At 46.3% G+C, this 144,179-nt stretch overlaps 3 protein-coding genes and 3 long non-coding RNA genes across 17 annotated transcripts; 3 read left to right on the top strand and 3 right to left on the bottom strand.

The window, feature by feature from the left end:
* Positions 1-72,230: 72,230 nt before the first annotated feature.
* On the top strand, positions 72,231-75,723 carry LOC109772816 (uncharacterized). Its single transcript, XM_020331512.4, has 4 exons — positions 72,231-72,532; positions 73,603-73,806; positions 74,704-74,923; positions 75,327-75,723. Exons 1-4 carry the CDS (start codon positions 72,384-72,386, stop codon positions 75,540-75,542), a joined length of 789 nt encoding a protein of 262 aa, XP_020187101.1. The 5' UTR covers positions 72,231-72,383; the 3' UTR covers positions 75,543-75,723.
* Positions 75,724-79,896: 4,173 nt separating this feature from the next.
* LOC109772813 (uncharacterized) lies at positions 79,897-115,001 on the top strand. Of its 4 annotated transcripts, XM_040387481.3 has the most exons (6): positions 79,897-80,134; positions 80,249-80,527; positions 80,936-81,016; positions 113,241-113,337; positions 113,906-114,220; positions 114,385-115,001. In XM_040387481.3, the coding sequence occupies exons 2-5, from the start codon at positions 80,285-80,287 to the stop codon at positions 114,160-114,162; spliced, it is 678 nt and encodes a 225-aa protein (XP_040243415.1). In that variant the 5' UTR covers positions 79,897-80,134; positions 80,249-80,284; the 3' UTR covers positions 114,163-114,220; positions 114,385-115,001. The 4 variants fall into 4 exon arrangements, with proteins under 4 accessions (XP_040243415.1, XP_040243416.1, XP_020187099.1 ...); XM_040387482.3 differs by lacking the exon at positions 114,385-115,001 and having other exon boundaries at positions 113,906-114,353; XM_020331510.3 differs by lacking the exon at positions 80,936-81,016 and having other exon boundaries at positions 79,898-80,134; positions 80,344-80,527.
* LOC109772815 (uncharacterized) lies at positions 82,251-86,740 on the bottom strand. Of its 9 annotated transcripts, none has more exons than XR_006663023.2 (6): positions 85,667-86,740; positions 84,247-85,578; positions 84,010-84,142; positions 83,865-83,936; positions 83,204-83,748; positions 82,251-82,551 (listed from the first exon to the last, which is right to left on the bottom strand). It is a non-coding gene; the product is annotated as an uncharacterized lncRNA (long non-coding RNA). The 9 variants fall into 9 exon arrangements; XR_012182454.1 differs by having other exon boundaries at positions 83,204-83,447; XR_006663022.2 differs by having other exon boundaries at positions 83,204-83,410.
* Positions 87,700-88,320, bottom strand: LOC123493793 (uncharacterized). The gene is made up of 3 exons (XR_006663017.2): positions 88,245-88,320; positions 87,883-88,134; positions 87,700-87,772 (listed from the first exon to the last, which is right to left on the bottom strand). It is a non-coding gene; the product is annotated as an uncharacterized lncRNA (long non-coding RNA).
* LOC141021551 (uncharacterized) lies at positions 90,742-93,013 on the top strand. Its single transcript, XR_012182879.1, has 3 exons — positions 90,742-91,464; positions 91,553-91,879; positions 92,403-93,013. It is a non-coding gene; the product is annotated as an uncharacterized lncRNA (long non-coding RNA).
* A 2,775-nt stretch (positions 115,002-117,776) lies between the features above and the next one.
* LOC109772832 (L-type lectin-domain containing receptor kinase IV.1-like) lies at positions 117,777-120,231 on the bottom strand. The gene has a single exon (XM_020331532.4). It carries the CDS (start codon positions 120,134-120,136, stop codon positions 118,118-118,120), a length of 2,019 nt encoding a protein of 672 aa, XP_020187121.1. The 5' UTR covers positions 120,137-120,231; the 3' UTR covers positions 117,777-118,117.
* Between the last annotated feature and the right edge of the window lie 23,948 nt (positions 120,232-144,179).

Raw genomic sequence — 144,179 nt, 5'->3', positions numbered from 1 at the left:
AACTTGACAAGTTCAGGGTCTTTATTTTAGAGTAACTTGTCAAAGTTCGAAGGGTCATACCAGGTTTACCTGGGCGGAGTGACTTACTTAAATAGGCAGGTTAACCCGGGGTTTTAGGTGTATACACCAGGCTTCCAAGCCATGGCTTGATAGCCTATTACAAGTGTAGATTCTTAGTTCATTTTGACAGCAAAGAATCCCCAAGTAATATTTTGAGCTGTGCTCAGTGGGTGCCTATGTTTGAGTTGTTGTTTTTACAACACTCTCTTTGGCCCCGGATTGCTTTGGCTTTGAGCCGATCAAGAGGTGTGACTATGGTTCGGATACGACCAAGCCCCCAAGTGATGCTGTGGCATTGCGCCGATCAAGAGGTGTAGCTATGGTTTGGATACGACCAAGCCCCCAAGTGATGTAACATAAAGCTTTGAGAAGCTAAATCAAGGGGTAAACCGAACGCCGCTTTATAAACAGAAGCTCCATGTAACCACACATGATGTAAGAAAAATAACAGATACCCCGCTTTAGCTGAGGTTCCGGTTTATTATATTGATCATAATATATACATTGTCATAATATGTACATAAGCAGAGCCTATGGCTCAAGTATAGTAGGGCCGAAGATGAGCGATATTCCATTGCCGGTGGGTCTCCTCCTCCGATTTACGTGAGTCCTTGCGCTCTCGAACATCTATAAGGTAGTATGACCCGTTGTGCAGATTCTTACTGACCACAAAGGGTCCTTCCGAAGGAGGGGATAACTTGTGCATATCCGTCTGATCCTGGATGAGCCGAAGCACCAAATCGCCTTCTTGAAAGGTTCTGGTTCTAACCCGGCAGCTATGATAACGACGCAGATCTTGCTGATAAATCGCCGAACGGGCTGCCGCCATGTCACGCTCCTCATCTAACAGGTCAAGAGCTTCCTGCCGTGCCTTCTCGTTGTGAGCTTCAACGTATGCCGCCACACGAGGTGAGTCATGACGGATGTCACTAGGAAGAACCGCTTCCGCTCCACAAACCATGAAGAACGGTGTGTATCCTGTCGATCTGTTGGGTGTGGTATTGATGCTCCATAACACAGAAGGTAACTCCTCAGCCCAACAACCCGGCGTCCGTTGCAAAGGAACCATAAGCCGGGGTTTGATGCCTCTCAAGATCTCTTGATTGGCCCTCTCCGCTTGACCATTGGACTGGGGTGAGCCACTGATGACACGTCAAGCCGGATGTGCTCACGTTGACAGAACTCCTTCATGGCACCCTTTGACAGATTGGTACCATTGTCTGTTATAATGCTGTGTGGAAAGCCAAACCCGAAGATCACCTTTTTGATGAATTGAACCGCCGTAGCTGCATCACACTTACTAATTGGCTCTGCATCCACCCACTTCGTGAACTTATCAACCACCACCAAAAGGTGGGTCTTCTTGTCCTTGGATCTCTTGAAAGGCCCAACCATATCCAGCCCCCAAGTTGCAAACGGCCAGGTGATTGGAATCATCCTTAATTCTTGAGCCGGTACATGAGTGCGCCTTGAGAATTTCTGACAGCCATCACATCTTTTGACCAAGTCCTCAGCATCAGCATGAGCTGTCAACCAATAGAAACCGTGACGAAATGCCTTGGCCACCAAAGACTTTGAACCGGCGTGGTGACCACAATCTCCTTCATGGATCTCACGCAAAATTTCACGGCCTTCTTCAAGAGACACACAGCGTTGAAACGCCCCTGTCACACTGCAATGATGTAACTCTCCATTGATAATAGTCATGGACTTGGACCACCGGATTATCTGCCTGGCCAAAGTTTCATCCTCTGGTAACTCGCCCCGGTTCATATACGCCAGATACGGAACCGTCCAATCCAGGATAACATGAAGAACCGCCACCAACTGAGCTTCCGGATCAGGAATAGCCAAATCCTCTTCACCAGGGAGCTTGACGGACGGATTATGCAGAACATCCAGGAAGACATTAGGTGGAACCGGTTTACGTTGGGAACCCAGGCGGCTTAAAGCGTCCGCCGCTTCATTCTTCCGCCGGTCCACATGATCCACCTGATAACCTTTAAAGTGACCGGCAACAATATCCACCTCACGACGATATGCTGCCATGAGTGGGTCCTTGGAATCGCAAGTGCCGAACACTTGTTGAGCCACCAGATCCGAGTCACCGAAGCACTTAACTCGGCTTAGGTTCATCTCCTTAGCCATCCAAAGACCATGGAGTAAAGCCTCATATTCAGCTGCATTGTTAGTGCAAGGGAACATTAAACGGAGAACATAACAAAACTTATCACCTCGTGGGGAAGTTAATACGACTCCAGCCCCCAAGCCCTCCAATTGCCTGGACCCATCAAAATGAATAGTCCAATAAGTATGATCCGGCTTCTTTTCTGGCACTTGTAGCTCTGTCCAATCATTGATGAAATCCACAAGTGCCTGAGATTTGATCGCCGTTCGGGGTATGTATTTCAACCCGTGAGGCCCGAGCTCGATAGCCCACTTAGCAATCCGGCAAGTTGCTTCCCTGTTCTGTATTATATCCCCCAAAGGAGCAGAGCTGACCACCGTGATGGGGTGACCTTGGAAATACTGCTTAAGCTTCCGGCTTGCCATGAAAACCCAGACACCAACTTTTGCCAATGCGGGTACCTCTTCTTGGACTCGATAAGTACCTCACTGATATAGCAAACCGACCGCTGAACCGGATATTCCTTTCCTGCCTCCTTGCACTCCACCACAATAGCCATACTAACAGCCCGAGCGTTAGCTGCCACATATAGCAACAATGGTTCTTTGTCCACTGGAGCAGCGAGAATCAGCGGATTAGCCAGCTGCCGCTTTAAGTCCTCAAATGCTTCATTAGCGGCGTCACTCCAGACGAAGTTATCCGTTTTCTTCAGCATCTGATATAAAGGGATGGCCATCTCGCCAAGGCGACTGACAAACCGGCTCAATGCGGCAATCCGGCCTGCCAGGCGTTGAACATCATTGATACACTTCGGCTTGGCCAAGGAGGTGATGGCTTTGATCTTTTCCGGATTAGCTTCAATGCCCCTGTTAGAGACCAAAAAGTCCAAGAGCTTGCCTGCAGGTACACCAAAGACGCACTTGGCCGGATTAAGCATCATTTTATAAACCCGCAGGTTATCAAAGGTTTCCTTCAAGTCATCAATCAATGTCTCCTTCTTCCTTGATTTTACCATAATATCATCCACATAGGCATGAACATTGCGGCCGATCTGTTTATGAAGACAATTTTGCACACACCGTTGATAAGTCGCCTGGGCACTCTTGAGCCCAAAGGGCATGGACACATAGCAGAAGGCTCCAAAGGGAGTTATGAAGGCTGTCTTCTCCTGGTCCTTAATTGCCATTTTGATCTGATGATAACCAGAATATGCATCCAAAAAGCTTAAACGCTCGCAACCCGCCGTAGCATCAATAATTTGATCAATACGAGGGAGGGCAAAAGGATCTGCTGGACAAGCTTTGTTGAGATCTGTGTAGTCCACACACATACGCCAAGTGTCGTTCTTCTTAAGTACCAACACCGGATTAGCCAACCACTCAGGATGAAATACTTCAACGATAAATCCAGCCGCCAAGAGCCTGGCTACTTCCTCTCCAATAGCCTTGCGTCGTTCTTCATTGAACCGACGGAGAAACTGTTTGACCGGTTTATACTTGGGATCAACATTGAGAGTGTGCTCAGCGAGTTCTCTCGGTACACCTAGTATGTCAGAAGGCTTCCACGCAAAGATGTCCCGATTCTCATGGATGAACTCGATGAGCGCGCTTTCCTATTTCGGATCCAAGTTAGCGCTGATGCTAAACTGCTTGGACGAATCGCCGGGCACGAAGTCAACAAGCTTAGTCTCATCAGCCGATTTAAACTTCAGGGCCAGATCATGCTCTGTAGTTGGTTTCTTCAATGAAGTCGTATCTGCCAGATCAACATTGTCTTTGTAAAACTTCAACTCTTCTGTCGCACAAACCGACTTAGCATAAGCCGCATCACCTTCTTCACACTCCAGAGCGATCTTGCGGCTCCCATGCACTGTTATAGTTCCCTTGTGACCCAGCATCTTGAGCTGCAGATAGACATAACAAGGCCGTGCCATGAACTTAGCATAAGCTGGCCGTCCAAACAGGGCATGATACGGGCTTTTGATTTTCACCACTTCAAAGGTCAGAGTTTCTGATCTCGAGTCATGCTCATCTCCAAAAGCCACCTCCAGAGCTATCTTACCAACAGGATATGCCGATTTACCAGGCACCATGCCATGGAACACCGTATTGGACGGTTTAAGATTTTTATCAGTTAACCCCATGCGATGGAAAGTTTCATAATAAAGGATATTGATACTACTCCCCCCATCCATGAGTACCTTAGTGAACTTATAACCTCCCACCTGAGGCGCCACCACCAACGCCAGATGACCCGGATTGTCAACCCGGGGCGGATGATCCTCTCGACTCCACACAATAGGCTGTTCAGACCAACGTAAGTACCGGGGAACCGCCGGTTCAACGGAATTTTCACTGCCCTTTTATGAAGCTTCTGATCGCGCTTGTCCAGGCTAGTGGTGAAGACATGATACTGTCCGCTATTCAACTGCTTTGAGTTGCTCTGGTAGCCCGACTGCTGTTGCTGATTCCCCTGATTGTTATAACCACCTTGGTTGCCCTGATTGCCTTGATTGCCATGTCCGCTCTGGTTACCGTGAAAACCTGAACCGAAACTGCCTCCACCATAACCCGGCCCATGAGACCCGGGGCCCGAACCGCCGCCCGGTCCATGATCATACCGAAAAGAAACAGAATTTTTGAACTCTTGCATGATGTAACAATCTTTCCAGAGGTGCGTGGACGGGTTCTCCTTCGTCCCATGTTTTGGGCAAGGCTAGTTCAACATATAAGACAGGCAGTCCGGGTTAGGACTTGGCCCTCCACCGCGCTGGGGCGGTTTACCCTTACGCCGCTGGCGCTTGTCATGTGTGCTGGTATTAGCCACAAAGTCTAAGCCGTGGTCCGCTTTACGCTTGCCGCCGTTTCCATGACCCGCCGGGTTGTGGTGCTGCCCCTTGGCGTTGCCGCTCCTTTTTCCCTTCCCTGTCTTATCATCGTCAGACTCGGGATCCTTGGTACTATCAGAGTCGGCATACTTCACCAGAGCAGCCATGAGGGTTCCCATGTCATTACAATGACGTTTGAGCCATCCCAACTTCAACTTCAGAGGTTCAAACCGGCAATTGCCTTCCAATGTTAAAACTGCGGTATCAGCGTTGATGCGGTCCGATGAATGCAAAATCTCCGAAACCTGGCGCACCCAACGGGTTGTTGATTCTCCTTCCTCCTGGACACAGGCAGCTAAGTCCAAAATTGACATGGGCTGCTTGCATGTATCCTTGAAATTCTGGACAAACCGGGCTCTCAACTCGGCCCATGACCTGATAGAGTTAGCCGGTAAGCTCTTCAGCCAAGTGCGGGCCGTCCCCTCTAGCATCATGGTGAAGTATTTCGCACACGCCGCATCGTCCACATCCAGCATCTCCATGGCCGTCTCATAGCTTTCGACCCATGTCTCGGGGGATAAATCGGCGGTCTAATTTGGCACCTTGCGCGGGCCCTTGAAATCCTTGGGCAGACGCACGTTGCGCAGCGCTGGGACGAGACACGGTACCCCCAAAGAGCTAGAAGTAACCCCTGGTTCCACCGACATGGTTGGACGAACCGGAGTAAGTTGACGGGCATCATGCTGCGCCGCTAACTCGGCCTCTCTACGTGCCCGAGCCCGATCCACCACCTCCTGAGCATCACCAGCACCACCCGCCGGGTTATTGCCATGGGGCGGATCACGGTTCCGCGCATTGCTTGACACTGCCGGTTCATCCATACGCCTACTGTAACTCCGGCTTGGGCAGGGAGTGGAATGGATCCGGTCGCGACTATACGAATAAGCCTCCTGCTGAACCAAAGCTGTCTGAAGAAGCTCCCTAACCCGACGCGTCTCGACCGCCGCCGGAGACTCACCTTCGATCGGGATGGCCGTCAGCCGTGAAGCGGCAGCGACAATGTTGTCCATCGGGTTAGAGTAATAACCCGGTGGTGTTGGGACATGCTGTGTTACAATGTTGTTCTGACGAGGCGGATCCACCAAACGTGGCTGAACCGGCGCCCCCGCTCCAGGTGCCTCCGCCCGGTTTACCACCGGCGGATTACTGGTCCCTGCTCCTGGGGTGTTAAAGAGGTTTCTAGCGTCATAGACCGGTGGCAGGCGAGATCGGTGCCTCCTTTTCAGGACTTCGTTCAACGCACTCTGATCTAGCATAATCCGGTAAGCCTGTGCATCCAATGCGGCCCGCTCCGCAGCCATCCTGGTATCCTCAGCTGCCAAGTCCGCTTTAGCCTGGGTGATCTGATCTTTCACCTTCGCGATTTCCGCATTGTGTGCATCCTGATCCGCCGGGTTAACCTCCGCCATCAGCGTTGCCAACGCGTCAAACAAATCAGATAGAACCTGAGCCGGCGGTCGCACAGGGCCTCCTGCCCCGGCTGCTGTCGCTGCTGCCGATCCGGAAATCATCGCCGCTGCGGTCGAAGAGTGGAGCGCTGGTTGCGTACCGGCCATGAAGATCGCAACCCGGTTTGGCAGATTAAAGGGGTCCGAAATACTGTCGCCATCGAAACAACCCCCAATCCGGCCATCTTGCAACTGATATAACGACTCGGTCTCTCCGGTCGATGACTCGTCGCCGGAATAAACGACGGTTTCACCACCAGATTCCGATCTATCCTCTGATTCCCCTCCGTGGATGACTCCCACGAAGGCACGCTTCATGACAGGCTTAACCCGGGCAGGTCTCGCACGCTGAGCCGTTTCGACGAGGTCGGTGCAGGTGTCCGGCTCAGGGCCCAGTTCGCCGATCTTGCCAATGAAAACGTGTATGCCGCCGAAGGGACCCGGTACCCGTACTCAATCGAGCCGGCCTCAGGGCCCCAGCCTGCATCATCGATGTAGAGCTTGCCGCGACGACTTTTGGTCATCTGGCCCACAGCGTAGCCCTTGAGTCCTTCGAAGCTGCCCTCTAAGAATTCGAAACCATCGTGCGATAGCCCCACGGTGGGCACCAATTATCGTGGTTTTGTCACGGCAGATGTCCTAGAGAAAGGACTTAGTCGTGAAGCCATCGCTACGGGTTAACTTAAAGGGGTTAAAGCGGACAAGGGACGCAAGAGAGTTTATACTGGTTCGGCCCCTTGCGGTGAAGGTAAAAGCCTACGATCCAGTTGTTGTGGGATTGCTTGGGTTTCGATGACCAGGGAGCGAATACGCTTTGCCTGAGTCTCGAGTTGTTCTCTGTTGTCCTTGAACCGCCGCCGGGTCGTCCCCTTATATACATGGGTTGACGCCCGTCGGTTTACAGAATCCCGAGGCCGGCTCATAAACGTGTCCGGCTCGGTCTCTGCTCTTTCTATCTTACAACACAAGTTTACATATCAATACCGGTTTATGTCTACAGGCCTTAAACCGGCTTTGGGCCCTGGGCCTTCATAAAGCGTCACCGTCTGTCTTCATGGGTTTCAGATATAATGAACTACTTATGGGGTTAACCCGGCCTCTCCTGGCCGGTTTACGCCCAATGGTAATATCCCCAACAGAGAAGAAGCCATCTAGCTAATAACTATGGACCCGAAGGTCTGTGGTAAACTACTCACGCATCATCGAAGAGGCCATGGTGTTGATGTAGAAACCCTCCATGATCGATCCCCCTCCGGTAGATCGCCGGAAAAGGCCCCAAGATGGTATCTCACGAGTACAGAAGGTTGTGGCGGTGGAAAAGGTGTTTCGTGGCTCTCCCGGAAGGTTTCAGCGTATCAGAGTATATATAGGCGAAAGAAGTAGGTCGATGGAGCTGCGAGGGGCCCACGAGGGTGGGGGCGCGTGATACATCTCCAATGTATCTATAATTTATGAAGTATTCATGCTATTATATTATCCATCTCGAATGTTTAATGAGCTTTACTATGCACTTTTATATTATTTTTGGGACTAACCTATTGACCCAGAGCCCAGTGCCAGTTTCTGTTTTTTTCCTTGTTTCAGTGTTTCGCAGAAAAGGAATATCAAACGGAGTCCAAACGGAATGAAACCTTCGGAAAAGTTATTTTTGGAAAGAAAGCAATACGGGAGACTTGGAGTGCACGTCAGGGGATCAACGAGGAGAGCACGAGGCAGGGGGGCGCGCCCACCCCCTGGGCACGCCCTCCACCCTCGTGGGCCCCTCGTGGCTCCCCTTACCGACTTCTTTCGCCTATATATTCCCATATACCCTAAAACCTCCGGGGAACAGAATAGATCGGGAGTTCCGCCGCCGCAAGCCTTCGTAGCCACCAAAAACCAATCGGGACCCTGTTCCAGCACCCTGCCGGAGGGGGGATCCCTCACCGGTGGCCATCTTCATCATCCCGGCGCTCTCCATGACGAGGAGGGAGTAGTTCACCCTCGGGGCTGAGGGTATGTACCAGTAGCTATGTGTTTGATCTCTCTCTCTCTCGTGTTCTTGAGGTGATACGATCTTGATGTATCGCGAGCTTTGCTATTGTAGTTGGATCTTATGATGTTTCTCCCCCTCTACTCTCTTGTAATGGATTGAGTTTTCCTTTTGAAGTAATCTTATCGGATTGAGTCTTTAAGGATTTGAGAACACTTGATGTATGTCTTGCGTGGGATAACCGTGGTGACAATGGGTTATTCTATTGATTCACTTGATGTATGTTTTGGTGATCAACTTGCGGGTTCCGCCCATGAACCTATGCATAGGGGTTGGCACACGTTTTCGTCTTGACTCTCTGGTAGAAACTTTGGGGCACTCTTTGAGGTTCTATGTGTTGGTTGAATAGATGAATCTGAGATTGTGTGATGCATATCGTATAATCATACCCACAGATACTTGAGGTGACATTGGAGTATCTAGGTGACATTAGGGTTTTGGTTGATGTGTGTCTTAAGGTGTTATTTTACTACGAACTCTAGGGATGTTTGTGACACTTATAGGAATAGCCCAATGGATTGATCAGAAAGAATAACTTTGAGGTGGTTTCGTACCCTACCATAATCTCTTCGTTTGGTCTCCGCTATTAGTGACTTTGGAGTGACTCTTTGTTGCATGTTGAGGGATAGTTATATGATCCAATTATGTTATTATTGTTGAGAGAACTTACACTAGTGAAAGTATGAACCCTAGGCGTTGTTTCCTAGCATTGCAATACCGTTTATGCTCACTTTTATCATTAGTTACCTTGCTGTTTTTATATTTTCAGATTACAAAAACCTATATCTACCATCCATATTGCACTTGTATCACCATCTCTTGGCCGAACTACTGCACCTATACAATTTACCATTGTATTGGGTGTGTTGGGGACACAAGAGACTCTTTGTTATTTGGTTGCAGGGTTGCTTGAGAGAGACCATCTTCAACCTACGCCTCCCACTGATTGATAAACCTTAGGTCATCCACTTGAGGGAAATTTTCTACTGTCCTACAAACCTCTACACTTGGAGGCCCAACAACGTCTACAAGAAGAAGGTTGCGTAGTAGACATCATGCTCTTTTCTGGCGCCGTTGCCGGGGAGGTGAGTGCTTGAAGGTATATCTTTAGATCTTGCAATCGAATCTTTTAGTTTCTTGTTTTATCACTAGTTTAGTTTATAAAAGAAAACTACAAAAAAATGGAATTGAGTTTGCCTCATACGCTTCATCTTTTTAATATCTTTCGTGAGTATGATGGAAAGGAAAATTGTGCCAAAGTGTTAGAAGAAGAATGCATTAAAATGTTTGGCACTGAATCTTTGAATGATGAGCATGATTGCAATGTTGTTAGTATGAACTCCTTGAATATCCATAGTACTAATGATGATTGCACTAGTTATGATGAAAATATCTCTTATAAGCATGTCGATTTTTGTGGAGTGTATTGGGTTTGCAAGTACACACCAAATAGGGAAGATAGATATTGCAAGAGGCATAAGCATTTAGAAACTAAATTGTTGCAAGAAAGGCTAGATGTTTGTGCTAAAAATTTAAATTTTCTTAGCCGTACTTGTGAACTTTGCAATGAACATGATCATTTCAGTACCCAATGCAAATTGTTTCATGATCGTATCGTGTCCAAAAATTGCAATGACTTGACTTCCCTTGCACATCATAATGAACTTAGTTTGCTCTTGGGTTATGAAGAAATGAAACGTATAACTAAGGTCATTCCAGAATTTGCCCTTGATAGAGTTCTTCATTTTGATCTAGAAGAAATTTATATGTATTGTGCGGTGAATTGCATTGAAAATCCTTATATTGCCAACTACATAAAGAAAAGAAAACAAATAGAAGATGAAGAAAATACTAATTAAAGGGAAGAGACTTCCCAATATCCTCCTATTATTTCTTATGATGAATCAGGTAACGAGGAGGAGCCTTCTATTCAACCAATCTCATTAATAAGGAGCTCCAAAAAGAGGATTGAACCCACACATGATGTGGTGAATAAGAAGAAAAGGAAAAGGAAGAGAGGTAAAAAGATATCTCTCCCAAATAATGTTGCTCCTATTATTGTTGTGCCTCATGAAAATGAATCAAAAATAATTCTGGAAGATGATGCACTTGATGATGATCTAGTTATGCCTATTGCTTGTTGTGATGATTATGATTGGGAAGATAATGATACTTCTTATGATCTTGAAAATCTTTTTGGCACTTGCTTGGAATATGACAATTGCTATACTATTGGTGCTATCCATACTATTAATGATGAGAGTGATTATGCTTATGATATGAAAAGGCCCAAGCTTGGGGATGCTATGTTTGATGAAGATGATGTTTTTGAGAATATATTTGCTGCAATTAATGCTTGTCACAAGCTTGGGGAGGCTACGTTTAATGAAGATGATATTTTTAGTCTCCCAAGTTTTGATATGCAAATTATAATGATGATAGCATGCCTCCTACTTATGATGATTATATTGATGAAAGTGGGTTTGGAAGAGTGTCAACTTTAGGAAGTAATGATCCCACTATTTTGGAGGATGTTGAATCTTATAATATTTATGAAAGTGGATTTGGAGAGGTCATGACTTTATTTATTGATGTATCCACTATTTCGGAAGAGGTTTCAACTGATTATGATGAGAACAAAGTTGCTACTTATGATGATTATTGTGATGAAACTTATGCTATAAAAAGTAGTGATGATTATATTTATAAAACTTGTCATGATTATGAGTACCCTTTTTCTGAACATTACTCTTTTAATGTGGAAACAATTTATAGTATTTAAGTCTCTTATGATACTCCCACTATTCCGAATGAGAAGAATTTTGCTTATGTGGAGAGTAGTAAATTTTTTATGCAAGTAGATCATGAAAAGAATGCTTTAGGTGCTGGTTATATTGTTGAATTCATTCATGATGCTACTGAAAATTATTATGAGGAAGGAATATATGCTTGTAGGAATTTCAATAATATCAAGTTTCCTCTCTATGTGCTTAAAGTTTTGAAGTTATGCTTGTTTTGCCTACCTATGCTAGTTGATTATTGTTCCCATAAGTTGTTTGCTCACAAAATCCCTATGCATAGGAAGTGGGTTAGACTTAAATGTGCTAGTTATATTCTTCATGATGCTCTCTTTATGTTTCAATTCCTATCTTTTATGTGAGCATCATTGAAATCATCATGCCTAGCTAGGGGCGTTAAACGATAGCGCTTGTTGGGAGGCAACCCAATTTTATTTTATTTTCTTGCTTTTTGGTTATGTTTAGTAATAAATAATCCATCTAGCTTCTGTTTAGATGTGGTTTTATGTTTTAGTTAGTGTTTGTGCCAAGTAGAACCTTTGGGAAGACTTGGGTGAAGTCTTTATGATCATGCTGTAAAAAACAGAAACTTTAGCGCTCACGAGATTAGCTAAAACTTTTTACTAGAGAGTGCTATTTAGTTGATTATTTTTGCAGATGATTACTAGACAAATTCCTAAGGTCCACCAATTTATTTTAGAATTTTTGGAGTTCCATAAGTTTGCGTTAGTTACAGATTACTACAGACTGTTCTGTTTTTGACAGATTCTGTTTTTCGTGTGTTGTTTGCTTATTTTGATGACTCTATGGCTAGTAAAATAGTTTATAAACCATAGAGAAGTTGGAATACAGGAGGTTTAACACCAATATAAATAAAGAATGAGTTCATTACAGTACCATGAAGTGGTGTTTTGTTTTCTTTCGCTAACGGAGCTCACGAGATTTTCTGTTAAGTTTTGTGTTGTGAAGTTTTCAAGTTTTGGGTAAAGATTCGATGGACTATGGAATAAGGAGTGGCAAGATCCTAAGCTTGGGGATTCCCAAGGCACCCCTAGGTAATATTCAAGGATAACCAAGATTCTAAGCTTGGGGATGCCCTGGAAGGCATCCCCTCTTTCGTCTTCGTTCATCGGTAACTTTACTTGGAGCTATATTTTTATTCACCACATGATATGTGTTGCTTGGAGCGTCGTTTTATTTTCTTTTGCTTTGCTTGCTGTTTGAATAAAATACCAAGATCTGAAATACTTAAATGTGAGAGAGTCTTCACATAGCTATATAATTATTTAACTACTCATTGATCTTCACTTATATCTTTTTAGAGTAGTTTGTCATTTACTCGTGTGCTTCACTTATATCCTATGAGTAAATAGTTGAATGATTTGAATGTCATAAATTATATATGTTTCATATGCCTTTCCCATGGGGAGTAATGACTTCACGTATAAGAAGTAGAGGTGGTAAATTTATTGAAGGTTAGCAAACATTGTATTGGTCACTTGAACAATTCATGAAAGAATATTGAAGGAAGAGAGATTTCACATATAAATATACTATCTTGGACAGCTTCTATGATTGTGAGCCCCATTAATTATTTTCATACCTGAGCAAATTAGTTGAAGTTGGACAAGGAAGACAACATAATGAGTTATGCTTGGGTATATTTGTATAGAAGTTATATTGTTATGGATCCTCTAACATGTGGTGCTTTCTATTTAGAATCTTTTGCTAGACAAAATATCTGTACTAAGCGGGAATACAGCTTGTGCATCCAAAATCCTTGAACCAAGTTTCTTCCATGAGTGTCCACCATATCTACCTATATGCGGTATTTACCTGCCGTTCCAAGTAAATTTGCATGTGCCAAACTCTAAACCTTCAAATAATAATCTGTTTTGTATGCCCGAATGGCTCATGTAGCGACTAGGGGTTAGTAGTATCTTCACTGCTAGGTGGGTTATTCTCACGATGAGTGGACTCCGCTCATCATTCACGAGAAAAATGGCTGGTAACTGGGATGCCCAGTCCCATGATCCAAAGATCGAAATCAAATCAAAAATAATTGCAAACAAAACTCCCCCAGGATTGATGTTAGTTGGAGGCACCCGTTGTTTCGGGCAAGCCATGGATTGATGATTGTTGGTGGAGGGGGAGTAAAATCTTTACCTTTCTGTTTGGGAACCGCCTATAATGTATGTAGTATGGAAGATATTGGGAACTCTTGGTCGTTATGTTGACAATGAAAGCATACCTCTCAAAATTATTTTCATCTATGTTTTTGCTTCGAGCTCTGGCACCTCTGCAAATCCCTGCTTCCCTCTGCGAAGGGCCTATCTTTTACTTTTATGCAAGAGTCAGTAGTATTCCTTATCATTCCAACCTACTCTTTAGTTGGCAAGCATCATGTGGTGGAGAAATATCTAAGCATATATGGCCATTCAAATATATTTGATCATGAATTATTATTGTTGACAATTATCTATATGATAAATAAGTTGGGAGGCGAAACATTAAGCCCCTATCTTTCTCTGTGTTCGACGGATGCTATTTGTTCTAAAAATATGCTTTGAGTGGTAGCAATCATGGAAGACTATATGATAGTTGAGTATGTGGGATTTGCTAAATCAAAGCTCTGACATAGACTCTTCCTGAAAATAAGATGAATTGTAATTGTTTGATGACTAATAACATGGTTTGTTAGTTTTCAAGAAAGTTTGTGATATATACTTTAACATGTGAATAGTTTGTTACTTGATCATGCAAAGTTCTATGAGTTGAGCTACTGTTATGACATATAATGATGCTAGAAAAGGTGATTGAAATTATCATTGATCAAACTTGTGGACCTGCTAGCATTCACACTTCATAAATTCTTTATTTTATCATTTACCTACTCGAGGACGAGCAGGAATTAAGCTTGGGGATGCTGATACGTCTCCAACGTATCTATAATTTATGAAGTATTCATGCTATTATATTATCCATCTCGGATGTTTAATGGGCTTTACTATGCACTTTTACATTATTTTTGGGACTAACCTATTGACCCAGAGCCCAGTGCCAGTTTCTGTTTTTTCCTTGTTTCAGTGTTTCGCAGAAAAAGAATATCAAACGGAGTCCAAACGGAATGAAACCTTCGGAAAAGTTATTTTTGGAAAGAAAGCAATATGGGAGACTTGGAGTGCACGTCAGAGGATCAACGAGGAGAGCACGAGGCAGGGGGCGCGCCCACCCCCCTGGGCGCGCCCTCCAACCTCGTGGGCCCCTCGTGGCTCCCCTTACCGACTTGTTTCGCCTATATATTACCATATACCCTAAAACCTTCGGGGAACATAATAGATCGGGAGTTCCGCCGCCGCAAGCCTCCGTAGCCACCAAAAACAAATCGGGACCCTGTTCCGGCACCCTGCCGGAGGGGGGATCCCTCACCGGTGGCCAACTTCATCATCCCGACGCTCTCCATGACAAGGAGGGAGTAGTTCACCCTCGGGGCTGAGGGTATGTACCAGTAGCTATGTGTTTGATCTCTCTCTCTCTCTCTCGTGTTCTTGAGGTGATACGATCTTGATGTATCGCGAGCTTTGCTATTGTAGTTGGATCTTATGATGTTTCTCCCCCTCTACTCTCTTGTAATGGATTGAGTTTTCCTTTTGAAGTAATCTTATCGGATTGAGTCTTTAAGGATTTGAGAACACTTGATGTATGTCTTGCGTGGGATAACCATGGTGACAATGGGTTATTCTATTGATTCACTTGATGTATGTTTTGGTGATCAACTTGCGGGTTCCGCCCATGAACCTATGCATAGGGGTTGGCACACGTTTTCGTCTTGACTCTCAGGTAGAAACTTTGGGGCACTCTTTGAGGTTCTATGTGTTGGTTGAATAGATGAATCTAAGATTGTGTGATGCATATCGTATAATCATACCCACAGGTACATGAGGTGACATTGGAGTATCTAGGCGACAGTAGGGTTTTGGTTGATGTGTGTCTTAAGGTGTTATTTTACTACGAACTCTAGGGCTGTTTGTGACACTTATAGGAATAGCCCAATGGATTGATCGGAAAGAATAACTTTGAGGTGGTTTCATACCCTACCATAATCTCTTCGTTTGTTCTATGCTATTAGTGACTTTGGAGTGACTCTTTGTTGCATGTTGAGGGATAGTTATATGATCCAATTATGTTATTATTGTTGAGAGAACTTGCACTAGTGAAAGTATGAACCCTAGGCCTTGTTTCCTAGCATTGCAATACCGTTTACGCTCACTTTTATCATTAGTTACCTTGTTGTTTTTATATTTCCAGATTACAAAAACCTATATCTACCATCCATATTGCACTTGTATCACCATCTCTTCGCCGAACTAGTGCACCTATACAATTTACCATTGTATTGGGTGTGTTGGGGACATAAGAGACTCTTTGTTATTTGGTTGCAGGGTTGCTTGAGAGAGACCATCTTCAACCTACGCCTCCCACGGATTGATAAACCTTAGGTCATCCACTTGAGGGAAATTTGCTACTGTCCTACAAACCTCTGCACTTGGAGGCCCAACAATGTCTACAAGAAGAAGGTTGCGTAGTAGACATCAGCGCGCCCTCCTGCCTCGTGGCCTCCTCCTGGCTTTCTTGACCTCCACTCCAAGTCTCCTGGATTGCGTTTGTTCCAAAAACGATCCTCGCGAAGGTTTCATTCCATTTGGATTCCGTTTGATATTCCTTTTCTGCGAAACACTGAAATAGGCAAAAAATAGCAATTTGCACTGGGCTTCCGGTTAATAGGTTAGTCCGAAAAATAATATAAAAAGGTATATTAAACCCCATTAAACATCCAAAACAAATAATATAATAGCATGGAATAATACAAAATTATAGATACGTTGGCATGGAACAATAAAAAATTATAGATACGTTGGAGACGTATCAAGAATCCCCAAGCTTAATTCCTGCTCGTCCTCGAGTAGGTAAATGATAAAAACAGAATTTTTGATGTGGAATGCTACCTAACATAATTTTCAATGTAATTCTCTTTATTGTGGCATGAATGTTCAGATCCAAAAGATTCAAGAAAAAAGTTTAATATTGACATAAAAATAGTAATACTTCAAGCATACTAACCAAGCAATTATGTCTTATCAAAATAACATAGCCAAAGAAAGCTTATCCCTACAAAATCATATAGTTTGGCCATGCTTCATTTTCGTCACGCAAAATGTTGTCATCATGCATAACCCCGATGACAAGCCGAGCAATTGGTTCATACTTTTTAACGCGCTTCAGCCTTTTCAACCCTTACGCAATACATGAGCGCAAGCCATGGATATAGCACTATAGGTGGAATAGCAAATGATGATGGGGGTTATGTGAGAAAACAAAAAAAAGTCTCACATTGACGCGGCTAATCAACGGGCTATGGAGATGCCCATCAATTGATGTCAATGCGAGGAGTAGGGATTGCCATGCAACGGATGCACTAGAGCTATAAGTGTATGAAAGCTCATCAAAAGAAACTAAGTGGGTGTGCATCCAACTTGCTTGCTCACGAAGACCTAGGGCATTTTGAGGAAGCCCATCATTGGAATATACAAGCCAAGTTCTATAATGAAAGATTCCCACTAGTATATGAAAGTGACAAAATAAGAAACTCTCTATCATGAAGATCATGGTGCTATTTTGAAGCACAAGTGTGGAAAAAGGATAGTAACATTGTCCCTTCTCTCTTTTTCTCTCATTTCATTTTTTGGTGCTTCTTTGGCCTTTTTTTATTTGGGCTTCTTTGGCCTCTTTTTTTTCATAGTCTATCTCACATGGGACAATGCTCTAATAATGATGATCATCACACTTTTATTTACTCATAACTCAATCGTACAACTCGATACTAGAACAAAAATATGACTATGTGAATGCCTCCGGTGGTGTACCGGGATATGCGATGAATCAAGAGCGACATGTATGAAAGAATTATGAAAGTGGCTTTGCCACAAATACGATGTCAACTACATGATCATGCAAAGCAATATGACAATGATGGAGCGTGTCATAATAAACGGAACGGTGGAAAGTTGCATGACAATATATCTCGGAATGGCTATGGAAATGCCATAATAGGTAGGTATGTGTTACCTCTTGAGCACTGCATTGGTTTTCCCTTGAAGAGGAAAGGGTGATGCAGTAAAGTAGCGTAAGTATTTCCCTCAGTTTTTGAGAACCAAGGTATCAATCCAGTAGGAGATCACGCACAAGTCCCGCACACCTACACAAACAAATAAGAACCTCTTAACCAACGCGAAAAAGGGGTTGTCAATCCCTTCACGGTCACTTACGAGAGTGAGATCTGATAGATATGATAAGATAATATTTTTGGTATTTTTATGATAAAGATGCAAAGTAAAATAAATAGCAATAAAAATAGCTAAGTGTTGGAAGATTAATATGATGGAGAATAGACCCGGGGGCCATAGGTTTTACTAGTGGCTTCTCTCAAGAGCATAAGTATTACGGTGGGTGAACAAATTACTGTCGAGCAATTGATAGAATTGAGCATAGTTATGAGAATATCTAGGTATGATCATGTATATAGGCATCACGTCCGTGACAAGTAGACCGAAACGATTCTGCATCTACTACTATTACTCCACACATCGACCGCTATCCAGCATGCATCTAGAGTATTAAGTTCAAAAGAACAGAGTAATGCTTTAAGTATGATGACATGATGTAGAGGGATAAACTCATGCAATATGATATAAACCCCATCTTGTTATCCTCGATGGCAACAATACAATACGTGTCGTTTCCCCTACTGTCACTGGGATCGAGCACCGCAAGATTGAACCCAAAGCTAAGCACTTCTCCCATTGCAAGAAAGATCAATCTAGTAGGCCAAACCAAACTGATAATTCGAAGAGACTTGCAAAGTAACCGATCATACATAAAAGAATTCAGAGAAGATTCAAATATTGTTCATAGATAATCTTGATCATAAACCCACAATTCATCGGTCTCGACAAACACACCGCAAAAGAAGATTACATCGAATAGATCTCCACGAGAATCGAGGAGAACTTTGTATTGAGATCCAAAGAGAGAGAAGAAGCCATCTAGCTAATAACTATGGACCTGAAGGTCTGAGGTAAACTACTCACACATCATCGGAGAGGCTATGGTGTTGATATAGAAGCCCTCCATGATCAATGCCCCCTCCGGCAGGACACCGGAAAAGGCCCCAAGATGGGATCTCATGGGTACAGAAGGTTGCGGCGGTGGAACTAGGTTTTCGTGGATGCTTCTGATGGTTTGGGGGTACGTAGGTATATATAGGAGGAAGAAGTACGTCGGTGGAGCAATGTGGGCCCCACGAGGGTGGAGGGCGCGCCGGGGGGGGCGGGTATGCGTGCCCCCTGCCTCGTGCTCTCCACGTTGACTGCTTTACATAGACTCCAAGTCCTGTGGATCACGTTTGTTCCGAAAATCACGTTCTCGAAGGTTTCGTTCCGTTTGGACTCCGTTTGATTTTGTTTTTCTGCGAAACACTGAAATAGGCAAAAAACAACAATTTGGGCTGGGCCTCCGGTTAATAGGTTAGTCCCAAAAATAATATAAAAGTGTATAATAAAGCCCATTAAACATCCAAAACAGAATATAATATAGCATGGAACAATCAAAAATTATAGATACGTTGGAGACGTATCAAGCATCCCCAAGCTTAATTCCTGCTCGTCCTCGAGTAGGTAATGATAAGAAACAGAATTTTTGATGTGGAATGCTTCTTAGCATAATTTTCAATGTAATTCTCTTATTTGTGGTATGAATGTTCAGATCCGAAAGATTCAAGACAAAAGTTTAATATTGACATAAAAATAATAATACTTCAAGCATACTAACTAAGCAATTATGTCTTCTCAAAATAACATGGCCAAAGAAAGTTATCCCTACAAAATCATATAGTCTGGCTATGCTCTATCTTCATCACACAAAGTATTTAATCATGCACAACTCTGATGACAAGCCAAGAAATTGTTTCATACTTTTGGTGTTCTCAAACTTTTCAATCTTCACGCAATACATGAGCGTGAGCCATGGACATAGCACTATATGTGGAATAGAATGGTGGTTGTGGAGAAGACAAAAAAAAGGAGAAGATAGTCTCACATCAACTAGGCGTATCAACGGGCTATGGAGATGCCCATTAATAGATATCAATGCGAGTGAGTAGGGATTGCCATGCAACGGATGCACTAGAGCTATAAGTATATGAAAGCTCAACAAAATAAACTAAGTGGGTGTGCATCCAACTCGCTTGCTCACGAAGACCTAGGGCATTTTGAGGAAGCCCATCATTGGAATATACAAGCCAAGTTCTATAATGAAAAATTCCCACTAGTATATGAAAGTGATAACATAGGAGACTCTCTATCATGAAGATCATGGTGCTACTTTGAAGCACAAGTGTGGTAAAAGGGTAGTAGCATTGTCCCTTCTCTCTTTTTCTCTCATTTTTTTCTTTGGGCCTTTTCTCTTTTTTTATGGCCTCTTTTTTTCGTCCGGAGTCTCATCCCGACTTGTGGGGGAATCATAGTCTCCATCATCCTTTCCTCACTTGGGACAATGCTCTAATAATGATGATCATCACACTTTTATTTTCTTTACAACTCAAGAATTACAACTCAAAACTTAGGACAAAATATGACTCTATGTGAATGCCTCCAGCGGTGTACCGGGATATGCAATGAATCAAGAGTGACATGTATGAAAGAATTATGAACGGTGGCTTTGCCACAAATACGATGTCAACTACATGATCATGCAAAGCAATATGACAATGACGGAGCGTGTCATAGTAAACGGAACGGTGGTAAGTTGCATGGCAATATATCTCGGAATGGCTATGGTAATGCCAGGGTAGGTAGATATGGTGGCTGTTTTGAGGAAGGTATATGGTGGGTGTATGATACCGGCGAAAAGTGCGCGGTATTAGAGAGGCTAGCAATGGTGGAAGGAAGGAAGTGTGTATAATCCATGGACTCAACATTAGTCATAAAGAACTCATATACTTGTTGCAAAAATCTACAAGTTATCAAAGCAAAGTATTACGCGCGTGCTCCTAGGGGGATAGATTGGTAGGAAAAGACCATCGCTCGTCCCCGACTGCCACTCATAAGGAATACAATCAATAAATAAATCATGTTCCGACTTCATCACATAACGGTTCACCATACGTGCATGCTACGGGAATCACAAACTTTAACACAAGTATTCCTCAAATTCACAACTACTCAACTAGCATGACTCTAATATCACCATCTTCATATCTCAAAACAATTATCAAGCATCAAACTTCTCATAGTATTCATCACACTCATAATATTTTTTTTACTAATCTTGGATGCCTATCATAATTAAAGCAAATCACCATGCTGTTTTGTAGGACTCTCAAAATAATATAAGTGAAGCATGAGAGAACAATAGTTTCTATAAAACAAATCCACCACCGCGCTCTAAAAGATATAAGTGAAGCACTAGAGCAAAAACTATATAGCTCAAAAGATATAAGTGAAGCACATAGAGTATTCTAAGAATTTCCGAATCATGTGTGTCTCTCTCAAAAGGTGTGTACAGCAAGGATGATTGTGGAAAACTAAAAAAACAAAGACTCAAATCATACAAGACGCTCCAAGCAAAATACATATCATGTGGTGAATAAAAATATAGCTCCAAGTAAAGTTACCGATGGACGAAGACGAAAGAGGGGATGCCTTCCGGGGCATCCCCAAGCTTTGGCTTTTTGGTGTCCTTAGATTATCTTGGGGTGCCATGGGAATCCCCAAGCTTAGGCTCTTGCCACTCCTTGTTCCATAATCCATCAAATCTTTTACCCAAAACTTGAAAACTTCACAACACAACGAAAATCTCGTGAGCTCCGTTAGCGAAAGAAAACAAAACACCACTTCAAGGTACTGTAATGAACTCATTATTTATTTATATTGGTGTTAAACCTACTGTATTCCAACTTCTCTATGGTTTATAAACTATTTTACTAGCCATTGATTCATCAAAATAAGCAAACAACACACGAAAAACAGAATCTGTCAAAAACAGAACAGTCTGTAGTAATCTGTAACTAACGCAAACTTATGGAACTGAAAAAATTCAGCCAAAATAGGACGACCTAGACAATTTTTTTATTGATCAGCAGAAATTGGAATAAATATTTTATCACGTTCTGGTAATTTTTAACAATTATTTTTGTGAACAGAAAGTTTCTGTAATTTTCAGCAAGATCAAATAACTATCATCCAAGAAGATCCTATAGGTTAAACTTGGCACAAACACTAATTAAAACATAAAAACACATCTAAACAGAGGCTAGATCAAATATTTATTCCTAAACAGAAGAAAAAAGCAAAAAACTAAAAATAAAATTGGGTTGCCTCCCAAGAAGCGCTATCGTTTAACGCCCCTAGCTAGGCATAAGATTTCAACGATGCTCACATGAAAGACAAGAATTGAAGCACAAAGAGAGCATCATAAAACATGTGACAAACACATATAAGTCTAACATACTTCCTATGCATAGGCATCTTATAAGCAAACAAATTATCAAGGCAAGCAAAAAACTAGCATATGCAAGGAAGCGGAAAGAAACAATAGCAATCTCAACATAACGAGAGGTAATTTATTATCATGAAAATTTCTACAACCATATTTTCCTCTCTCATAATAATTACATGTGGGATCATAAGCAAATTCAAAAAAATAGCTATCACAATAAATATTTTCAACACGATCCACATGCATGCAAAGTTGACACTCTTCCAAAATAGTGGGATTAACATTAACTAAAGTCATGACCTCTCCAAACCCACTTTTATAAAAAATACCATAAGATTGAACATTCTACAAATATGTGCGATCTAAAATTGACACTCTTCCAAACCCACTTTCAATATTATTGCAAACATTATTATCAATCGCATATTCATCATGGGGCTTAAATAAATTTTCAAGATCATAAGAAGAATCACCCCAATCATGATCATTGCAACAAGTAGTAGACATAGCAAAACTAGCATCCCCAAGCTTAGGGTTTTGCATATTATTAGCACAATTGACATCAAGAGAATTTATAGTAAAATCATTGCAATCATGCTTTTTATTCAAATATCTACCATGAATCACTTCATAAAGTACTTCATCACAATTTTCCGATTCACGGATTTCAAGCAAAACCTCATAAAGATAATCTAGTGCACACAACTCACTAGCAATTGGTTCATCATAATTGGATCTCTTAAAAAGATTAGCAAGTGGATGAGGATCCATAAACTTTTAGCAAGGAAGATGCAAGAAAAAAGAAGGCACATGGTAACACAAGATCGAACGGAAGAAAGGGCGAAGAAAAGGCAAAGGTGAAGTGGGGGAGAGGAAAACGAGAGGCAAATGGCAAATAATGTAATGCGGGAGATAAGGGTTTGTGAGGGGTACTTGGTATGTTGACTTTTGCGTAGACTCCCCGGCAACGGTGCCAGAAATCCTTCTTGCTACCTCTTGAGCACTACGTTGGTTTTCCCTTGAAGAGGAAAGGGTGATGCAGTAAAGCAGCGTAAGTATTTCCCTCAGTTTTTGAGAACCAAGGTATCAATCCAGTAGGAGGCCACGCACGAGTCCCTCGCACCTACACAAACAAATAAAATCCTCGCAACCAACACAATAAAGGGGTTGTCAATCCCTTCACGGTCACTTACGAAAGTGAGATCTGATAGATATGATAAGATAATATTTTTGGTATTTTTATGATAAAGATGCAAAGTAAAATAAAAGCAAAATAAACGGCGCCAGAAATAGCTTGTTGTCGGGAGATTAAATATGATGGAAAATAGACCCGGGGGCCATAGGTTTCACTAGTGGCTTCTCTCGAGAGCACAAGTATTACGGTGGGTAAACAAATTACTGTTGAGCAATTGACAGAATTGAGCATAGTTATGAGAATATCTAGGTATGATCATGTATATAGGCATCACGTCCGCGACAAGTAGACCGACTCCTGCCTGCATCTACTACTATTACTCCACACATCGACCGCTATCCAGCATGCATCTAGAGTATTAAGTTCAAAAGAACAGAGTAACGCTTTAAGTAAGATGACATGATGTAGAGGGATAAACTCATGCAATATGAAATAAACCCCATCTTGTTATCCTCGATGGCAACAATTCAATACGAGCGTTGCTGCCCCTACTGTCACTGGGAAAGGACACCGCAAGATTGAACCCAAAGCTAAGCACTTCTCCTGTTGCAAGAAAGATCAATCTAGTAAGCCAAACCAAACTGATAATTCGAATAGACTTGCAAGGATAACCAATCATACATAAAATAATTCAGAGAAGATTCAAATATTGTTCATAGATAAACTTGATCATAAACCCACAGTTCATCGGTCTCAACAAACACACCGCAAAATAATATTACGTCGAATAGATCTCCACGAGAGAGGGGGAGAACATTGTATTGAGATCCAAAAAGAGAGAAGAAGCCATCTAGCTAATAACTATGGACCCGAAGGTCTGAGGTAAACTACTCTCACATCATCGGAGAGGCTATGGTGTTGATGTAGAAGCCCTCCGTGATCGATGCCCCCTCCGACGGAGCTCCGAAAAAGGCCCCAAGATGGGATCTCACGGGTACAGAAGGTTGCGGCGGTGGAATTATTTTTTGGCTCCATATCTGGTAGTTTGGGGGTACGTAGGTATATATAGGAGGAAGAAGTACGTCGGTGGAGCAACATGGGCCCCACGAGGGTGGAGGGCGCGCCCAGGGGGGTAGGCGCGCCCCCTACCTCGTTCCTTCCTGGTTGATGTCTTGACGTAGGGTCCAAGTCCTCTGGATCACGTTCGTTCCGAAAATCACGTTCCCGGAGGTTTCATTCCGTTTGGACTCCGTTTGATATTCTTTTTCTGCGAAACTCTAAAATAGGCAAAAAAACAGCAATTCTGGGCTGGGCCTACGGTTAATAGGTTAGTCCCAAAAATAATATAAAAGTGTATAATAAAGCCCATTAATGTCCAAAACAGGATATAATATAACATGGAACAATAAAAAATTATAGATACGTTGGAGACGTATCAACCACCACGAGCCTCCCCAACCCCTTAGTTTGTCACCGGGACTACCATGGCCACGCGTCCCCAACTTTGGCCGCCACCGTTGCCCTCTGCCGCCGCGGTCAAAGCTGCTCTCTACCCCGCCCTCCCCGAGGACTGCGCCACCGCGGGATGGATGCGCCTCGTCGCCCCGAGCTCTGCGGTGGCCGGAGCATCGCCGGAGGTGGCCTGTGTCGTCGGAGCTCGTCGCCGGGGCCATGCCCCGTCTCTGCCCCGCGGGCAGGAGCGAGGAGGAAGACGACGCCCACGCCCCTCCCTTCCAGCTGGCCGCGGGCCCCACACGTCATTGACCCAGCCGCCGGCCCCGCGTTGACCCGGACGGCCAGCATGGATAAGTGACGGGCCCCACTCCGTGGGACCCGCACGCCAAGCCTCGGCCCCGCCACTGCCACGGTGGATAAGTGGAAGCGCATTTGCGCGGATACGTTTTCCCGTTCGGAAGGCGCATTTTCATGCGGCTTAGGCCAGGAATGCGTTTTCCTTTCGGGAAAGCGTATTCTGTCAAATGCGTTTTCTGTTTTTCCACTCAAGGGCCTGTTTGTGGATATATTTTTACAGATAGGTCCCTGGCAGTCAAACCTCTATAACTTTTTATCCGTAACTCCGATCGAGGTGAATCCAACGCCCACGTCTTCGTCTCGTCGAGCCCGTTCTATTCCCACCATTTTCACTATGTTTTAACATTATGAAAATGATCATTTTGCCCTTGCCCCTAATCAGCCGCCTCCGAGAGAGAACGTTTTCTGGCAAATCTTTTCGCGGCTTCACCGCACTTCTCCCCGGAGCCTTTTTCATCCCCAGGCAAGCCACAACCACCATTTGCATGATAGCCATGCAGAAGCATTGGTTTTCAACTTGAATCTTTAAAAACTATTTGATTGTTTTGCTACTGCTGTCGTTATTTCGGTTATGCTTATGGATCGGTGTTTACCGTCATGCCATGTTTTCTTGCACTCTGTTATCATGAACTACTTGCTAGTAGTACTTTCTTATTACCATGCTTGGTAGTAGTACATGCTTGTGATGGTCTTCGGTGCATGATTATCGTCTGTTCTGAGTACCGTTGTTATGCATGTTCTTTTGCACCCAGTTGGTTAAATGCTTGCATGGTAGTTTATCGTTATGTTAATGCATGTTAGTTATTGCTGACGCTAGTAGTCATGTTATGCTATGAGTAATGTTCTAGTTGTGATATTCATGCTCGTAGGTATGCCATGCTCATCTGGATAAATGCTTAAATGTTGTTGTTATGCTCGTTGATTATGTTGCACCTCCATGCTTATTTTGATATCATGGTCATGCATTGTAGTTGCATCCAGTTATTTTTGTCATGGCTCAGCATATTGCATTCAAGTTTAACCGGATTAAATTGAACTTGAACAACTGTTGGCTGAGTCATGGTGCCACCATATCGAGCTGACCAGTGCAACCACGTTTGCCTTATGGGAAGGCCCTAACTGGGTCTATTGTCATGCCTCTCACCGGCGCCTCCCGCGAGGGAAGGTTATGCACGGGCGCTACCTTGGCCAGGTAGGACGGCATAAGCCTTGTGTGCCCGTTGTTGAGTATGGATCCTTGTCCCCGTTTGGGACCGTTTTGCCACGACGGTGGCCGTTGGTGCCTTTGGTAGGCACGGGGCCACCCAGGACTTAGCCCAAAGGGGAGTTGGTCAGAGTGGCCGGGGAGAGTCATGGCAGTAGATCGATTTTGTCAAAACGCCATGTCCGCACGTATGGGAGTGTGAGACCATGGGTTCCGTGGTGTGGATACAGTGTGCTAACCTCTGCAGAGTGTGTGTTTAATCTATCGATAGCCGCGCCCGCGGTTATGGGCCCAGTTCATGTCGGTCACACTGTGGGTCAACAGTAATAATAATGTGCTTAATAACAACCCTGGTTCGATGATGAAAGAAGTTGGTTGATATTTATGTGATCGTGAGAGGATCACTGTGGTATCGTGAATACCAACTTGTTGGATATTTGTGATGTTATGCGAGAGTCAAGGGTAAAGGTCAAGCTCCTTGTGGTCATGTATGATTACTACGGTATTGTTAATACCAAGCTTGATTGGATCCTGAGATGATCGTGTGATGTCCGTGATGGTAAGTGATACATGTGGTGGTTACGATGTAACCCGAACAGAGTAAGTTGGTGCATGATAGTTCATCATGTTGCATGCTAGTCTCATCATGTTCATATGTTTATGCCATGCTCGTATTGTTCTAGCGGTATCATCTTGTTCATGCTATGATTGATCTGATAGTATTATGTTAATCCTTGTTAACCTGTAATTGCCATGCTATTGTTTGTCTTGATTAATTTGGTTGGTGTGAGCTTGCAAGTACATTCAATGTACTGACCTGGCGTGTCATGCCAGTTTGCAGGTCGTGCCGGATTTGATTGCTTGTTTGCCGTGGATCCCTTGTTTGCGTGCTAGGATAAGCGTTCCAGCCAGAGTCCTTGCGGAGTGGAGTTCACCACCGTCATCGCTTTTCCGCTGCATCGTGTTGTTCTGCTGCTTGCATGGAGCAACCGTGGCAGGCGTAGTGCCGCCGTGCCGATGTAATCCCCTTGTACTCCAATAGATTGCAATAAAGAGCTGGTTTGTTCTATGCTAAGCAGTGCCGTATTCCAGAAGACTTCTCCTCGATCTCTAGGCTGGAATACGAGGCGTTCCGGTTTCTCTGAGCCGGGGTGCCACACTACAAGAGCTTCGTGATGAACTATAATATGCAAGGGATGGATAAGACGATTCCCGAGCTCTTCGCAATGCTAAAGGTTGCGGAGGTAGAAATCAAGAAAGAGCATCAAGTGTTGATGGTCAACAAGACCACCAGTCTCAAGAAAAAGGGTAAAGGGAAGAAGGGGAACTTCAAGAAGAACGGAAAGCAAGTTGTTGCTCAAGTGAAGAAGCCCAAGTCTGGACCTAAGCCAGAGATTGAGTGCTTCTACTTCAAAGGGACTGGTCACTGGAAGCGGTACTGCCCCAAGTATTTGGCGGATAAGAAGGATGGCAAGGTGAACAAGGGTATATATGATATACATGTTATTGATGTGTACCTTACTAATGCTCGCAGTAGTGCCTGGGTATTTGATACTGGTTCTGTTGCTAATATTTGCAACTCGAAACAGGGACTACGAATTAAGCGAAGATTGAATAAGGACGAGGTGACGATGCACGTGGGAGATGGTTCCAAAGTCGATGTGATCACAGTCGGCACGCTACCTCTACATCTACCTTCGGGATTAGTTTTAGACTTGAATAATTGTTATTTGGTGCCAGCCTTGAGCATGAACATTATATCTGGATCTTGTTTGATGCGAGACGGTTAATCATTTAAATCATAGAATAATGGTTGTTCTATTTATATGAGTAATATCTTTTATGGTCATGCACCCTTGTGGAGTGGTCTATTTTTGTTGAATCTCGATAGTAGTGATACACATATTCATAATATTGAAGCCAAAAGATGCAGAGTTGATAATGATAGTGCAACTTATTTGTGGCACTGCCTTTTGGGTCATATTGGTATAAAGCGCATGAAGAAACTCCATTCTGATGGACTTTTGGAATCACTTGATTATGAATCACTTGGTACTTGCGAACCATGCCTCATGGGCAAGATGACTAAAACGCCATTCTCCGGAACAATGGAGCGAGCAACAGATTTGTTGGAAATCATACATACTGATGTATGTGGTCCGATGAATGTTGAGGCTCGCGGCGGGTATCGTTATTTTCTCACCTTCACAGATGGTTTGAGCATATATGGGTATATGTACTTGATGAAGCATAAGTCTGAAACATTTGAAAAGTTCAAAGAATTTCAGAGTGAAGTGGAAAATCATCGTAACAAGAAAATAAAGTTTCTATGATCTGATCGTGGAGGAGAATATTTGAGTTACGAGTTTGGTCTTCATTTGAAACAATGTGGAATAGTTTCGCAACTCATGCCACCCGGAACACCAGAGCATAATGGTGTGTCCGAACGTTGTAACCGCACTTTATTAGATATGGTGTGATCTATGATGTCTCTTACTGATTTACCGCTATCATTTTGGGGTTATGCTTTAGAGACGGCTGCATTCACGTTAAATAGGGCACCATATAAATCCATTGAGACGACGCCTTATGAACTGTGGTTTGGCAAGAAACCCAAGTTGTCGTTTCTTAAAGTTTGGGGTTGCGATGCTTATGAGAAAAAGCTTCAACCTGATAAGATCGAACCCAAATCGGAGAAATGTGTCTTCATAGGATACCCAAAGGAGACTGTTGGGTACACCTTCTATCACATATCCGAAGGCAAGACATTCGTTGCTAAGAATGGATCTTTTCTAGAGAAGGAGTTTCTCTCAAAAGAAGTGAGTGGGAGGAAAGTAGAACTTGATGAGGTAACTGTACCTGCTCCCTTATTGGAAAGTAGTTCATCACATAAATCTGTTCCTGTGACTCCTACACCAATTAGTGAGGAAGCTAATGATGATGATCATGTAACTTCAGATCAAGTTACTACCGAACCTCGTAGGTCAACTAGAGTAAGATCCGCACCAGAGTGGTACGGTAATCCAGTTCTGGAGGTCATGTTACTTGACCATGACGAACCTACAAACTATGTGGAAGCGATGATGAGCCCAGATTCCACAAAATGGCTTGAGGCCATGAAATCTGAGATGGGATCCATGTATGAGAACAAAGTGTGGAATTTGGTTGACGTGCCCGATGATCGGCAAGCCATCAAGAATAAATGGATCTTCAAGAAGAAGACTAACGCTGACGGTAATGTTACTATCTACAAAGCTCAACTTGTTGCGAAAGGTTTTTGACAAGTTCAAGGAGTTGACTATGATGAGAAATTCTCACCCGTAGCAATGCTTAAGTCCGTCCGAATCATGTTAGCAATTGCTACATTTTATGATTATGAAATTTGGCAAATGGATGTAAAGACTGCATTCCTGAATGGATTTCTGGAAGAAGAGTTGTATATGATGCAACCTGAAGGTTTTATCGATCCAAAGGATGCTAACAGAGTGTGCAAGCTCCAGCGATCCATTTATGGACTGGTGCAAGCATCTCGGAGTTGGAATAAACGTTTTGATAGTGTGATCAAAGCATATGGTTTTATACAGACTTTTGGAGAAGCATGTATTTACAAGAAAGTGAGCGGGAGCTCTGTTGCATTTCTAATATTATATGTGGATGACATATTGTTGATTGGAAATGATGTAGAATTTCTGGATAGCATAAAAGGATACTTGAATAAGAGTTTTTCAATGAAAGACCTCGGTGAAGCTGCATATATATTGGGCATCAAGATTTATAGAGATAGATCAAGACGCTTAATTGGACTTCCACAAAGCACATACCTTGACAAAGTTTTGAAGAAGTTGAAAATGGATCAAGCAAAGAAAGGGTTCTTGCCTGTGTTACAAGGTGTGAAGTTGAGTCAGACTCAATGCCCGACCACTGCAGAAGATAGAGAGAAAATGAAAGTCATTCCCTATGCTTCAGCCATAGGTTCTATCATGTATGCAATGCTGTGTACCAGACCTGATGTGTGCCTTGCTATTAGTTTAGCAGGGACGTACCAAAGTAATCCAGGAGTGGATCACTGGACAGCGGTCAAGAACATCCTTAAATACCTGAAAAGGACTAAGGATATGTTTCTCATTTATGGAGGTGACAAAGAGCTCGTCGTAAATGGTTACGTCGATGCAAGCTTTAACACTGATCCGGATGACTCTAAGTCACAAACCGGATACGTATTTATATTGAACGGTGGAGCTGTCAGTTGGTGCAGTTCTAAGCAAAGCGTCGTGGCGGGATCTACATGTTAAGCGGAGTACATAGCTGCTTCAGAAGCAGCAAATGAAGGAGTCTGGATGAAGGAGTTCATATCCGATCTAGGTGTCATACCTAGTGCATCGGGTCCAATGAAAATCTTTTGTGACAATATTGGTGCAATTGCCTTGGCAAAGGAATCCAGATTTCACAAGAGAACCAAGCACATCAAGAGACGCTTCAACTCCATCCGCGATCAAGTCAAGGAGGGAGACATAGAGATTTACAAGGTACATACGGATCTGAATGTTGCAGACCCGTTGACTAAGCCTCTCTCACGAGCAAAACATGATCAGCACCAAGACTCCATGGGTGTTAGAATCATTACTGTGTAATCTAGATTATTGACTCCAGTGCAAGTGGGAGACTGAAGGAAATATGCCCTAGAGGCAATAATAAAGTTGTTATTTATATTTCCTTATATCATGATAAATGTTTATTATTCATGCTAGAATTGTATTAACCGGGAACTTAGTACATGTGTGAATGCATAGACAAACAGAGTATCACTAGTATGCCTCTACTTGATTAGCTTGTTGAATCAAAGATGGTTAAGTTTCCTAACCATAGACATGAGTTGTCATTTGATTAACGGGATCACATCATTAGAGAATGATGTGTTTGACTTGACCCATTCCGTTAGCTTGGCACTTGATCGTTTAGTATGTTGTTATTGCTTCTTCGTGACTTATACATGTTCCTATGACTATGAGATTATGCAACTCCCGAATACCGGAGGAACACTTAGTGTGCTACCAAACGTCACAGCGTAACTAGGTGATTATAAAGGTGCTCTACAGGTGTCTCCAATGGTACTTGTTGAGTTGGCATAGATCGAGATTAGGATTTGTCACTCCGATTGTCGGAGAGGTATCTCTGGGCCCTCTAGGTAATGCACATCACTATAAGCCTTGCAAGCAATGTGACTAATGAGTTAGTTGCGGGATGATGCATTACGGAACGAGTAAAGAGACTTGTCGGTAACGAGATTGAACTAGGTATTGAGATACTGACGATCGAATCTCGGGCAAGTAACATACCGATGACAAAGGGAACAACATATGCTGTTATGTGGTTTGACCGATAAAGATCTTCATAGAATATGTAGGAACCAATATGAGCATCCAGGTTCCACTATTGGTTATTGACCGGAGATGAGTCTCGGTCATGTCTACATAGTTCTCGAATCCGTAGGGTCCGCACGCTTAAAGTTCTGTGATGATCGGTATTATGAGTTTATGTGTTTTGATGTACGGAAGGTAGTTTGGAGTCCCGGATATGATCACGGACATGATGAGGAGTCTCGAAATGGTCGAGACATGAAGATCGATATATTGGATGACTATGTTTGGACATCAGAATGGTTCCGAGTGAGTTCGGGCATATACCGGAGTACCGAGGGATTACTGGAACCCCCCGGGGGATATATGGGCCCTAACGGGCTTTAGTGGAGAGAGAGAGAGAGGGGCAGCCAGGGCAGGCCGCGCGCCCCTCCCCCTCTGGTCCGAATTGGACTAGGAAGGGGGGCGGCGCCCCCCTTTCCTTCCTCCCTCTCTCCCCCTTCCTTCTCTCCTAGTCCAACTAGGGAAGGGGGGAATCCTATTCCTGGTGGGAGTAGGACTCCTCCAGGGCGCGCCATAGAGGGTCGGCCCTCCCCCCTCCTCCACTCCTTTATATACGGGGGAGGGGCCAACCCATAGACACACAAGTTGATTATTGATCTCTTAGCCGTGTGCGGTGCCCCCCTCCACCATAATCCACCTCGGTCATATCGTCGTAGTGCTTAGGCGAAGCCTTGCGCCGGTAGCTTCATCATCACCGTCATCACGCCATCGTGCTGACGAAGCTCTCCCTCGACACTCAGCTGGATCGAGAGTTCGTGGGACGTCACCGAGCTGAACGTGTGCAGATCGCGGAGGTGCCGTACTTTTGGTACTAGGATCGGTCGGATCGCGAAGACGTACGACTACATCAACTGTGTTGTCATAACGCTTCTGCTTACGGTCTACGAGGGTACGTGGACTACACTCTCCCCTCTCGTTGCTATGCATCACCATGATCTTGCGTGTGCGTAGGAATTTTTTTGAAATTTCTGTGTACCCCAACAAAATCATCATGTATAATGGTAAAAGGCAACCCATTAATGTAATCTTTAATAAGAGCAAACTTCTCCGATACAGTGTAGTTGGGAGAATTCAAATATATAATAGGACTATCATGCGTGGGTGCAATAGCGACAATTTCATTCTTAACATAAGAAACTATAGCAAGTTCATCTCCATAAGCATAATTCATATTGGCATCTTGGCTGCAAGCATAGCGAGGATCAATTTCATCAAAAAGGGATATTTCAAATGAGTCCAAGGGATCATAGCAATTATCATAGCATTCATTCTTCGGTAGGCACAAAGGGAAATTAAACAATGTATGAGTTGAAGAGTTACTCTCATTAGAAGGTGGGCACGGGTAGCTAACCCGCTCTTCCTCCTTTTGTTCTTCGCTCTCCTCATCATATTTTTCATCCAACGAGCTCACGTTTTCATCAATTTTTCTTCCATAGATTCCTGCAAAATATTAGTCTCTTCTTGGACAGCTGAGGAGTCCTCAATATATTCTTTAACATAAGCATTAGAAGCATAGTTTTCATAGCAATATTTAAGGATGGCAAAATTTTCAGATTTGTAAAGAGTAGCATCATACATTTCAATCAAAGAAGCAATTTCATAAGCACCCTTAAAAGCAACAAATTCTTCAATTTGTTCATTATCATAGTAATTATAAACACCCTTAGCATAAGAATATATGATTCCATGATCACTAAACTCACATTGGTAGGGAAGGTGTTTCTTAGGGTCTTCAGAACAACAAGTAAAATCATATATTTCACATAAATTCCAAGCATATCATTGCAAACAATTAATTTGATGCCGTAAAAGTTTCCCTTTTTGAGATAAGCAGTGTCGGACAAAATAAGCATGCTCATTTAATGATTTTCCCTCAACTAAGCTAGTTGGGTTTTCAGCACGAGCACAAATGGATCGAAGATTATCCAAGTAGAAAGCTTCAGCAGTATGATAGATTTCGGTGGTTCTTCAACCATTGGTTTAGCAGGTACAACTATTGTTTTTGGTATTTTACGTTTCCTACCCATAACCAAAGATAGAAAACAAGTGCACAAAATAAAATCTACTTAGTGATAAAGCAAACAAGCACACGCCAGAATATTCACCCCACGCTATTGCTCCCCGGCAACGGCGCCAGAAAAAGGTCTTGATAACCCACAAGTATAGGGGGTCATTTGTAGCCCTTTTTGATAAATAAGAGTGTCAAACCCAATGAGGAGCTAAAGGTAGAACAAATATTCCCTCAAGTTCTATCGACCACCGATACAACTCTACGCACGCTTAACGTTTGCTTTACCTAGAACAAGAATAAAACTAGAAGTACTTTGTAGGTATGAAGGGATAAGTTTGCAAGATAATAAAGAACGTAAAAATAAAAAGTAGGTGATGTTCTAATTAAAGTACAATTAAATTAGTGTAGAGAGTGTGGATTAGTAGTGGTAGGATTTGCGGAATTGTCCCTAAGCAATTGACTACGTTACTAGACCGATAGAAAGTTTTTATGTGGGAGAGGCCACTGCTAGCATGTCATCCCTTACTTGGAATTCTATGCACTTATGATTGGAACTATTAGCAAGCATCGGCAACTAGTAATGTTCATAAAGGTAAAACCCAACCATAGCATTAAGATATATTGGTTGTCGGGTGGTTGGTGCGACATATGCCAAGGGATGGCTTATCATTGTGGGAGCCAATAAAACGTCGTCGGTGCCTGGAAACGGGATGAGGCGAAGACATGCATGCCGGCGAATCTTACCCAGGTTTGGGGCTCTCCAAGGAGATAACACCCCTAGTCCTGCTCTGCGGGGTCTCCGCATGATCACTAGATCGATAAGGGGTAGCTACAATCGCTCCTAGAGCTGTTGAGATCAAGGGAGAAGAAGAACAAGGCTAGCTCTTGCTTCTCTCTATCTATGGTGTGTGTGCTATGCGTGAGTGTTGACCTAGAAGCCAACTATGCTTGGGTCGAACCCTTTGCATGGGTGCTCCGGGGGGTTTATATAGGCCTACCCCCCGGGGGTACAATGGTAATCCGACTGGGAACTGGCCCCAGCCGTCAGTGTCTACGCTCGCCGGCTTCTCCGCCGGCTGCTGGGTCCCGCCGGCTGGTGGGTCCCGCCGGCTGCCGGCTCCTTGGTCGACAGGCCGGCCCCACCGCCTAGGGTCTTGTCGGCGGCTGCTTACTGTAGCCGTGCCTCTGATGATGAGGGCTTTGTCGAGGTAAGCGTGGCTACAGTGGTCCGCCTCGGGGGCTATCACTGTAGCCTCACCTCGTCTTGTCTCCTTAATGGGGCTCCTGCTTCGAGGAAGGGAGTAGCCGGCTTCTGGAGGCCGGCTATACCCTTGGCCGACTAGGAAAAGCCGGGCCGCCTTCACGCCTCTCTCTGGCTGAAGGGGCCCGCAGTCCATGGGTCCTACAGGAATGGGTCGTGGATGACGTTGAGGCTAGCGTGGCTACAGTGCCGAGCCGCACAAGAGACGTCCGTCCCGTACGGCCTCCTGTAGCCATGCCCGCCTCGGGCTTCGGGGGTAGTGGACCGCACTGTGGCCACGCCCCGTCACGTCGCCGTTATGTGGGAGTGGTTGCGGTCTTGGCCGGCTCCTAGGAGTCGGCGTCCTTCTTGGCCGGCTTCTTGGAGTCGGCCACCCCGTAGTCGTCCTAGGGAGGAGTCGGTGAGGCTGGGTCGCCTTCCGGGAGTCGGCTTTAGTGGTAGCCGGCCGGGGAAGGCGGCCCAAATGCTTGGAGTGCTTGAAGGCCCAAAAGGCCTGATAAATTTTCTGAAGAGCCAGGGGTAGTCGGTTTGGCTACCCGTGGCCACTTACTCCGACAGTAGTCCCCGAAGCTGATTGGGCTTTGAGGTGGAGTGGGGTTCGAGAAGCGCGAACAGCTTCCTATCGTGACAAGCCGGCAGCTGGGAGCCGGCCTTGGTCAGGCACGCCGCCTGAGCCGAAATCTTCTGGAGTCGGAGGGCGGGAACCCGCTGGCACGTGCGCCGGGCCGCGGGCCGGCCGCGGGCCGACGGCGATCCACGTGGCCGGAAAGCCTGCCAGCCCACGCGCGCGACGGGACGTCGCCGCAGAAAGGGGGCCCGCCACGTCCGCGCCCCGGCCCAGGCGCGGATCCTTTGTATCCCGAAACTGCCCGCACGTTCCGTGCGGCAGTTTCGGCTCGCACTTATGCGTAATAAACGCGAGTCGTGGGGGGAGTGGGCGCAGTTAATCCCACGTCTTCCCCCCACGTCTGGCCTCTTCGGCCGTGTGAAGCTATAAGTAGGGGGGGGCGGAGGGCGGCAGACCCTCGCACGCTCCTCCTACTTCCGCCGTCTTCTTCCCTTGCTCGTTCTTGCGACAGCGCTTCGCCTCCGCGCTCTTCCTCCGCACGCTCCTCCGCCGCCGTGCTAGCTTCCGATATGCCTCCCCCACGTAGAGCAGCTTGGCGGGGATTGGGATGGCTCCATCGTCCATAACGACCACATCGACTTCCTCCGCGACACCCGGCGTCTGCCCAGCGCGGACAAAGTGGAGGTCCGCCTCGCGCCGGAGAAGGAAGTCAGGCCGGCGCCGCGGGAGGGCGAGCGGGTGGTCTTCCGCTCGCACTTCCTGCGCGGCTTCGGCCTGCCAGTGAGCGCCTTTTTCCGCTCCTGGCTGGAATTCTATCAGCTCCAGCCGCACCACCTCACCCCCAACGCGGTGGTGCTGCTGTCGGCCTTTGTCACCCTGTGCGAGGGCTATCTTGGCGTCCTCCCCACCCTCGAGCTCTGGGGGGAGTTCTTCCAGTCGAAGCTGGGCACGCGCGTGCGGGGCGTGCCGGCTCAGACCGGCGCCTTCATCGCGTCGCGGAGATCAGGCACCGACAACCCCTTCCCCATCATCACGCTGATCCAATCGGTGAAGAAGTGGCAGAAGTCATACTTCTACGTGCGGAGCATCGCTCCCCGGGGTGACTACCTCAACTTGCCGGCCTACGTAGCCGGCCCACCGGCGGGCAGGCTGCCCCAGTGGTCCTTCCGGGCCGTGACGCTGTCGCCGGCAGGAAACGCCGCATCGCCCGACTGCGGGTGATGGTCCAGTCGGAGGGCCTGACGGGGCCCGACCTCCTGGCCGTGTTCGTCACGCGCCGGGTCCTTCCGCTCCAGAGCCGGCCTCATCTGATCTGTCAGATGAGCGGCCAGCTCGATCCGAGCCGGATGTGCACCAAGGAGATGCCGTAGCCCGACGCCGCCGACATGGTGAACTACCTCGCCAACTGCCAACTTTCTGAAGACTGGCAATTCGGCAAGGAGCCGTACAGCCACGCCAATCCTCCGCCTGCGGTACGCTCCCCTCGTTTCTTTCTCTCTCTCTCTCTCTCTCTCTCTCTCTCTCTCTCTCTCTCAGCCTTGTCGTCGAGTTCCTCTGGGCCGACTCTAACTCAGTCGGTTTGCTCTTTTGACAGAGTCCTTTGCTTCGGCCGGCCGGTGGGACAGACGTGGAGCGCCACTTCGTCCCCGACCGGACCGAGCACGACCAGGAAGACCCCGACCCGGGGGCGGTCCATATGGAGGACGCCGCCGAGCCGGCTGGTGGCCAAGCCGGCGGTGAAGCGGGCGGCTCCGGGTTCTCCGGTACTTTCGACGACTGGCCGGACGAGGACGAAGCCGAAGCCGTCCCGCACCGCCAGCCGGCGTCCGGACGCGGCGCGGGCTCCTCCGGCGCGCAGCCTGCTCGGGGTAGAGGCCAGAAACGTCGCGCCGCGCAGGGCATGTTCGGCAACCAAACGAAGAAGCCCAGGGGCGGGGCGGCAGCCACCAGGCGGGAAGAGGCGGCCGCGAAGGCGGCTCGCTTCCGCAAAGTGGTGAAGCAGCCGCAGGCTGTGTCAGCGTAAGCTCTCTCTTTCTATGTACTCTCCTTCTTTCTTTTCTTGGGTGGTTTTTTGAACCTTTGTCTTCTTTTTCAATGATCAGAGCTCCACTGTCACTCGAGCGGGCGGCTGCCGGCTCCGTTGTCGAGTCGCCAGGGGGCTCTGGGAGCACCACCCGCCGCGTAGATCCCCGTGCCGCCCTCCTGGAGGCGACGGAAAGGAACGCGCGGGAGGTGCGGGAGGAGCAGGAAGCGCGGGAGGCGGAGGCACGGGAGGCAGCCGCCGCCCAGGCAGCTCGGGAGGAGGAGGCGGCGAAGGCGCTCGCCGAGGCCGCAGTCAAGGCCCAGGCAGAGGCCGAGGCCGAGGCGGCGGCAAGGGAGGCATTGATGGTCACCCCCCTGCGCACCATGGCGCCAGGGGACGTGGATCCCTCGCCAGGGGGAGCCAGCGGTTCCCAGCCGGGTCTGGGAGGGAGCGGCGATGACGTCATCATCTTGAGGGAGGCGCCGGGGCCGACTCCTCTGACTAGGGCGGCCCAAGGCGGCCAGCCTGAGCCTGCGCCCACGCAGTCGGCGGAGGGCGAGCCGGCCGCGGGAGCTGAGGTGGCGATCCGGGTTCCACCAAGCCGGCGCACAGGGAAGGCCGCGTCGGAGCCGCAGAAGGCGGCGTCAGAGCCACAGCCGGCCGTGGGCTCCAGCTCGTCGGCCCGAGATGCGGAGGCGGCCAGCGTCGGAGCCACAGCCGGCCGTGGGCTCCAGCTCGTCGGCCCGAGATGCTGAGGCGGCCAGCGCAACCTCGGGGTGGACGCCGGGCGGAGGGACAGCCGTGGTGAACGTCGCTGCACAAGACGTCCGGACCCGGCTGCAAAGCCAAGCCGCGGCGCTGAGGCAGTTCACCGACGAATTCCTCGCCACGCGGGCAGCCATCCGGGTTAGTATTCTCATCTTGTTCTTTCTTGATCTTGATTTCTCTCGTGGGGGCGCGTCAGCGCACCCACTGGGTGTAGTCCCCGAGTTCCGAGTCGGCTGCTGAGCAGGCGGCTTGGAACTTCTTGGAGATTTTGTTTTTGCTCCTTTTGTTCTCACGTCGGTCTTCTGTCTGTCTTGCAGGACTACCACAACCTCCGAGCGGCCGCCTTCAACTCCCAGGCTCGGGAGCTGACTCAGAAGACCGCCGATCTCATTGAAAGCCGAGGTATGTGACTTGATCTTTATCTCATGTGGGGGCGCGTCAGCGCACCCACTGGGTGTAGTCCCCGAGATTCGGGTCGACTGCTGAGCAGTCGGCTCGGATCTTCCTTGATGATTTCTCATTGTTCTTCTTCTTCTATCTCTGCAGCGGCCAACGCCGGCCTGAGGGCACAGCTGGGGGAGTCCTAGACTGCCCTTCGTGCCAAGGACGCAGAGCTCGCCGCCTTGGTACAGGAGCGCGACCGCCTGGTCAAGAAGCTGGCCGACCAGGAGGAAAGCCACAAGGCGGCACTAAAGGCTGCGCAGGACCGCGAAGCCACCCTCCAGGCCGAGTTCGAGACGGAGGCGGACGGCTGGGCAGAGGATAGGCAGACTCTGGTCTCCGGCTATGGCCAGATCGAGGATCTGGTTGACGGTAAGTCGTCTACCCCTTTGTCTTTTCTTGCCATCTGTCACTTTGACTTGTTTTTCTGACTTGGTGTTCTTCTTTTCTTTTCTCCTTCGCGCAGAGTACTTCCCTGGCTACTCAACTGCCGCCAACCAGGCCATCGAAGCCCGTCGCCAGGCGAAGAGGCAAGCTGGCTTCGAGATCTCGCCAACCGCCGGCCGCTCGCTGGAAGAACAGCTCCTGGCGATCCAGGCTCGCATCCAACCGGCTCACAGGCTGCTCCGCCGGCTTCAGCGCGCGGGATCGCAGGTCTTGGCCGCCCTCTGGCCCGGCCAAGTGGTCCCTCGCACCCCCAGTCGGACCGCCGACTGGCTGGAGGTGGCCGTCGGCCGCTTCGAGGCCTGGAAGGCGTCAGCAGCTCACTCCGGCGCCGGGCGGGCGCTGGAGTTCGTCAAGGCCTGGTACCCAGGCCTGAACCTGGACCAGCTGGCTACCTGGCGGCAGCAAGCCGACACGGAGCTGGAGCCGGCGCGGCCGGCCATCATTCGGCGGGCTTCGGCGATCGCCGACTACACCGACACCAACGTCTTCGCCCCCGAGGTGGACGACAATGGAGTCGCCCAGCCGGAAGATTGGTTCGGGCTGGACCCGGCGTGCGGCGAGGACTCGGCGGAGGAGATCGACTCCAGCGACGAGGGCGAAGAGGAGGAGGAGGAGGGTGACGACGCCGAGCCGGCTGGCGGAGTAGCCGGCCAGCCTGACCGCGCCTCCAGCACTACGTCGCGTGCGAGCGCGTCTCCTGCCGCAGGAGGTGGTCAAGCCGGGACCAGCTAGGCGGCCACTCCTTCAGCCGGCGAGGTCGCCTTCACCGACCAGCTCGGCCTTCGCGCCTTTGTCTTCTTTCTTTTGTTTCCTGTCTTGTTACTTTTGAACAATGTTTTTGGTTAAGTCTGCACAATTCCACCCACTGGGTGTATTCAAACTTAAGTCTGTTGCCGGCCTGTGGGCGGCTTTATGTATATAAGTTATGCAATCGGTCTTTCCTTGCACTTTCTCTTTTTATCCTTCTGCTTTTTTCCTTTGCCGCCCTCCCTTGGTTGCCACCTCCCCGGTCAAACAGTTGCTCTGCAATCTGTAGCCGGGGGGTGCCTGGCCGACTGGGGAGGGGGAAGTACTTTTAGCTCTGCCGGACTTAAGCTAAGTTTTTTAGGAAGCCGGCCAGCCGGCTGCTTTGACAGCCGGCAGGCATACTTGGAGGCCGTCTTTTTGCTATATAGGTTAGTTGTTCCTTAGTCGTTTTTCGTGTGGGCGTCCTTTCTGTCTTTCCTCTTGCTAGTTGGACAGTCAGTTCTTTGAGCTGCGACTTTCAACAAGGGAGGACTCGGGAGCCGGCGCACTACTTTGCTGACTTTAGGAAGAACTTTCGATATAGCTCAAGGCGGCCAGTCCCCGGGCCGACTAGTCGAACCCGGTGCCGGACGAAAATTCAAAATGTAATAATGCGTTCAAGGATATGACACTCGTCATTCATAGATAAACAAAAGGCAGTCCCCGAGTACTGTTCGGGGGGCCTGTTCATTTGTACTTAATACAAAAAGGGGTAGTGTGATACATACTGCTTTTCAGCTGTAAAATCGTCTTAGGAGGTTTGCGTTCCATGGTCGCTCCGACTCCTTGCCGGAGTCGTCTCTCTTGCGTGCTCTTGGTTTTTGCACGTCGATCAAGTAGTAGGAGTCGTTGCCGAGTGCCTTGCTGACGACGAAGGGGCCTTCCCAAGGGGCCGAGAGCTTGTGCTGGCCGGCTGTTCGCTGGATCAGCCGGAGCACAAGGTCGCCCTCTTGGAAGGATCTTGGCTTGACCTTGCGGTTGTAGTAGCGGCGCAGGCCTTGCTGGTAGATGGCAGACCGGCTGAGGGCTAACAGCCGGCCTTCTTCCAGTAGGTCGACGCCGTCTTCTCTTGCTTCTTTGGCTTCCTCCTCCGTGTACATGGTGATCCGAGGCGAGTCGAACTCGATGTCTGTTGGGATGACAGCCTCGGCACCATACACAAGGAAGAATGGAGTGAAGCCGGTTGACTTGTTTGGTGTAGTGCGCAGACTCCAAAGGACAGCCGGCAGCTCTTCGAGCCAGCAGCCGGCCGATCGCTCCAGTGGTACAACCAGTCGGGGCTTGATGCCGGAGAGGATAAGTCCGTTTGCTCGTTCGACCTGGCCGTTCGACTGCGGGTGGGCAACGGACGCTAAGTCCAGTCGGATGCCCTGCGTCGCGCAGAAACGTGCCAGTGCGCCTTTGGCGAAGTTCGTGCCGTTGTCGGTGATGATGCTGTGCGGCACGCCGTACCAAGTGGTGATGTCGGTGATGAATGTTACGGCAGTCGGCCCGTTCAGCTTCTTGATGGGTTTGGCTTCGATCCACTTTGTGAACTTGTCCACCGCAACGAGTAGGTGCGTCATGCCACCGCGGGCTGTCTTGAAAGGGCCCACCATGTCCAGTCCCCAGACGGCAAAAGGCCAGGTGAGGGGAATGGTTTTGAGGGCAGAAGCCGGCAGGTGTTGTTTGGAACTGAAGACTTGACATCCTCTGCAGCTCTTGACTATTTCTTTAGCATCCTCCAAGGCAGTCGGCCAGAAGAAACCATGGCGAAAGGCCTTGGCCACGAGGGATCTTGAGGCGGCGTGATGGCCGCATTCGCCTTGGTGGATGTCTTTGAGGATCGCCACTCCTTTTTCTGGCTCGACGCAACGCTGGAAGACTCCAGTGACGCTGCGCTTCACAAGCTCCCTGTTGATTATTGTGTATGCTGCGGCTCGTCATTGCACTAGTCTTGCTGAGATCTCATCAGCCGGCAGCTCTCTGCTGACTAGGAACTTGAGGATGGGCTGGGCCCATGAGGGAGCTGTGACTTCTTCTGCTGTTAATGTGGCCACCATGACTCGGGTGGGTGGGTTGGGTGTTGCATTGGAGTCGACCACCGCTTCTTGTGTCGTTCCAGTCCCTGGGCTGACTGCTGCAGTCCCCGGGCCGGGTTCTGAAGTCCCTGGGCCAGGTGCGACTACGTCAGTCCCCGGGGCAGTCGTCGAAGTCCCCGTGCCGCCTGCGGGATTTCTTGAGCCGGATCCGGCTGTTTCTGGCGCAGGCGGTACGAAGATGGAGTCCGACTCTGGAGACGGCTTGATGGACGGCTTGAGGAGGCGCTGGAGGGAGACGCCAGTCGGTATGTCTTGTCGGGTGGAGCCGATCCGTAATAGGGCATCTGCTTGGTCGTTGTCGGCCCTTGGCACGTGAAGGAACTCGCACCCTTCGAAGTATCCGCTCATCTGCTGGACGAGGAAGCGGTAGCTCGCCATGTTTGCGTCCTTGCCGTCCCAGTCGCCAGATGATTGCTGGACCACTAAGTCGGAGTCGCCGTAGCACAGGATCCGGCGTATGCCGAGTTCTTTGGCTAGCCGGAGCCCATGTACGAGCGCCTCGTACTCGGCCACGTTGTTGGAGGCGGCGAAGTGGATCTGCAGCGTGTACTTGAGCTTGTCGCCTTTGGGAGAGGTGAGGACGATGCCGGCTCCCAAGCCGGTGCGCATCTTGGACCCGTCAAAGTGCATCCGCCAATGGGTAGAGTCGGGAGCCGGCGGTAAGTACTGGGTCTCGGCCCAGTCGACGAGGAAGTCGGCCAATGCTTGCGACTTGATGGCGGTGCGGGGTTGATAGAAAATCGTGTAGGGCGCCAAGGCAATGGCCCATTTGGCCACCCGGCCGGATGCATCCCGGCTGCCTATGATCTCGGCGAGCGGGGCAATGCACACGACCGTGATGGGGTGCTCTTGGAAGTAGGGCTTCAATTTCTTGGCAGCGAAGTACACCCCATAGCACATCTTCTGGTAGTGCGGGTAGTTTTGCTTTGAGCTAGACAGTACTTCGCTGAGATAGTAGACCGGCCTCTGGACCAGCTGGGCTCGGCCTTCCTCCGGGCGCTGGACCACAACAACAGTGCTGACGACTCGGCTTGTCGCGGCGATGTAGAGGAGCATGGGCTCCTTCTCAGTCGGCGCAGCCAGGACAGGCGGAGTGGTCAACATTTTCTTCAACTCATGGAAGGCTTGGTCGGCTTGATCGTTCCACTCAAAGTGAGTGGACTTCTTCATGAGTCGGTACAGGGGGAGAGCCTTCTCTCCTAGTCGGCTGATAAAACAGTTCAGGGAGGCTAAGCAGCCAGTGAACTTCTGCATATCTCGCAGCTTGGTGGGAATCTCCATCCTCTCGATGGCCTTGATCTTGACGGGGTTGCATTCGATGCCGCGTTCGGATACCAGGAAGCCTAGCAGCTGGCCGGCTGGCACTCCGAACACGCACTTCTCGGGGTTGAGCTTGATCTGGAATCGGCGCAAGTTGGCAAATGTTTCCTTCAGGTCTTCCAGCAAGGTACCGCGCTTCTCTGTCTTCACCACAATGTCGTCTACGTAGACGTGGGCATTTCTGCCGAGTTGTTTCAAGAGACATTTCTGCATGCAACGCTGAAAAGTGGCACCGGCGTTTCTCAAGCCGAATGTCATTGTCAGGTAGCAGAAAGCTCCAAAGGGTGTGATGAAGGCAGTCTTCAGGCGGTCAGCCGGGTCCAACTTGATCTGATGATACCCTGAGTATGCATCCAAAAAACTTAACAGCTCGCATCCGGCTGTGGAGTCTATCACTTGGTCAATCCGTGGCAAAGCAAACGGATCCTTTGGACAGGCCTTGTTCAAACTTGTGTAGTCTATACACATGCGCCACTTGTTGTTCTTCTTCAAAACCAGAACTGGATTGGCAAGCCATTCTGGAAAGAACACTTCCATGATGAAGCCGGCTGCAAGGAGCCGGGCTATCTCTTCTCCCACTATTCTTCGTTTCTCTTCTGATAGTCGGCGGAGGGGTTGCTTGACCGGCTTCGCATCAGCTCGGACATGTAATTTGTGCTCGGCGAAATCCTTCGGGACACCCGGCATGTCCTTTGGGGACCATGCAAAGATGTCTCGATTCTCACGGAGGAAGTCGACGAGCTCGCCTTCCTATTTACTGTCCAAGTTCGCCCCAATCACGGCGAACCTCTCCGGGTGCTCCGGGTCTAGAGGTATCTTCTTCGTCTCTTTCGCAGGCTGGAAAGAGCCCTGCGCATCACAGTCCTTGGGGTTGGGGGACAAGGCCGGCTGCTTGCCGGCCATGGCCACAACCCGATCCAACATCTTCTTCTCTTCTGCCACCACGAGGGACTCGGCCAGCCGGCTACTGGCCATGGCACACTCGATGGACTTCTTGTAGTCGCCGGCTACCGTGATGATCCCCTTCGAGCTCGGCATCTTCATCTTCAGATAGGCATAGTGGGGCACAGCCATGAACTTGGCCAAAGCAGGTCGGCCAAGCAGTGCATGATAGGGCTCTCCAAATCCACCACCTCGAACCATATCGCTTCCCGGCGAAAGTGATCTTTGTCTCCGAAGAGAACATCCATCTTGATCTTGCCGATTGGAGAGCAAGATAGGCCAGGCACGATACCATGGAAGACGGTGCGGCTCGGCATGAGCTGCTTCGCTTTGATGTTCAGCTTGTCCATGGTATCGCGGTACAGTATGTTGATACTGCTTCCGCCGTCTATCAGGACGCGGGAAAATCTGGCAGCTCGCCTCTCCGTCGCAAGGGTGACGTCCAAGACCATAGCATAGGAGCCAGGCGAAGGCATCACCTCTGGGTGGTCGGCCTGGCTCCAGCTGATGGGCTTTTCCGACCAGTGCATGAACTCGGCGGTGCTAGAGGCGACTGCGTTTACTTCTTGGTGCTGCCGGCGTCGGCTGCGCTTGTCGTCGACTTGGCTTGTGAAGACGACGTAGGCGTCGTGCGCTTCGGGGAACTCGTCTTGGATGGCGCCGACTGCCGGCCGGGCCGCCGGTTGCTGGGGAGCTGGAGGCGGCGGGCCGGGAGGCAGAGGCGGCACCATCCCTTCGCCCTTGGTGATGCGGGTGAGCCAGTGGCATTTTCGCGTGGTATGGTTGGACGGCTTCGCACCGCTGTGGAACTTGCAGGGAGCATCGAGTGCTTGTTCGTAGGAGAAAGACGGCTGCCAGGGCGGCCGGCCACCCTTCTTCTTGGGAGCGGGCCGCTCTTCGGGCTGCTCGTCTTCAACTGTGGCCACCTGCCGACTGGAGGAAGTCGGCATGGGGCCCTTGCGCTTGTGGTCGTTCTGGTAGGGGCGCCGGTTAGGGTCGCCAGCCGGCTGCTTGGGAGCCGGGGCAACTATTTTCCCCGAGGCATCCACTCGGAGCTCGGTCTTCATGGAGGAGTCGGCAGTGGCGTACTTGTCGGCGATGACGAGTAGCTCGTCGAGGGTAGCCGGCTCGTCGCAGAGGAGTCGGTGCTTGAGGAGGGTGCCCTCTCGGCACCCGGCAGTGAAGTACTCGATGGCCTGGACCTCATGCACTCCCTCGCAGGAGTTGTGGAGCACGGCCCATCGCGTGAGGTAGTCGCGGGTCGACTCGTTGGGCCCCTGGACGCAGAGGGAGAGCTGGCGAGGCTTGGGAGGCCGCTTGTAGGTGCTGGTGAAGTTGCGGACGAAAACTTCGGTGAAGTCCAGCCAACTGTTGATGCTGTAGGGCTTGAGGCTGTTGAGCCATGTGCGCGCCGTGCCCTGCAGCATCAGGGGGACATACTTCACGGCAACGCGCCGGTTGCCGTTGGCGATGCTGACGGCTGTGGAGTAGTCGATGAGCCAATCTTCCGGCTTCACCGAGCCGTTGTACTTGGGCGTGTCTCTGGGGAGCGAGAACCCTTTGGGGAAGGGCTCATCGCGGATGCGGGGGCCAAAGCATGGCGGGCCGACATCAACTTCTTCTTCTAACGCCAAGGACCGAGCAAGGCGGTCGATCCTATGGCGGGCGTCGTTCTCGCCGACTCCTTCTCGGCGGCCGAGTCGGTCGCCAAGAGTCGGATGGGTGACAGGCGGTGGAGTGAGGCGTCTTTCTCTTCGAGGCGGAGGCAGGTTTCCCTGGTGTTCTATAGCTCGAGGGCGGCCATCCGCGTCGCGCTCGATGGTAATGCGAGTCCGGCTGCGGCTGGCAGCCGGCTCCTTGTCTTTCTTCTGGCGCGCGCCGCTCGCAGTCGGCGAGCGGGAAGTCGCGGCGTGCTCCCGGCGCGGGGGATGGCTATCAACTCGGGCGCCGGCTTCATGCCGTTCTGCAGCCGCGTCGATCAGCTGCTGGATCCGTCTTGTCATGTAGGGGAGCTCATCGGCTCCCAGCCCATTGAGCTCCTCTGCAGCTGCCTGAGCGGCTCGCAGATTCTCGAGCGGGGTGGTGTAGACGGGGCAATCTGCGCCCAGCATGCTGGCGACGGCTGCGCCGCGCTTCTGGACGAAGCCGGCTCGGCTCGGGCCGCTAGGCGGCGTCCCGAAGGCGGCGCGGTCGACTTTGCGCTGGTGGGCCTCGGTGAGGCGTCTCATCGAGGTTATCTTCTTTCCCTCCGCGATGAGGGCAAGGCGGCGTGCCTCCAGGGTCTCGGCGTCGGCGTCGGCCGGGATGGGGACGGAGAGGTCGTGCATCGCCGCTTGCTGGGCGTCGCGGGCATTCTCGCCTGAGTTGGAGACGTGGCTGATGACCAGCACTTCGGTGACAGCGCTGCTGCCGCTGTCGGCTCGAAGGAGGGGGTCGTCGAAGACCACCACGTCGGAGGGGTATGCATCGAGCGACGCGGTGTCGGAGTCGACGAGCATCGGGTCGGTGGAGCCGACAGACTCCATGTCCGCAGCAGGCTCGCTGGAGACGTGAAGTTGGTCGAGGAGGCTGACGAGGCGGCTCTCGGGGTAGTCGGTGCCTGCGTCGGACGCAGGCTCGTCGGAGATGCGAGTCTCGCCGAGCAGATCGGCGAGGCGGCTCGCTGCGCAGGCGTCGTCGACGCCTTGCAGCGCGTCGGGGCAAACGCCATCGGGCGCAGCAGGCTGGCTGCGCTCGCGGGGGAGGAAGAGGGTTCCCGTCCAGAACAGGTCTCCGGACGATGGTGCACCTGGCCCCACGGTGGGCGCCAAATGTCAGGTGGTTGGTGCGACATATGCCAAGGGATGGCTTATCATTGTGGGAGCCAATAAAACGTCGCCGGTGCCCGGAAACGGGATGAGGCGAAGACATGCACGCCGGCGAATCTTACCCAGGTCCGGGGCTCTCCGAGGAGATAACACCCCTAGTCCTGCTCTGCGGGGTCTCCGCATGATCACTAGATCGATAAGGGGTAGCTACAATCGCTCCTAGAGCTGTTGAGATCAAGGGAGAAGAAGAACAAGGCTAGCTCTTGCTTCTCTCTATCTATGGTGTGTGTGCTATGCGTGAGTGTTGACCTAGAAGCTAACTATGCTTGGGTCGAACCCTTTGCATGGGTGCTCCGGGGGGTTTATATAGGCCTACCCCCCGGGGGTACAATGGTAATCCGACTGGGAACTGGCCCCAGCCGTCAGTGTCCACGCTCGCTGGCTTCTCTGCCGGCTGCTGGGTCCCGCCGGCTGCTGGGTCCCGCCGGCTGCCGGCTCCTTGGTCGACAGGCCGGCCCCACCGCCTAGAGTCTTGTCGGCGGCTGCTTACTGTAGCCGTGCCTCTGATGATGAGGGCTTTGTCGAGGTAAGCGTGGCTACAGTGGTCCGCCTCGGGGGCTATCACTGTAGCCTCACCTCGTCTTGTCTCCTTAATGGGGCTCCTGCTTCGAGGAAGGGAGTAGCCGGCTTCTGGAGGCCGGCTATACCCTTGGCCGACTAGGAAAAGCTGGGCCGCCTTCACGCCTCTCTCTGGCTGAAGGGGCCCGCAGTCCTTGGGTCGTACAGGAATGGGTCGTGGATGACGTTGAGGCTAGCGTGGCTACAGTGCCGAGCCGCACAAGAGACGTCCGTCCCGTACGGCCTCCTGTAGCCATGCCCGCCTCGGGCTTCGGGGGTAGTGGACCGCACTGTGGCCACGCCCCGTCACGTCGCCGTTATGTGGGAGTGGTTGCGGTCTTGGCCGGCTCCTAGGAGTCGGCGTCCTTCTTGGCTGGCTTCTTGGAGTCGGCCACCCTGTAGTCGTCCTAGGGAGGAGTCGGTGAGGCTGGGTCGCCTTCCGGGAGTCGGCTTTAGTGGTAGCCGGCCGGGGAAGGCGGCCCAAATGCTTGGAGTGCTTGAAGGCCCAAAAGGCCTGATAAATTTTCTGAAGAGCCAGGGGTAGTCGGTTTGGCTACCCGTGGCCACTTACTCCGACATTGGTCCCCCTTCAATCCAGTATGCATCAATTTCTATGTTAGGAAGAAGCTTCCGCCACTCTTGCCCTCCAATGCATAGTCCTATCAACATACAACTAACTGTATGGTGTGATCCACACGTGCTCCCATATGATGGGCACCAAAGGTCAGCAACATAACCACAAGCAAATTAAACCAATCATATCAATTCACCAATCACCCGATAAGACAATAAAAATCTACTGAAGCATCATAGGATGGCAACAGATCATTGGATAATAATATGAAGCATAAAGCACCATGTTCAAGTAGAGGGTATAGAGGGTGGCGGGAGAGTGGACCGCTGAATATAGATGGGGGAAGGTGATGGAGTAGTTGGTGAAGATGACGGTTTTGGGGATCGTAGCAGAAATTTAAAATTTTCTACGCATCACCAAGATCAATCTATGAAGTCATCTAGCAACGAGAGAGATGAGTGCATCTACATACCCTTGTAGATCGCGAGCGCAAGCGTTCAAGAGAACGGGGTTGATGGAGTCGTACTCGTCGTGATCCAAATCACCGATGATCCTAGCGCCGAACGGACGGCACCTCCGTGTTCAACACACGTACGGTTGGGAGAGACGTCTCCTCCTTCTTGATCCAGCAAGGGGAAGGAGAGGTTGATGGAGATCCAGCAGCATGACGGCGTGGTGGTGGAAGCAGCGGGGATCTCGGCAGGGCTTCGCCAAGCTCAGCGAGTGGGAGAGGTGTTACGGGAGGGAGAGGGAGGCGCCAGGGCTTAGGGTGCGCAGCCCTCCCTCCCCCCTTCTTTATATAGGGGCCCTGGGGGGCGCCGGCCCCTGGAGATCCCATCTCAAGGGGGGCGGCGGCCAAGGGGGGACTTGCCCCCCAAGTCAGGTGGGGCGCCCCCCACCCCCAGGGTTTCCAACCCTAGGCGCAGGGGGAGGCCCATGGGGGGCGCACCAGCCCACCAGGGGCTGGTTCCCTTCCCACTTCAGCCCATGGGGCCCTCCGGGATAGGTGGCCCCACCCGATGGACCCCCGGGACCCTTCCGGTGGTCCCGGTACAATACCAGTGACCCCCGAAACTTTCCCGGTGGCCGAAACTGGACTTCCTATATACAAATCTTTACCTCCAGACCATTCCGGAACTCCTTGTGATGTCCGGGATCTCATCCGGAACTCCGAACAACTTTCGGGTTACCGCATACTAATATCTCTACAACCCTAGCGTCACCGAACCTTAAGTGTGTAGACCCTACGGGTTCGGGAGACACGCAGACATGACCGAGACGACTCTCCGGTCAATAACCAACAGCGGGATATGGATACCCATGTTGGCTCTCACATGCTCCTCGATGATCTCATCGGATGAATCACGATGTCGAGGATTCAAGTAATCCCGTATACAATTCCCTTTGTCAATCGGTACGTTACTTGCCCGAGATTCGATCGTCGGTATCCCAATACCTCGTTCAATGTCGTTACCGACAAGTCACTTTACTCGTACCATAATGCATGATCCTGTGACCAACCACTTGGTCACATTGAGCTCATTATGATGATGCATTACCGAGTGGGCCCAGAGATACCTCTCCGTCATACGGAGTGACAAATCCCAGTCTCGATCTGTGCCAACTCAACAGACACTTTCGGAGATACCTGTAGTGCACCTTTATAGCCACCCAGTTACATTGTGACGTTTGGTACACCCAAAGCATTTCTACGGTATCCGGGAGTTGCACGATCTCATGGTCTAAGGAAATGATACTTGACATTAGAAAAGCTTTAGCAAACGAACTACACGATCTAGTGCTATGCTTAGGATTGGGTCTTGTCCATCACATCATTCTCCCAATGATGTGATCCCGTTATCAATGACATCCAATGTCCATGGTTAGGAAATCGTAACCATCTATTGATCAACGAGCTAGTCAACTAGAGGCTCACTAGGGACATGTTATGGTCTATGTGTTCACACATGTATTACGATTTCCGGATAACACAATTATAGCATGAACAATAGACAATTATCATGAACAAGGAAATATAATAATAACCATTTTATTATTTCCTCTAGGGCATATTTCCAACAGACGGAGTTGTTGGAGTAGATCGCCGTCACACGATGATTGCTCCGGCGGTGTTCGGGCGCCTGATACGTCCATTTTGCATCATGTTTTAATATCAATATTTATTGCATTATGGACTGTTCTTTCACATTAGGGTACAATACTTATGCCTTTTCTCCCTTATTTTACAAGGTTTACATGAAGAAGGAGAATGCCGACAGCTCGAATTCTGGACCGGAAAGGAGCAAATCTGAGATGCCTATTCTGCACAACTCCAAAAGTCTTGAAAATTTACGGAGAATTATTTTGGAATATATAAGAATTATTGGGCGAAGAAAATACCAGAGGGGACCCACCAGGTGGCCACAAGCCTGGGGTGTGCCCTACCCCACTAGGCGCGGCCCCAGGGCTTGTGGCCCCCCTGACAGGTCTCCGGTGCCCATCTTTGGCTATATGGAGGGTTTTGACCTAGAAAAAAAAATCAGAAGATAGCTTTCGAGACGAAGCACCGCCATCTCGAGGCGGAACCTGGTCAGGAGCAATCTAGAGCTCTGCTACTTCTTGAGCTTGCGTTGGTTTTTCCCTTGAAAAGGAAAGGGTGATGCAGCAAAGTAGAGATAAGTATTCCCCTCAGTTAAGAACCAAGGTATGAGCAAGTCTCCAATCTATGCACATGCACAAACAATCAAACACTTGCACCCAACGCGATAAATGGGTTGTCAATCCCTTCACGGTCACTTGCAAAGGTGGGATATGATAGACATGGATATAAAAGATTTCTAAAACGTAAAACAAAATAAAGGTAAATAAAACTCAGCGAGGTATTTTTGGGTTTTTTGGTTTATAGATCTGAAAATATATGATGGAAAATAGACCCGGGGCCATAGGTTTCACTAGAGGCTTCTCTCTTGAAAGAAAATAATACGTTGGGTGAACAAATTACTGTCGAGCAATTGACAGAAAGCACAAAGTTATGACGATATCCAAGGCAATGATTATGAATATAGGCATCACGTCCGTGTCAAGTAGACTGACTCCTACCTGCATCTACTACTATTACTCCACACATCGACCGACTCCTGGCTGCATCTAGAGTATTAAGTTCAAGAGAACAGAGTACTTTAAGTAAGATGACATGATGTAGAGGGATAAACTCAAGCAATATGATGAAAACCCCATCTTTTTACCCTTGATGGCAACAATACAATACGTGCCTCGCTACCCCTACTGTCACTAGGCGAGGACACCACAATAGAACTGGAATTAGGGTTAGGAGAGTCCTGAGGGGCCCGCAAGCCCTGAGGGCACCCCCCTAGGGCGCGGTCTCCGGGCTTGTGACCTCCTCGTGGCTCTTCTGGCCTCCTCCCGAAGCTTCGTGGGTGTCTTCTGGTCCAAGAAAAATCCTCAAAAAGTTTTGTTCATTTGGTATTGATTTTCTGTAAAAGACAAAAATAAGGAAAAACAGCAACTGGCATTGAGCACTAGGTTAATAAGTTAGTCCCAAAAAATGAAATAAAATTGCACCACAATGCATATAAAACATCCAAGATGGATAATATAATAGCATGGAACTGTCGGGGGAAACAACACCTATGGGATCACCGGGATCCCTTTTTCTACGGTTGGCGGGCGCGAGGTTGTGCAAAGAGCGGGTCTAGAAGCCAGCACGAGGATCGTTTACCAAGGTTCGGGCCGCGAGGATATGTAATACCCTAGTCCTGCTTTGGTGTATATTTGAGTGTTCTTGGGTTCTTGAACTAGCTACGATGCGTGTGTCGTCCAAAAGATCTGAATCCTCCTTCAGTACGCCTCGGGCCTCCTTTTATAGTCAAAAGGGGCTACCACAGTGGCACACAGGAGGTGGAAAGGTATACAGTGTACAAGCTTATCGACTGTCATTACAAGACAAAGTGCATTAAATGCGCTGCTTTAGGTGTCCACTTGCTTTATCGGGGCGGTAACAAGGCCCGTCCCGTCCGTCGCCACTCCGCCTTGCTCCGACGCGCGTCCAGGCGAATGAGGCATGCAACGCCACGTAGGCTGGCTGGCTGCTGAGTTGGCATGGTGGTAGGGTCGAAGATCTATATGCCACCACACAGGTGTTTGGCTAGTTGGATTAGTACCCACGTACTGCCACGTGGGTACTTGCATTAGTTGGTGGGTTGGCCGCTGAGCTGGGGCGGTGATGGGGCGGCAAGGTCTTGTCTCGGTCTCGCGTATATTCCCGGCAAGGGTCTTGCCGGGGCCTTGTGAGCGCCCTCGGTAAGAGTCTTGCCGGGGCCTTACGAGTGTCTTCGGCAAGGAGCCTTGCCGGGGCCTCGTGGGCATCCTCGGCAAGGAGCCTTGTGGTTGTATTGTCTTCTAGTCATCATCTAGGATTTGTAGGCTCTCTGTCTTCACAAAGATCTGCATGCCACCATGCAGGCACTTCCCGAGCCTTGGTTCCAATGCTGTCGATGGTGTCAGAACTCTTAGGCTCAAGGGTGGCTGCGATGTTGGTGTTGGGCGAGCTGCCCCGGCAAGGCTCTTGCCGGGGCTGTGTAGGCCGCCCCGGCAAGGGTCTTGCCGGGAGAAATCCTGTCTGATCACTCCGTATTCTGCGCCCTTGGTTGGAGCGCTGCTCTGGTAGCCTTGCACTTCTGCTTCCCTCCTCTGCCCTGCTAAGTGTGGTCGCGGGTGCGGCTCTGACTGCCCGTGCACAGGTAAAGGGGCACAAAAGAGAGCCCCTACTTTTGTGCACCGAGAGGAGCCCCCGGACCTGGGCCACACATAAGCGCAACGCGTTGTTGGGCTAGGCCCAAAACGGTGCGCGGGCACGCGGGGCGGAGTTTTACTGTGGTAACCTCTCCGTTGGTTGCGCTTCCCCACGACCCGTGTTGAATGCGCGATGTGGGGGTCGTGCGTGGGGCGGTTGCTGCCCTCATGCGTCGCATCGTGGTAAATGGTAAAGAGGCGGTCCACGCCTTCCCCATAAAAAGGGGAAACCACGGGCGTGCTGCTCATTTACCCTCCGCGTCTCTCCAATTTCGGAACCGCCATCCACCCTTCTTCCTCAAGTGAAAAAGCCAAAACCCCCACCTCCATCCGCCGCCGCCGCGCCCCCATTGCCCTCAATCTCCCATTGCTCCAGATTCCTCACCTCTTTCCCGGCCGCCATGGCACCCAAGACCAGTAAGGACAAGGGAGTGGCCAAGGACGCCGGGGAGAAGGAGGTGCCGGAGAGCGAGTTGGCGGCGCTTTGAACGCAGCTTGCCCTCTTCCCCTCGACGGTCGATGAGGTCCACCTCAAGGACTACTTCAGGCCTCTGTGGGGGGCAAAGACGACAAGGCATCTGGCCACGCACATCATCCCTGCCGATTTTGCTGAGGCCGGCCCGAATCAGTATCCTTTCTTCGTTGACTACTTCTCCTGCGGGCTCTGCCCCCCTTTCTCTGATTTTTTCAATGATGTCATGCACACCTACGGCTTCCATCTTCTTGATTTCACACCGAATGCCGTGGCGTGCATGGCCTTCTTTGCCCACCTCTGTGAGGGCTTCGCCGGAATGCTTCCCAGCACGGCGCTCTTCCGCCACCACTTATATCCCCGTATCCAGGCGGGGAGTGCCATCTCCGGCTGCGTCACCTAGATCCCACGGACCCAGGAGAAGGGCACGTATCCGGAGGGCGCCCAGAAGGAGAGGTGGGAGGAGTAGCGGGGCTGGTGGCTATGGATCGAGGAGGAGGATCCGCAAGAGTTCTGCCGAGTTTGTCAGAGCCCGCCAGTCCGTTGCAAGGACTGGAGCGACCCCGGCGCTGATGACAAGAAGCTCGCAATCGCTACTACCAGGATCCATCGCCTCACCATGGCCGGGCTCACCCTTGAGATGATTGGGGCCGATTTCATCCGCCGCTGAATCGCCCCACTGCATAACAAGGGGAGGCCGGCCTGGCTCTTCAGGAACGCGGCCGACATCATGAGGCTTTGCCATGGCTTGAAGCACAACTTCACGGTGATGGGGCACGCCCATTTTTGTCAGAGGCTTTTTCAGCTCAATGTGGGTGACGATGGCAGGGCTGAGAGAGCCGACAAGGCCGTCAAGGGGCCTCTGTTCGGGTTGCCGGTGGGAGTGGTCCCGCTGAGCAACAACTCTCGCCAAACCGACATCATCACCATGATGCCGGACTTCAACGCGCATGGCCTCGACCCAAATTGGGCCGAGCCGGAGGCGGAGCAGGTGCAGGAGTTCTTCGACAACCTATCGGAGAGGTACGTCCGCGATGAGCCACTGCTTATCCAGGACACCACCAAGGAGGAGCTAGACTACATCGCCGCGAGGGCGGCGGAGGCGGCGCTTGCCAGGGAGGCTGGCAGCGCCGACCACGTGGAGGACGAGGCCGAGGCGGCCGCGGAGGAGAAGGAGCTTCCCGGATGGGCGGAGTCTGCTGGGGAGGTCAGCAGCGCCGGCACTGGGGCCCCTCTCATCGAAGATGTGGTCGAGGAGTCGACCGAGGAGGAGGCCGAGGCTGACGACCCTCAGACCACGGGGAAAGGGCGTGTCCTGCGGCGGGCCAGCTGTGGTGAGCCGGTCCAGCCCAGCAGGACTGAGCAGCGGCAAGAGGTCCAAGGGGAGTTCGTGCGCCTGACGAGGGCCGCGGCAGCGAAGAAGGTGGTGAAGGCCGTGGTGGCGAAGAAGAAAGCGGCCGCCTCTTCTTCGTCCAAGCGTTGCCGGACTCCATCCCCTTCCCCTCCTCCCGCAGATGTCGACACGGAGGTCGTCTTCGCTCTTGGGTCTCTCAGCCCAAGGAGGAAGAGGAAGACAGCGGAAGAGGAGGTGGAGGATGAGTAAGCATCTTGCCCTTCATCATCCCCGTCCCTTCAGACCGCGCCGGTTTTCTTGACTTGTTTTCATCCTTGCAGGGATGTGGAGACGCTGGCCCAGAGGGCGGCGAAGAAGGCCAAGGCCTCGATGGGCGACAAGCCCCCGGCGGGTACTTCGCGTACGCCGTTGTTGGTGGAGAGCAGCCCGGACAGCAGCCCCCGCTCCAGCCCCCAGCGTAAGCTCACCACTCACTCCTCCACTGATGAACATTGGGGTGTGAATCCTCGATGCTGACCTCGCCGGGTTTGTAGGAAAAGAACGATGGCAGGAGGAGCCGCTGAGGGCCACCCCAACACGCCGCCCCTCTCGACTACGCCGCCCCGAGGGCATCCCCGGCAAGGGCATCCACCACCGAGCCCACTCATATGGAGCAGGAGGCGAACTTGGGTGCCGGGGGTTCAGCCCCGACAACAAATGATGGAGGGAGGGCGCTACTTCTTCCCAGCTTGAAGCGGGTAAGTCGTTTGCTTCCCATCCTCACTCTTTCTTTTTCTTATTGAACCTTGACCTTGGCCCCGTCTCATCCTCTCTTCTTGGTATCCAGATCCTTCCTCGACGGACCGGGAGGATATCGACACCATTATCGAGGAGGTCGCCAGGGACGCCGAGGCCGAGGCCAACAAGATCGCCGCCGAGGAGGCCGCCAAGACCGCCGCTGAAGAGGCCGCCAAGGAGCCTGCCGGGGAGGCTGATACGTCTCCAACGTATCTATAATTTATGAAGTATTCATGCTATTATATTATCCATCTTGGATGTTTTATGGGCTTTACTATGCACTTTTATATTACTTTTGGGACTAACCTATTGACCCAGAGCCCAGTGCCAGTTTCTGTTTTTCCCTTGTTTCAGTGTTTCGCAGAAAAGGAATATCAAACGGAGTCCAAACGGAATGGAACCTTCAGAAAAGTTATTTTTGGAACGGAAGCAATCCAGGGGACTTGGAGTGCACGTTAGGGAATCAACGAGGAGGGCACGAGGCAGGGGGCGCGCCCTCCACCCTCGTGGGCCCCTCGTGGCTCGCCTGACGTATTTCATCCTCCTATATATACCAATATACCCTAAAACCTTCGGGGAACAGAATAGATCGGGAGTTCCGCCGCCGCAAGCCTCTGTAGCCACCAAAAACCAATCGGGACCCTGTTCTGGCACCCTGCCGGAGGGGGGAACCCTCACCGGTGGCCATCTTCATCATCCCGGCGCTCTCCATGACGAGGAGGGAGTAGTTCACCCTCGGGGCTGAGGGTATGTACCAGTAGCTATGTGTTTGATCTCTCTCTCGTGTTCTTGAGATGATACGATCTTGATGTATCGCGAGCTTTGCTATTATAGTTGGATCTTATGATGTTTCTCCCCCTCTACTCTCTTGTAATGGATTGAGTTTTCCCTTTGAAGTTATCTTATCGGATTGAGTCTTTAAGGATTTGAGAACACTTGATGTATGTCTTGCCGTGCTTATCTGTGGTGACAATGGGATATCACGTGATCCACTTGATGTATGTTTTGGTGATCAACTTACGGGTTCCGCCCATGAACCTATGCATAGGGGTTGGCACACGTTTTCATCTTGACTCTTCGGTAGAAACTTTGGGGCACTCTTTGGAGTACTTTGTGTTGGTTGAATAGATGAATCCGAGATTGTGTGATGCATATCGTATGATCATAACCACGGATACTTGAGGTGACATTGGAGTATCTAGGTGACATTAGGGTTTTGGTTGATATGTGTCTTAAGGTTTTATTCTAGTACGAACTCTTGAATAGATCGATCCAAACGAATAACTTTGAGGTGGTTTCGTACCCTACAATAATCTCTTCGTTTGTTTTCCGCTATTAGTGGCTTTGGAGTGACTCTTTGTTGCATGTTAAGGGATAGTTATGTGATCCAATTATGTTATTATTGTTGAGAGAACTTGCACTAGTGAAAGTATGAACCCTGGGCCTTGTTTCCTAGCATTACAATACCGTTTACGCTCACTTTTATCATTAGTTACCTTGCTGTTTTTATATTTTCAGATTACAAAAACCTATACCTATCATCCATATTGCACTTGTATCACCATCTATTCGCCGAACTAGTGCACCTATACAATTTACCATTGTATTGGGTGTGTTGGGGACACAAGAGACTCTTTGTTATTTGGTTGCATGGGTTGCTTGAGAGAGACCATCTTCATCCTACACCTCCCACGGATTGATAAACCTTAGGTCATCCACTTGAGGGAAATTTGCTACTGTCCTACAAACCTCTGCACTTGGAGGCCCAACAACGTCTACAAGGAGAAGGTTGCGTAGTATACATCAAGCTCTTTTCTGGCGCCGTTGCCGGGGAGGTGAGTGCTTGAAGGTATATCTTTAGATCTTGCAATCGAATATTTTTGTTTCTTGTTTTATCAGTAGTTTAGTTTATAAAAGAAAACTAGAAAAAAAAATGGAATTAAGGGTGTCTCATATGCTTCATCTTTTTAATGTCTTTCGTGAAAATGATGGGAAGGAAAATTGTGCTCAAGTACTAGAAGAAGAATTACATAGAATGCTTGGCACTAAATATTTGAATGATGAGCATGATTGCAATGTTGTTAGTATGAATCCTTGATTATCCATGATGCTAATGATATGCAAAGCCACAAGCTTGGGGAAGCTATGTTTGATGAAGATGGTATTTTTTGTCCCCCAAGTTTTGATGAGCAAATTTATTATGATAAAAGCTTGCCTCCTATCTATGATGATTATTGTGATGACACATATGCTATAAAGAATAATGATAACCATGAAACTTGTCATCTTGATCTTAATTTTCAATCACATGATAGTTATTTTGTTGAGTTTGCTCCCACTACTATTCATGAGAACAAATTTGCTTATGTGGAGAGTAATAAAAATTTCTATGCTTGTAGATCATGAAAATAATGCTTTATGTGATAGTTATATTGTTGAATTCATTCATGATGCTATTGAAAATTATTATGAGGGAGGAACATATGCTTGTAGGAATTGCAACAATACCAAGTTTCCTTGCTTAAAGTTTCGAAGATATGCTTGTTTTGCCTTCCTATGCTAGTTGATTATTGTTCCCATAAGTTGTTTGCTCACAAAATCCCTATGCATAGGAAGTGGGTTAGACTTAAATGTTCTAGTCATATTCTTCATGATGCTCTCTTTATGATTCAATTCTTATGTCTTATGTGAGCATCATTGAAATCATCATGCCTAGCTAGGGGCGGTAAACGATAGCGCTTGTTGGGAGGCAACCCAATTTTATTTTAGTTTCTTGCTTTTTGGTTCTGTTTAGGAATAAATAATCCATCTAGCTTCTGTTTAGATGTGGTTTTGTGTTTTAATTAGTGTTTGTGCCAAGTTAAACCTATAGGATCTTCTTGGATGATAGTTATTTGATCTTGCTGAAAATTCCAGAAACTTTCTGTTCACGAAAACAATTGTTTAAAATCACCACAACGTGATAAAATACTTATTCCAATTGCAGCAGATCAATAAACAAATTGTCTAGGTCATCCTATTTTGGTAGAATTTTTGGAGTTCCAGAAGTTTGCGTTAGTTACAGATTACTACAGACTGTTCTGTTTTTGACAGATTCTGTTTTTCGTGTGTTGTTTGCTTATTTTGATGAATCTATGGCTAGTAAAATAGTTTATAAACCATAGAGAAGTTGGAATACAGTAGCTTTAACACCAATACAAATAAAGAATTAGTCAATTACAGTACCTTGAAGTGGTGTTTTGTTTTCTTTCGCTAACGGAGCTCACGAGATTTTCTGTTAAGTTTTGTGTTGTGAAATTTTCAAGTTTTGGGTAAAGATTCGATGGAATATGGAATAAGGAGTGGCAAGAGCCTAAGCTTGGGGATGCCCAAGGCACCCCAAGGTAATATTCAAGGATAACCAAAAGCCTAAGCTTGGGGATGCCCCGGATGGCATCCCCTCTTTCGTCTTCGTTCATCGGTAACTTTACTTGGAGCTATATTTTTATTCACCACATGATATGTGTTTTGCTTGGAGCGTCATGTCACTTTATTTTGTTTTGCTTGATGTTTGAATAAAATATCAAGATCTGAAATTCTTAAATGAGAGAGAGTCTTCACATAGCTAAATAATTATTTAACGACTCATTGATCTTCACTTATATCTTTTTGGAGTAGTTTGTCATTTACTCGTGTGCTTCACTTATATCCTATGAGTAAATGGTTGACTGATTTGAATGTCATAAATCTAAAATTATATATGTTTCATATGCTTATCCCATGGGGAGTAATGCCTTCACATATAATAAGTAGAGGTGGTAAATTTATTGAAGGTTAGCAAACATTGTATTGGTCACTTGAACAATTCATGAAAGAATATTGAAGGAAGAGAGATTTCACATATAAATATACTATCTTGGACATCTTCTATGATTGTGGGCCCATTAATTATTTTCAAACCTGAGCAAATTTGTTGAAGTTGGACAAGGAAGACAACATAATGAGTTATGCTTGGGTATATTTGTATAGAAGTTATATTGTTATGGATCCTCTAACATGTGGTGCTTGCTATTTAGAATCCATTGCTAGCCAAAATATATGTACTAAGCGGGAATACTTCTTGTGCATCCAAATTCCTTGAACCAAGTTTCTTCCATGAGTCTCCACCATATCTACCTATATGTGGTATTTACCTGCCGTTCCAAGTAAATTTGCATGTGCCAAACTCTAAACCTTCAAATAATAATCTGTTTTGTATGCCTGAATCGCTCATGTAGCGACTAGGGGCTGTCAGTATCTTCCATGCTAGGTGGGTTATTCTCACGATGAGTGGACTCCACTCATCATTCACGAGAAAATGGATGGTAACTGGGATGCCCAGTCCTACGATCAAAAGATCAAAAACAAATTCGCAAATAATTTAAACAAACTCCCCCAGGATTGTTGAAAGTTGGACAGCACCCGTTGTTTCGGACAAGCCGTGGAGTGTGATTGTTGGTGGAGGAGGAGTAAAATCTTTACCTTTCTGTTTGGGAACTGCATATAATGTATCTAGTATGGAAGATATTGGGAACTCTTGGTCGTTATGTTGACAATGAAAGCATACCTCTCAAAATTATTTTCATCTCTGTTTTAAAGCTTCGAGCTCTGGCACCTCTGCAAATCCCTGCTTCCCTCTGCGAAGGGCCTATCTTTTACTTTTATGCAAGAGTCGGTAGTATTCCTTCTCATTCCAACCTACTTTTTAGTTGGCAAGCATCATGTGGTGGAGAAAGATCTAAGCATATATGGCCATTCAAATATATTTGGTCATGAATTATTATTGTTGACAATTATCTATATGATAAATAAGTTGGGAGGCGAAACATTAAGCCCCTATCTTTCTCTGTGTTTGATGGATGCTATTTGTTCTAAAGATATGCCTTGAGTGGTAGCAATCATGGAAGACTATATGGTAGTTGAGTATGTGGGATTTACTAAATCAAAGCTCTTACATAGACCCTTCCTGAAAATAAGATGAATTGCAATTGTTTGATGACTGAGAACATAGTTTGTTAGTTTTTAAGAAAGTCTATGGTCTATGCTTTAACATGTGAATAGCTTGTTACTTGATCATGCAAAGTTCTATGAGTTGAGCTACTGTTATGACATATAGTGATGCTAGAAAAGGTGATTGAAATTATCATTGATCAAACTTATGCACCTGCTAGCATTCACACTTCATAAATTCTTTCTTTTATCATTTACCTACTCGAGGACGAGCAGGAATTAAGCTTGGGATGCTGATACGTCTCCAATGTATCTATAATTTATGAAGTATTCATGCTATTATATTATCCATCTTGGATGTTTTATGGGCTTTACTATGCACTTTTATATTACTTTTGGGACTAACCTATTGACCCAGAGCCCAGAGCCAGTTTCTGTTTTTTCCCTTGTTTCAGTGTTTCGCAGAAAAGGAATATCAAACAGAGTCCAAACGGAATGAAACCTTCGGAAAAGTTATTTTTGGAACGGAAGCAATCCAGGGGACTTGGAGTGCACGTTAGGGAATCAACGAGGAGGGCACGAGGCAGGGGCGCGCCCACCCCCCTGGGCGCGCCCTCCACCCTCGTGGGCCCCTTGTGGCTCCCCTGACGTATTTCTTCCTCCTATATATACCAATATACCCTAAAACCTTCGGGGAACAGAATAGATCGGGAGTTCCGCCGCCGCAAGCCTCTGTAGCCACCAAAAACCAATCGGGACCCTGTTCCGGCACCCTGCCGGAGGGGGGGAACCCTCACCGGTGGCCATCTTCATCATCCCGGCGCTCTCCATGACGAGGAGGGAGTAGTTCACCCTCAGGGCTGAGGGTATGTACCAGTAGCTATGTGTTTGATCTCTCTCTCGTGTTCTTGAGATGATACGATCTTGATGTATCGCGAGCTTTGCTATTATAGTTGGATCTTATGATGTTTCTCCCCCTCTACTCTCTTGTGATGGATTGAGTTTTCCCTTTGAAGTTATCTTATCGGATTGAGTCTTTAAGGATTTGAGAACACTTGATGTATGTCTTGTCGTGCTTATCTGTGGTGACAATGGGATATCACGTGATCCACTTGATGTATGTTTTGGTGATCAACTTGCGGGTTCCGCCCATGAACCTATGCATAGGGGTTGGCACATGTTTTCGTCTTGACTCTTCGGTAGAAACTTTGGGGCACTCTTTGAAGTACTTTGTGTTGGTTGAATAGATGAATCCGAGATTGTGTGATGCATATCGTATGATCATACCCACGGATACTTGAGGTGACATTGGAGTATCTAGGTGACATTAGGGTTTTGGTTGATATGTGTCTTAAGGTGTTATTCTAGTACGAACTCTTGAATAGATTGATCCGAACGAATAACTTTGAGGTGGTTTCGTACCCTACAATAATCTCTTCGTTTGTTCTCCGCTATTAGTGGCTTTGGAGTGACTCTTTGTTGCATGTTGAGGGATAGTTATGTGATCCAATATGTTATTATTGTTGAGAGAACTTGCACTAGTGAAAGTATGAACCCTAGGCCTTGTTTCCTAGCATTGCAGTACCATTTACGCTCACTTTTATCATTAGTTACCTTGCTGTTTTTATATTTTCAGATTACAAAAACCTATATCTATCATTCATATTGCACTTGTATCACCATCTCTTCGCCGAACTAGTGCACCTATACAATTTACCATTGTATTGGGTGTGTTGGGGACACAAGAGACTCTTTGTTATTTGGTTGCAGGGTTGCTTGAGAGAGACCATCTTCATCCTACCCTCCCACGGATTGATAAACCTTAGGTCATCCACTTGAGGGAAATTTGCTACTGTCCTACAAACCTCTGCACTTGGAGGCCCAACAACGTCTACAAGGAGAAGGTTGCGTAGTAGACATCAGAGGCCGGCAAGGCTGCTGCCGAGGAGGCCGGAAAGGGGCCTGCCGGAGAGGCCGGCAAGGCCACTGCCGAGGAGGGTGTGGTTGACGACCAACCTTCCTCCTCTACTGCCTCCGGCTCGGGCAAGTACTTGAAGGTGGGCGACGACTTATTCGTCCACCTCCCAAGAACGGCAAGACCAGGGCACCAACCGAAGGGGAGGCATTCAACGACGAGGCGCTCGCCTTCGCCGGGCTCCAGGTCGTTGACGAACCGAGCGCCAGCGGCGGCGGTTCCCAAGAGGAGCAGCTGCTTTGGGCCATGAGCACCAACTTCCAGAAGCTCCAGGCGCTTCACCGTGCCCGCCTGGATAAGGCAAAATCCAAGATGGTGGCAGTGGACAAGGCGGAGGTGGATCTCGAGGGACGCGTCGTCGAGACGCAGGCCTGGTTCCGCCAAGCCCACGAGGAACTGAAGGTCGCCCAGGATCTGCTGGCTGAGCGCAAACATGAGCTCATCCTGAAGCAGGCCGACGTCGAGAAAGCCCAAGAGGCAGCGAGGGAACATGCCGCCAAGGACGAGGCCGCTCGACATCAGCACCAGGCCGAGCTGAACTCCCAGGAGGAGGACCTTGCCGCTCGTGAGGAGGCACTCGCCGCCACGCTCCGCGGCAAGGATGAGGAGGTCGAGAAGCTCGTTGTGCTGCAGACCCAGGAACTGGAGCAGAGGCACAGGGAGGCGCTCAATGCCCAAGCCCTGGTCCATGCCGGCAGAGTGAAGGAGCTGGAGGTGGAGCGGGATGGCCTGAAGAAACAGGTCCTGGAGCTGGCGAAGGAGAAAGACACGCTCAACGGTGCCTTGGTGGAGGCGCAGGCCGCAGTCCTCGGCAAAGCCGAGTTGCTCTCCAAGGACAATGACTCCATCAAAGACCTGAAGCTGAAGCTGGAGGGTCTTGAGGGGACACTTTCGGAGGTCAGGGCCCGGGAAGAGACCCTGACCAAGGCCCTGGAGGACGAGAAACAGCTGCGGAGGAACGACGCTGCCAACCACGAGGATTACGTGAAGGGAGAAAACCTCTGGATCAGCCGCCTCATCAGTGTCGCGGAGAGGCTCACCACGCAGCTGGCCGCCATGGGCATGTCGAGATTCAGGTATTCCCCCGAGGCGGGTGCGAGCCCCAATGCCAAGCTGACCCTGTTCTTCGAGGGTGTTCTTGAGGCCCTGGAGTAGCTCCGTTCCAATAGAGTGTCCTCTCTGGCCAACGAGGCCCGGAGGCTTTGCCGGGGTGCCCTGACCAAGGTCCTCACCAAGGTGGCGTACTGGAACCCCAACATCGACTTCGACGCCGCGCTGGAGAGCTTGCCGGAGGGTGTGGACCTCGCGGCGCTCGAAGAGCGTATCGAGCCCATCATCAGCTGCGTCGACGGAGTTCGGAGGATAGAGGGCCAGCGCCGGGACTAGGCACCCCGTTTCTCATCGCCGCTGCAAGTTCATGACCAAGACAATTTTTATCTTTAGTTAGAACCGCAGCAACAATTGGTGTAATATAACTCCGCAGTACTTTGAAACGATGCATGTTATTTTCCTGTTCGATCTTTCTTTGTATGTACACCCTATGCTCAACTGGATAGGCTTGCCGGCGCGTAAACCCAGGCTGCGGCGTTTCGAGGACGGATCCTCAACAACCGGCCGGGTGTGCTTGCGGCCAAGCAAACCACCTTGCCGTTCTCAGCGCGGCCGCTTGAACTGTTGAGCGGACTCGAAACAGAACAAGGGCGTTGCCAATAGCGGGAAGGCCACCCTGCCGTTCTCGACGCGGCCGCTCGAACTGTTGAGCGGACTTGAAACAGAACAAGGGCGTTGCCAATAGAGGAAGGCCCCCATCGCGTGCAGGTTTCTCATACCAAGAGCAGGATCTCCAAGGAAAACAACCTTATACATAAAGGAATTACTCAAAGTTTCGCATGACTTAGCTTTTCTGCCGCCGCGCGAGCATTTACTACGTCCGCAAATGATGTCGTTCGTTCGGTCGTCTTCTTCCTTGGAGTGACGACCACGATGAAGCCGCTGCACCAACTAGACCGGATTTTCACAACGGCGCCCCCTACCTGGCGCGCCAGAGATGTCGAGGGAAACGGCACCTATGGGATCACTGGGATCCCTTTTGCTATGGTTGGCGGGTGCGAGGTTGTGCAAAGAGCGGGTCTAGAAGCCAGCACGAGGATCGTTTACCCAGGTTCGGGCCGCGAGGATGCGTAATACCCTAGTCCTGCTTTGGTGTATATTTGAGTGTTCTTGGGTTCTTAAACTAGCTATGATGCGTGTGTCGTCCAAAAGATCTGAATCCTCCTTCAGTACGCCTCAGACCTCCTTTTATAGTCAAAAGGGGCTGCCACAGTGGCACACAGGAGGTGGAAAGGTATACAGTGTACAAGCTTATCGCCTGTCATTACAGGACAAAGTGCATTAAATGCGCTGCTTTAGGTGTCCACTTGCTTTATCGGGGGCGGTAACGAGGCCCGTCCCGTCCGTCGCCGCTCCGCCTTGCTCCGACACGCGTCCAGGCCAACGAGGCATGCAGCGCCACGTAGGCTAGCTGGCTGCTGAGTTGGCGTGGTGGTAGGGTTGAAGATCTGTATGCCACCACGCAAGTGTTTGGCTAGTTGGATTAGTACCCACGTACTGCCACGTGGGTACTTGCTTTAGTTGGTGGGTTGGCCGCTGAGCTGGGGCGGTGATGGGGCGGCAAGGTCTTGTCTCGGTCTCACGTATATTCCCGGCAAGGGTCTTGCCGGGGCCTTGTGAGCGCCCTCGGCAAGAGTCTTGCCGGGGCCTCGTGGGCATCCTCGGCAAGGAGCCTTGCAATTGTCTTGTCTTCTGGTCCTCATCTAGGATTTATAGGCTCTCTGTCTTCACAAAGACCTCCATGCCACCATGCATGCACTTCCCGAACCTTGGTTCCAATGCTGTCGATGGTGTCGGAACTCTCAGGCTCAAGGGTGGCTGCGATGTTGGTGTTGGGCGAGCTGCCCCGGCAAGGCTCTTGCCGGGGCTGTGTAGGCCGCCCCGGCAAGGGTCTTGCCGGGAGGAAGCCTGTCTGATTGCTCCGTCTTCTGCGCCCTTGGTTGGAGCGTTGCTCTGGTAGCCTTGCACTTCTGCTTCCCTCCTCTGCCCTGTTAAGTGTGGTCACGGGTGCGGCTCTGACTGCCCGTGCACAGGTAAAGGGGCACAAAAGAGAGCCCCTACTTTTGTGCACCGACAGGAACAATAAAAAATTATAGATACGTTGGAGACGTATCACCACACCACCCCAACACCACCAAGCAAACTACATATGCACCTACCCAAACCGCTTAGAGCCGACAGAGACCTCCACCATGAGCGCCACCGAGGAGGGGTGAGACAAACCACGATGGGGCATGGACTCCAAGACGGTGCCTCCAAGAAGGGAAACGACCACTGACCGCAGCCACCGTCCGATCCCGAAGATCAAGTTTTCACCCAGAGCAACACGACGGGGAGGGAACAACCGCGACGCGAGCCTTCAGGAAGGGAACTACGTACGCAGACGCCACCGCCGTCGGCCAGTACAAACCGGGCAAGTAATACACCCCGGCTCACCCCCTCCGTTGCACCGAAGCTTCGCCAAACACCAGCATCCATGCCACTCACATGACCATGGGTGCCCGCCCACACCTGAGACGCGCGCTCCACCCACAAACGTCGTGTCTCCTGTCGCCAAGGCCTCCGCTCTGCATTCAAAAAACCCCGGGACCAACCAAAGGCCTTGACTTTGGTCCAACCAGCAGCCCCCAACTAACTGAACAATAGTAGACGCCCTGCCTCGAATATCGCCGGAGTTGCGGCTGCACGCACTCGACCAAGGAAAGGGGGAGGAGGGGAAGCGGACGCATCTGGACTGGCACACCCCTGTGCCGGTAGTGGGTGGCCCGACCACGTCGGCGCCTCCCATCTCTCCAGCCAACCTCCCCACCGGACACCCCCTGTGTCGCCCCATCACGGCGTCGGTGCAGATCCGCGCGAGGCCACCAACAACCACCTGTCCACCGGCAAGGGATACCACATCCACCACCGCCAAGCGCCAAGGATGCTCACCGGGGGAGTCAACCCGCATCGCTCGCCGCCGTCCAACTGCCGTCATTTTCTCTCTGGGTACGCCCCTGCTTTTCACAGAGCATGAAAGAGAGCTCAAGCCTCGTGCTCCATCAGAATAAGATTCAAAACAGCTGCCTTCACACTCCTACTCAATGAAAGGTGAACTATTTTCTTGAGGAGACACCTTTTCTTCTCCATTAAAGAAATCATCCCTAACGGATATCAGGTATACTCATGACTAAAGAGTTCTTTATAATCAGTTGCAATATCTAACATATCCCTTGATTCGCTGGCCGGCCCCTATGGACCTTCTAGCACATGAATTAAAGTTTTCTCTTCCTTTGATTGGAGACAACATGAAAATATGTTGTATTTCTATCTGCTTCTACATATGACATCCGTATCTCTAGACCTTTGCATATCTTTGGTTTCTTTAAGGAGGAAACTTCAGATTTTATGTCTAATAGATCTACTTTTGATGATTGACACGTCGTTAACCGTCAGTTCAGAGTTCCGACCTCGCGGACATAATCAAAATATTCGCGCCAATACACACATGAACGTTCCGGCGTCCGGCCGGCCTTGCCGACATGGCCCTGGCCAGCTGGAGATCGCTCCTCCGGCGCGGCGCCACCGACGTAGTTGACCACCGGTGCTCGCTGCTTCAGTGTGCGCGCCCCGGGGCCTCGTTATTCGGCGCGGCACCTACCTGTGTAGGCCTCCCCTTGTAGCAAAACCAAGGAACCACGCGAACCAGGTGATTAAACTAGGGTTTCACAGTTGTCGCCTCACCAATCTCCACGCCCGCGCGTACTTCCCCAACCTCGACCTCGATCACCAGCACCCATGCATGCATGGGCACGCGTCGGTGCACTGCCTAAGTAGCATCGTTTCCACGCCAATTAATCACCTGGCACTGAATTGATCTTATAGGTTAACCACTCAAGGTCCAGCTTAATGGCTAAGCTAGCTTGCCCTCTGGTGAATATGTGTTTTGACGAGCCCTAGCTAGCTAGATGGCATCTCAATTCTCAGCTGCAGGCTATATATAGTGAAGGTATTCCGTGCCTTTAAATCCATCACACAGAGTTAGCTAGCTGCCTCCAGTTAACCATTAACAAGCAGAGTTGCTAGTTAAGTATAGCTAGCACAGAGCAGCCCCAGCCCAGCTAGCTAATTACTTGGCCATCCAGCGACGATCATGAAGCAATCGGCCGTTTTTGCTGCGCTAGCTCTCGCCGTCGTGGTCACCGCGGCGGTGCTGCTTCCCGGAGCGACAGTGGCGGCGGTCGCGACGCGGCCGGCCAAGTACACGTACCAGGAGGACGCAAGCAGCGACTTCATAAGGAGCGTGGGCACGTTCTCGGTGACCGTGTACAAGCTGGCCCACGGGTTCAACATGTACTACACGAGCACGTCACAGTGCTGGTCCGTGGCGTCAGGGGAGGGCTACGAGTACTGGATGGTGCTCACGGCAAAGAACGGCGGGGTCTACGGCAGGTATGTGTCCATCGTCTGGGGCATCCCGGGGTCCGAGTCCAGGACGTGGAAGCTCCTCAGCTTCAGCAGCACCGACTGAAACAATGAAGCTATGGCTGCGTATCGCCCGGTTGAGAGTGAGAGATGCTTGTTTAGTTTACTTCTTTGAGGTTGATAGGTTTTCACTGTCTCCTGGTGTTGACTGTTGAGTCGTTGCAGTTTGGGTGTTTCCATGTTATCATGGTGATGTACTTCTATTATTTTGAAATTAATAAATGTCTACTTATTTAGCAAAGCTGGCCATTTTTATTATTCTTGACGAATGGCGAATGGAAGACACTGGCTTACCATGGACGGGTAAAAACCTCGTCTCTGACGATTTGCCGCTCCGTCTGATGGCTTTTGTAAATGACATCAGAGATTATCACTTGTAGATGGTCTACATTTAGTGACAATAACCTTCTATGAGAGGTGTCCATGCAATGTCCATCTATGATCAGTCCTACCACATACAAAAATTTTGTTGAGATTATTGTTGAACGCAACATGAAAGTAGAGGTAAAAAGTAGACACAGAGACACAAGATGTAGGGGTAGAGCTCTTCTCTTTATTATTTAGTTCTGTATAGAGAATAAACAGCTACAATTCTGATGTAAGTCGTCGAATCGATGATTACTGAATAATTCCAATGGTTAGAAACTTCGTTTTAAACATCTCCTGGAGGCCCGGAGTCTCTCAGCTTTTGCAGGTTATCGGATGGTCATATCCGATATAGCTTCTGTGGTCTTTTGGGACGGTTGGGGGTAGCCCATTCTGCTCTCAGTAGATCATGAATTTGTCGTGTTTCCCCTTAAGTTCCTCAGTTGTTGTAAAGGACATTGTGGTTTCTGCTTACGGAAATTGGAAAGGACACTCTCTTTATCAACAAAAAGATGACTGAATAATAAAGAGAAGAGCTCCCCACGCTTTCAGTGGTTACCACTGATATGAATACTAAGACAACGCTATCAATTGATCCATATATTAATGGAGATGAAGATCGCGGTGGAGAAGACGCTGACATGTTGAACTATCATAATCTCGATGGTTTTCTTCCACCAAGTTGGCCATGAGTGTCTCCAGAAAGAAGAAGATCCTGGATGCACCACTTTGATGTGGCGTCAAATTTTCAAGCAACAATGTACTAAATAATATTCCCTGCGATCCATATTAATTATCGTTCACTCTAAAGTTGTACTAAGGGAGCGACAATTAATATGGATCAAAAGGGAGTATTTATAGCTTGTACACATATTATCCGATATAATAGGAGACAATGTATATACACAAAGCAGTACAGTTAGATTGCTTACTATAATGATGAAAAAAAGGAAGACATGATGATGAAAAAAACGAAAACTTGAAGCTGGTGTCTTGTATTTCCAAATTCCAAAATACATCATCAAACAACAAGATTCAATAACCTACAAGAGAAAATGCATAATTAAACTTTTGAGTATAACAAAATAGTGTAGTCAAATGAAAGTACTTAAGTAACTAAACATTACCTTTTAGTACATTCACTTCCTCCTGTCCATGCATACCCATTTGATCATTTGTGAAAATTTTCATTTGTTCTTTTCCCACATAACAAATAAGATCATCACACAAATTGTCACAATTGAGGCCATTGTGCAAGTAACTAGCTAAATTTCCTAATGTGAAAGTTTTAGGACATATGTGCATTTTTTTAAACCTAGGACTAACTTCACATCTACAGAAAGTAATTAGGACCTCCAATGCATTTAATTATTTAATGTAAATCACCTGCATTACATGTTGTTTGGTCAGGCTTAATTTTGGCTTTTGGAGTTTAGCTTATATATAAGTTTTAAAAAGCGAAAATGCTAAAAATCCGATGTCAGATTTTTAAGCATGGGAAATTAAATATTTTTTATGGAAATTTATATTGCCGCGAGGATGCCAATTTTCTTTAGCAAGCATGACAATTTCTAGGAAAAATTTGAACATGACAAGGAAGTACCATGCTTGTTAAAGAAAATGGGAAACAATTTGGTTCATTCTGCTGATCGCTCGCGCGCATCGACTGGGTGAGTAACAACTGGATCAAAAATTGTGTCAAAGGGTTACACATGGTACCTATCTAGAAACATTCCGTGGGACGAGCAGGTTTATCGATTCGTCACTGTTTGTCCCCAATCCCAATCCTCATGAGGAAAGATTTATGTTGCAAATGTCCCTCCTCAACAACATTCATGTTGCAAAAAAAAATAAAGACATAAAAAATCGGCAACACAACCTTTCATTCCCAATTTCAATCTTCACAAGGAATAATATCTGCAACATCATTCTTGTTGCAAAAGTCCTTCCGCAACAACGCTTATGTTGCAAAGAAAATGAAGATAAATTTTTTTGGCAACACAATCTTTGTTGCAAAAATTTCTACAGTAAGACCTATGTCGCAAAAGGGTTCTGCAACATCACCTTTGCAATTGTGAAGACGTTGTTGAGCCATTGATCTAAGTTTCTAATGGTTGTCGAGGCGGCAGATCTTTTTATCTTTTAAAAGGATCCACCGACCGACTCGTAACATGCCCTAAAGAAAATTGTCATCCTCGCGACAACATAATTTACCATCTTGAGACGTTTGATTTGCCATGATAAAAAATTTAAAGTTCAATTTGTATCAAAATCCTTAAAAAAAGGGTTTTTTATCAGTTTTGCCATCGGCTGTATAACGCTACTCAGTTTTGCCACTAAACATTTTCACTACTAAAAAATGCCACCGTTCTGTTAGATCAAGCTCAAAAAAACCATTTTTCACTGTTACCGTTTGGTCAATACACGTTGACTGAAGTTAGATGACGAAACTACCCCTATCCCATTTGTAAGGGGCACATGAGAAAAAGAGAATAAAATTTGGGAGGATGGACGTTCGAACACAAAACCACGGGGTACACAAGCACGCGAGCTAACCAACGGAGCCAAAGACACGATTTTTTGTGTGATGAGATTAAAGCTTTATATACTGATATCTGAACCTAACTAAACAGAACCTGATCTAATCCTTGACCCGATCTGTTCGTGGCAGTTTCCCCAGCCAGAACCAACATCCCAAGCCACCGCCGCCGCCTGCCAAACTACTCACCTGGCACCGCCGGTCTCCGGGCTGCTCGCCCAGCTCCGGCGCGCCCCCACTCGCCGCCTCCCGCCGAGTGTTGCCACCCATCGCAGCTTCAGCTCCTCCTCCCGCCCGGCACCGCCACCGGAGGCAGGCAGCTCCGGCGCTTCTCCCGGCTGACTCCGCAGCTCTTCCCAAGTCTTGAAGTGCAGATTTTCCACGGCAATGGCGACGGACAGCAGGACCGAATCGGAGGGTTGCGTCGGCCACAGGACGCCCCAACATGATATAGGCTCTGAAATTCCTGCATTGTGAGTATACTAATTCTGAGTGTGCGTGTGTGGTTCAATATAGCTTGTAGAGGTCGAAATTTGTACGTAGAATTTGTAGTAGCTGAATTTTGGGCGTGGCGGTCTGCCTCATTTGTTCATGTCTACTCATACCAGACAGATTCTTCTAGCCGGGCAGCCACTCGTGTAGATCTGTTGTCCAAACTAACTTTCAAACCCAAGCTCAACTAGCTAGCAACAAGAAAAGATACGAGACATTACTGTGTTGGATTATTATACCATGTAACATATAAGGGATATATAGATCCTCAAAAAAAACATATAAGAGATATATCTCCTTATAAACAACATGTCATTAGCTCAGTTGGTTAGCTCGCACCATCCTGGAGGACGTGGTCTTGGGTTCGAACCCCTGCTCTCCCAAATTTTATTCTCGCTTTCTCATGCGCCCCTTACAAATGGGATAGGGGTAGTTTAGTCATCTAACATCAGGGGTAGTTTCGTCATCTAACATCAGTCAATGTGTATTGACTAAACGGTAATCATGAAAAAGGGTCTTCTTGAGCTTGATCTAACAAAAGGGTGGCATTTTTGAGTAGTGAAAATGTTTAATGGCAAAACTGAGTAGCGTTATACGGCCGATGGCAAAACTGATAAAAACCCTAAAAGAATAATCTTCCTAAAGTAGATCACGCATAGGGAGTACCTATTTTGTGCTTTTGACTTTGTTATTCCCTCTTCTTTTCAAGCGTACATATTGATGCATAATTTAATGGTATATATATAAACCAAAAGCACAAAAATCTCAAATACCCCCTTAACAATTGGGTCCTCGCCCTCACCTTCTCTATCGGAACAATCCCTCGCATCGGCTTTCCGCCGTTCGTTCCCCTCGCCGAGTCGCCGCGCCGCCGCATCTGCATCCCACTCCTATCTATCCATCCCCGCGCGGAGGGCCCACGGAGAGGCATGCCGCGCGTGTTGTCTCGTTCCCCGCCGTCCCACCGACGGCGGCGCTCCCCATCGCCGCGGTACGGCGGCAGGCGGCGCTCCCCGTCGCCGCGGTATGGCAGCAGGCGGATCCGACGAGATCGCAGCCGCTCCCCTTACTCCTCCCGGTACGCCCCGCCCACCCCCTCTCTGCTCCCCTCCTGTAGTGAAATTCGTTTGGTTCCTGTGGATTGCACAACTCAGTGCTGCGGCACCTTACCCAGTTTAGCCCGTTTTACCAGTACTACCAAACTGGTTGCACTGTGTCGGAGGCGTGCTTCATCGGAGTGAGATGTTTGACAATTAGCGCACTACGCGGAGCTACACCGCTTCAAGATTTTCAAATCATGTGTCGGGGAGGGGACTATCCCTGCATGTTTTGGTGTTGTCTTAGGTCCGCTACTGTCTGCATTCAATTAGCTCAGGTTACAGATTGGCTGGTGCCTACAAGATTGATGAGATATGGGTATTGTTTTGTTTTTTGGAATGTTGTGAATGGGGCAAACAATTTAATCAGAGAATGGACATAGTGTGACTACACATGGAAGCCACCTGAAATAAAAGATGCATTTCAAGCCAATACGACCTGATTAGGGTGTCATGTCATCTCAGATGTTCATGGATGGATTGGACGCTGCTACGTGATATTATTAAACATCAGGAAGGTGCAAGAATGCCCATTTCACAATCTATTGTACATTGTCATGAGTTTACAGATAATATTTCGTTTCTGATATTGGCAATCGATCTCATATAAGTGAAGGAGGTCATGTAGACACAGAATATTAGAAGTGGACCTTTTTTTATTTTCTTGTTTGGCTGCACTTCTTAGTATACTAGATTTGTTGCCGCGCCTGTCTTATAATGGAATTTGATGGGACGATTTGTACAAGTATATCTCGTATGCGATAATTTTTTTTTTAAGTGAACTCTGTCAAGAAACCTGAACTCCATATCTAGGACTTGTGTCAGTCATGGGTAATTCAAGCAAAGATAATCTGATAAAGTTGGATTGATGCGTTTAAATGCTCTCGTGTTTTTGGTATGTGTGTTAACATGCTAACATGTCATCTTTTTTGTGCCCCAGTGATGATTTGCAACTTTGCATCTGACCTACAGGCTACAGCTATGAATATTAGAGCATTTTTTGTTGTTGTATTTTTCAGTTCCTATTTAATTTCAGTTATCCCTTTGTTAGGAGAAAAAGCCGGTCTCCTTCTAGATGGGACAGGAGCCAGTCCCCAATTCCTAGGAGGCGTAAAAGCCCTCCATCACCGAGGAGACATAGAAGACGGAGAAGCCGGAGCAGCTCAAGTTCTCTTGTAAATAACTCCAGCCCAAGTCATGGATCCGAACAGAACAGTTTAATTGAAAAACAAAGGAAGGAAGAAGAAAAGAAAAGGTAAACTCCTTTTCATTCTTCTACACATACATATTGCCAATTTTGCGTGGCCATCTGCTCTTGGTCGCTCTTGTATTTTATTGTAGAGAATCTTTAACTCACATATTGACAGTTTGCTTGTGCTTGTGGAACTGTATTCTTCTACAGATCTTCTGTGTCTTGTTTGTACTTCTGTAGTTGGTTTGGAAAGGATTTGTTCAAACAGCCAAAAGATGACCAACTTGCATGCAAGTCCACTCTGGGCTGTTGTGAACATATCAATAAAAAGCATCACATTCAGAAGTATTTAATTTTCTATGTTAATCCTCCATCCATCAAGGAAAAGGAACGGACCTTATGCCATTTTTTCTATTTTATACTGGCATCTCAACTTTGAGTCTGAAGTTTTTTGTTTTCCTAAATACAAATTGTACCTTCTACCAAAAACCACAACTGTTCACCAAATCTCTTACTTCTGTGTATACGTCTCTGTCTTGTTCTTCCGTTATATTACTATAGATTGCTCCTGCAGGTGTTCCCAGGAACAACAAAGCTGAGGGATAACGATGTGTAATTAAATATTTGCTTCTGTTTATTTAGTGGACGCTGGTGTTTGTTCCTCCCAATTTCGTTCTGAAATTGTTGTCTCACGAACTAACTCTATCTCATTACCTGTGTGCATGCCACAATTACAAGTTGCACTTTTGCTTTTCTGGACAAAGCTACTGTTGCAGTTTTACTTATTAGTTCGTTTGTGCAGCGCATATGTGTTTTGAACTTTTGTATGATCACTTGTTCCGATTAGGGGTCCTGTTGCTCATTAATGTTAAATCGACTCCTTCACTTGTACTAGTAGCATAAGAATTTTGATGGCCAAAGCCAATTTATTCTTTATAACTTAAACATTTTTCACTGCAGACGCCAAAAGGAAGCTGAACTTAAGTTGTTGGAAGAGGAGCTTGCTAGGAGAGTTGAAGAAGCTGTTAGGAAAAATGTTGAGGAGTGTCTGAACTCTGAGGAAGTAAAAGATGAAATAAAACGCCGAGTTGAGGAAGGTATCAAAAAGTTATTTGATGAGGTTGATGCTCAGCTACAAAAAGAAAAGCAAGCAGCTCTCCATGAAGCCAGGCAGAAAGTAGTAAGTATTATGCATGTTTTGCCTCCCTTGTTAGTACTAGTCATTATTTAAGAAAATATCTTGAGATTTGTAGATTGGTGGAGCTAGTGAATTTTTTGAAAGAACAGAAAGATGAAATCACGTTTTCGATATATTATCTTAGCTCTGTAACCCAGATAATCACACTTAAGTTTTGACTGATTTAGCTTCATCGTGAGCTTGGGATGGTATTGGTGCCTGCCAATAGATGTATGCAAACATGCATGTATATGTGTGCATTCATCCCACCAAAACTGATAAGTAGCACTATTCTCTAAACTGCTTTTGACCGTCAATGAAACCAAACAGATACACAATATTTCTTATTTGCTTGTTTTCATAGAACCTTTTCCAAATCTAATTTCGCATCTACAAAATTTTGCAGGAGCAAGAAAGGAAGGAGAGGGAGGAGTTGGATAGGATGATCGAGGAGAACCGGAGGAAAGTAGAGGAATCTCAAAGGAGAGAAGCTCAGGAGCAGCATCAGAAAGAGATGGAGCGATATTTGGAGCTGGAACGGATCCAAAAGCAGAGAGAAGAAGCCTTACGCAGAAAAAAGATTGAAGAGGAGGAAGAAAGAGCTAAGCAGATGAGATATTAGTAGTAAAGAATAGGCAGTGGTTTCGTGTTGGTGTTGTAGTGTGTTTGCTGTATTACAAATGGGAGCATTGAACTTTCGGGGACGCCTCCAACTTCTGTGCCTGGTTGCACTGATAACATTTTTCTCAAGTTCGCACAATATTATTAGAGGGGAGACATGTTGACGTCTCCTTTTTCTGAAAGATGTTTTTGCAGCAACTCTTGAGGCGAACTATACTGGCATTGTAATGTTTGAGCACTTAAACTTCTGTGAAATAGCGGCAGACGACAGCTGGAGAGCGGAGATGATTTCCGAACAATACACCATGGACTAGGGTTCTACTTTGTAGTTGCTGTGTCTTGATGCAGGATGAACTACTGTTACAAGTGGCAATTGGGCACTTTCTTTCTTCCTACATAGACTCCCTCTAAATCCATTTTCTGCAACAACAAAAAACCCCAGAAACCTAACCAAGGGCTGGTAAAAGAGACAGCTACAGCCAGTTTCCTCACTTCCATATGAAAGTTGAAACAAATGGAGTTGCAGTGCCTACTATTACCTCCGTTCGAACTAAAACTGCACCAGTTATTCCAAACAGAGGGAGTAAAACCAGTTTCCTCACTTTCATAGAGGAGTGATGCTTTATGTTTGATTTCTAAGCTTTATTTGAACTGTGTTTGTCTTGGAAGTATGGATTTGATTGAAGTCCAGTTGTTCAAAGTGGTATATGATCTGATGTTCAAAAAAAGTGGTATATGATGATATTTTGATTTTATATGATGTGAAAATTATGTATTATAGTGTTTGCGCAAGTACATAAAGAAATACAGGACAAACCAGATATAGGGGAAGCTGTATCGGGGATCTATTACAGCAACACATCTATGAAATCCAATAAATTTATTGGGAGAGCCCCAATAAGCATTTATAGGAGAAGATTTTTGAAAAGCCGCTCAAAGTTCTCTTAGGCTGGTCACAACGGGAATTATCATATATTGCATAATATTGCATGATACTACTTCCACCGTGCATGTGTTGTAGTTTGGTATCATAGTGACCTTATTTATTGCATGCATGACACATATTGGTGCATTCTTTAATATAATACAGTATCATATCATGATGCTCAGTCATCTCTTTCCTCATTTGATTGTGTGACTCAGCAGAAATGTCTACTTGGCATGCATGATACTATTTATGATACTTCAGCTGTGACCAGCCTTAGAAGTTTCGGGTCCTTAGAGTTGCTCTAATATAAGTTTAAAAAAACACCCAAGCCAAATTCTAAAAACAAAAATTAAGGCTAACTTTTTTTTGAGATGAAAATTAAGCCTAACTAATACCCCAATAGCCATAGGATCCTAGCCTGCCATCTCTACCTACTTCTCGCTTTATGAACTGGCCCAATTTGGGTTCCGGTGGGCGTGTTATTTTCTACGTGTTTCTATGTTGGTATTTATCACTTTCCTTGAGCTTTTTGTTTTTTGTGTTTTTTAAAGTTTTTTTTTCCTTTCACATTTTTTTCTTTTCCTTTTTTCAACGCATGCATACTTTTTTAAATACACAATATACACTTTTTTATACACATGTAACATCTTTTGATACACATTGAACTTTTTTCAAATACATGCTATACATTTTACCAAATACATGATTTTGAATATTTTTTGGAATATACTTTAAAATATATATATACACGTTAAAATATTTCTTTAATGTCACGAAACCATTTTTTTAAACTAAGTGAACATTTTCTGGCATTGAACAAACATTCTTTTTAAATGTTATGAACATATTTTGAAACATGTGAATATTTTCTAAATGTCATGTACATTTCTGAATGGTAAAAAACAGTTTTTTGAATTATGCAAACATTTCTTTACATTGTCTAAATAGCTTTTAAATGTAAAGAACATTTTTCTGAAATGCATGAATGTACATTTTTTTGAATGGTATAATATATTTACTCCCTCTGTGCCAAAATGTAAGACATTTTTTGGTTTTGCTTAGGGCATACAAAATGTCTTACATTTTGTTATGGAGGAAGTATTTTTTAATTTCGCAAACAACTTGTACACTGTATTTTTTTAAATGTCATGAACATTTTTTTTGAGATGTGTGAACATTTTTCAAATGTCACGTATGTTTTTTAAATCTATCAACCTTTTTTTTGAAATAAATGTACGTTCTTTTACAATATATACACATTATTTAAACGTGACATAACTTTTTAAATTTAAGAAAAATACTTTTCCATTTAGAAATATAAGGAAAAAATAAAGAAAGAAAGAAAGAAATGTGCATTGGAGAGCAGTAATCCCTCCGGTCCATTTAGGACGTCCTTGAGGCGAGACATGCTTGTATGCCGCGGCAGGCGAGATACAATCACTCCCCTCTCGACCTTCTCTAGCAAAACAATCCTCACATCACGGTCTGTCCTCGCATTTCCCGCTTTGCTAGGCGAAGCTGGGCTCCAGGCATCCGGGCCCAGGCCCGGGTCATGAGATTTTTCTCCAGCTCTACTCAATATTGGCTGTAATAATGTCTTATATTATGGAACGGAGGGAGTATTGTGTAGATTTTTATACGAGAGCAACTAATTAAGGGATACCCATTGAACGCCTCCCGCAAATGTTACTTTCTTGGCCTAGGAGCGTGCCAAGTGATGTATCCAGCCGCCGCAACATGTCGCGTGCTGGAGCCACCCTCGGTATTTCATGTTTTTTCTGCACGTGTTATTTTTGTCTTTTCAATTTTTGCTTGGGTCTTCCTAGGTTTTGGCGGGTTTGGGAAGCAGTGCTTTTATGTGAGAAGCATAACTTCTTCCTGAAAAGGGAAAAGCACAGGATGTGCTTCCCGGAAAGGGAAAAGCATGGTTGTGCTTACGCAAAAAACACAACTTGTGCTTTCACGAGAAGAAAGATTACAGTTTGTGCTTTCATGAGAGGCACAACTATATTTCCCGAAAACGAAAAAGCACATTGTACTTTTGGGTTCTATTTTTTTTCTAGCTTCAAATTTTTTGGGGGTTTTGGTGTTTTGTTTTATTCTATTTTATTTCTTATTCCAATTTTCCCCCTATTTTCTCCTTAAAAAGTATGTCAAAACTTATTAACATGGTATCTATTTTTGAAGTTCTCGATGCGAGAAATCCAACAATGAAAACACTTCATGATTTGGACGCACGGTTAAAGAGATAAAACATTTTGAAAAAATGAATCTATGAAAAATAAAAAACTCTTATGTTGTGACAAGTGGTGTATATGCAGTGTGCCACTTGTCAGCACTAGAAAAAGTGAAAACAACTTTTTTTAGCTGAAATGAGAGTGACCTTTGCAAGGAATACCCCTTAATTAGTGATTTTAATTTTTATATAACTCTAAAAATATATATAGATTTTTTATGGACTCGGGATTCATACTTATGCGGTTCTGCCCAGCACAACCCACGCACAAGCCTTCCCGATCGTCCTGAAGAGCCGAGCCCGAGACACATGAACACGAGTACACAACCTAACATGCACACACCCAGACCGTGAACCACGACGAGCCCCTAGCTGACGCTCGAGTGTCAAACACCCGCTGTAGCAAGCCGTGTTGTGCGACTACTAAAATCTCCCCAAAAGGAACTGCGCTCTGTCGAGGCATGAAACTTGCAACCCCACATAGGAGAGCAGGTGTTCCATACTAATTGAGCTGGTGAGTGTTTGTGATTAATGGCAAACTAATAAGAACAAAATGCAGTGGCAGATTAAAAAAAATATTCGACCATTTCTTGGAAAACTGTGAACAAGTTTTTTTCTAAAATTGCAAATAATATTTGAAATTATGAACAAATTTCTAAATTCGAACAAAATTTTAAAACCTGAACATTTTCTGAAAAAGTGGACAAAAATTAAAAAAAGTGATCTAACATAATTTTTGAAAATTTGAACAAATTTTAAATTACAAACAATGTTTTTTAACTGTGAACAATTTAAAATACACGCGGAAAATTTGTCTTAGTGTACGGTGAACATTATTCAAATACACACTGAACATTTTTGAAAATATACGGTGATTTTTTGGTTCCAAATGCACGCTGAACAATTTTCTCTACAAGATGAACATTTTTTATACATATTAAACATTTGTTAATTTAGGGTGGACTTTTTTTTAAATGTGAACAAGATTTGAAATATGTGACCAATTTCTGAGAACGTGAACAACTTTGGAATTTCAATCATTTTCTTAAAATTTACAGAAATTTTGGAATGACGAACCTTTTAGATATTTTTGATTTAGGTAAAAAATAAAAAAGGAGAAAATATGCAAGAAAAAAGGAAAAAAGAAAACAAAATTATCCATTTCGGCAAATAGGATCTGCCAACCACACCGGCACGACCTAACCGACGAGCTCCTGCAGTCCGCCGCCGCCCCGCGCGCTCCCGACCTCCCCCCCTCCCCCGCCGTCCCGAGCGCCCCGGCCTCCGTGCTGCTGCTTCCTGCTGGCTACCGCCACCGGGGTGCTGTCCGCCCCGGGCTGAGGTCTCTACACAGTCCCTGCCTCCGCTGCGCCCAGCCGCCCACAAATCCGTGTCGCCATCCTACTCCCCGGCCGTCGCGCTGCACTCGGTAATTTTATCGTTTTCTTGCCCAATAGGGTCACAGTGTGTATGCATCTAATGGAGCTGTGTACTGTGTGTATGTGTAATGTGTTGATGGAACTCAATTTGATGCGTTTTGTAGAAAAAATAGAAGAAGTAGAAAACTGAGTTGAGGAATATGGGTGATGATGGGATGAATTATATCATTGTGTGTCATTTTGTCATGTTTTTCTATAGACCTTACTCTTCAGAAGAGATGGGAGATAGACAAAGGCGAATGGTGTTTGTCACAGTAGGGACGACATGTTTTGATGCCCTTGTCAAAGTGGCAGATTCTGAGGAAGTCAAACAAGCACTACTGCAGAAAGGTTACACAGACCTTCGGATTCAAATGGGCCGAGGAACATACACGCCATCCAAGGTAACATCTGTCTCCGTATTGCAGTCTATTCTCTTTGTGTGGTTTCGTTTAGTGACTGCTGGGCTGCACCTTTTAGTTAATGCAGTATTTTGTTATCAAAATCACAGTACTTAATAGGAAAGTAGGGCAAGTCAGATAATGTTTTGCAAGGAGCAATGGATTTTTAATGGTGCTTATCAATCCTGAAATGGACATAGTATCTGATCAACTGGGATCTATAACTGCTGATTTGACATCTAGGTGGTAGATTGTTCGTTGCTTGTGGAAAGAAATTGCATAAAGATGTTTCTGTGACAAATTGTGACATCCTTAGAGGTGTTGATACTTTTAATGCTACAATAATCTACTTCTTTTGTTGCATATACCACACTTATCACATGAAAATATACTCAAACTTGCAAAATGTAGGATAAAGTTAAACAGGATAGGTGGCAAAAAAAGGAACATATGCAGCGTCAGGGTAAAAAAGAGTGGTTGTCCACACTTCAGGCAAGTTCACACTGTTTTTCATTTTTGTGTGCTAACTATGATATTTGAAGTCTGGCGAACTGGTGCCTTCTGTATATTATATTATATTATATTATATGCCAAAATCCAGAATTTGGTTGCAGTTAGACTTTTACGCATTATAAGGTGGAAATGAACCAGGACAATGAAGGATCTGATGGCAAAATGGGGAACTAACTCGCTTATTTGTTAATTGATTTCTCATGATATAAACTTCATTTCCATATTGCACCACTTCGTTATGTCCAAGATAGAGCATATAATTTGGTTTCTAAATAATAACTGCACCTTATATACTTAAAATAACTAGTAGAATGCTCGTGCGTTGCTACGGGCTATAATGCATACAAATAAATAATTATGGCTGTCTTCAACATCGAAGCTCATTTCTCTTTCATATGTCCAGACATGTTCGGATATCAAACGGGCGCATATTGGCCCCCAAAATCTAACCGTCTGGACAGTCCAGGCTCCCCAAAATTCAGCCCAGATACGAGGAGAAAATGTGGTTTTCCAGACTATTCACCATGTTATCTCCAACATACGGTCCAACATAAAAACTCCACCCACGATGCACCCTTCCATTTTCCTATTGGGCCCTCCCCTCCACTCGGTTTCCCACCATATTAGGACATTTCTCGCTGGAACCCTCTCCTTTAAAACCGGATGACGCTCATCTCACCTTCGCCATGGCGCCCTCTCTCCTTCACACCGTACTTCCCCACAGACCGCAAAGTAGGAGTCCCCACCAGCCGCCCCACTCTCTACCCTGACCCCCTCCCTCGTGTTCATGTCGATCTACCACTGCCATCAAGGGGGAAGAGGAGTGCGCCGGACATGACGCCGTTGAGCCAAGAAAGCATATCCGATGTCTCCTGAGCCATTGCAACGTTGTAACATAGATTTGAATGTTGTGCATCACCATGAAACAAAAATATGATACCCATTGTTGCTATTCTAATATCTGAGAAGTGCAAACTTTAAATGTGACTTGACCAAAAAAGGGAAGTTCAAAAACCAGTTTATCCTTGCAATTGTATGTCACTGTAAGGATAGATAACCATTGAGACATAATGATCAGGCACAATTTACTAAGACTGTCAATAATTAATTTGTGTTGTGCGAAATATCTTATAAGATCAAAAAATAGCCAAATTGAACCCATTTATGAAGCAGACACAACCTACTATCAAGAGCATAGAAAAAAAAATATGTGTACAAATAAAGCTCATATGGGATATTTTCCCAATTTCTCCTCCCATAGCATGACCATGACATGGATTTGCACTTCAATGTATTCTAAATACATTTATACCAGTCAATGTATTCTAAATACATTTCTACCACAGCTAGAGGTATCACTCAAAAGTCAAAACGCAACAACAACAATTTCTCTAGGGTATTCGTTGTAAGGCATTTTGCTGAACATTCCACATGGAAATATTAGAGCGGCTGGGAGTTGAAGATCGAAGGAAAACCTTTCCACCTGTTGTGTTCTTGCTCACACCTAACTGGACCTGCGGGTTGAAGACAAAATCCAAACTTCAAAATTAAGCAACAAAACGACGACAACTTATAAGAAATGGAAAAGCAAGGAGGCACACACCTACAGGCCCAAACAAAATATAAGACGCAACTGCACTATGATTTACTCACAACAGATCGTTAAGAATGACAATAAGGTGAAAGAGGCAACATCCCGTGTTGAAGTCTTTGATTTAATTTAGATCTGACAATAATAATACAAGCTTCACATCAAATTTAAGGTATTGACAAAACATTATGAACTTAGGAGTAATAATTAGACCAATCTTTCTCTTTCTCTCTCATCTCACTTCCGCTTGAAACATCGCATATAATTGGCAAGTGCTTAACTTTTGAAATTGGAGTGCTGAGATTTATAATCTGAAGTTATACACACGGATAGGTCAGTAGACATCTTAGTTCCGTATGACACAATTTTTTTGATTGAATCATCATTTTAGTCATCATCTTTTGTACTTCAACAAATATTAAATGCAAAGCAAGCAAAGTTAGGAGGTTGATTCTGACAATTATCTCTAGACAATGTAATTTTGAACTCCTATGGTGCTCTCTAAATAACCGAGAATAACTTTATATTGTGGCAAAGAGAAGCAAATATTTTATAGTTGACCAAAAAAATATTACCTCATCAAATCAACATGTATTCAGAGACATCACCAACAGGTCATATGAAACTGAGACGACTCACTGTGCGATGTTGGCATTGTTCAACCAGAAGACACCACCCCAATCATCAGTGTTGACAACTCAATCAAGGGCAAGCCGCATGCTTGTGCTCGGCATCTTCTGCCCCAATCTGACTAATGTTCACCACCATCGCCACTCGCATGACTACATGTTTGAGTTTAATGAATCATCATTTAAATAGCTGACCTCGTAAAGGAAAAAATAAAGGGAAAAGGGTGATTGGTCTTATAGATGGGAACAAAAGCTTCACGGAAGCATTTTGAAATCATGAAAATAAGCAATAGCTTATTTAGAACCTTGGCTATCTAGACCATGCAAAGTGTTGCTAAATTAAACTGGAACAACCTTACCGCAGTGGATGTTATGGAAAAGTATGGTAGAGATTAATTTAGCAATGGCATGTTGTCAAGTGTCCGAGCATGTCTTCATAGAATATTACATGAGTACCGTCTTGTGTCCATATATAGACAATATCGTTCCATCTATATAATAAAAATGAATATGAACCTTGACGTTGGCTAGCGCATGGGATCTTGTAGCCCTTAGATGCAATTAGTGAAACTGAAAAAACAAAAATAGCACTTGATTGCAAAGTTACTTGTATGTGCGCTTAAAAGCTTCGCTTGATCGATCAAGATGCCGAAGTTTCGTTTGCCCGACCGCTATGTTCCTACACGTGCAGAGCAAATTATTATTCAAACCAAGGAATGAAAGTAGAATATCATGCTGTTCGTGGCACTTACATGGTCTGCCATGCTACGGTGGCATCGTCTTTTTAGTCTCTACCCCCATGCCGAGTTGAGAAATAATCTTCAGAGATACCCATTACTAACACACTCACGCACATAATGGCCCTTGGCTGATTGATTTGGCTGGCTGCAAACACAAGCAAACAGAACACAAAAATTCAGTTGGCGGCCACACGTACTCATATCAATTCTTTAATGTATTCCAATTGAGGTGCAGTTCGTGGCACCTACTCGCCCATCGCGGTGATTGCCTGCTCGCCACTGGTGCTGACCGCTCGAGGTCACCACCACCCGCTCACCACTGGCAATCTCCGCCGGCTCCCCGTCACCTCTTGCGTGGTTGCGCCTCCCGCGTGTTCGCTGGTCGCCCCTCCCTCTCACTGCCCAATGTTGTTGGTTAGAATGCAGGCCTGCAAGTAATCCATGGACAGGTTGTAGCTCTGCTTGGGATCAGTCTTTCGGTAGGAGTCAATTCATCTAACACACAAAAAATATCCACTCTCAGATAGAAAAGTTATATAAACTCATTTACGAAATACCCTGCTCTAAACTAACTCATGTGAAAAAATGAATCTAGTAGAAGTGCAAATTAGTAGCAGTACAAATTGTACGAAGCCCTCAGCTCAGACTATAATATAGCTAAAAAATTGATTAATTTAACAATTGTGATATATATGAATTAAACAACCACTTGATCGAAGATTCGATGATTGGAACACTGCAATTTTATTTATATGGACATATACTAAAGACAATTTAGGCATGGAAGAGAAAAACATCACCTCCAATCATTAACATCGCATTATTCCGACGTAGATTTGGAACTGACTCCTCTAGATGAGCAGCGATTCCAATGTCCCTCTTACAGGAAATAGCAAGTCCAATGTCAACGGCAATATACAATAGCAAGAATCAATCTCGAGGTCCATAGCAATTAGAGTTCTTCTCAAGAACTTTTCCTGCTTCGATAACCACATATGAGCTGACCAGAGAAGCATGAACAGTGGATGCATTATTGGTGTATGTAGAGCACTCTCTTGCCATCTCTCAAACTTAAATGGTCACATCTCTATCTCAAATTAATGGTCACATCTCTCTCTCAAATAGAGCACTACATTCCACACCAATTAATCAGTGATTGCATCACAACACAGCGGATTATCTTGATCAACTCCTAACAGGATTCAAGTCAGCATTGGAATCTGCAGGAAGACCATGGATCAGCAATTTTCTGAAAGGAAATAGTCGTGACAAAAATAATCAAGATGCTGTAAATAAGCATGCCCATTATATAATAGTGTAAAATAACTGATTGGAACAATACGAACAGAACTGAAAATACCCTCTTAAGTTAGGAAATCAGAAACATTGTTCAGCTTACTAAAAATCAAGCTTCATTTAACAATAGGAGAGCTCAAACTAAGTTCAGGTGGCTTCTGTTCAAGAAAACGTTCAGTAGTGTAGTGATATTGCTCTCTGCTAAAATACAACACCCAAGCAAGAGGGAATTCACACAACTTTGATGATTCAAGATGCTGCCGTTCAAGCCACTCTTGTCCCGTACTACAAAACAAAGATCAAAGCAATTAATCACCATAACAAAAGAGGTGCAATGTGTAATTATGCTACCAATAATAGTTCAAATTGTCACCTGATCATGAGCATAGGGTGTAACACAATTTAGGCAGTGTTATACCCCGATTTTCTCATGGCTTGTGAGAAATTGAAACAATAGCCATCGGCCATTGCCATGGAGTCTGATATCTCCTACCCTGAAAAATCTCATACTACCACCTCCACGTGATGATTCAACACTTATATTTAAGAAAAATTCCTAAGCCAGTGCAAATCAAGATGACTGGGCATCGATGGTGTCGCTGTCTCCGAGGCATTGCAGGTGTCGTTGGTAATGAGGCCCACTATCGCATCTCCTTGTCGGGCCTCCGAACAATGGCGATGAGGATCTGGAGGGATGAGATTCACGCAGCAGCGAGGAGGATCTGGTGGGACTCGATCCAAACCTTGTCCTTGCCGCACTTGAGGATCCAAACCTTATCATTGCCGCACTTGAGGACGCTCGAGGCCTGGCGCTTCTGTAGCTTTAGCGACACCATCTTCGCCGCTGCTCTTCTCCTCCCTTACCTGTCGTCTGCTTGTGGTGCAAGGGTTTGGGAAATGCGGTGCTGGCGGCGCCTTATAGTTTTGGGGCGATTAGGGTTTCCCTGGCTCGAGATTTGGGCTGTGGCATCTGCTCGACATGGCAGCGGGTGCAAGGGAGGTCGGGGATGGGCTGGTGCGGAGGCTGGGAGACGTAGGGCAGCGAGGTAACGGCTGGCGGCGGAGCTCGCCGGGCGGGCGCATGCGGCAGCGGCTGCAAACGAGCCCGTCACAGCTAAGGCACGCGCGAGATGTACGCGGCAGGGGCGCAGGCAACGGCGGTGGTGGAGAGGTATTGAGAAGGAGCGAGCACGGCGGGGCCGGCGGCGGCTCGTCGGCAGGCAACCGGGCGTGGGAGGATTGGATTGAGAGAGGAGTTAGATTGGCCTCGCTCCCTGGTTTGTGCAAGGGGCATCGCTACATGGTGGTCGTCCGATTTTTTTCGTGCGAGGGGCCTCGCGTCGTGGTCCGGTTTTTCTTGGTTACGTGTGACGGGATCGTTACGGGGGAGGTGGGAGGAGAACGTAAAAAAAACCAGCGAAAATAAACCGTGGATGCTATTCACCAACTCAGATAGGAGTCTCTACTCCTAATGTCTCAGTTGGTAGTCCGCGTTCCGGGTTTTATTTTCGTCCCACCTAATACGGTCTTTTTTGGTACTTCTTTGGTACTGGCTCCCACCTCCCGCTCAGCCGCAAAAAACCGAAGAAAACCACGCGATCGAGTCCCGCAGACGCCCAACCTCCCGTCGTAATTGTCTCAGTTAATTAACCAGCGAGGAGAAAATAAACCACCGAGCACAAACCGGCGAAAATTAACCGGCGAAAACAAAACGCCCGACAGTGCGTCCTCGAGCGAGGTCTCGTGCCCTCGAGCGAGGTCTCGTGTCCCTCTTGCGAGGAACAGTCGCCCCGACACTGCCCTCCTTCGCCACGCCGCCGCCCTTCGGTCCTTCACCGCCACCCATCCATCCATGCACTGCCGCCCTGGCACATCAAAACCGCCGGCGCGTAACTCGCACATCCATTAGATCCGGCCCGGGTCCCGTGCAGGACCCTCCGCTGATCGCTTCCAGGATCCGGCACCGATCCCTTCCAGGACCCATCACCGGAGACGTCCAGGATCCGCCGCCAGATACACTCACTCCAGGTATCACAGATCCGCCGCCAGCCATCATATGAATAGAGATTTAGGTCAAATCTGAAATTTACATCCATCGCATTTCATACACCCACCCCATGAGATCTACATCCATCACATGCACCATGTATAATAATGTACAGCCATCACATACATTACATGCATCACAGGACGTCTCCCCATGGACGAACCCTTTGCATCAAAACCACTTAGTTCGCCAATTGCTGAAGGTGGAAGATCTGGTATCGAATTTTCGGCAGCACCAGGTTCCTAAGTTGGCAGAAAATAAGATGTTTTATCGATTGAACACTTTCTAACAGAATAAAGGGCCATGGAAACTTGGAAGCAAGTAAACACGAGTGGCTTCCAGACTCTTGCCTTTTTTTGCATCAAAACCACTTAGTTCGCCAAATACTCGTCCGATGTTAGGAGCAGTGTAATCCACTCTAAATGTGACCTCCTGCAATAGATTTTAGTTTTTCATTTCCAAGAGAAAATATAAGTGGTTTTTCTGTTATTAATACATGCATCGGAGGATTTGGAATAGATAAAAAAAGACACATCATGTACCTTTCCTACGCAGAGTTTCCTCAGATACTCCCTGCTTTCCCAAGCAAATGGCTCATCCACTCCACCACGACGAGCCTAGAGCACCACAAATATACGGATTCAACAGACAATAAAAGATGGAGAAAAGAACAAATGTACTGCACAAATAATATCAACAATTTATTATAGATGCAATCAAAAGTCTCAAATTATACAAACAGAACACAGTCAAACTGTGTTAGGAGCAGTGTAATCCACTCTAAATGTGACCTCCTGCAATAGATTTTAGTTTTTCATTTCCAAGAGAAAATATAAATGGTTTTTCTGTTATTAATACATGCATCGGAGGATTTGGAATAGATAAAAAAAGACACATCATGTACCTTTCCTACGCAGAGTTTCCTCAGATACTCCCTGCTTTCCCAAGCAAATGCCTCATCCACTCCACCACGACGAGCCTAGAGCACCACAAATATACGGATTCAACAGACAATAAAAGATGGAGAAAAGAACAAATGTACTGCACAAATAATATCAACAATTTATTATAGATGCATTCAAAAGTCTCAAATTATACAAACAGAACACAGTCAAACTGTGGGAATGAAAATGCAATGATGGAGAGAAAATCTTGTGCCAAATACTAACTTCCATTGGCTCACAAGTGTAGCATGTAAACAGACCCTGCGCAATGAAGGCTTCAACTCAGGCTGTAGATCCAAAATGACTAATATATTACGTCCCTAGATGATCAGGCCTATATCTAGCTTTGCCCCTGACAACCAACTAAACCAGTGACTTACTCTAAATTTAAACCATTTTCCCCTTGTCTAAAAGTGCAGACTGACTCTTACCAGCCTTGGGGCCATTACGTATGACAGAGTGATGGACTTCTCTGGTGGAATCTCTGCCTTTGTCACAGCCTTCACCTTGCCCCTTAGCCATCCTGAAGCCCCTATGCTTGCTGCCATGATAGCACCTATATTTGCAATCAAAAGGAAACAAAACTTCATTAGCTGTGAAGTCAAATTTAGTTCATCCTCCACAGATTACTGGGAAAGAATGTCACTTAGCTGAAAAAGGGTTTGCTGAAGCTCGTGAAAATGCACACTTGATGGGAGGTTGGAAATATGAAAACTACCAAGTAGAATCGCATTTGGAAATAATTTTCACATGCACAGATTACTTGGAAAGAATGTCACTTAGCATGGATGAAGACACGATAATCTGCATGTTTCGAAATTAAAGAAAACAGCACCAGTTTTAATAACTAGAAATAAGATGAGAAAGTAATATCTTAATGAGAAAATAACTTCGGTTACTTTGTTTCATTTTCAACACCCATCTGGAAAATGGGACAGGGCTGAGGCATATTGATCTACAAATATATATTACTTCGTTAGGGCCTCATGTTAGGGCTGAGGCCCATTTCTAGATCTACAAATATTTGCAAAACTGAGAATGCAAGCATGCTTAAACAAGGATTTATCAGCATCATGTAAGGAATTGAAATAATATAATCAGGAACATGTCACCACCTCTAATCAGGAACAATGATGGACTTGAACTGCAACTCTTGAGCTATAGGGCCTCTCAACAAGCCCCAGCATATGAGAATGGACCCTACAGATGAGTTGGTCCATAAGTAATTATGCTTAAAGTTTATAATTAATTACAAAGGAGCTATTGATTACCTGAATTATATTGCTTTCAATGAACAACAAGTGTGGCCATCAACTATGTTTCATCCAGGCCTCAAGAACACCACATCCAGACACAAGTCGGAGGTAACGGTCATTCCGTTTTGCGTATGGGTAATGCAAAAAGCAAAGCCGGTGAACATCAACAACAAGAGGACGTAGCTACAGGTATTAGGCACTGCACCAGGAATACTTGCATTTCTGACAGTAACAATCTTTTTGCATAATGTGTTGCAGGTCAGGCGAGTGGTAAAAATGTTGAAGAATACAATGCAACCTTTGATACTGAAAAAGATGAAGCTATTTGCGCAACAGAACCCGGTATATAACTGTGTGAAAATTACTGTGAGGTATTGCCTGACGTGCATATCTGACAATGACATGGACCATGCTTAATGTGTTGCAGCCCTTACGAGCGAGACAAATCTGAAAGAATATAATCCAAGCATCTTAACCGTAGCTGCAAATCTTGACCCAATTTACACGACGGAAATAGGTACATGATTGATTGAAGATGTATTTGTTGGTTGCCTGCCTACCAGGCAAACATTGGTTTTGTATTCATGCTGACTAGAACCCTACAGATGGATCAGAATGGGTAAGGCCTGGATACCATGCTGATGGTCAAACATTTGCGGCTACGGCTAATCTATCACTAGATCATGCTATTAATAAGATGCAGCTGCGAGATGATACTGAAGGTATCCATAGGCATGATATCCACCTTCCCAACCGGCGTATTCGGCAGTAGTTCAGTGTGTTTTATTTGTTTTTTGATTTGTACTTATAACATGATGCAGACGACACAGCTTCCGAACTGCTTGAAACTGTTTCTCTAAATAATGAATGCAAAAAATACTCTGAGGAAGCAAGGGAGCAGTACAATGCAAGGAGGCGTGCAGCTTATCGGAAGAAAAATAATGAGGATATTGTCAGCTTACAAGATGAGAATCAGCCGATACTTGCAAAATCTGGTGAGGTTCATGGCTGATCTTAGTTTGATGTGCATACGTATAGTATGCACATGATTCGTTGTATTAATCTATATCCCTGATTATAGATGATATGATGCTCATACTATGTTTCTTATTAGATCATAGGGATCTTATCAACGCTCGTAGGCGGGTGGCTTATCGCAATAACAAGTCTGATGGTTCCGCTAACCAACAAGTCAATGGGAAGTCATCCCGTCGCCAGTCTCTATGTGATATCACAAATGTTCTCGAAGATAGGGAGATAAATAAACCCACACGAGATTATCATGGTTGGTAAATTGATCCACGTCCCGTATGCACTGTGTTTGCACGAATGTAGTCACTTATTACGCAATTTAAATAAGTACTGACCAATCTTGTTGAATCATATAATTCAGCTAGCTCGGACTATACATCAGTCTCGCCTAATGACGTAACATACCCTCATGAAGCTACGGTCACATCGGGTGTCCTTTGTGTGGGAGATAAAGAAGGTAATATTATCTCACCATCCACATGACCGTTAGATGTCAAGTTGTGTTTTCTCATTTGGCTTTAGAGATAATGACATGAATGTCATGATTATCTGACGTTAATGACACCAAGGAAAATACGATTGACAGAATATTTTTCCAAAGTAGACCAAAGAAACGCCTTGGAAAGGGCTTCCTGTCGGCGGAAAAAACAACCTAATGTCCAAGATGAAAATGCACATGCCCTTCATTCATCAGGCAAGCTTAAATTGTTTTATTGTTTTAACCATGATAGTCGGCACCGTCAAAACCATTAAGCTGACATATGTTTGGACAACTTTGGTTCAACAGACAACCCAACTAGCTCTAACTATACAGCATTCTCGCATGATGCGTCAACATTTCCTGCTACAAGTACGGTCACATCTGGTCTCATTAATGAAAATGAAATACAAGGTAATCATATTTTGCCTACTCATTCAACAATGGCTGGCATGTTTCTGTTATATTCTCTAATTTTAGGGTTTGCCCTGAATGACACCAGATGCAAATGTAATCATGTATGACACCCAAGAAACAGAGCATAGAGAGACCATAGAAACGCCCTGAGGAGGGCTTCTTATTGGCGGAAGAAACAATATATTGTTCAAGTTGAACATGCACAGACCCTTCATTTATCAGGTAAGCTTATAATGATTTAACCATTATGGTCAGAACCGTCTTAATAATTAACCATTAATTTGTGTGGACAACTTTGGTTCACCAGGCAACCCCACTAGCTCTAACTATACATCATTCTCGCGTGATGCGCGGACATTTCCTGATACAACTACGGTCTCATGTGGGATCGTTAATGACAACGAGCTACAAGGTAATCAAATTTTGCCTACTCATTCAACAATGGCTGGCATGTTTCTGTTATATTCTCTAATTTTAGGGTTTGCCCTGAATGACACCAGATGCAAATGTAATCGTGTATGACACCCAAGAAACAAAGCATAAAACGGAAGAAGAACGCAAGAGAGACCATAGAAACGCGCTGAGGAGGGCTTCCTATCGGCGGAAGAAACAATATAATGTTCAAGTTGAACATGCACAGACCCTTCATTTATCAGGTAAGCTTATAATGATTTAACCATTATGGTCAGAACCGTCTTAATAATTAAGCATTAATATGTGTGGACAACTTTGGTTCACCAGGCAACCCCACTAGCTCTAACTATACATCATTCTCGCGTGATGCGCGGACATTTCCTGATACAACTACGGTCTCATGTGGGATCGATAATGACAACGAGCTACAAGGTAATCAAATTTTTTCCTACTAAAACAGCAATTGCTTGCATCTTAGTGGTATGATCTCTAATTTTCGGGAATGTGTGTAATGGATCCAGATGTGATTTTGAATGACACACAAGAAACAGAGGAAAAAACAGAAGAAGAACGCAAGAGAGACCATAGAAACGCCCTGCGGCGAGCTGCTTATTGGAGGAACAAGGATAAGCATATCAAAGATCAAAACAAACGTCCATCTGGTACTTCAGGTATACGCTTACGTTCAATATCCTTTTCGGAAGCCGGGCCCTACTATTCTAGATGGCACTCCTCCAGTGCCGATAAATCAAACTGTTCTAACTATGTTTTGAAAATATTATTGATCCAGACGACCTGAATAGCCTTAGCGTTACAAAATTAATGAAAGAGGGAGCAACATGTCCCCCTTCAACTTTACATGCGTCTGTCATTCAAGACACTATTCTAGCTAGGAGGCAAAGTGACAATGAGCGGAAACGTAATTCAACGAACGAGCAAAGGGAGGCGAAAAACGCAAGTAGCAGAGCATGCCATCAGAAGAAAAGTGACGAATTAACGGTGGAGGTTAGAGAAACAAAGAATGAAAAAATACGCGTGACTCGCGTGCAGCGCCGCAAAAGCATGTCGGTGATTGAGAAGGGGGAGTCAAGTGCACAGAGGAAGGCCAATTATGAAAGAAGGAAACAAACACCGTGCAAAGAATGCATCGCAATCCCCCTTACAAACCTTGCAAACTCAACCTCTGAATGGCCCACTTCCCCTAGCCGCGCATCACCCGTCTCTAGGGCCGGAAAAGATGATTCATCTGATGGCGATCCGGGGACGAACATGCCGAGATACTTTGCCGGTGCTGATGGTATGAAATTGCGATTGTCAGTTTCTTATGCTCATTCTCAGCATGTCGTTCTAACATGATCTTGTCTGTTGTCGCATTCTGTACGACGACAATGCAGAAGACATCGATGTATTCCAAAGCGGCACCATGGGCGATGAGCAGGAAGCACACGACTTGATTGATGAGGAGTACTACATGTTTTGCAACGAAGGTATTGCCAACTCTACACTATGACACTGTGGAGCTTTATTGTTGTGTCGTTTATTTTTTATTACTGTTTTGTACGTGATTTTTCAACAAATGCCCGCAGGATCCGATAACGACATATTGGATGATGACGAGGAAGCGAGCATGTCTAGCGCTAAACCTAGCGAGATTGATCCATTTGACACTGTCTACTCAAACATTCCAGACAACACTCACATCCTGAAAGTCGACGAAAATTGCAAACACTGCAAGGCCAGAAAGTTTGAGTCTGAGACTGACGGCTTCTGCTGTCGCAATGGCCAGATCGAGCTTAAGCAACCGGAACCAATCCCAGAGCTTATGAGGCTATGGTCCAGCATGGATGCAGATTCTAGACATTTTCGGGAGAACATACGTTTCTTCAACGGGCATTTCGCCTTCACAACCCTTGGGGTCAGCCTTGATGAAAACTACACTAACATGAAGTCTGGGGTGTACACATTCCGAGCACACGGCACCATCTACCACAATGTCCATTCGTTCGGGCCTAGCTCCCGTCCAGAACATCTGCAGTTATACTTCTATGACGACGACCCTAACCTAAATCATCGTAAGGCGGCCACCAAGCAACTAGACCAGGATGTCGTGAAGAGGTTAGTAGACATACTCAAAGAAAACCCATACTCCCAGCAATTTAGGAGTTTGGGTGCACACAAGGACAACCTCGATGATTATAGGATAGACCTAAACACCGATAAGAGGCTTGACCAAAGAAGATACAATAAACCGGTGTCATCTGAAGTCGCTGCAATTTGGGTTGAGGGCACTGACCTAGCAAAAAGGTTTGACCGCAGGATAACACTTTGTGGTAACAACAACGAAAGGCATAGTATACGTGTGACCTCAGGGGCATATGACCCGTTGTCTTATCCATTATTCTATCCAATGGGGGAGCTAGGTTGGCATCCGAAGCTACCCAAACGTAATGTTTTTTGGGAGGTTGTACTAAATCCTCGTTTGTGTCATGATGACGAAGATGATGCAGGTATGTTGTTTGTGTCCCACTTTGTTACAAATAATTTCTTGTTTTTAAAAATAATGCTCACGCGATGGTACTCAAACATGTGCAGAGGGGAATAGCAGGTTATGCGTCTCCGTTAGAGACTACTACTGTTACATGCTGCAAACACGGCCTGCGATCTTCAATCCAATACTTTGTGGAGCACGCCTACTGCAGCAATGGGCGGTTGACATGTACATCAAGATTGAGAGCTGTCGGTTGAGGTGGTACAGGAAGAACCAGACGCAGATCCGTGCCGATTTGTATAAAGGAGTTGTTGATGCGATCACATCGGGTGAGACGCGAGCAAGCGCTGTTGGGGTAAGAATAGTGCTCCCTGGAACTTACCCTGGTGGCGACCGCGACATGAAGAAGAGACATATGGATGCCATGGCAATTGTCCATACATACGGGAAGCCTGACATCTTCTTGACCATGACTTGCAACCCTAAATGGGAAGAGATAACAAATGAGTTGCTTCCTGGACAGACGGCGCAAGACCGACCTGATATTGTGGCTCGCGTGTTCTATGGCAAACTAGAGGCTATGAAAGATATGTTGCTCAAGAAGATGGTCCTGGGTGTTGTTGTTGCTTATGTTTACGTAGTTGAGTTCCAGAAGAGAGGCCTTCCCCACGCACATTTTTTGTTGATCATGGATTCAACGTATAAGCTTCTTGTCCCAGAGCAGTATGACCGACTCATTTCCGCAGAGCTCCCAGACAAGCAAAAGTATCCGGAATTGTATGCAATGGTGGTAAAACATATGATGCACGGACCATGCGGTGCTCTCAACCCGAAGAATGTTTGCATGCAAGATAATGAATGCAAGTGCAGATACCCGCGGCCGTTCAATGAGAACACGATACAAGGCAAGGACTCATACCCAGTTTATCGGCGTAGAGACGATGGTAGACGCGCTAAGGTTCGAGGGAAAATGTTGGACAACCGATGGGTTGTGCCATATAACCCTTACCTTCTGCGGATGTTTAATTGCCACATCAACGTCGAGGTCTGCTCTAGCATAAAGGCTGTAAAATACATTTATAAGTACATTTATAAGGGCCATGATAAGGCTTCTTTCAGCATCGACCAGCCAGACGCTGATGGTAACATTGATGAGATCAAGAGATACGTTGACGCAAGATGGGTCACCCCTCCGGAGGCTATGTGGAGGATATTTGGCTTCCCACTGTGTGCCAATTACCCGCCTGTCTTGCAGTTGCCTCTTCATCTCCCGAATATGCACAGGGTTGCATTCAATGCACAGGCTGACTTGAAGAATGTTGTATCCTCCGAGAATGCTTCAAAATCCATGTTAACGGAGTATTTCAAGGCAAACGAACTACACCCTTGGGCAAGGCATATATTGTACAAGGATTTCCCCAGAAGCTTCACGTGGGAGAAGAAAAAGAAGTTCTGGAAGAGGCGGGTGGAGCGTTTTCAAATAGGTCGTATCGTGTCTGCCAATCCTGCCGAGGGGGAGCGATACTACCTTCGTGTGTTGTTGAACCATGTTCCGGGGAAAACATCATTTGAGGACTTGCTCACCGTCGACGGCGTGGTATGTGGGAGCTTTAGAGAGTCCGGTGAAAGGTTGGGACTCATCGAAGCAGACAACACGCTCGACGACTGTCTTACTGAGGCGGAGCAGTGGGCTATGCCATGTTCTCTTAGGAGGCTCTTTGCAACAATCTTGGTGCACTGCGAGCCAGGCGACGTGCGCGGGTTATGGGATAGACACCTCGAGCCTATGTCCGATGACTACCGTCGGACACGCACGTCCCCGAACGAGGTGGAGCAGATGGTGTTGCTTGACATTAGGGGTATGTTGCAGTCTATGGGTAAAGACATTATTGATTTTGCTCTTCCAACGATCGATGATGCATTTGACCCAACCGAGGGCGAGGCCAGAGAGATCATCGAGGAATCAACCATTGAGTTTGACGAAAGTGACACTAAATTGTCATCTTCCCTGAATTTTGAGCAAAGGGCTGCATACGACGAGATACTAGCAGCTGTTGAACGCGGTGATGGGGGTATATTCTTTGTTGATGGCCCTGGAGGTACGGGGAAGACCTTCCTTTACAGGGCGATGCTCGCCAAGGTGAGGCGCGAGGGCAAGATTGCTATCGCTACCGCGACGTCGGCCGTCGCTGCTTCTATCATGCCTGGCGGCAGGACTGCCACTCGAGATTCAAAATCCCACTGAGTTGTGATGATGGAGCCTCGTGCAGCTTCACCAAGCAGAGTGGGACCGCCAAGCTGCTAAGGATGGCCTCATTGATACTATGGGATGAGGCCAGCATGACTAAGCGACAAGCGGTTGAGGCATTAGACAATAGCATGCGCGACATCATGGGAATACGCGACCGACCCTTTGGAGGAAAGACTGTTGTTTTTGGCGGGGACTTTAGGCAGGTGCTTCCGGTCGTCAGAAGGGGGCACGGGGCCAGATAATTGATGCAAGCCTCCGAAGTTCTCATCTATGGAAGAGTATGCGGCAGCTTCAGCTCATCACCAACATGAGGGCTCATAATGACAAGTGGTTTGCAGATTACTTGCTCAGGGTCGGTAATGGCACAGAGGAAGCCGACGATCAAGGCAACATACTACTCCCTGATGATATCTGTCTGCCATCTACAGGCGAGGTTGACGACCTGGAGAAGCTGATTGACCACGTGTTTCCGAGTCTAGATGACAACATGGCAGATTCGAGTTACATGACATCTCGCGCAATCCTTTCCACGACAAATGACAACGTCGACAAGATAAACATCCGCATGATAGAGCGTTTCCACGGAGATGAAGTAATCTACCATAGCTTTGACAGTGCGGAGGATGACCCATATGGCTACTACGCTCCTGAGTTTCTGAACGGATTGACTCCCAATGGTCTTCCTCCGCATGCACTCAAACTAAAGCTGAATTGCCCGGTGATACTTCTAAGAAACATTGATCCAGCTAATGGGCTGTGTAACGGGACTAGGCTTGTTGTTAGAGGTTTTGAGAGGAACACCATTGATGCAGAAATCGTGATTGGACAACACGCTGGTAGGAGGGTCTTCCTTCCTCGAATACCTCTGTGCCCATCTGACAACGACATGTTTCCATTCAAGTTTAAGAGGAAGCAATTTCCTATTAGGCTTAGTTTTGCTATGACGATTAACAAGGCTCAAGGGCAGACCATCCCAATTGTTGGTGTGTATCTACCTAATCCGGTGTTCTCTCATGGTCAACTCTATGTTGCTTTGTCTCGAGCCACCGCGAAGAGAAACATAAAAATACTCATTCAGAAGGAGAAGCCAAAGGAGAAGTCCAACAAGCAACATAACAATCCGAAGAAGCGTAAAAGACCGACCGTGTCCTTGCTGACCTCAATGAAGAACATCGTCTACAAGGAAGTACTTACAGGCTGAAGTATGGTCTTAATAGACCTGCTGGATTTATAGATGCAATTTACTCTTCCGATGGTCAAGAATTGCTGTAATCTGTTCTATGACATATCTTTTCATTTGGTATCTTGGTTGTTGGAGCTATACACCAATCAGTTCAAGTAATAACTGCATTTCAATAAATTTATACTGTGTTATGTGTAATCTGACAATGTACATGTCACACAGCGTACTGTGTTATGTGTAATATGAGAATCAGAAATAATGATTGGCTTCATGTAGACCTGGATCATGTTAAATTTATTTTGTAAATTTTGATTACAACATGGAGCATGTACGTCTTGTCACCATTTTAGCATGAAGGTTACATTTGATACATTGAATTTCAGTGCGTGTATTGAGTTACATATGTTATGTATGCTCGAGATGATTAAAGCATAAATGCTCATGAAAAGGGTGGAATCATACATGTATCTGAAGTTGTTTTACTGACTTGAGCTTTATGAGTGTATGAGTGTGTAATGTTTGATTTGTTCCAACCAGTTTTAATTGCTGTACAGTTTTCGTGAACATATATAGCTAACATGGCTTGCTGTTATTATATATAGTAATGTATTTTTAGTTCTTTTACTGTCTTGAGCTGTATGAGTGTCTAAAATTTGAGGTGTATGCCCGAACACAATTATATGAATGATCAATGGGTTCTATCAATGGGTTCTATGAAAACTTAAGTAATTACGTTGCTGAGACACCTACAGCAGTACAGCTAGGAAGCAATATTGAAGGAAGTGCTCACGGTTCTATCAAAATATTTAGTGCGTGTTGTCTATGCTTCAAAATAATGTACTCCAATGTCTAAAAACTGTGGTTTTTTTAAAAAGTTTACTGCCAAACACAGCAATTACTAAAGGCTGACTAAGTAAACGTTTTAAATTAAATTTCTCGACATGAAGCCGTGATTGGCATAAAGTTGACACATGACTTATGTTTATGCTTCATTTTAGTTCATTTGAAGTTTTAGTTATTCATTAAAAAAACTCTGCATTGCATAATAACTCAATGCTTTGTTCAGCACAACTTATTTGCAAAAGCACAAAGCATGAGACATAATATTGCGCGCAATCAAGGCAATAAATACTTTGTTACACACATAATGAAATTATAGTTATCTTATTCAAGCATGAGACGTAACATTGGTGCATTAATGGAAATAGATATATTACGTGACTACCCTTACTGTAACAGGGTATCTCCTTCGTTATACTGAGATCCCACATTTATTGTGTTACTAAAAGTAAGTAAACAGTAATTATTTTGATACTCTCCTCGATTGCAATCAGATCCTGGTTTGTTTTATTACTATAAATAATAAATTGTGTTCATTAAGATGGCAAAGATGATCAATCTTTATTTGGTTACCAAAGGATGATCAAACTTTCTATTGTACACCTAGAGCTCCAAAACTAAATTTTGAAAGTTAATGCTTTTCCCGCCTCCCACTATGGTAATATATAAATGCCACGCATCACCATACATTAGCCTCCATATATCTACACAGGTTCAGCAATATCCTCTACATCCTCTACGACTATGGTGATCTCTTACAACTTGACAAGAACTAGGAGGGTGATTGCAAATCCGCCGGCTCCCAACATCCCTCGTGTAGAAATCCCTTCGATGAACAGGCAAGATATATCATCATGTACGTTGACTTGTCATCGCGCTCGTTTATTTACCTCATATATACATTATATGCTATGCAGGAATTTGACTTTCCAGAACGTTGACATGGAACATATATATCATAATTGTTGGATAATTCGTGCTAAGGTTTTGTGGAAGGCCCAGATCAGGGTTAATGCTATGGGAAACCAATACCTTCGTTGTATACTACTCGATCAGCACGTAAGTCATTACTCATCACCACATATAGCACTTTTTTTGGTATGCAGATGTGTTAAAGAGTTTCTCCACCTGATGTTTTATTTGTTTATATAATATTATTAGGGAACAAAGATGGAAGCAATTGCCTACAGCAACCAAGCATATCGTTTCAACGACATGCTGCATACCGGGATGACTTATGACTTCACTTCCGTCGGGTTCAACCCCACGGATATGCTAGATGGACATTTTTGGTATATATGCATGGATTATGTCATCGCACTACATTCTAGGACCGAGGTTAGCATGTCGGCCCACAGGATATCACCGTCAATTTGTCCACCGTGCTTCCCACAATTCGGGGCCATATTGTCGCTACGTGACAAAACCATCACTGGTGCAACACCTTCAGCTTTGCTATTGCACATTAGTCCATACATAGCATTGTCTCATTATGATTACATTTTTTTAGATGTTGTTGCTATTCTTTTCTATGCTGGTAAGATACAACATCAGTGGGATTCAGTATATAGACGGCATGTCCCTTTCGTTGAGATTGCCCTAATGAATTTCCGGTAAGCTCCATTCAGTATATGAGATTTTCATATGGATATTTTAATTTTATTATTATTTCCTACGCCTAACATTTGTTTTTGTAAGTAGACGGGAGATAATTTTTCTACGCCTAAGTCAACAGCATGTTGGTCGTCACTTGTACCATTTGCAACGCACAGAAAATCTGTTCGAGAAGATTGTTGTTACTTACGTACAGTTAAATTGGAGGGATCAATGCCTGCAAACTATGAGGGAGAGCACATTCTTCTTCTCTCCTGACATTAATGATGATGATCATTATCTACATGGTAGGGTTTATAAAGTATTCTTAATTTTTTGTCATTGTGCTTTCTTATGTAACTATGTAAAAAAGCTGTAATTTTTTCTAACACTTTTTTTTGTCAAAGATATCCACGAAGTCAGCCTCATGACTTATGACGAAACACTTTCTTACGTCAATGACCGCATTCAAGCCAGGAAGAATGGACGCTAGAGTAACTTGTGTATCAACATGGTGCATGCAACATGTCGTTGCCAAATGACGTTATATCTCTTTTTGGTTTAATGGTGCATTATAATCAATAAAATAGTATGATCAAGTGTCAGCATATTTGCTTGTCAAGTTATAGTGAAGCCCTTTTGGCATTATGCTTCAATGTATGATACACGTAGTCCTACTCAAATATTTGGTTTTGTACAATGGTGAATTGCTTCTTTTCGCTGGGACTGACAAAAAAATCCAATCGGAAGATATTATTCACTTAAAAAAATCTGAGAATGATCTGATGCGTCCCTAAGATCTGGTACATCCACATTTTTCCCTAATTAGAAACGTTTGGCATAAATTAAATGGATTTCGATTTTTGGAAGGCAATATTAAGTCTCCATAAATATGGCACACATATATATTGTGTTTTTGGAAGGCAACATTTGATAACTTTATTGTGTTTTTGATTTATTAAGGTTTCGTGCACTACCATATTGTTGTATTATGGATTGATTTTGGTTACGGCTCATGATGCAATATGATATAAATTTTCCACGGTACCGTCCTTATAATATTCAAAAAAGGTGGAAAGCTTGATTTATTTAATGGAAAGCTTGGTTAATGGAAAGCTTGATTCCCGTCACAAAAAAACGTGGGGGAAAGATTTATTAGAGGAAAGGCACCGCCCCCCACAGTTGAAATCAGGGGGTGGCAGATTTGGTAGGGAAATAAATCAGGGCCCCACCATTTAAATCAGGGGGGCGCAGATTTATTTAGAGGGGGACAGATGTATTATAGGTAAAACACTGGGCCCCACAACACACGCAACCAACAACGCTTTCCGGGTGGGCATTGAGCGTTGCACCCCCTCACGACAAAGTAAACCCGATTTCTTTCTTTTTTCGTTTGGGAAAGTTATGGGGAAAGGGAGACATATATTAGGAAACATTTAATATTTCACTGATTTATTTTCATAGTGTAATGAAAATAAATCAAAACAAACATCGTGCCTTAATTGTTGATAGTATATTTATATGGAAACATGCAAATAAGGAACGATAGGGTGCACCTTCCTAACTGTTGTCGCACAATTCCCTACGGCCTCATCTCTACTCAATAAAATCCTACGGGCTCCTTCCTCTCTCGCTTTACCAGTTGTACGACTGACTTTTTGCCCCGTTAATGGAAGCAATGGCGAATTTTGGGGGAGTGCGACACGCAGTCGACTACGTGTACGATTTCATAGCACTTTCCTCAGACGAAGAACTACTAGAGTAAGTTCTCACGGCCCGATAGATCTAATATTTTTTTGCACTTCATCGTCTAAGTCCACTGCCATGTACATGTATACTTAGCATTTAGAAGATATACCCCCGTAGAAACTCTTTCTTCCCTGTACATATATACTTTACGTTTAGAAGATATACACTGGTCAGGATCGCGTGGTCTTTGTTTAAGTTCAGACGTCTGTTACAAAGCCTGATTGTGTAGTTATTTTTCTTAAACCAGTATATAAATACATATTCAATGGTTGTTACCAGATATTATATTGTACTGGTAAATTGTTTTTAAAACCAGTGTTTTGCGGCGTCTAACATAAATAGCTGATAAGGACTTGTTTTTCATAAAACATGGGTTACTTTCCTGTCTATTCAAACGAAATACGTAAGAAACTGTGGTCCAAAACTATGGGGTCTAACACCTTCTACAACAATGTTGAACAAGCTATAAAGTACTATGCTGCCCCATCCATCCAAAATCTACAACATTTTTAATGCAGGTCCATGTACTACTACGAAAACACTGCAATCTGTTAATTTATTGCCCGTACATAATATATAAATACTTAACTTGGTAGATATTACAATCTCTTTTAGGTCATTTGATGTGAGATATACTATTGTTTAATTATTCATATCTTATAGACAGCAACACAGTTTTATCGTTTGAGTTTACGATTACTTGAAGTCATATAATTGTTATGAACCTTGATCTTCCTTTTTTACAGCACAATCTGGATTAGGAGCTCGCGCCCATTCCCTATCGAGATTAGCCTACGGATCATCCGAGAGACCATCCTAGGAGATGGACTTGTCCATCCGTTATGCTTCAATCTAGCTGTGCGTAAGATTACTACCGACGCAGCAGAGAGGAGCGCAGGCACCAGCTCTGTTGGAAAGACACATTTTTTCAATTTGGGATTCCATGTGCAAGCACGGGCGCTAAGGCAGACTTGGTTAAGCCAAGAACATCGCACCAGTGCACTGATTAACAATGTCGTGCTTGAGCCTTTTCCAAGATACGACGTGTTTCACACCCCTACAATTGTAAGTAATCTCATTCTTATAAATTAGTTGGTTACTTTGTTTGCCATTTACCTTTGTCTACCAAATGCAGTATCTTCTACCACTGTCACTCGTGGATTCGTCGTACGGTCTTTTAGCAGTGAACATGGAAATGGAGAGGACTATCGTTATTGATTATTCAAACCAGACTGTATTTCATTTTGAGGAGGACCCCCATGGCACTGAACTTCAGAGGGAAGCCCTTTCAGTGAAGCAAGAATTGAGCTTTGTCTTGCAACAGGAGGCCCCTGATAGGAACAGCCAACTTGTGGAATGGCCTGAACAACAGAACATTCATGTTTCACCTCGACGGTACTATTCTAAATTTGGCTTGCATATTAGTGCGTGCTCCAATATAGCTATTACAATATGTTTGCTTTTGTGACAGCATGGACTCCGGATTCAAAGTTTTACAGGAGATGGCCCATTTGTATGAAACCATCGGGAATGACATGGTTCATAACATGCCTAGGACTGACGTAAGTGATTTTGTAATGAGGTTACAGCTTGCATATATTTGCTAAATATATCTTCTGACTTTGTTTATGCATAATTTGAAGGATCCACAAAGTCTCAGGAAGCGACTAATGGTCCAAATGCTGATGGTCAGGGAGAATGAAGCAAAGGATAACATTCCAGAGCAAGTTAGAGCAGCGTTGAGATTTATTGGTGGCTAAGGAGGACTGCTGCATCGATAAATACCTAAAAATAAAGTGATGTTTAGTTGCTTGCTAGGAATTAATCTGTTTGAATGCCCGTGCTGATCAGATGATCAGATGACATTTTCTCTTATATTTTTAAAGTTTAAAGAGTGGTTGCTGTTGATATCCACTAGCTATGTTGGTTCTATATATTTTGGCTTCTATGTATATTTTGTACTATAACACCCGTGCGGTCAGGAGCAGGTTTGTTGCTCCAGGTGAACCGGAGGCATTTTGTAATGGACCATGGCTGGTTCAGCCGGCAAGTGAGGTTTTCAGTCATGCCTCACATCATATACTAACTCGTATCATGTAACTCCATCCATACACGCACTGCTATACGATACGAGGTTTACTTTGACGGCAATCGTCACATGCCAGCTATGGAATAGCCAAATTAAAAACATGTGGATATAAGGCACGTACCTTCAATTGCCTTTGATCTTCAAGTTCGCACATGATCCACATTTATCTGTCATGCTCATGATGTTTCTGATAACGAGCTGATTATATTGTCTGTGTTCCTGAATAGAGTAACCAAAATAAGTCCCCGCCAAAGTGTTTTCTTATTGACTACATAAAGTACTAGACGGTGCCAGCATTTTCCGACAAACAGTATACGTTACCAACATTTTCTGATTTGAGGGGGGGGGGGGTTAGGAAGAAAAATACTATAAAGCTACTCTAATGGAGTCACATCTTGTTCAAATATAATATAATTGAAAAAAAATGTATACATTAATATGAGTTAGTAAATTAAATATTTCATTTGTCTGGGATAGAGAAATAAGATTGTATTAAATCTAGAGATACGATTTTCCTAATAAAGAGATAATGCTTGTACATACAGACGACCACGGGGAGTAGGAAAAGGAAGTTTCTTTTATTTCCTTTTCTGTTGTATTCACAAAATAAGTGGGCTGAAATAATGGAATTGGGAATATATTATCTGATACTGGGATAAAGAATAGATACAATAATTTAATTCTTTAGTAAGTTCTGATTTTTTACATCTTTTCTAATTTATTAACAGGTGTGCATTTGATGGAAAAAGGAAATATAACTGCACCATCAACAATGGTATATATGGTAGAAAACAATGGTATATATGGTACAACTATATTCACCCATGATCTTCTACCCAGTTATTCTCCGCATGGCCTACCTATAGATGTTAACCTCCTCTGCCATCCCTCCTCCCCCTCCTTGCTCTTCCTTCGGCCATCACAACAGCATACCTGGAGGAAAATCACAACAGCATCAAGAAGGCGAGTTCCTCTAGGTACGAACAATTCTGGATCTTTATCTTCTCTAAAAGTGTAATAGTTGTTATATTAGGATCATGTTTGGTTGAGGTATACAATCAAAAGTATGTTTTATCTTGCATTTTCTGTATGTTCACCTACAAAATTATGCATGCAATTATGAACACATGATTTTCTAAAGCACATTTTATAGCAATAAAAGCATGCATGCAATTGTGAACATGTCAGAAAACAAACAAATAAACAAACACTTCTGAAAAACTTAATATCATGACAGTCATAATATTAAGTCCTTCTATGTAATAAAAACTGCATAAGGTGAAAATGCTTCGATGGAATACTCTAAAATTATTCAGAATGGGCCCCTCATCCAACTTCCACCACTAGATATAATTAATACATTAAATTTTTCCTTAATAGTAGTTTAAAAAAAAGCATACCATAAAATTTCTGGATCTTTCTCTTTTGTAAAATAATTAGATTAGGATCATGTTTGGTCAGGCATACCATCAAATTTCAAATGAAGAACACCAGTGGAGATAGTGCCAGCTTATAAAAAGCTCAGAGCCAATACAATTGATTGTAGATCTAATCAAGCAGTCCTATTAGGTGGGCTGCAACTGAATACAAACAGTTCTTTCAGATATTATAGGCTAACAGTCTATTCTGGGCATCGCAAGTGTGGCATACACCTAACTTTTTAAGTTATGACCATAGTTCACTGCCTAAATTTGCATAGCCAAGCAATATTTTTTAATGAAATCTCACAAATATATTTGAGCCAGAAGAACAAACTAATAACTTTTTAAGTGTTTCAACATGCCAGAAAACAAACAAATATAATCATCTTCTGAAGAAATGTCTGTGAACGGATGATTTCTTTATATGAAATCGGAGAGGCAAGCTCTATTTTTTCAACAAAAAATCTGAAAGATATATATCGTCTAAGTCATAATATTATGTCATTTCATGTAATTAAAATTGCATGAGGACAGAATGCTTCGATGGAAAAGTCTAAAACTATTCACAATGGAAATGTAATACTCCAATACCAACTATGAGCAAATATATGAACGTGCTTATTTTGAGCAAGATAGAGCAAGTAATACGATGCACGTGCTTATTTTGAGCTGGCACTATTTGCAGATGCTACAAGCACTCCTAGGAAAGTGAAAACCGTGCACTGAGCTCACCGTTTGGCATGGCAATGGCTGTCAGTGGTGTAGGCCCCTTCTTTCCCTCAATTGGAGGAAATTTTTCTTGAAATGCTTTGCTTCTGCATCAGTCTGCACATTAAGAATCCAGTGAATTAGCGATTACGAAAGACGGGATAAATAACAATTAATCACTTGCTCTCTGCATAAGTTGTAAAAATAGGAAATAATTTTAGTAAGATTTTGAACTTATTCCCAAATTACAAATATATATAAAAAATGTACAGTGTCCCTAGCTTATTTATCTGTTCCATACAACATGTCAGAAAGTACAAAAGTATGCATGCAACTCTGAACACATGATTTACAGCAGCACATTTTATGGCAATAAAAGCAAGCATGCAATTCTGAACATGCCAGAAAATAAAAAAATAAACAAACACTTCTGAAAAAATATATCATGACAGTCATAATATTAAGTCCTTTCATGTAATAAAAACTGCATAATGAGAAAATGCTTCGATGGAATGGTCTCAAATTATTCACAATGGGCCCCTCATCCAACTTCCACCACAAGAAATAATTAACCCATTAAATTTGTCCTTAATAGTAGTTTACAAGTATGCTTGTTCTGCCTTATGTATGTGTGCAACACGTGAGATGCAAATAATTCCATCAAGTAATTATTTAGTCTAACCAGCATTGTGCTAAGCAATCGATCAATCAATTTATGCACTGGATCATATGCCAAGATATATACAAATATCCCTGGTAAACACTGGATCAACCCAATTTACTTTGTGTGAACTAATTATCCATAACTACCTTAATTGAAGTAGTAGTCACTTAGGTCAGAAACTAAAAACATGATCCAGTTCCCACAATAGTTCCATCTACAGATAAACAACCAAACATCCAGTGCCAACCACTGTGCTAAGAATATCAAACTGAGCACACCTCATAGCAGTTCATAACTGCAACCATTTAAACCGCATACAAAATTCAATAAACTTTACCATATCTATTGTAAACAATACAACAGTGCATCAACTCCATGTACTCCTAAAGTACCATCTCTTTGAAATTCAGTCCATGTACTAATTCAGAAAATTCCTAACTACTACTCCTGCTGCACGAATAATTGAGTGAGTAAAGAAAGCAGATAGACCTGCCACTGCTTGTTTCACATTGATGTTTTTCAGTTGATCGATGGATTTAGAGTTCTGTTGCCAGCACTCCTGTTTGTTGGCTTGCCTGAACAAATAAAACAAATTATGTATTTAAATAATAGGAGGGGAAATCAATCAAGCAAGCAGGGTAATAAAACAAATGATATATAGTGCTCGCTGCATGCCGTCACCTACTAACATGCACGGATGCATTAGAAACTGAACTTTGTGCACTGTCGGAAGGAATCACACTATCTATGCAATTGAGCAATCTGCCTCTTCAAGTTGAAACTGATTGTGAGGAGGCCATTTGTATGTTGACAAGTGAAAAGCAAGATAGATCAAGTTTTGTTTTCTTGGTCCAAGAGATTAAACAGAAGCTTTTAGAGAGGAAGTCATCTTACTCATGTATGACTGCAAAAAAAAACGTCGTTGGTGGGTTCATCTTACTCATGGTCCAAAATTGGTTTCAATCCAAACAAGTGCCACAACTCATGGGCGTGACCAATATATTGGTAAGGCTGGCTTTGGTCTATCCTATTATCATCGAGGTTTAGGTCTATCCTATTATCATCGAGGTTTACAAACTATCGGTTTTTAGATAGAACTACCCCTACTGCAAACAAAATTCAAAAATTAGCCGTGCATCTACTATAAAGAAGATCCAAAAGTTTGATATTCAGTGCAACATCTGGAAACAAAATTGCTCAAAGTTCTAGCAACTACTCCTACTGCAAAAACCCTAAAAAAGAGAGCTAAGGATGCAAACATGCTGCCACAGCTTAAGGATTCAGTTGCTTACCATCAGATAAGTGGGATCCGTGCAAGCTAGCGGTTGCTGAGAGGGAGTTGATGCCGAGGTCACCGGCGCGGGGCGTTCCTGTATCTTGGCCTGGTGCAGCATCATGCGGCGGGCACGGAGCGATGTCCTGTGGCCGTCTGGCTGGAGCGGTGGGGATGTGGACGGGTGGTCAGACGCGCCGTTGGTTGGGGTGGCTGTGTCCCCGCGTCGCGTCGGTCAGCGCACGCAGTGCCGAGTGCTTGTACATGTCATTCCTCCTTGCCGAGCGCGGCGGCGTCGGGAAGAAGTCGTCGTCCTCGCCGTGCATGTGAGGTTTGGTCACGGCGCCGCGGCGCAGAAAGAACAGGAAGGAGTTCAGTGACGCAAAGATTCAAAGAAGACGAGGAGTGGGCGGATCTGAGCAGCCCGCGTTGAATGGATTTGTGAGGCATGGGGAGTGGCGTACCGGAGCTGTGGCGTTGCAGATCGGGACGCGTCACTGCAGATCCACCTGCGACATTGCCGGAGAGGAGCGCCGCCACGGATCCGACCGGAACGGGACCGGATCGATCACCCGCATGTGCTCCAGGATCGGTCGCGCAGCACACAGCAGGCAGCCCCAAGGTCAGTGGATGCAGGAGACCGATGCGGTGGCAGGCGGGCATAAGAGTGAGGCTGCCTGCTCGTCGACGCGGGCGGCGATGCGGCGGGGGGAGGGGAAAGGGCGAGAGGGTTTGAGTGAGTGAGATGAGAGGAGAGGAGAGAGCGAGTGAGATGAGAGGATAAGGTAGGTAGAATGCGGCGGGGAGAGGGGAAAGGGCGAGGCCGCGTCGCTTCAGCGCTCCTGCCGCCCGAGAGGCCTGCGTGCCAGGTGGGCCGTCGTGGCGGGCCGCGCAACAGCCCCGTTTGGGCCGGCCCAGACATGTTTCGCTGCTGCCTCGCTGTTTCATTAGTTTTCTGTTTCTTTTCCTTTTTCTCTTTCTTTTCTTTTTTTTGTTTTTGTTTACATTTCTTTTCCTATAATTTTTTATTCTTTATTTATATTATTTCGTTTTTATTATAGTACAAAGTTCAATGCATGTTACAAAAGTGTTGAACGGTATATTAAGGAAATGTTCATGGCTTTTTACAAAAGTTCATCATCCATTACAAAACTGTGTTTTTTAAATTTGTTAAGTGTATATTACACAAATTTGAAATCTGTATTAAAAAATTGCTCAAGTTATATTACATAACTTATATCACTATGTATTTTTTGAGTTTTTTCAAAATAAGTTCGATCCTTGATAGGTCGCTCCGCAAGACTATCACTAGGTTTCTTTAAGACATGTTGTTAGTTTTTGGCCATTTTTCTACACTGCTGGAGTTCGTTACATCCAAATGGGCCGGCCCAGTCGCCCCCTGCCTTCAGCGAAGGCTCCCGTGTTTTGCTTAGCGCATGTTAACCTGGCCGGGCTGCGGTTATGCTTATTACATATACTAAGGATATCACAAAAAATAAAAATAAAAACACATATACTTGGTTAATGTTGGTTAGTTAGCATGTTTATTTTTGTTTGTCAAATTTCAATAGCATATATAATTAATTTAAAATCATTTAAGCAATTTCAGATGACTACTTACTTATATATGAACATTATAGTTTGTTGTTTACCCGAATTGTTGTATTAGTAAAATGATTTAAGCTGCATATTTTTCTAATATAATCAAAAGCATTTTTTATCACAGATAAAATAGTTGTGTTAGTTTCACATTATATGATGCAGCAAAAAATACTATTTATATTTCAGCATATATATAAAGTGATGGGTTCCGACATACGCACTGATGCAACGATGACAGACCGCACTGAAACACCACGAGAAGAGGTGCATATAGCTAACCTTACTCTGTATGTATATTATATATGATAATATGAAAGGTCTATTTATATTTTTGTTTTTTCAGAATATACGAGACATGGATATGGACTTTGGAGATGCACAGAAAGAATCCATTGAGGGTTCAGATGCAATGTCGCTGGAAGGGGCCGGAAATTCACAACATAATAACGTCGAAGAGGTTATATCTCATAACAAACCAAAAAAGGATGCTAATTTACATGTTATTCCACAAGGTAATTTTTAATATTATTATCAATATTATTTTTGTGATATTGCCTTTTGTATTTAACTTATTTTCCTCATTTTGTTTACTAAGTTGGTTCACTTTTTTATGAATTTGACAGACTATGTTTGTACCCCTAGAGATATTACAGTCATCGAATCAATCAAGTCTGCCCCCAAGAATACCCAGTTCGTGGACATTGGAGATGCCTTGTTAGCAACCGACGATTTGAGATGCCTTATAAAAAATGATATGTTCTTACATGACGGTGTAAGACCAATTGCACAAACTTTGTAATTAATAATATAAACAATATATAATATCATAAAATATAAATATAATCTAAATGTTGTTTACAGGTGATAAATGCTTACATATATTGCATGCTTGCTCACAAGCATCTACAAGATAGGGCGAGTGAAAGGGTACACATTATTAGCACGTTTGTATTTGGCCAGATAAAAGAAGACGGGGAAAGAGACATAGACCCATCAAAATATCACCGCATCGTGCATCATGTCAATACTTATCTACAGCAAGATATGGTTAGTTTTTTTGTCTCGTTATCCATGCATATAATTATGGATTGTTTTTATTTAATTCATAATTATAAAGATTTATTAATATTTATATCTAATTGCGATCGTGACTTGTATGATATTTACACCAGTTATTCATTCCGATTAACATGCCGGGCTACCATTGGTATCTAGCAGTCGCCAATGCCAAAAAACGTGAGATTCAAGTATTGGACTCACTTGGTTCTCGTGTCAAACGCAATGACCTTGCTACTACGGTAACTATATTTTTTTACTCATCTTAACATATGTTTTGTTTGCCTTGTTCCCTAATATTTCTCATATATAAAATAGTTACTAGGACTCGAGAAGCGTATAAAACTTGTAGAGCACAGTCTGGAGTTTATCAGAGGTCATAAGTGGCCCGATCTGAATGTTACAAAATGGACGATTGTAGAGCAATTTCATGAGGCAATGCAAACCGATGGGTAAGCACTTGTTACAATGGTTTGTTTATTTGATTTATCTGTGTGGTATTGTAAAGGATTATTTTATAATATTATAGCGTATCATGTGGACTGTTTATGCTAAATTATATGGAATACTGGACATCACATGGACTGTCAGACACGTTCACCCAGGTATTCCATTTTTATACATTATCTCGTTAATTTATCTCAAAATATTATATAAATTGATTATATATATATTTTGTAGGAGGATATGAAACATTTTCGAAAAAAATTAGCTGTCATTTTGCTCGATTCAGAGCTGAATAAGCTAAAAGGAGATCCCATATACCATCAACCTGACGATGAAGAAACTTTAGCTAATTCTGATATCGAGATCCTGGAGAATCCATCTGACGTAGTCAAAGACAAACGTCCTGCCCCAATCACTACAATACCCACGGACCAACGTGAATTACTTGCCGGCCTCTGCAACTACATCATGTCTATCGATGATGCCGGGTGTTTGGAGTAAGTATCATGTATCAATATTTAATGTGCGGATTTATAATAGTATTCTTCTTATCATCCAATTTATAGGAAGGTATGGGTCCGGAGCTCGACACCCGATCCAATGGGCTTAAGTCTTAAGAAACTTCAGTGCATACTTAATATGGAGCAGACCATGGACAATGACTGCTTCAACACAGCCGTGCGTATGCTGGCATGTGACGAGGGAGTATTGTTCACAGACCCTCCTGTGCACTACATGGATCTACGATTTTGTGTAAATCATCTTAACTCTTAATTCTATGTGTCATTACTATCAACATGTTGAAAAAATATTTGTTTTTTTACTTAGTTCATGATGCTAGAGTCAACACGAGGTCAGAAGTTTTGCGAGAAGGAAACTATCCAGAGGTTGGCAACATTATTTGATAGCTGGCCTGAGATGGACAACGACATCTCATCGTGCAACAAGGTAAGTAAAGTATTTTGTCCATTGTTATCATGGTTTATTGTTGTTTCTAATACCTCCACTTGTAGATTTATCTTCCCTATGCATCCATCGGCCGATACATCTTGTACGTCATTGACAAAGAGGCACGTCGTCTATATATTATGGATCCTATTCAAACATCACAATCGTTAGAGGAGAAAAAATTGAGGCATGCACTGAAATTAAAAAGTTTTGCAAGGGATTTCAAAGAAGCACTCGAAATAAAGCTGCCTGGTTGGAATTATGATATATCTAAATGGCAACGTTTATTTCCGTCCGGTGTTCCAACGAGTATAGATGGGTAATGAATTCATAACAAAAACATTTACTTTTGTTATTACTATATTCTTTACATTGTTAATTTAAAGTTTTACAGGAATTTGTCTGGCTATTTTGTTTTTCATTTTATGCTCTGGTGGAACGGTGAAGATTTGGTCAAGCCGATTTGCGCGGTGAGTATTGTCCGTTACATGTTTTAAGACCTTCAGCGTGAAATTTTCATACTAACTACATGTATGCATTTATGCAGGATGGGTATGAATTGAGGAATCAGTTTTTGTTATACTTGCTAAAACATCGTGGGAATGAAGCTAAAGGAAACTTACCGGATATTGTGAAAGAATTTCTTAAGCGCATCATCTAGATATGAATAGTTTTGTAATAGATGTTTAGTTGGAACATCGCTCAGTTTTTGTATGGACATGTCGTTAATTTTTCTTATATTATCAATTTACATTGCAAAAATGAACTTCAGTTATTAAATAATTATGTTTCTGTTATATTGTTTGTACGTGTGGAATTTAACATGTAACTCCTGCAAACTTTTTCAAGAGCCCATGGCAACGCACGGGCATTCTACTAGTAGAGATTAGGAGTAGAGATTGGCAGACCAGAAAGCCTACTAAGTCCTAGTTCTTACGTACGGAGTACTATGTAATATTTGTACCATGATCAATGATTGTGGTTTGTGTTTAACGATTATAAGTGTGTGAATGTAGCATGGATTTAGCCTTTTCTTCTTGAATATAGGTCTCAGGAAATTTAAATCTTCAAGTTGAGCATTTCACCTTTTTACCAAGCATAGCTGACAGCATACGAGAAGCATCCTTAGTCATCAGTCATGCAGGTGATCATCAAATCTGAATAATAGATTTATTTTCTTGAGAGAACTATAATGGAACAATACTTGAAGCAGAATTTTTTATGGTGAATCCTTTGGCCTATGTATATTGGTTGTTGTAACCATATTGCCCTAACCAAACCTCTTCCTCACTGATATTGTCATAATACTTAAACCTGTAGAAATTTATGTTACAGATTTTGATTCTCCTGTCCTTGTTTATGGATTTGTAGTTTCAACTTCAAATAACTTTTTTGGCAAGAAGGAAACAATTACTACAGACTTTAGCATTTCGAAATATGTCCATTACTAGGTGGTCAGTTCCTGTGAATTTCGTAGAAGGTGGACAAAGGTACCTGCTGAATTGGCTTTAGTGATTACTAATCATGAAATCAGGACTTGTAGTTGCACCTTTATGTAGCCCGTTGGACTTTTTTGTTGGAGAACTTGCTATATTTTAGAGTAATAGGGTTATGAAAAATAATATTGCTGTCGGTGTTACATTTGGCGACATCAATGGTTGGAAAAGGCATTCCAAGCTATTGTTTGTTTAATAACTTATTATTGCTGACAGGTTCTGGCAGCATATTTGAGACGCTGCGACTGGGCAAGCCTCTTATCGTCGTTGTGAATGAAGATCTGATGGACAATCACCAAAGCGAGCTAGCAGAGGAACTGGCCGAGCAGAATCACCTTTTGTGTGCCCATCCACAGACGCTGCGAGAGACCGTCGAGGCGATGGATCTGCATGCGCTCCAGCCTTACATTCCAGGAGAGGCGAGGCCAGTTGTGGCACTGATCAACGAATTTCTTGGTTTTCCTGTCGATTGATAGTGAGGCCAGTTGTGGCACTGATCAACGAATTTCCTGGTTTTCCCGTCGATTGATAGTACGTGTTTTCTCTTCATGTAGATGTAGTTTAACAAAATACTGAAATGAAGTTAATACAGATTAAAAGTGCAGAGTTTAGATGCTTCAGCCTGTTTGGAACTGAAGACACTTATTGATGAAAAAGCTTGCTAGGCTTTTATTGATTAGCTAAAATGTTCGCAGGAGTTACAACTGGGTCATGAGGAGTACCCAGCCATAGATGCCTGTCCAACAGAAGAGAAACACCATACCTAGCTAGCCTGTGAGCTTCATGGTTAGCAGCTCGAGGTTCGAAAGAAAAATTACAAGAAGCAAAAGCTAGAGAAGTATCTTTTTGAAAAGGAGAAAGAGAAGTATCTAAAATCTCTTTAATGATTGTGCCGTAATCCCCTCCAGCTCTTTGATGTATATTGATGTACCACCTGTTTGCAATCCGAAGCAACTTGAAGGTGTACCATTCCAAGATCTTATGCCAAAGAAAGACCCTGTCAGGCTCTGAACCTGCATCTTCAGTTAACACAGCTGCATATTCAGTTAAGTGTAGCAACGCAGGCAAAGTACCGCTTCAGTCCAATCGGACGGTTCACAGTGGCTCCGACGTTACGACTCGTTACCACCGTTGGATGCATTTACCTCATTACTGTATTTCCTCTTTTACCTTTCACTGCTAGTGACAGAGCTCAGCCTATGTAACAGCCGGGTTGTGGCTGACGACTCACCATTGAGAATTCCCCAATTGCCAAGTATGGGCTAGAACCCTACACACTACAGACTATGTTATTGCTATAATACATCTCAGATCCCGAACGATTGCTTGATTTACTCCATATACTTGTCCATATAGAGTGGTAGATGAATCGGGTCTGACAGACCCTCCCTGCATGCAATAGCCTCAAGCGTGGAAGGATCAATCAAGCCCTGGATAACCAACATGGAAGAGCCCATTGTTGTAGTTTGTCGGTCGCGATTTTGATCTCTTCAGGGCGTTTTTCTTTTTCCTTGCTTAGACATAGGTTTGGTCTTATATGACTTTGCTATTTGTCGGTGGTTTTTGTGCCTGTGCATTGATGTTGGCTGTGTGCATCCTATTCCTAGCTATGCAGAGGCTGGGTGTGTGCTCATTGTGTTTGTATCCTCTTGATGCTTCATTTTGAGTAATAAAATCCACCCTTTGTCGGAAAAAAACAACAACATGGAAGAGCCCATATAAAGTGCCATCTCGGTCCCGACACACAACAACAGTTTGTACCCACATTATTATTTTTGCAGGAAACTATCGATCTATTCATCTTCAATCATGGCAGTACAATGAACATCTGAAATAATAAAAACCACATCCAGATTCATAGACCACCTAGCAACGACTACAAGCACTAAAGCGAGCCGAAGGCGCTCCACCGTCATCGCTCCTCCTCACCGGAGCCCGGCACAACTTATTATAGTAGACAGTCGGGAAGTCGTCATGCTAAGGTCTCATAAGACCAACACCCCAGAACAGCAACGACAGCCGATGAAGAGAAGTTTAGATTGAAAGGATCCAACCTGAAGACACATAAACAAAGACGAACAAAGACCGGATCCGAGCGGATCCACCAAAGACAACCACCGAGCAAATCTCGCGAGATCCGCTGGAGACACACCTCCACACGCCCTCCGATGATACTAGACACACCATTGGGACGGGGCTAGGCAGGGAAAAACTTATTCCATCTTCAAGAATCCGCCGCTGTCTCATCTTCTTGAGCAGGACACAAAGCCTAACAAAACTTGAAGAAGCACCTGAAAACGGAGCCCTCCCGCCGGCAAGGGTCGAGATCCACCGCGCACCCATGACCCTAAAGCCACAGGAGATGTCGGAGATCGGCGGCGCCGCCAACGAGAGGCAGAGACCCTAGCCACCTTTTCATTGTACCCACATTATATTCAGTGGAAATCCCAGCGTCAACATTGATCTTAATGAAACCCTTTGCCGACGGGATCCAGTTGAAGTTCTGGTGAGCTTGTCCAGCAGCTGTCCGCAAGGGATGTTCTGGTCGCACATTTAGTTGGTTCAATTCATCTATGAAGTTGATTGCCTAAAAAAAAAATCTATGAAGTTGATAACAAAATTGTGTGTTGCATATGGACTTTGATTGATCCCTTCGTGAATCAACTTTCTTCTAGCATACCAGATAGACCACAGAGTTACTGTTATTCTTTGTTGTTGCTTTTTTGTTATAACTCACTGTCCACTAGCAATGTGAGATTAATTTTTCACCGCTTGTCATGTATGAATAGGCCCAGTATGCCTATTTGATTTATCCCGAATCATTGTAAAAGTGTAAAGGATTTGGCCCAATAATACAAATAAGGAGAGAGCCACGAAATTATAATGGTTAATTTACAATTGTGAGGGTTTTGTAAAATCTCTACCTAACAATAAAGGGGTTATTGCTTCTAGCGGTACGTCATGGAAATTGCCCTTAAAGTTGTCAATAATTACCCCCATGCCATCGGTAAGTGAAGAAAGACGATTCGCTTTTATTCCAAAATCGCCGCAAGGTTCTGTTCTTATACATTGATACACTCCTATAACACGAGCACACATGCAGCGCGATGGCTAAGGCCGCAGTCGTCCAAATGGGAGACCAAGGCCCGATCCCTTGTTTTGCCCCATTTTCTCCCACCTTTTCCTCTCTTAAGCGCGCCACCTCCTCTGGCCCGCGGAAATAGGCCGGCCCATGCGTCGGTCGTGGTGCCCCTGTTTTCTATTTAGTTTTTTTTTGCTTTTTTTACTTTCTCATATTTATTTTTGTTTTTCCTTCTCTAAATTGATTCGGGATTTCCAAAAGAACCAAATTTCAAAAATTTGTGAGTTTTTCAAAAAATATTGATAAATCATAAACTGTTTATGAATTCAAAAAACATTCGGAGGATCATAAAATGTTCATGATTTAAAAAAATGTTCACATATTATAAAAAAATTCATGATTTCAATAATTTTTCATGAAATAAAGATTGTTCATGATTTTCTTAAAAACCCAATATTCAAAACATATTCGGGAATTTGGAAAAAAAATGTCCATATTTTTTAGAAAATGTTCACAAAATTAAATAAAACAAATACATAAATAATGAACAAAACAAACCGTCGCTTACGTAGAGGTTTTCTTAGGGGATCTGTAGAGGTCGTTATGATTTTATTTAGTCCCTTGCATCGGATAAAAAAATGGTTTCCATATTTGTACAACGCAGAGCCCTAAAAAAATTGACACAACTTACTATGGGTTAGTTTTTGTAAGCAATATGAAAATGACTAATTGTCTATTTTGCCTCAATACGTAGCTATGTTAATTCTGGTATCACAGTACTGGTTATGATAAACACCGCTACGCTAGGTCAAGGCGAGACACATCATTTATCAGTCTAGCTCAGGCGGAGCTCATCAATGCAGTTTGCTCAACCCAAAAATGTTTCGTTGTGGCGCCTTAGGAAATCAAGTCATGATGAGACCATCACATTTTTTGTTTTTGAAATGACTTTTTAAAAGTCCCTTATCTTATCATGACATCATTCAGACATAGTTTATAAAATGACATTTTAGAAGTCCTTATCTCATCCTTGCATTTGATTCAGACTTTTTTTTATATCTACAACACCTGCATAATCTAGTTTTTCTCTCATTACAACACACATGCATATTTGCTAGTATTGCCTATGTGGCGTCAGCCATCGCCCCATACAGACATACCAAACCTTACCTAGGATGTACATTCTCTTTTCATATTTATGTGACCTAGCTCACACACACGATGTAGGTTTACGATCTTCAATGCATTCTACTCTTACTCATACAGAGAACAAGTGGGCATCCATGGCGAAGTGCACATGCGCAATACATATAGACCAGTTAGTTAACCTCCTAGTACCCCGCAGCTTACCGACCGCCATGCAGCGAGCCGACCGACATGGTGCCACAGGAGGAGGACCAGGTCATGGACGAGAGCACGGACCCAGGGAACACGGACGAGTCGGGATCCGAGAACATGAGCACCGCGTCCTCCGGCAGCGTCTCCTCGCCGTTGAGGAACTGGCAGGCCTGCCTCATGCTGGGCCTCGCCTCAGGCCGGCCTTGGCTGCACACCATGCCCAGCCACAGCACCAGCCTCGCCTCCGCGGCGTCGTAGCACCCGTCCAGCCTCGGATCCACGGCCCGCAGCAGGTCGCCGTCCAGCCCGCAGTCCCGGACCCACCGCACCAGGATCACGTCCGCCGCCTCGCCGGGCTCGACGGGCCGGCGGCCGCACGCGACCTCGAGCAGCAGCGCGCCGAAGGAGAAGACGTCGGTGGCCGTGGTGGCGCGGCTGGTCACGGTGAGCTCCGGGGCCATGTACCCCAGGGTGCCGGCCACGCGCGTGGTGCCCGGGGCCGCGCCGTGCTCGTAGAGGCGTGCCAGGCCGAAGTCGCCGAGCCGTGCGCCCATGTCGGCGCCGAGCAGCACGTTGTTGGCCTTCACGTCGCGGTGCACCACCACGTGCTCCCACTCCTCGTGCAGGTACAGCAGGCCGCGCGCCACGCCCCGGATGACGCTGAGCCGCTGCGCCCACGTGAGCACCTTGTTGCCCCCGCCGAACAGGTGCGCGTCGAGGCTGCCGTTGGGCATGAACTCGTAGACGAGGAGCAGGTCATTGCCGTGCTTGCACCACCCGCGCAGCTCCACCAGGTTACGGTGGCGCATCCGCCCCAGGCTCGAGATCTCCGCCACGAACTCCCTCATCCCTTGCTTGGTGCCGCTGGAGATCCGCTTGATGGCCACCTCCTCGCCGGACCGACGGCGTCCGAGCACGCCTTTGTACACGTGGCCGAAACCGCCCGAGCCGAGAAGCCCGCTCTCCCTGAACCCCTTGGTCGCCTTGTAGAGCTCGATGTATGGAATCCTCTGGGGGTGTTCGAGCTCCCACTCCTCCAGCTTGTCGGCGAGCGCCGCCCTACGCCGGAGCCACAGCACAGTAACCATCGCTGCCGCAACCAAGGTGAGTGTTCCCGCACAAGCCACGGCGGCAAATTTGATGATGAGGACCTTGGGAGCCGGCGTTCTCTGCCTCGGGACCTTCGGCAGCCGCCGGAGATCAATGGGCTGGGCGGGCCCATTGGCCCGGAAACTCCATGCCAGGATGTAGTGCGAGCTCGCGAGCTTCCCGGTGGCCGAAGAGAAGCCGACGTACATGTTCTCCTTGAAGACGGACCGGAGATCAAGCTTTGTCGATATGAGCGGCCGCTGCGGCCGGTCAGCCACGGACACCGGGGCGACGGTCACGTTGAGCAAGCTGGTACCGCCGTCGTAGTCTATCCACGCCTGGATCTGCTGCGCGCTCTCCAGCTTCACGGGCACCTTCCTGTTCTCGGCGGTGTAGTACGCGGCCTGCTCGGACACGTTGGACACGAGGCTGTTGACGTCGACGCCGACGTGGTTGCCGTTGGTCTCCTTCATCTCCAGGTCGGTCACCGTGTCGAACTCAACGGCGAAGACGTGGTTGGAGGCCTTGCCGTTGGTGGTCGGCCCGAGGACGCCGAGGTAGATCTCGGGCGACGCGCCGGGGAGCGCCCTGGACGGGGCCACCACGAAGGCCAGCCCATGGCCGCCACCTGTCCCGACTGTCACGATGTCGAAGACGAAGGCCGTGCTGAAGGAGGAGACCGCGAGTCCGCCACCGCTCTGGCTGTCGTCGAGCGTGCCAAGGGCCACGGGGGAGCCGTAGAAGGCGTGGCCGACGAGGCGCTCGCTGCCGTTGGTGAGCTGGAGCGCGCCGCCGCGCAGCACCGACGCCGACCCGTCCAGGCTCAGGTTGGGCGCGTGCTGGAAGCCCTGGTAGATGAAGTCGACGTCGGAGTTGCAGCAGACAGCGACGAGGAGCAGGACAAAGGAGAGGCACAGAGCAGCACCGGATGCCGCCATTCTCTTTTCTCACTGGAACTTGTGGTGTGGTGTGGTTTGGTTAAGTTCTGCTACGTATATGTTATGTATAGAGAATCCACGTCTTATGTATATGCAGAATGTGTTGGGTTTCATCGTCGATTGGTTGGTCGCCATCGCTGCTTTTTGAATTGGTAAAAGCACGAACCTCAGGGCTTGACTTTTGAGCATCGACTTGCGCTTTAGGGCTAGTGTGAGTGACAAGAGAAGAGGAAGAAAGGTCATGGTTGCTTACGCGCAATGCTTGATAGACAAAGAACGGGAAAGAAGGTCATAACCTACCTGCAATTGGCTGGCTGGTTGATTAATTATGCACAATGCTTGATAGACTGATCACAACATCACTGCCCTGTGCTGTGCGTGTGCCATTCCAAGTCGGAAACGCGAAGTCCGTCAATGATTTTGACACGAGTGAATGAAAATGAAGAGCGCGAATGATGAAACTGAGCAAAAGATTCCAACCCATCCCACTAACAGTAGCAGTTAGCAACAGATTCCGTCCAAGTCGTCGTCGGTCAATTAATTGGTACACTACAGCATTGTTGAACTGTGCTGTAAGACACGACCGACGACGCCAGTCAGGAGTTGGGACTCGCAAGTCGCGATCGACCTATGTCCTCCTGCTCCAAAACGAAAGAAACTTCTACTTACTGTACATTTGATACTACATCCGTCCTCATTTATTAGTTTCCCACGTATTTAGGGCCATATTTTGATCATAATTTTAACTAATAAAATATAAATTATACATAGCGAAAATAATATCATATGAAAGTATATTCAAATACGAATCTAATGATATAATTTTTGATGACGCGCATCAACATTTTATTAGTTAAATGTATGATCAAAATAGCACAAAAAACAAAGGGGACCAATAAATCAGGACGAAGACAGTAGGTATTGTTGGGTGCAGAAATCTCCATTGGTGCTGCGAATGAAGGTCCTAGAATACGTTATTGCCTAAGCGCTTTGGTCAAGGGTGACTGATTATCTGCTCGGCACAGGTCGCCGTTCCCACCGCACGCCCGCAATGCGAGTATTGTGGGACAACTGTCATACTGATGTTCAAATTTCTAGTATCATGGGATGCTAGAGATCGACTCCATCTTTCAACTGAGATGCAAACCGCCATTTATTGAGATTACTCGAGAGGTTGGGAAACTAATCGACAAGTTTTGAATCAATCCAAGTCTACGAGAAATCGTCCCCATGCACTCATTTTCAATTTTGTTGCTAGTGATCGATAATTAGCATACTTCTACAAGGAAAGTTTCTGTAAAAAAAAAATTAGAAACCTCACCAAGCAACATATTTTGCTAATATAACTGAAAGCTCACTAGGAAAAAAAAATCATAGAAGGCTCAACCCCTTTTAGATTTCAAACGCAGAACTACGCTAGCAAAGCGCTACTCGAAAGATATAACCACGTGTGTGACTATATATTTGAACTTTATAAACCCTTGCAGATGAGGTCCTTGTCCAAAGCTGTAAGTAGACCATCCAGATGTTCTGCATGATTCATCCTTATGCTAACGAAATTAGAGTAGCATGTATACACCGTGCGGCCATCCTTGTTGCTCGAGCCTCCTACACAGAGAACCGTCCCAATATTCCCCACATCGACTGGCTGCCACAAACCTGTATCAATATGCAAAATATGTTCAGTTAAGCTTTATTTTGCAATGTGACCAAATGAATTGACTCATAAATCTCAATGGCGTCAAAAGAACGGCATCCATGTGCAAAAGTTAACTTCGCAAACGCTGGACCTTATGAGCCATACGTTATAAACATTGAACAGTAAATATAACGACACAAACAAAATCTTAATAGACGTGTAACGGTAAGACCGACAAGGCAGGGCATACCACAACAGGCATTTGCCCATGCAAATAGGATCATGATAAGCACTTCAAGTACCTAATGTGTTTGCAACTAACCCAGTTCTACTTCCTCACATGTCACAGTGCTATAAAGATCCACCATAAAAGCCATGCCCCTTGAAAGGATCGATATAGTTGACTAGATGGGGGGAGGGGGGTGAATAGGCAACTAACAATTTTTAGCTTTTCTTTACCAATTTAAACTTTGCATCAAAGGAGGTTGTCTAGATATGCAACTAGGTGGGCAACCTATATGATGCAACAACAACTAGCACACACGCAAGGAAGGGATACAACACAATATAAGTGCGCACAAGTAAAGGTAAGAGATAACCAAGAGTGGAGCCGGTGGGGACGAGGTGTGTTACCGAAGTTCCTTCCTTTTGAGGGGAAGTACGTCTCCGTTAGAGCGGTGTGGAGGCACAATGCTCCCCAAGAAGCCACTAGGGCCACTGTATTCTCCTCACGCCCTCACACAATGCGAGATGCCGTGATTCCACTATTGGTGCCCTTAAAGGCGGCGACCGAACCTTTACAAACAAGGTTGGGGCAATCTCCACAACTTAATTGGAGGCTCCCAACGACACCACGAAGCTTCACCACAATGGACTATGGCTCCGCGGTGACCTCAACCGTCTAGAGTGCTCAAACACCCAAGAGTAACAAGATCCGCTAGGGATTAGTGGGGGGAATCAAATTTCTCTTGGTGGAAGTGTAGATCGGGGCCTTCTTAACCAATCCCGAGCAAATCAACAAGTTTGATTGGCTAGGGAGAGAGATCGGGCGAAAATGGAGCTTGGAGCAACAATGGAGTTTTTAGGGAAGAGGTAGGTCAACTTTGGGGAAGAAGACCCCCTTTTATAGTGGGGGAAGAAATCCAGCCGTTACCCCCACTTCAGCCCCGCAGAGAGCGGTACTACCGCTAGGCCAGCGGTACTACCGCTCGGCCAGCGGTACTACCGCTCCCCCACGCGGTACTGCCGCTGGGTCCAGAGCAGTACTACCACGGTGGTCAGGGCGGTACTACCGCATATGAGCGGTACTACGGCCCCCACTGCCGCGGCTAGTACCCAAAACCCGACACGAAAAAAGACCCCTCGAATCGAGGCGGTACTAGCACGAGACCGCAGCGGTACTACGGCTGGGGGCTACCAGCGGTACTACTGCTCTGGAGCGGTACTACCGCTCCAGAGCGGTACTATCGCTTGTAGTACCCAAGCGGTACTACCGCTCCGGCCCGCGGTACTACTGCTGGGACCAGAGAGGTCACACTGAGAAGGGGAACGAGCCTATCATTGAAACGGAAAGGCTCAGAGGGGGGGGGGGGGCAAAGGAAGTGTATGTGATGATTCCGCCCTAGCCTTTCCAAAGCGGACCCCCTCTTGATAGTACGATGATCCTTATGAAACTAGTCCACCAAACTAATTCGAAAGGACTACACCGTCTTCGCTTCAAGCTCCGAGGGGAGGGAATCGTCTCGTGCCAAAAGGATGAATCTCTGAAAACACTCAGTGCACACGATTAGTCCGCAAAAGCATTGTCATCAATCACCAAAACATCTAAGGGATACAAATGCCCTTACAATCTCCCCCTTTTTGGTGGATTGATGACAATACGGGATTTGCACAAACGGGAACAGACAAAAGACATAAGCAGACCCCAAATCTCTAAAATATAGACGGGCTCCCCCTAGATGTGTGCCATCAAGACAAGTGCTTTGGACTGCACGGCACACATACTAGGATCAACACTCCCCCTGTATTTTAGAGACCAACAACCTAAGCGTGATACATGAGAGCAGGAGATATGACATAGTAAGCATGCTACTCATGAGATACTAAATGACAAGAGACATAGATAAAGATATGATAAGGATAAGGTAGCATATGTCTCACACCATATGACTGGAACTTAGGTCTCACGGAACACAAAACCAAACAAAGCACAAGGTAGCAAACACAACGAAAGCACAAAGACAAAGACACACTCGCAACACAACGACGCAAATCCCTAAACTCTCTCCCCCTTTGGCATCGAGACACCAAAAGGGGCAAAGAGCGCTCCTACGGCTCCAGGTGAGAGCATGTTGAGGATCTCGAACATCCATACTCCGCGTGATCGTCTGCACCGCCGTCCTCAGTCGGAAACTGCTCGGCATCTGAATCGGTCCACGGACAGTGCTGCTGGATCCACTCCTCCTCCTCAGTGATGTGACCCTCAGAGCCGCTGGTGACTGTCGCACCTAACTGACGCATAAGCTCCTTGTGGCATCCCCTGGCATTCTTCTCAGCCACATGTGTCATGTACCGACCGTGAGACTCCATGCAGAACAGCTTCTTCATCTTGAGCTTGAGCTTCTTTGCCCAAGAGGGCTCTGCCTCAGAAGGCACATAGTCAGGGTCAACACCAGTATCAGCCTCGCCCTCGGTCTCCATGGCAGCAGCAGAGGAAGGAGCCCCGGATTTAGGAACGGAGGTGCCCCAATTGTCCTTCTTCCTCAGACGCTTGATCTCATGAGAAACCAACTCTCCAGTTTCCAGCAATTCCTCGGGATAGGTATTTCTCCAAGCCTTCTCAATGAGCAACATGATAAACGGAGCATAAATCGGGCACTTGCGCTCAGAAACAGCAGACAGAAGTTCAGATCACATAACATGAGAGATGTCCAGGGACTTGCCAGTGTTTGCTTCCTTCTCACGCTGGCAGAAGAGAAGCATGTCCACGAGATAGGAGTGAACCATGTCCAGATTCCCGATACGAGGGAAGAGAGTCTCGCGGAAGATACGGTGAAGGATGTCCAGAAAGGCAGACATCTCATAGGTTTCCTTCTTGGTCTTTGGGTTGATCTTCAGAGTACAGTAGGGCCAGAGGGCTTGCTTGTGAGTGGAGGTAACATTTTGGTGAGGACGGAACCCGACTGGAGTCTCGAGCCCTTGATCATCCACCTCAAGCAACTCCATGAAGGCCTTCCACTTGACAGCTAGCAACTTCCCATTAGTCATCCAAGTCAGAGTCCCGTCTGCATCAGTTCCTAGGTGGACAGTGGCATAGAACTGAGCCACCAAGTCTGCGTCAAAGTCCTTGTTGAACTGCATGATCATGAGAATGTTCAACTGAGAGCACATCTGAAGGGCATCACCAAAGTACTCCGGGTCCTCCATAGCATCCATGTTGATGGAATGAACATTGACAAAGAGGTTCTTCTTAGCCTTTATCACGTCAAAATAGGTGGCATACTGAAACCGGTTCCAGAAAGGGCGATTGACAAGGTTGGATTCTTGGTCTTCCTCATATGGGTTGCGGCGACGCTTGTCCCAGAATTCCTTGGCAATCATCTCAGTCACCTTCTTGCCAGTTGGCAGTCTTCTTCTTGAGAAGAGGATTAGCACTTGAGGAAGCACCCACTGGCGGCGGTGGAGCACTGGATGAACCACCTGCAGGCTCAGATGAGCGGTACCGCTTTGACGTTGAACGCCCGGGGTTGACACGGCGGACTTGCTGCTCAGGATGTTCATCACCTGGAACCAAACACACGGACACACGAAACAACCAGAAGGAACGACCAAAACCAAATAAACACAACGAATATGGATCAACATGTGGTAGGAAACGATGGAACTGGGCATCCGGCGGTAGTACTGTGCCTGCACAGCGGCAGTACCGCACCAGCGGTAGTACCGCATCAGCGGTAGTACCGTGCCTCCACAGCAGCAGTACCGCTCCAGCGGTAGTACCGCGCCAGATGGGCGGTAGTACCGCCCGAGACGGGGCACGGAGGATCCCTACTGCCGTGGTCAGATCCGGCACTACCGGGGATGCCAAATTCAAAAATAAACCTACCAAACATCAATCCAAAGAGTCTAGTTGCCTTCTCCAACCTACTCAAGCCTAGATTTGGCCAAAAATCTAGAGATGCAACCACTATTGCCCCTAAAACGCGAGATCTGAAAACTAGACAAGAAAAGAAGAGGAACGGGGGCAATACCGGCATCCATGGCAAGAGGACGAGGTGGGGATCGACTCCACCGAAGGAAATGGAGAGGAACGGTCCGGAGACGGAGAGCCGCCGGAGCCCTCCCGCGGCGAGATGGTGCTGGAGAGAGAGGAAGAGGAACGAGGGGACGAAGCAAATGGGTATGGGGGAGGAAACCACCCCTGCCCACGACTTAACCCCCTGGCCCCGCCCCTCAGGCCACATAAGCGGTAGTACCACTCCCGTATAGCGGCAGTACCGCGCCTTCACAGCGGTAGTACCGCCCAGCGCAACTCAAAACTAGACTCAACACCTATGGCACAAAAAGAAAAGAGGGGAAACGACGGCAAGAAGAGAAAACCAACACAAAGTAACAAGAGCACCAGCAAGAGAACAAGAACCACACACCTCTACACGAGAGGGCGGTGGCCGAGGCCACCTATGTTTGAGTCAATTAGTATGGCACCGCGAAGAATTATCCTTGGGCCCATGACCAAAACTCGTCTTTGAAGCACAAGTACCATCAAAAATGGCTAATGTGAAAGAGTGAGATTAGTTTATGCATTATAAGGGGAGGAAGAGTTCATTGAGAGAACAACACTCCCCCTAAGTCCATGCCTACACCTAGACACGAATGCATGATGAATGTGAGGGGTGTGCAAAGGTTCAAACCACATTGCTCGAATCAATGATATTTAGCTCATGCCTTAACTCGCGAAATCTTGCTTCATCCAATGGCTTCATGAAAATATCTGCAAGGTTATCATAAGTGTTGACATAGTTGAGCTCGATCTCCCCTCGCCTAATATGATCCCGGATGAAGTGATACCGAATCTCAATATGCTTCGTCTTGAAGTGTTGCACCGGGTTGAGAGAAATCTTGATGGCACTTTCATTGTCACACCAAAGAGGCACTTTGTCACAAATGACACCGTAATCCTTTAAAGTTTGCCTCATCCATAAGAGTTGTGCACAACAACTCCCGGCCGCCACATACTCCGCTTCGGTGGACGAGAGAGACACACAACTTTGCTTTTTAGAAGACCAACTTACCAAAGAGCAACCAAGAAATCGGCACCCTCCGGAAGTGGACTTCCTATCAACTTTGTCTCCCGCCCAATCGGAGTCTGAATAACCTACAAGCTTCAAGTTTGCTCCTCTTGGGTACCATAAGCCAAAGTTTGGGGTATGAGCCAAATATGGAAAGATTCGCTTGACCGCCACAAAGTGGCTTTCCTTAGGTGCGGCTTGAAACCGTGCACAAATTCCCACACTCAACATGATATCCGGTCTAGATGCACAAAGGTAAAGCAAGGATCCACTCATGGAGCGATATACCTTTTGATCCACCGCTTTACCATTGGGATCAATGTCAAGTTGGCACTTGGTGGGCATTGGAGTGGAAGCCGGCTTGACATCACTTAGCTTGAATCTCTTTAGCATGTCTTGAGTGTATTTGGCTTGGTTGATGAAGGTTCCTTCTCTTCTTTGTTTGATTTCGAATCCGAGAAAGAACTTCAACTCTCCCATCATAGACATCTTGAACTTTGAGGTCATGAGAGCGGAAAATTCTTCATTGAAGGCTTTGTTAGGGGAACCAAAAATAATATCATCAACATATAGTTGGCACACAAACAACTCCCCTTTGACCTTCTTAGTAAAAAGAGTGGGGTCGATTTTCCCGATTTCGAATCCACGTTCTTGTAACAACTCCGTAAGATGCTCATACCACGCACGTGGGGCTTGTTTAAGGCCATAGAGCGCCTTGTGGAGTTGATACACATGATCGGGGAAATAGGGATCTTCGAACCCGGGGGGTTGTTTGACATACACCAACTCACTTATGGGACCATTAAGAAAAGCACTCTTCACATCCATTTGTTGCAACGTGAAATTATGATGAGAAGCATAAGCAATCAACAAACGAATAGATTCAAGGCGAGCGACGGGGGCAAAGGTTTCACCGTAGTCGATACCCTCGACTTGGGAGTAGCCTTGTGCCACCAAACGAGCCTTGTTGCGAACAATGATCCCATGAGCATCTTGCTTGTTCTTGAATATCCACTTGGTTCCAATGACATTATGGTTCCCGGTTGGCCTTGGCACTAATTTCCACACTTGGTTATGTTCGAAGTTGTTGAGTTCTTCATGCATGGCATTGATCCAATCTGGGTCCTCGAGCGCTTCATAAACCTTTTGGGGTTCGACACAAGAAACAAACGCATGATGTTCACAATAGTTTGCTAATTGTCTACGAGTGTTTACCCCCTTTCTTAGGCTTCCAACCACATTCTCCATGAGATGACCTTTGGTGGTGAGCTTGGAAGCGATCTTAGCGGCACGACGTTCCAATTCCTCCTCGGAAGTGAAATGAGGAGGGGTTACTTGATCATCTTGAGCGTCGTCTTGAGCTTGTTCATGATCTTGAACTTGCTCGAGGGGGAGAACTTGACCTTGGGCATCATTTGGTGGATCACCACCATCTTGAGGTTGATCTTCCCCTTGATCTTGTTCATGAGGTTGAGGGCCTTCACTTTGTTCTTCGGAAGCGTGTGGGTCTTGGGTTGGTGATGGCTCCACTTGAGTGGAGCATTGTCCTTCTCCTTCGGCCACAAGGGGTTCCTCAATGGGTAGGATATAACCAACACCCATTCTTCTTATGGCTTGGGGAGGAATTTCATCACCTACATCACAAGTACCACTTTGCTCCACTTGGGAGCCGTTATTCTCATCAAACTCCACGTTACACGTCTCCTCAATAAGTCCCGTGGACTTATTGAGAACACAGTAAGCATGGGAGTTTGTAGCATAACCAACAAATATGCCCTCATGAGCTCTAGTCTCAAATTTAGACAAACGAACACCTTTCTTGAGAATGAAACACTTACACCCGAACACCCGAAAGTACTTGAGGTTGGGCTTGTTACCGGTGAGTATCTCATATGGAGTCTTGTTCAAGCCTTTGCGGAGATAGAGCCGATTTGAAGCATGACATGTGGTGTTGATGGCTTCGGCCCAAAAGTTGTATGGAGACTTGAACTCCGCCATCATGGTCCTTGCCACATCCATCAACGTCCGGTTCTTCCTCTCCGCAACACCATTTTGTTGAGGGGTGTAAGGTGCGGAATATTGATGCTTGTGACACCCAAGTTTTTATTTGGATTTTTCAAAAGGTTTTTATTTGACTTGAGGGGAGTGATCTAAATTTTTTCTTCAAGAGAACTCTCACTCTCAAATATTTTTCTTTATGGCAAAAGTTTTATTTGGACCCACCCAAGATCTGTCTTTGGTCTTGGAGGTTCTTGCTTTTCATTTGGACTCAAGACAAAATGTTTTTCATTTGGGGAAAATAACTTTTGAAAATCTTTTTGGAAATGCACTATGGCTTTTGGAAAACTCCTTTGCCACTTTCAACTTTTCTCTCTTACCTTGGCCTTAGTGCAAATGCTCTCTCCTAACTGCTCCCTCACCTTTGGATCATGATTAGCATCAAATCCAGCAAGTTGAACCTCCCCATGTGATTATTTCCATTTAAATTCTATTCAAATAATTTTCTGCCTCCTTTTCTAGCACTTGGGGATTTACAAAGGAACTCCACTTTCTGTCTTGATTTTTGCCCCCAAACCTTTTTCCCCTCCTAGTCCTTTGAACCCTCAACCTGGAACCATGAAGATCCACTGGTCTTCAGTTCAAATTTTTCAAACTACACTTGCTGCAAGTTTGGACCAGATTTGTCAAATTTGGTGAAATTCATTCAAAACTTTCTCCAAAAATTCCAAGTAAAATCAGGCAGCCTCTGGGTGCATTGAGTGGTCATCTCACCAAGTTACAGCCCCAGAAAAATTCATCTCATAGCCAAAACCTTCTGTCGAACACCTGCAATGCACTGTCTATGTCAAGTTCAGAAAGTTCAGAGATTCAGTCAGTGGCTACTGTCGTTTTCTTCAGAGAAGGACGTCGATCTCGCCAGTACCACTGCGTCGCCTTGCTCCTCGTCCCCTCCCTCTTGTTCCTGCACCGCACGAACGCCTGGCGCCTTGCGGGCGTCGGCGACGAGCAGCAGAAGGTGCGCCGCCCCGTGACCGACGCCGGCGGCGGCTTTGCGGACGCCAGCGGGAGACACGGCGCCGACGACGCCACCCAGCGCCGCCCAAACCACCGGAGCTCGCCGCGTGGCCTTCCACTCCCCCAAACGCGCTGCCTCTCTCGTCGTGAACCGCAGGGCGCGGAGCGCGCTCTCTGCCGCCGTCGAGCCCGTGCGGTCACCTCACCGTGGACCGACGCCATTACGCCAAGACCAACCCCGCTCAGCTGTGGAATGACTCCAGTAACCTCCACTGATGCTGCCTGGCCGCTCAAACCACCTACCAATCCACTGCTCCGCCGTAATCGCTCGCCGGAGATTCTCTGTCACGGTCACCCCGTCGATCTGCCTATAAATAGAGGCCCCGAGCTTCAACTCGAGCACCCACCATCCCTACACTCCCCCTAGAGCACGCCTAGCCACTAGAAGAGCCCCGAGGAGGTCTCCTTCCTCGACTCCGGCCGCCGCGGCCCGCCACGGGATCCAGCCCGATTCGCCCCCGTGTGTGCTCCTCCGCCTCCATTCTCTTGCCAGTAGCTTCACCTTGCATCCCTCGTTCTGACCCGCGCCTCAATTTGTAGCTTGCAGCCCTCCACCGGACTTCCCCATCCTCACCCGAGCCGCCGTCCGCCGGAGATAGTGTCGCCGTCGATGTAGTGCTCCCCGTTGGACGAGTCCACCACCCACCGACGCGGAAGAAGACGCTGAAGCTCTTGGTACCCTCCGTTTCTCCTAACTTGCCGTGGTTCGACGCCGGCGTCCACCGCAGTCTTCGGGCGCCGGCGAGCTTTTTAAACCTAACAGGTGGACCCCGCCTGTCAGCCTCTATTCTATTCTCCTTCGAACCGTTTTCCGTTGGCGCCTTCGGGCAAATATGTTTTCTCTCTTGCGCTTGCGCATTTCCAATCGAACCATTTTCTGTTTTCTCAGTTAAAACCCTGGAACTTTTCTGTTTCATTACAGAAAGGTCCCTGGACAGAAACCTTTATAACTTTTTAATAAAAAGGTATTTTTGAGTGATTCTTTTTCTGACAATCTTCAAATTTTGTCTAGTTTTTTATAGGATTTATTTGAAAAATATTTGGAGAAGTTTCTGTGCATGTGTTGGTTTTCACGTTAGTACCTGTTTCGTGATTGCCGTAGGTTCCGGGAGAGGTGAAGGAGCCGCGAACTTCGCCGAGCTAGACTCCGACTTCTCCGAACCAGGCAAGCATGTTTTGAACATTTGATATGACAGATGTTTTGCATGTTTGCGTGAAAGTTTGTGCGTGGCATATGAGTGTCGGTAAATACCTCGTTGCTTGTAAGGCAACTACCCGGTTGTTCCAAAGTTGCGATGATCTCTGATGAGAGAAGGCCTAATCATGTGGTGACATGAAGGGAAGCAAGGTGGTACTGTTGTAGCATACCAGCCTTGCGTCATCCGACTTTCTCAGACGTTAACGTGGTCGGAGCCACGTTATCGTTCTTTTCCCGCATGTTCCATAGTTGCGATGGTCTCTGATGAGAGATGGCCTAATCATGTGGTGACATGAAGGGCAGCAAGGTGGTACTGTTGTAGCATACCAGCCTTGCGTCATCCGACTATTTCTGACGTTAATGTGGTTGGAGCCACGTTATCGTTCTTTCCCCCTTCCGTGCTACCACATGTCTCATTGCCAGGATGCGGTTTAGTAAGTTAGTAACCTCTTTCCGTGTACACACCAAACAGAGAGGCCGGGATGATGGTACCTTGGCCCAGGATTAAAGCCAGTCATCCGGTCAAGGGGCATGGGTGTTTCCGGTTGGGACCGAGAGGGGGGGGCACCCCCTTAGAGCGCGCGTATAGAAATTTGATCCCATGCTACGCGAGGTTGTAGCCTCCCCGTCTCAAGGTTTTTCTTGAACGTTGCCGAGGGTGATCCCTGGCTTCGGATGGTTGAATTGGGTGTGTACTGGTTAGACGTGTTTCTTCCAAAACACCGTAGACGGAACTAGTCCCCGTGACTACTGAAATCCGTTGGCTGTGGTTATGTACAAACTCTGCAGAGTCAATTCCTTCCAAATCATTGTATCCATGATCAAGAAATGAAAATATTATATCCATATCTATCCGCGTGGAAAACTTGCCCCCGGTGAACAAGCTCAAGTGGTAAATTCAGATTTATTGTTATTCCTATGGATGGACTAACTTTATGTTTGTCTCATGCTTGTGATAATTTATGTTCCCGAACTGTTGTATTATTAAGCTGTGATATAAGCCCTTTATGTGACGTCGCACAGACGTCCGACTGTGGCGTGTATTTGGTTCTTACTTTAAATATAAGCCCTTTATGTGATGTCGCTCAGACGTCCGACTGTGGCACGCACTGCCTTTATTTTCTGTTATAAGCCCTTTATGTGGTGTCGCCCCGACGCCCGACTGTGGCATTACTATTCTGCATTTTCCGCTCGAGGAGTCTTTCAGACACTCGTTTGGCACCAGTATTATTATTCTGCATTTTCCGCTCGAGGAGTCTTTCAGACACTCGCTTGGCACCAGTAATACCATTCTGCAGTTTCCGCTCGAGGCGTCATTCAGACCCTCGCTTGGCACCCAGTATTTATTACCTCCATGTCTGATCGCACTGGTTAACTTGTTCATGTACTTCATGTTCGCATTTGTTATACCTTATGTCCGAACTGTCTTGCGAGTACTTTCATAGTACTCACCTGGCTTGTTGATTTGGCCAGATGTTGACGAAGGCGATCTCTTGGATGAAGAGTTTGATAGCGCGTCCGATGCCTAGAGGAGTCCCAGTCAGTCCTGCGCGATCCCGGATTTTGGTCACTTGTATTATATACGCTTCCGCCACCCGCAATAAGTCTCCTCGAGCCTCACTCCGACGCTCGAAGAGTGGTAGTCTTCTGGAGTCATATCGCTCGCTCCGCGGTGATATTTCCACCACCGTTATTATCGTGAGTTAGTAGTTTGCCACCCTACCCGCCGTATTGTTTTAGCGGCGTGCATGTAATAAATTGTTGGGCAGTCTCTGCTCAACCTTGTATTATATTTAGTACTCCTGGTATTTTTCGTCTGTGACCAAGATATTGTCTACCAGTGAGAAGGAATTCTTCCTCGCTGGTCCGTAAAAGGGATTGGTCTCTCAATAATTAATTTTATTGAAAAACCGGTCGTGACAAGCTTGGTATCAGAGCCAGGCTGACTGTAGGAAGCCGCTAGGTGCGATCGCTAATCGGTTATTAGCGTCTTTTGTGCTTTTTCAGCATTTTGCAATTGTAGCTATTTTCTGTTGGTCATCATAAATTTATGACATGACTACTCAGAATTTTTGCCTACCTTTGTAGATGGCTGGCAGCAGCTGTGAGAATCGAGTGTTCACCAACGTGCCCGAGGGGTTTGTCAAGCTCCTCGTCTCCATCACCAAGCTCGCGATCGGGCCAGCAGCTCGCCCGGAGTTCACACTCTATCAGCACAAGCTCAGTGACGACGTGTCTATGCACCAAGCTGTGGTGCAGTTCAAGGGAGGACGTTCTGCTGCACGCCACTTCCGTTTTGTGGGAAGGGCCATGCCTACGGAGAGGCATGCCATGCAGATGGCTGCCCGGGAGGCGATAGCTCGCCTTCGGGACATCCTTCCTACGATGAAGACTCGTCGCTACCGCTACCTCCCATGCCATGTGCCGTACACCAGCCACTATGCATTCGCCTGCCATCGGGGAGAACGAGATGAAGCCATCGAGATGGTTGTGGAGTATCTCAAGGCTCTGGAGGAGTCTTTCGACAACCTCGTAGATGATCTTGTGGCTGCCCGCATGGACTTAGTCCGGGGCGGTCCTGCCAGCAGGAAGGAGCTTCTCCACACGGCGCCGCCTCTGACATTCGTCTCGTCTTCAGCCTCTTATGCACCGGCCGTTTTGGCCACTGCTCGCCGTCTGCCTACCACTGAGGAGTTCGACCGAGTCATCGCTCCTACTCCAGTCAGAGCCGCACCGCCTGCCGCACGCGCTCTACCACCAGTCGCTCCCGCACCATTACCGCAGCGCAGCGTTACACGCCAGGAGCCAGCTAGAGAGGAGGTGGAGGTTGACTCTCCTGGACCGCTGAGCCTTGCCATCGGCAAGGGGAAGGAGATCTTCACCATCTCCGACTGAGAGCACCGAGTAGCCGCGTGTTATGTCTGCCTGTATGGTGTGCTGTTTTATCTGTACGCTAGTTTGTATTGGTGTGTTTGCTGCCTTCCGGAGTAGTACGCTAGTTTTTAATAACATGTCAGGATTGTGTACGCGCATCCTGAGTGCTGTATCATGTGTTTGCTTTTCGCATGTAAGTTTTATGTTAAGCACTTCTTCCCCATGAAAAATCATTTGTGTTTCTTTGAAAACCTTGAAGCCTTTTAATTGTTGCCTTTGCAAGATTTTTTTTGTGCTACACAGTTTTTCTCATGGGCTTTGCAAATAATACCCCAGACTGGGAAAATGTCTCGCCCATGGACTCGCTCCATGCCCAATCAGCCAGAAGAGGTTTACGGGACACAGACCAGCAACAATTTCACTCAAGGTCAGTCCAGCCAACAAGACAGCGAAGCAGCACTGTCCCAAGTATGCCGTCTCTTCAAGCAAAGTCAGCAACAACACCAAGAGATGATGAACCATGTCATCAACATGGGAAACCACCGTGAACACTATCAACCACATTCCAAGTTATCTGAGTTACAGAAGACTCGCCCCTCAACTTTTGCTCACACCGATAGGCCGCTGGAAGCCGATGATTGGCTTCGTGAGATTGAAAGGAAACTGATTATTGCTCAGTGCTCAGATCATGAGAAGGTGCTTTATGCACCACACTACCTTACTAGAGCAGCCGCAGCATGGTGGGAGAACTTCCTACACATGCATCCCAGGGAACACAACATCACCTGGGAAGAATTCAAGGAAGGCTTCCGTGGGGCACACATCCCCAGGAGCATCCTAAAGATCAAGAAGAGAGAGTTTGACGACCTGAAGCAGAGAGGCATGTCAGTGACAGAGTACAATGGTCAGTTTACCCAGCTGTCTCGTTATGCCTACGACGAGCACATGACAGAAAGCAAGAAGATGGAAAAATTCCTGGACGGCCTGGCACCAGCGCTGAGATGCCAACTGATTGTACACACCTTTCCGGATTTTAAGACACTGGTGGACAAGGCCATCACCTTGGAGAATGAGCGTCGTAGTCTGGAAGATATCCGCAAGCGAAAGAGGGACAAGACGATTCTTGCCCGTAGCAACCGAGGCAAGACTGAGGTCCCAAGGACAGACGCAAGGAGATCCACGACTACTGAGCCAAGGCCCGTCGGACAGTTTCATGCCAGAGACAAGGAGTTCACATACCGTCCAGGGGTCACCTGCTATGCTTGTGGTCAACAAGGGCATTATGCTAAACAGTGCCCGAAGCCAAGAGACTCGGCACCCAAGCCGAACAATGGTGGAAACAATCCCGCCCCCAAGCGCAACAACTTCAACCCCAACAACAACCACATGAAGGGTCACCTGAACCATGTGACCAGGGAAGAAGCGCAGATGCTCCAGACATCGTGCTCGGTACGTACTCTGTCAACACAGTACCTGCCACGGTTTTGTTTGATTCTGGAGCTTCCCATTCGTTCGTTTCAAAGAGTTTTGTTTCGCAACATGGTTTTCCGATACTTCCCTTGGAAAAATCTATGATCATCAAGTCTCCTGGAAATAAGCAAATCGCTCAGGGTTACTGCCAAGGAGTGGTCATTGAGTTCGAAGGATTACAATTCCACGCGAATCTCATCGTGTTGGAAAGTAAAGGACTGGATGTCATTTTAGGGATGGACTGGTTGACCACCAACAAAGGTTTCATTGACTGTTTCAATCGGACCGTGATTCTCACTCACCATCACGGCAAGACAATAAGAGTTTCCGCTCAAGAAAGGCCACGATCACAGAAACCAAAGCTGAACAAAATGGACATTGCAGAACTGAGAAAAGTTCCAGTGGTATGCGAGTTTCCTGATGTGTTCCCTGAAGAACTACCAGGCATGCCACCAGACCGAGAGATAGAATTCAGCATTGAACTAGCACCTGGCACCGCTCCCATCTATAAGAAGCCGTATAGAATGGCACCCTCAGAATTGGTGGAGTTGAAGAAACAGATAAAGGAGTTGTTGGACAAAGGATTTATTCGAGCCAGCTCCTCACCATGGGGTTCGCCAGTATTGTTCGCCAAGAAGAAGGATGGGACACTGAGGCTGTGCATAGACTATCGAGCCCTCAATATGGTCACCATCAAAAACAAATATCTGATGCCACGGATAAATGATTTGTTTGAGCAGCTCGCACAAGCCAAGGTATTTTCAAAGATTGATTTGAGATCGGGATATCACCAACTGAAGGTACGGACGGAAGATATTCCCAAGACAGCTTTCACTTCCAGATATGGGTTATACGAGTTCACCGTGATGCCTTTTGGACTAACGAACGCCCCCGCATATTTCGTCCACCTCATGAACAAAGTGTTCATGAAATTCATGGACAAATTTGTGGTGGTATTCATTGACGATATTCTGGTTTACTCAAGGACACCCGAAGAGCATGCTGAGCACCTCAGAATTGTTTTGGGAGAATTGAGGAAACATCAGTTGTACGCCAAATTTAGCAAGTGCGAATTTTGGCTAAGACAAGTTGGTTTCTTAGGCCATATACTAAACCAAGAAGGAGTGGCCGTAACCCAGAAAAAGTCAAGGCCATACTAGACTGGAAGCCACCCGCCAATGTTACAGATGTGCGGAGTTTCCTAGGGATGGCCGGATATTACAGAAGATTTATTGAAGGATTCTCCACTGTGGCGAAACCTATGACCCAGTTACTCAAGAAGGACAAGAAATTCGTATGGACGGAAGCATGCGAGCAGAGCTTCCAAGAAACTCAAGAAGAAGCTGACAACCGCACCAGTCTTAACTGTACCAGACATACACAAAAGTTTTGAAGTGTATTGTGACGCGTCCCGAAAAGGTCTCGGATCTGTACTAATGTAGGATGGCAAAGTTGTCGCATATGCCTCCAGGCAGCTGCGAAAACATGAGGAAAATTACCCAACACATGACTTGGAGCTAGCAGCAGTCATACATGCACTCAAGGAGTGGAGGCACTTTCTGTTGGGAAATCGCTGTGAGATATATACGGACCATAAGAGCCTCAAATATATTTTCACGCAGCCAGAGCTGAATTTACGCCAACGACGCTGGTTGGAACTGGTCAAGGACTATGATGTTGGTATTCACTACCACCCAGGGAAAGCAAATGTAGTAGCCGATGCCCTTAGTCGAAACCCCAGCCCGGACAATGACGGTCAGCAAGAGTTGAGGCCTGAGTTTCAGCGAGAATTCGCTAGGCTCAACATGATGTTAGTCTCTGAGGGCACCGTATCGAACCTGGAGATACAACCCACCCTGGTGGAACAAATTAAGAAGGCTCAACAGGGACATCCTAGCATCGAAGACATAAAGAAGGAAAAGAACCTTGGCAAGGTTTCAGAGTTCGTCACAGACAGTGAAGGAACATTATGGTACGGAGACAGACTCTGCGTACCTAACATTGAGGAACTCAAGCAACAGATCTTGACGGAAAGCCACACCGCTCCATACTCGATCCATCCTGGAGGAACCAAAATGTACAAGGACATTCAGGAAAGATTTTGGTGGCACGGTATGAAAAGAGATATAGCCACATTCATTGCTTGTTGCGATTCATGTCAGCGCATCAAGGCCGAGCATCAAAAGCCAGCAGGGCTACTCCAGCCAAACAAAATACCGGAGTGGAAATGGGATGAAATAGGAATGGATTTCATCGTCGGACTTCCCCGATCACAACGCGGAAACGACGCCATATGGGTCATCACAGACCGACTAACCAAGGTCGCTCATTTCATTCCCGTGAAGACTACCTACTCCACACAAAGACTGGCAAAACTTTATCTCTCCCGTATAGTTTGCTTGCACGGAGTCCCAAAGACAATAATTTCAGGCCGAGGCACCCAATTCGTCTCCAAATTTTGGGATCACCTACAACAAGCTCTGGGCACGCAACTAGCCTTCAGTACAGCATACCACCCTCAGACTGATGGACAAACGGAACGTGTAAACCAAATCCTAGAGGATATGCTGAGAGCCTGTGTGCTCACCTATGGATCCAGTTGGGAAGAGAGTCTGCCGTATGCCGAATTTGCTTACAGCAACAGTTACCAAGCCAGCTTGCAAATGGCACCCTTTGAAGCGTTGTACGGACGAAGGTGTCGTACCCCACTGAACTGGTCAGAAACAGGTGACAGCCGTATCTTCGGCCCAGACATGCTTAAAGAGGCCGAGGAGAAAGTTAAGCAAATCAGGGACAGACTCAAGACAGCACAGAGCAGACAAAAGAGCTACTATGATCAGAAGCATCGTGAGGTCAGCTTTGAACCCGGTGACTCCGTATACCTCCGAGTATCTCCTATGAGGGGTCTGCAACGGTTCAAAATTAAGGGGAAGCTAGCCCCAAGATTTATTGGACCATTTTGTGTAAAGGCACGAAGAGGCACGGTAGCCTACCAGCTAGACCTACCCAAGGAGCTGTCAGACGTCCATGATGTATTCCACGTCTCTCAATTGAGAAAATGTGTGAGTAACCCGGAGAAACATGTACCTCATGAGAACATTGATATGCAACCAGATCTCACCTACAGAGAAAGGCCGGTAAAGATTTTAGAAGAGTCTGAACGGAGGACCCGTCAGAAAACGACAAGATTTTTCAGGGTTCAGTGGAGCAACCACACTGAGGATGAAGCCACATGGGAAAGGGAAGATTTCCTCCGGGCAGAGTATCCATATCTATTTGAGGATCAGCAGAAATCTCGAGGACGAGATTTTTCCGAAGGGGGTAGGTGTTGTGACACCCAAGTTTTTATTTGGATTTTTCAAAAGGTTTTTATTTGACTTGAGGGGAGTGATCTAAAATTTTTCTTCAAGAGAACTCTCACTCTCAAATATTTTTCTTTATGGCAAAAGTTTTATTTGGACCCACCCAAGATCTGTCTTTGGTCTTGGAGGTTCTTGCTTTTCATTTGGACTCAAGACAAAATGTTTTTCATTTGGGGAAAATAACTTTTGAAAATCTTTTTGGAAATGCACTATGGCTTTTGGAAAACTCCTTTGCCACTTTCAACTTTTCTCTCTTACCTTGGCCTTAGTGCAAATGCTCTCTCCTAACTCCTCCCTCACCTTTGGATCATGATTAGCATCAAATCCAGCAAGTTGAACCTCCCCATGTGATTATTTCCATTTAAATTCTATTCAAATAATTTTCTGCCTCCTTTTCTAGCACTTGGGGATTTACAAAGGAACTCCACTTTCTGTCTTGATTTTTGCCCCCAAACCTTTTTCCCCTCCTAGTCCTTTGAACCCTCAACCTGGAACCATGAAGATCCACTGGTCTTCAGTTCAAATTTTTCAAACTACACTTGCTGCAAGTTTGGACCAGATTTGTCAAATTTGGTGAAATTCATTCAAAACTTTCTCCAAAAATTCCAAGTAAAATCAGGCAGCCTCTGGGTGCATTGAGTGGTCATCTCACCAAGTTACAGCCCCAGAAAAATTCATCTCATAGCCAAAACCTTCTGTCGAACACCTGCAATGCACTGTCTATGTCAAGTTCAGAAAGTTCAGAGATTCAGTCAGTGGCTACTGTCGTTTTCTTCAGAGAAGGACGTCGATCTCGCCAGTACCACTGCGTCGCCTTGCTCCTCGTCCCCTCCCTCTTGTTCCTGCACCGCACGAACGCCTGGCGCCTTGCGGGCGTCGGCGACGAGCAGCAGAAGGTGCGCCGCCCCGTGACCGACGCCGGCGGCGGCTTTGCGGACGCCAGCGGGAGACACGGCGCCGACGACGCCACCCAGCGCCGCCCAAACCACCGGAGCTCGCCGCGTGGCCTTCCACTCCCCCAAACGCGCTGCCTCTCTCGTCGTGAACCGCAGGGCGCGGAGCGCGCTCTCTGCCGCCGTCGAGCCCGTGCGGTCACCTCACCGTGGACCGACGCCATTACGCCAAGACCAACCCCGCTCAGCTGTGGAATGACTCCAGTAACCTCCACTGATGCTGCCTAGCCGCTCAAACCACCTGCCAATCCACTGCTCCGCCGTAATCGCTCGCCGGAGATTCTTCGTTCACGGCCACCCCGTCGATCTGCCTATAAATAGAGGCCCCGAGCTTCAACTCGAGCACCCACCATCCCTACACTCCCCCTAGAGCACGCCTAGCCACTTGAAGAGCCCCGAGGAGGACTCCTTCCTCGACTCCGGCCGCCGCGACCCGCCACGGGATCCAGCCCGATTCGCCCCCGTGTGTGCTCCTCCGCCTCCATTCTCTTGCCAGTAGCTTCACCTTGCATCCCTCGTTCTGACCCGCGCCTCAATTTGTAGCTTGCAGCCCTCCACCGGAGTTCCCCATCCTCACCCGAGCCGCCGTCCGCCGGAGATAGTGTCGCCGTCGACGTAGTGCTCCCCGTTGGACGAGTCCACCACCCACCGACGCGGAAGAAGACGCTGAAGCTCTTGGTACCCTCCGTTTCTCCTAACTCGCCGTGGTTCGACGCCGACGTCCACCGCAGTCTTCGGGCGCCGGCGAGCTTTTTAAACCTGACAGGTGGACCCCACCTGTTAGCCTCTATTCTATTCTCCTTCAAACCGTTTTCTATTGGCAAATACGTTTTCTCTCTTGCGCTTGCGCATTTCCAATCGAACCGTTTTCTGTTTTCTCAGTTAAAACCCGGGAACTTTTCTGTTTCATTACAGAAAGGTCCCTGGACAGAAACCTTTATAACTTTTTAATAAAAAGGTATTTTTGAGTGATTCTTTTTCTGGCAATCTTCAAATTTTGTCTAGTTTTTTTATAGGATTTATTTGAAAAATATTTGGAGAAGTTTCTGTGCATGTGTTGGTTTTCACGTTAGTACCCATTTCGTGATTGCCGTAGGTTCCGGGAGAGGTGAAGGAGCCGCGAACTTCGCCGAGCTAGACTCCGACTTCTCCGAACCTGGCAAGCATGTTTTGAACATTTGATATGACAGATGTTTTGCATGTTTGCGTGAAAGTTTGTGCGTGGCATATGAGTGTCGGTAAATACCTCGTTGCTTGTAAGGCAACTACCCGGTTGTTCCAAAGTTGCGATGATCTCTGATGAGAGAAGGCCTAATCATGTGGTGACATGAAGGGAAGCAAGGTGGTACTGTTGTAGCATACCAGCCTTGCGTCATCCGACTTTCTCAGACGTTAACGTGGTCGGAGCCATGTTATCGTTCTTTTCCCGCATGTTCCATAGTTGCGATGGTCTCTGATGAGAGATGGCCTAATCATGTGGTGACATGAAGGGCAGCAAGGTGGTACTGTTGTAGCATACCAGCCTTGCGTCATCCGACTATTTCTGACGTTAATGTGGTTGGAGCCACGTTATCGTTCTTTCCCCCTTCCGTGCTACCACATGTCTCATTGCCAGGATGCGGTTTAGTAAGTTGGTAACCTCTTTTCGTGTACACACCAAACAGAGAGGCCGGGATGATGGTACCTTGGCCCAGGATTAAAGCCAGTCATCCGGTCAGGGGGCATGGGTGTTTCCGGTTGGGACCGAGAGGGGGGGGCACCCCCTTAGAGCGCGCGTATAGAAATTTGATCCCATGCTACGCGAGGTTGTAGCCTCCCCGTCTCAAGGTTTTTCTTGAACGTTGCCGAGGGTGATCCCTGGCTTCGGATGGTTGAATTGGGTGTGTACTGGTTAGACGTGTTTCTTCCAAAACACCGTAGACGGAACTAGTCCCCGTGACTACTGAAATCCGTTGGCTGTGGTTAAGTACAAACTCTGCAGAGTCAATTCCTTCCAAATCATCGTATCCATGATCAAGAAATGAAAATATTATATCCATATCTATCCGCGTGGAAAACTTGCCCCCGGTGAACAAGCTCAAGTGGTAAATTCAGATTTATTGTTATTCCTATGGATGGACTAACTTTATGTTTGTCTCATGCTTGTGATAATTTATGTTCCCGAACTGTTGTATTATTAAGCTGTGATATAAGCCCTTTATGTGACGTCGCGCAGACGTCCGACTGTGGCGTGTATTTGGTTCTTACTTTAAATATAAGCCCTTTATGTGATGTCGCTCAGACGTCCGACTGTGGCACGCACTGCCTTTATTTTCTGTTATAAGCCCTTTATGTGGTGTCGCCCCGACGCCCGACTGTGGCATTACTATTCTGCATTTTCCGCTCGAGGAGTCTTTCAGACACTCGTTTGGCACCAGTATTATTATTCCGCATTTTCCGCTCGAGGAGTCTTTCAGACACTCGCTTGGCACCAGTAATACCATTCTGCAGTTTCCGCTCGAGGCGTCATTCAGACCCTCGCTTGGCACCCAGTATTTATTACCTCCATGTCTGATCGCACTGGTTAACTTGTTCATGTACTTCATGTTCGCATTTGTTATACCTTATGTCCGAACTGTCTTGCGAGTACTTTCATAGTACTCACCTGGCTTGTTGATTTGGCCAGATGTTGACGAAGGCGATCTCTTGGATGAAGAGTTTGATAGCGCGTCCGATGCCTAGAGGAGTCCCAGTCAGTCCTGCGCGATCCCGGATTTTGGTCACTTGTATTATATATGCTTCCGCCACCCGCAATAAGTCTCCTCGAGCCTCACTCCGACGCTCGAAGAGTGGTAGTCTTCTGGAGTCATATCGCTCGCTCCGCGGTGATATTTCCACCACCGTTATTATCATGAGTTAGTAGTTTGCCACCCTACCCGCCGTATTGTTTTAGCGGCGTGCATGTAATAAATTGTTGGGCAGTCTCTGCTCAACCTTGTATTATATTTAGTACTCCTGGTATTTTTCGTCTGTGACCAAGATATTGTCTACCAGTGAGAAGGAATTCTTCCTCGCTGGTCCGTAAAAGGGATTGGTCTCTCAATAATTAATTTTATTGAAAAACCGGTCGTGACAATGCTTGATCCCCTCATCACTAAGAAACTCATCCAAGGTGTAGTTCTTGAACTCGGTGCCGTTGTCACTTCTTATTGTCAAGATCTTTGCATTGTGTTGACGTTGGGCTTCATTTGCAAAGTCAATGACTGTTTGTTGGGTCTCACTCTTCCTCTTGAAGAAATACACCCAAGTGTATCTTGAATAGTCATCCACAATTACCAAGCAATACTTTCTACCCCCAAGACTATCAAAGGATGGAGGCCCAAAGAGATCCAAATGAAGGAGCTCCAAAGGCCTCTTCGAGTAAATGAGAGTCGTGGGAGGGTGGGCCTTCTCATGAAGCTTTCCTTCGATACAAGCACTGCAAGCACGATCTTTAGCAAAACTAACGTTCGTTAGTCCACGGACATGGTCCCCCTTGAGAATACTTTGCAAAGATCTCATATTGACATGGGCTAAACGGCGATGCCAAAGCCATCCCACGTCAACTTTAGCCATTAGGCATGTCGCGGTCTTAGTGGGTCGCTCCGAAAAGTTAGTCACATAGAGACCATTCTCGACATGCCCAACAAAGGCTACTTTAAGAGTCTTGCTCCACAAGAGGGCCACGGTATCAATATCAAAGAAAGTGGCAAAGCCCATGGTAGCAAGTTGACGAACGAAAAGTAAATTGTATGCAAGGGACTCAACTAGCATGACCTTCTCGATCGTGAGATCATGAGAAATGACAACTTTGCCGAGTCCCAATACCTTAGAAGACGAGGCATCACCCCACTCGACATTGGTGGGCATAGATGGAATCTTGTGCACGTCCACCACCAAGTCCTTGCTTCCGGTCATATGATTTGTAGCTCCACTATCGAGCAACCATGATCCCCCACCGGAAGCAAACACCTACAAGAGATCAATGCTTGGTTTTAGGTACCCATTTTGTAATGGGTCCTTTGATGTTAGTAACAAGGGTCTTAGGAACCCAAATGGACCATTCAATATACTCATGAGGAGAACCAACAAATTTGGCATAAACATGCCCATCACTTGCACGGCATAACACATAAGAAGGATTAAAGTCGCCGGCTTTGTTGGAT

This window comes from Aegilops tauschii, chromosome 4, assembly GCF_002575655.3.
Source record: "Aegilops tauschii subsp. strangulata cultivar AL8/78 chromosome 4, Aet v6.0, whole genome shotgun sequence".
NCBI classification, from domain to species: domain Eukaryota; kingdom Viridiplantae; phylum Streptophyta; class Magnoliopsida; order Poales; family Poaceae; genus Aegilops; species Aegilops tauschii.
The sequence above is the reverse complement of the archived record's forward strand: the minus strand, read 5'-3'. Positions and strand labels throughout refer to the sequence as shown.

Excerpts from the sequence above, each read along its gene's own strand:
- LOC109772816 (XM_020331512.4), top strand. The coding sequence starts at position 72,384 with ATGCCGCGCGTGTTGTCTCGTTCCCCGCCGTCCCACCGACGGCGGCGC. Across the intron at positions 72,533-73,602 it reads CGCTCCCCTTACTCCTCCCG|GAGAAAAAGCCGGTCTCCTT; the intron begins GTACGCCCCGCC and ends TCCCTTTGTTAG. Across the intron at positions 73,807-74,703 it reads AAGGAAGAAGAAAAGAAAAG|ACGCCAAAAGGAAGCTGAAC; the intron begins GTAAACTCCTTT and ends TTTTCACTGCAG.
- LOC109772813 (XM_040387481.3), top strand. The coding sequence starts at position 80,285 with ATGGGTGATGATGGGATGAATTATATCATTGTGTGTCATTTTGTCATG. Across the intron at positions 80,528-80,935 it reads GAACATACACGCCATCCAAG|GATAAAGTTAAACAGGATAG; the intron begins GTAACATCTGTC and ends TGCAAAATGTAG. Across the intron at positions 81,017-113,240 it reads AGTGGTTGTCCACACTTCAG|GTCTCAGGAAATTTAAATCT; the intron begins GCAAGTTCACAC and ends TCTTGAATATAG.
- LOC109772832 (XM_020331532.4), bottom strand. The coding sequence starts at position 120,136 with ATGGCGGCATCCGGTGCTGCTCTGTGCCTCTCCTTTGTCCTGCTCCTC.